The sequence below is a fragment of the Melanaphis sacchari genome, unplaced genomic scaffold (assembly GCF_002803265.2).
Source record: "Melanaphis sacchari strain LSU unplaced genomic scaffold, SCAv2.0 Contig1_pilon_pilon, whole genome shotgun sequence".
Lineage (NCBI taxonomy): Eukaryota > Metazoa > Arthropoda > Insecta > Hemiptera > Aphididae > Melanaphis > Melanaphis sacchari.
In genome coordinates, this window is record NW_020270976.1 from 4,323,054 (window position 1) to 4,444,583 (window position 121,530).

At 26.4% G+C, this 121,530-nt stretch overlaps 6 protein-coding genes across 8 annotated transcripts; 5 read left to right on the top strand and 1 right to left on the bottom strand.

Moving 5' to 3' along the window:
• The first annotated feature begins 2,367 nt into the window (after positions 1-2,367).
• Positions 2,368-8,974, top strand: LOC112593145. 2 transcript variants are annotated; one of them, XM_025337463.1, is made up of 3 exons: positions 2,368-2,712; positions 6,704-6,820; positions 7,281-8,974. In XM_025337463.1, exons 1-3 carry the CDS (start codon positions 2,689-2,691, stop codon positions 8,568-8,570), a joined length of 1,431 nt encoding a protein of 476 aa, XP_025193248.1. In that variant the 5' UTR covers positions 2,368-2,688; the 3' UTR covers positions 8,571-8,974. The 2 variants fall into 2 exon arrangements, with proteins under 2 accessions (XP_025193248.1, XP_025193249.1); XM_025337464.1 differs by having other exon boundaries at positions 7,284-8,974.
• A 24,160-nt stretch (positions 8,975-33,134) lies between these two features.
• Positions 33,135-34,711, top strand: LOC112593224 (cuticle protein 16.5-like). The gene is made up of 4 exons (XM_025337576.1): positions 33,135-33,235; positions 33,354-33,465; positions 33,788-34,071; positions 34,539-34,711. The coding sequence occupies exons 1-3, from the start codon at positions 33,224-33,226 to the stop codon at positions 34,051-34,053; spliced, it is 390 nt and encodes a 129-aa protein (XP_025193361.1). The 5' UTR covers positions 33,135-33,223; the 3' UTR covers positions 34,054-34,071; positions 34,539-34,711.
• A 9,064-nt stretch (positions 34,712-43,775) lies between these two features.
• Positions 43,776-56,096, top strand: LOC112593188 (sensory neuron membrane protein 1). Of its 2 annotated transcripts, XM_025337528.1 has the most exons (10): positions 43,776-43,911; positions 44,332-44,564; positions 52,288-52,445; positions 52,518-52,665; positions 52,962-53,216; positions 54,495-54,712; positions 54,932-55,086; positions 55,267-55,382; positions 55,543-55,674; positions 55,849-56,025. In XM_025337528.1, exons 2-10 carry the CDS (start codon positions 44,457-44,459, stop codon positions 56,023-56,025), a joined length of 1,467 nt encoding a protein of 488 aa, XP_025193313.1. In that variant the 5' UTR covers positions 43,776-43,911; positions 44,332-44,456. The 2 variants fall into 2 exon arrangements, with proteins under 2 accessions (XP_025193313.1, XP_025193314.1); XM_025337529.1 differs by lacking the exon at positions 43,776-43,911 and having other exon boundaries at positions 44,457-44,564; positions 55,849-56,096.
• Positions 56,097-59,827: 3,731 nt separating this feature from the next.
• Positions 59,828-63,347, top strand: LOC112593340. The gene is made up of 7 exons (XM_025337728.1): positions 59,828-60,301; positions 60,355-60,492; positions 60,565-60,768; positions 60,856-61,071; positions 61,137-61,313; positions 61,885-62,173; positions 63,283-63,347. The coding sequence occupies exons 1-7, from the start codon at positions 59,828-59,830 to the stop codon at positions 63,345-63,347; spliced, it is 1,563 nt and encodes a 520-aa protein (XP_025193513.1).
• Positions 63,348-68,176: 4,829 nt separating this feature from the next.
• Positions 68,177-110,455, top strand: LOC112593286 (pinopsin-like). Its single transcript, XM_025337652.1, has 7 exons — positions 68,177-68,581; positions 96,354-96,553; positions 96,973-97,132; positions 100,388-100,583; positions 102,065-102,191; positions 106,385-106,618; positions 109,985-110,455. The coding sequence occupies exons 2-7, from the start codon at positions 96,416-96,418 to the stop codon at positions 110,288-110,290; spliced, it is 1,161 nt and encodes a 386-aa protein (XP_025193437.1). The 5' UTR covers positions 68,177-68,581; positions 96,354-96,415; the 3' UTR covers positions 110,291-110,455.
• Positions 110,456-115,865: 5,410 nt separating this feature from the next.
• LOC112593170 (DNA polymerase epsilon subunit 2) lies at positions 115,866-120,611 on the bottom strand. Its single transcript, XM_025337505.1, has 10 exons — positions 120,339-120,611; positions 119,859-120,012; positions 119,609-119,778; positions 119,260-119,512; positions 118,940-119,067; positions 118,289-118,430; positions 117,580-117,833; positions 117,254-117,476; positions 116,959-117,183; positions 115,866-116,093 (listed from the first exon to the last, which is right to left on the bottom strand). Exons 1-10 carry the CDS (start codon positions 120,407-120,409, stop codon positions 115,932-115,934), a joined length of 1,782 nt encoding a protein of 593 aa, XP_025193290.1. The 5' UTR covers positions 120,410-120,611; the 3' UTR covers positions 115,866-115,931.
• Positions 120,612-121,530: the final 919 nt, after the last annotated feature.

Here is a 121,530-nt window from a genome sequence, read left to right on the forward strand (position 1 = left end):
CGATTGACTGATATTGTCCTAATAATCGTGTTCTCCGAGAGTACTTATATATATATATAAAATATGTATAATGCAAGTCACTTTAAATAGTGCACGATCGAATGAAGTCGAGTACAATAAATTCTTGTGTAGGAACGGTATTTGGATTTTGACCGAACACCGAATACTGTATTCACGTGATTGGTCAACTAATTTAGACTTAATAGCTTTCTTCACCTACATTATTGTCAAAATAATATAACGATAATAATTAAATAGGTGTCGCATTCAGTCGAAATTATCGGAGTAAATTGCCTTTGCTTCCGATATGTATTTTGCTAAATTCTTGTTTTGTAATAAACCCTAAATAATCCAACCTACATACAATAATGAATGAATAATTGAAGTTTGTAAAACAAACAATTCGTTCAATGATTTGATTTTGGACTAATCGTGAATTAAATCGAATTGTTGAGCAACTGGTTACGCTGTTGTTCTTTTGTTTCTACGCAGATATTTCGAAATTATAACAATCAAAACAGTACAATATATAACGTACAACAAGCTATATATAAATACATACAGGTAACAGGTATACCTATTATGTATACATAATAATATGCATGTAACATATCAAATAACAAGGCAATTTGACTTTTTTTTTTTTTTTTTAACAATTTTTAGTTATTGTTGAAATTAATATCATTTTTAAATTTTTCATCTTGTTTATTAATTAATAAATTTAAAGAACAAAATAAATAAATAAATAAATAATAATAATAAAAAAGTAGTATGAATAAATTTGAATTTCATATAAATATTTTATTACCTAACCTTTTTTATTATCTCCTATAGATATTAAGTAAATAAATACATTGACGTATTAAGACTTTATTTCAACTGATATGCTAATATTGATTTATAAAATTCACATATCATTTTACTTAATAGTAAAAATACTCAAAATGAATTATTTTTAAGTGTATTAAATGCACTAATTACTTAATATTCTTTTAAGTGCCTTTGATTTATTTCTATACATCCAATGTATTTTTTTGTTATCCATCTTTTATTAGTTCAAACGAAAAAATCTCTCTTAGCTATTTCGTTTTGATGAAATCCACCTCTACTTTTACCAATCAGCCAGTTTGTTGTCATCTTAGTAATCAAGTGCATAATAAATATAGATACAGTTGATTCTTTCTTTTTCTCGGGTTTTTTCTTTGTCATGTGTTGTTTTATTTTTCTTCACATTGTCCCTGCACTAGATTTAATACATTTTTTTCATCAGCCATTTTGCTTTTAATTTTCTATAGTCATACACACACCCATACCTTTACATAAATGCATTGTACAGCAGTAGCCATATTACTCAACTTGAGAAATGTATTTTAGCAATGTTTTTAGTATGATATATATATATCATTTATTGAAATTATTTTCAACCATTTTATTAAATTTACATTATAGTTCCTACAGCAATGCGAACGGTATTTGACAATTCGCAATTTAATGTTATTTAGTTAATTGAGTAGAGGTATATGTTAAATACTATTAATAAAAATTTAGCGCGGTATCAGTATATATGTATAATAAGTTTAGCAGATAATGTGAAATAATGGAAACGTAATATCGAGTGGCGAAGTCGCCCAACGAGGGCGCTCATCTTTTAGTGTATATTACGTTTTTAGTTATTACCAAGTAAAGAATATTAGAGGTCTTTATTGAATGTATTAAATATATTAAATCTGTTATGCTACTGATAATAATAATAATTATTATTATTATTTGCGCATAGAATAGTAATGCAGCAATGCGTATAGCAAACACGTACACAACTACAATGAGCAATATAACATGACGTTCGCACATACATTGGTAGATTATACATTTATAGGTACATATATTATAATATTATTGTTATTATTGTTATACTGTTCCGGAAAATCGATTTCATTAATAATAATAATATTATATAGGTACATCTAGTAGGCACACCTAGTAAACAGCGTAACTATATGATATTCCTACATGCATTGTAGACCTACCGACAGCGCACATTTCGATAAAATAAAATATGTATATAATATATTATTACATATTACTGTATTCAGTATATTATAGTAAGTGGAAATCTAGGGTATTTACAACAATGTCAGAAGACGTAACTGGATAATAATACAATATCACATACACACGCACGCGTGTAACTCCCTTCCTATAAATCCTACTGCTAATTTTTTTTTTTTATTATTCTTTCGGTTATTATGTCATGGTTTGGGTCTGGTGGCAGAGAAAAACGGTATTAACAGTGAAAAATGGAGGGAAACTAAGGCGATACATAATTAATGGTCTCGAGCCTGCGTCCGTCATAGACCACGCCACCATCACACCGGGAAATCGTAGTTGTTTATTAGATAAAGTACAGAGCTCTACGTATATTATCATTATCATTATCGTTATTATTATTATTATTATTATTAAACTTATTATTTTTACTAGTAGTAGTATAATATCGTAGTGGTTGATGTTCTTAATATTATAGTCAGTCTCTCCGGGCTGTTCAGTCAACGTCTAGAAAATTTCGAGCAGTGGACCGTTTGCTATTCTAATCGTTGTCATCGTAGACTGAACATTTAAAGATACATTATAATATTAAACTATAGAATAATTTTGAGAAAAAAACATTAATCGATCTACTCGCAAAACATGAACTCCGCACTACCAAATCGGGTAAGTTCCTACACATGCATAACATATAATATAATATTATACCTGATATTATGTACCTACATAACAATAATATAATATAATCTCTTTTGAATATCGACTGCAGATAGCTTGTTATGTTGGATATCGGATGTTTTTCCATGAAAATAATTTCACAGTTAGTGCTTGAAATATATTTACGAACGATTTGTGAAGCGTAGGTAGCTAATATGTGATACATAACAATATAATATTACATATTTTTATGCCTCAATTAGAGGATGAGCTCATGAAAAAATATATCACTTTTTTAAAATGTATGCTTTTAACATCAAATAACAGTTAACTGTTGGTAATATGTATCACGTTTTTCATTATAAATTCAAGCATCTATGGCTAAAAAAATCGAAAATTTGCATTAAAAAAAAATAAATATTTTAGTTTATATAAAATATAGGTAAGTAGTAGTTTTATGTTTAATATACATTGTTTCGATACGTAACAAATGACGTGAATGAAATTGGAGATATTTTACAACTTCTGTTGTTTTAGTGTATTATTACAAAGTAATATCGTATTACATTATAGGTACTGTGCAAATATTTCAGAGTGATTTATTTATAAAATATTTATTTAAATATATATATAAATATACACAATAATATTATTTTATCAGTATATTGTATTATCAAAATCAAATATTTATTTTTTGCAATATAGAAATTTATCCCTGAAAACAATTCTCGATATCTTTAATGAGATTCATTTAGAATTAAACCTTCCAACAAAATTATGTTAATACAATTTTCTAGAATTTTTAATATAAATGTAATTTTTCCAAACAAAATGTGCTTTTTAAATATCTTATAAAATGGGATATTTTAGCTTAGTATAATAACTTATATGGGCCCTACCTATTCTAAAGCCTGAATGATTATAGATTAAAATACAGCAGATGTTATGTGTTGACATGTTGATGTTAAGTTTATTGATGTAGGTAAATTTGAATTTTGAAAAAATATTGATATTTACTATCTAGCACCTAGAGTACAACACATCGTAAATAGAATATTTTTTCATACATTTTTAATTTTTTACGAATTTAATAGACAATTAAAGATACTATTATTAAAATTAAAAAATAAAGTTTTGTATGATTTACAGATAAGTAGTTTCAGAACATAATTCGTTAAGATTAACAATCTACTTTAAGTTCTGTCTTAAAAAAATGTATACATATAGTATAATCATATTAAATCGTTTGAAAATGTAATCTAAATTTATATTTTTTCTCATCACATAATATAATGTCATATAGCGATGCAAGTAAAAATTACACTTTTGTATTATGTTTCTCTCAATTCTATTTTCTCCTTTTACGTAGATTATGTTAACTATACAATGATTGAAGCAATGAATAATATTGTTATTGAAAAATATCTAAAAATAATATCTAAAACTCTCAATTATGTTTTGTTAGAGTGACTTAATTTGTTTTCAGAACTTCTGATACTTTCAGTCCGTTCAAATTTAATAATTTTACTAGATTTAATTTTATTTGTGAAGAAGTTTTGAAATCATAAATAAAATACGTAAAGTAAAAACATTGTTAGTTATTGTAGATTGTAGTTAGTTTTGTACAAACTTCTAGACTGATAGTACTAGGGATGTAAAGTTTTAAACAATATTTCATTAGATAAGGACTTATTATGAATACAAATGTATTATAAAATAAACCAAATCTATTAAAATTAAAAATTTAAGTTTAAGTTGGTATTTTATAAATTATAGAAAATGCAAAATTATACTTCCATCTTTTTAGTTCGATTTTATAATGGTAAACATTTTTACAGTTTAAACAAAAAAAAAACTTTTTTTCTCATAAAATATTTGATGACTAAATCAAAGTTAAACAATTAAATTATTTACTATATCAAAGTGTATTTATTCAAAAATTTATAAATTATTTAACAACTGTTTATTATTTGTTTATTTAAAATAAACTTAAATTAACATAATGTGAGATAACGTATCATAACATTTGGATTCCTTCATCAGAAAGTCAACATTAAAATAAAATTGAAAATTTATTTACAGCTATTTCTTGAGTGTTGTTCACTGTTGAGTGACGTAACATTTGAATAATTAACCTCAACCCAAATAACATAATACTCGAACGAGTTATTTACTTAGAAATAATGCACAGCATAATATCCATACTCTAAAATTTCCATAAATGTATATCTAATGTCTATAGCTATTAAAATTAATAAATATTCACTTTCTTGGGTGATAAAATGAACATTTTTTTTTTTTTGTCCAATAAAATAAAACTATCTATAATGTTGTTTTACCCACAATAAAGTATTTGAAGAAATACTATCATTTTATACATTACCTATATTCTTTTTTGTTACTTACTTATAAATTCTAATAATCGGACAATAATATAAAGGCTATTAATTCTATTAAAGTTTGAAATTATATTAGTATTAGACTTACCTGTAACTTTCAATATTTACCATAACCATGATATATGTATACAGGGAAAAAAAATCAATAAATCGTTTACAATTTATAACTTACAAATGATATTGTGCAATGTATGTATATCAATTTATTATAAATAATGAGTAGTAAAAGACACGAATATTTTGATAAACAGCAATAGCCGTAATAAAATATAATCATTACCAATGTTTGAAAATTATTTTTAATTTTTATAAGCTTAGAATTAGTTTATTTTAGAAATTGGCTGTAGACAAAAAAATTTTACTCATCACTGTTTGTGAAATAAATTATAATATGATATAGATCTGAATAAGTCGCAAACACAAGTATTGTCTGTGTTTCATAAAAAAAAAAAACTGTTTTATTAAATACTGACTAAATTTAGTTTTCTCATTCATGTATTAACATTAAATATTAAAGTAAAGTGTTAAATAGTCGATTACAAATAATATAAATTTAATTTACTTCATTATGATATATTTCAATCCACATTTTATCGACTAAAATAATAGCGTATAAGGATATTTTTATAGCAACCAAATTTATTAAATGTGTTTAAGAAAAAAATATGATACATAATTGGGTTGAAAATTTCGAGTTTTACATTCAATATTTATTTAAATAATAATGTCACGTATTATGGATCTATTGATCAATAAATGAAAATATTTCAATACAAAATATTTTACTACGTGTACTCATTAATATAATTTGTATGCATTATTTTAACGTGTATTCGATAGTCAAAATTATTGAAATTCTTTTCCTCTTGCATATTCAATTATATAAAAATGTTTATATAGCCGTGTTTCGTAAGAAATATTTATTGACACTATAAGATTTTTATAAAAGCTCAGTAAATCAGCCAAAAATCAAATAAAATGTTGTTATAACATTATACACTTGTGATAGACCAGTCATCCAGAGTTACATCAGCTACAAGTTAATCATTTGGAATAAATTCTTGAGAATAAAAAAATGTATTTATTTTTTTGCTAATAAAAAAAAATTATATTATTATTATTAATAATAATAATATTTATAAATATTTATATTATTATTATTATTAATAATAATAAATAATTTTCATTATTTTTTTTTTTCATTATTTAATTTTAATTTTAATTTATTTATTTAATTTTTTTTTTTTATTTAATTGATGTGTCAATGCATTAAATTTTAGCTCATTACAACTATATATTATATTAATTTTTTATTCATGAACTATCGTGTTATTTTTAAAAATTTAAAAAAAATAGATACAGATAAACAGTTGGCATAACAATAATGCATACCTATCACATTACACACTTGTTTTCAAAATACTAAAATTAAGATATGTGTATATATAATTATTAGTTTTCGCGTCATATTTTAAAAACGATTAATGATTAAAACTAAAGTAAAAAAAAAAGAAACGACAAAAATATTCTGATGTACATAAGGTGTATTATGCCAACTTTAGTCCGCAATTACAATAATTATACAAAAAATCTGATTTTAGGCATTCAGAATATTAGTTTTTGCGACATGGGCACATAGACTTGTTTGGTGTCAATATTACGGTGAGCAGATTGGAGACGGCCGTGGTCATAACGAAGAAAGTCATGAAGATTATCACGTAAGTATATCAAAACTGAACTGAATATATTATTAATAGTAGCGGTAGTTGTAGTAACAGCATTATTGTTTGTCATAAAAACTCTAGGTGTGGATAATCGATTTAATACTGAATACATATAATATGAAAATAAAATAAGCTTAAAACATGAATTTGGAAAGGAAAAAAATGCAATGTTAAATTAACCAACCAAAACACAAATCAACTTTAGGTTACGCAATATACGTGTCCACATTATTTTAGATTCAAAATTATGTCTTATAAAAATTTCTTGTTAACACTTTTTCTTTTTTGCATCTGCTGCAACGATGTAGTTTTCATTTTTAAGCATAAATTCAACATTTTCAGTTCAGACATTTCTGTCTACTAATGTTGTTGCATAATTTTATCCTATAGCTAGTGTCGTTCATGACCCATAACCTTGTAAATTAGTTTTAAACTAGGATTTTCGATCTGTTAGCAGACGAAGCCGTTGTACAAGTATGGGTACTGGGTGCACGATCCCAAGACCAAGGATGTCAAGAGCCATTGGGAAAACCGAGACGGGGACAAGGTGCAAGGTTCGTACTCGTTTCTTCAACCGGACGGACACATGAGAATAGTTGAGTACACGGCCGACAAGCACAACGGATTCAACGCTCATGTCAAGTACATGTACGAAGGACACGGAGAGGGTAGCGACGGCGGAGGTGGGGATGGCGGTGGATACGGGGGAGGCGACTTCGACCACAATTTAGATGACGCGTCCGGGAAATACTCAACACATATCGGAGGTAGAAGTGGCGGGGCGAACAGCCGACAGAAGCAACCGTTGCAAAAGTTCTACAAGAAACCGCGGGCGGAAAAGCAAGGCGGCCAACCGGGCCAGTACAAAAGGCCACAACAGTTTGACGGACGTCCTAAATCGGTCGGCGGTTACAAGAAACAGCGGCTGCCCTCGGCCGGGGAACAGTCGGCCGAACACTACGCCGGTGGCAGGTCCAACAATCATTTCGATCAGTTGCCCAGGTTTGGAGCACCCGGAAATCATCACGCCAATTCACTGGGCAGCGGCGTTGGTAGCCCCGAACATTATCACGCGAATCAGCTGGGCGCAGGGGGTGTCAGTTCCGAACGTTATCAGCCGAACCATTTGGGCGGCGCCAGCCCGTTCGGGTATTTGGCTGAAGACCAGGGCGCCGAACATTTTTCCAACAAGTATTCGTCACCGGCGACGGCCGACACGTCCGCTTATCTAGCCGGCATCCAGCAACTTTCGTCCGAACACGACCCGGTGGTGCACCGTCGTCCGGACGTCGCGCCCGCAGCGTCGACGGAACGCCAGCACCACAAAACCATGTCCGGGGAACGACAGCAACAGGTGCCGGGCTCGGAGTTGGAGCCTCCTCGACTGGCACAGGTGAACGGGCTCTCCGAAAGGTCCCGTGACGACGGGAGCGCACCGGTACAGTACGATGACGACGACGACGACCGTTCACGGGAGCGGGACGACGGGGACTATCGGGACGATCACGCGGCCGACTCTGCTGACGAAACTCCGGTGACGGTACAAAAGCAACCATTGCGGGAATTCCTTTTCGAGGAGCCCTATCCGTTCGAAATCCCGGAAAACGTTCAAATCCCCAGCAAATACCAAAAGAGACACTTGACACAGCCGTCGCCAGTAAACTTGCACCGGTACACGCTTGCATCGTCTTACTTTCCCAGCTGGTACCGCGGCAGTAACAACCTGCAGGAACACTACCATTAAGGGGAGTGACTGATTTGGAGTCGAATTCCGTCAGCGCTGGACAACTAGTTCTAGAAGTATTCGTATCATAGTGGCGATTTGTTGTTATTTTTATTGCTGTTAGATTGTTTTAGTTTACTACACTAATATTTCCGTGTCGGGAACTCTGTAAGTACGTATAGGATATAACTGCCTATATAGCATTTTGTTATAGATGCATAGAGGTATAGTCGAATACAATACTGTATCGTTTTCGTCAAATCGATTCGATTACACATTTCATATTCGTAACAGACTGTATTATTTTTGTACTGACGTATTATGTCTTACGATACTAGTTGGTGATTAGTTACAAATTATGATAAACCACAGTTATCATATTTAGATAATAATAAATTTTATTACATGCTTTAAATTATCAAATATTTAAAGCGTTTTTTTTTTTTTTATTCATAAATTCACCTCTATGAAATATTTATTGTGTTATAATTTTTTGCAAATACCTCGTGTTAAAAACATTTTAATTTTTGTTTACTGCCACATATCTATGGCAATGTTTACGTATTTTTAAGCATTTTTTCTTTTAATTAGACATATTGTTCATTTGTACATAGTTTTAAAATCAATTCGATAACAATCACAACAAATACATATTACCATTACTATAGATATAACAAAATAATTATTGGGTGCATTTTTAACTTGGTAATTAGATTATTAACGATACTATTATGTAGGTTTGTTAAGGTGTTATCGTATGTATATTATGTATCATACTATTGTGTTAGTTATTATTCCTACTAAAATATAAAATATATAATATATATTTAGTTCGTTATTTTCATAAATTATAAAATTATTTCAAAAATTATATTTATATATAAAATGATCAGATACTTGAAACTTGAAAACAGATTAACAAAATACTTTCTTTTTTTTAAATATTAATTTTCCTTTTTTAAATTATAATTTATATCTAACATAATATTATTTAAAAACAATGTCGTAATTGTTCTAATATGTTATAAAATTGAATATTCACAATTATTTACTTATAAAATAAGTATACTTGAGACTGTGGATATTATATAGAGTAAATAAATCGGTAGTGTCTATTGTAAAATAAATAAAATAATATCTAAATAATTTTAAAATTTAAAATTTATTAATTGAATTAATACAACTTTATATAAACTGTATAAACGAGAAAAAAATACAATAAAATAATCTTAATTTTTATCAACAAATACCAATTAATTGAAAGAGTTACTCGTTTTGAAATTAAAATCTTAAAACGATATTTGAACATATTATGAACTCTATTTTTAACTTTTTTTTTTTAGATTGTCTGTTGTGAATCATTGATAGCATACATAAATATATATTAATACTTTAGTGGTAGTTTTAAAATTATTATTTAAGTGCCAATGACAATGAATTTATTATAAACTCTTACCTTATTAATCTTGTAAGTAATGAAATTGCTTTGTTGAAGTTTATAAAACAAAAATACGGGTATTTACACGTCAACTTCTTTTTACTGCAAAATATACTCGTATTTGTCAGATGTATTCACGAACGGAGCGTACTAGTAATACTCTAACTTGGAAAAAAGGAAATTATCGTAATTTGTCTGGATGTCTACTGCACTTAAAATGCTGTTTATTTTGTTTCCCCGATGTGCTTTTGTATAGTTCTTGGATTTTATTTACAGATATTATTTGTACTAAATGTGGGTCTGTGTGGTTTACATAATAATGAACAAACTTTAATTGGAAAATAAAATAAGGACTCCGTATTTTAATTAAATTATATTATATAATATGAATCATAACTTACATTAGATACCGACGTATACGATAGCATATCATACAAATTGAAGATAAATAACAAAACTCTTAAGTTTTTTTTATCACACTTTTTGAACGATTTTAGTGTGTTTCAAATAATGACTACCAGTGCAAGTCTTTAAATGCAAACATTTAGCAGATTGTTCAAATTTCTAAAGTAAAAATGAGCGCATATAAAATAGTAGTCAAATATTCACTAACAGTACAATCTACATCTACGCACATCAACGACCGATTTGAATCCCAAATATATGGATAATTTTATGAGTAAAAATGTTACCCAAAATTTTCTCTGCGGTTATAATTTTTTTTTAAATATTCAGTCATTCACGTTGCTAGAAAAATTCAGTATCGCAAAAAAAAATGGTTGTTATATATTATTACACATTTATATATCTCTGGCTATGGTGCAATTCACCGTGAACTTTATATAAGTGCATCTTGGAATTTCGATACTTGCGGATGATTCGTATTCAATGATGTACAACTGAAATTTTCCGTTCAGTGAGTCGTGCAAACAATAAAGATATTATAAATGTATAAGTATTTTTTTTCGCAGTGGAAATCGTGGTTAGTAAATTATAATAATATAATGCTCATTGTAGCGATAAATATAATTTAATATAATTTATTTATAAATATAATACAAACACGCATTGATGACAACATGAAAGTTCAAAATATAATTACGAGAATAGGTGTAATACTAATTGCATTCCTGTTTTTTTTTCTGAGTATATCCTAGTCATGTCTCAAGTTACCCATCTTACTCAACTTGACTAAAATACTGTAAAATATTTATTATAAATACGTAAGAGAAATTTATTATAATAATTATTATACATAATATTAAGACAAAAAAACAAAATAATAATAAATAATGAGTAGAATATGTATGGTTCAGAATAAAAAATGTCTTTTGTTGCATTCTGAGCTTTAAACTTATAAAATAAGTAAATATTTCATAACAGTATATCACATCAGCAACGTTGCGTTAAATAATTATATTAATTAAGATAAACTATAGAAATAAATGCTACTAATGAGGTAAAAAATATCATAGTTTATACTCTGAGATGTTTTGTAGTTTCGTAAAAAAAAAAAAACTGAATTATTAATAAATAAATGCTCAGGTCTTGGTACCGTTAGCCTTGACCGAAAAATGTCTATTGACTCTATAAACGACGAATCGTAATGAGTTATCAATTATTGTTATAGTACTTTTTTATAAAAAGATATTAAAACGTATATTTTATACTTTATAGTTTAGTACATTTATTTACTATAAAAAAAAATATATATAATATAATAAAAAACATAATCAATAAGTTTTCAAACATTATGTGTTTATAATGTACGGAATTTCAGGATTACTAAATTATTACAATTATTAATTTATTTGTTAATATGCTTCTGTAATTTGACTATTGCCCGAGTAAATATTTAATTTCTCAATAAAATGTATCATAACTGATAATGCAAATAGTATGAAAAACGTTTCGGAACGGCCTGAGCATCATTGAAAATATTAATGAAACTATATAGATTCTCTACGCCGTCATGCATGAAAAGTTCGAGATATTATCATTGATACCATAAAATATTATATTTATTATATTTATTTATACAATACAATTATACCTGTATTATTATAAACAATTAAATGTATCAATTTTTTTTTTTTTTTTTAATTACATTTTAATAAGTAAATTAATTCTAATGCTTTCCTCAATAAAAACGTCATAAGTAAGTGATGTATAAATGATTACTTCCAAAAATCATCGGAGACTAGCGAACATAAACACTTCAAATAATTTAAACTTGGAGAAATGTCATCTCTAAATACTTCAAATATACTGGCAGTTGTAGTTACACATGTTTATAGTATTTTTGATATTGTCAAACATTTGTTGGTATAAAATTTAATGATGTTGAAAAATACAATGTCTTAATTATCCTTGAACAGCCGGTAAGACAAAGCATTTCCTTTTACATGCTATGGCAAAAAAATCATTAAAATTCAAATTTATCCGGCTAAAAAACTGGAATTGGCTTACATATTGTAGTATAGAAGACAGCATTTATTGTAAATATTGTGTGTTTTTCTCTTAATGCAGATATAGAAAAGTAATCATTCAAGCTTTGCATGAAAACTTTTAAAAAATAGGAACACGCTGTAGAAACATTTTTTTATCATAAAAAAAACATATACCGTTAAAATAGTGTTATTCATTTTTAATTAATTTCGCATAGTTTTACAAAAAAATAAATAATATTCGGTTTAAGAAAAAAAAAAAAACAATAAAAAGTATAATATTCTTGTAGTTGAATCGATAGTTCATTGTGGCCGTGAAGGTATAATTTTAAGGGGTCATCGAGGTTCTGGACTATTAAATAATGAACTATTAATAAATGAAGGACATTTTTAGTCATTGTTGATATTTGTTATAAAAGCAACTACATCATCTAGTAATAATCTGACTAGAGAACATTTTAGTCAAAATGCCCAATAAATTAATTGGAAGGTCTTAAATAGAAGATATTAAATATTTGCAAAAAAAATAAATAGTAGTTCATTTTTTTCAATAATAGCTGACGAAACAGCTGAAATATCAGGTGTTGAACAGTTTGCTTTATGTGCATGTGCTCGTTATTAGTTAAGTTAATTAATTGATTCTAGTACATACATCAGAATAAAATGTATCTCTAACTATTCTTAACTACATTTTCAATATAGTCATTTACCTTGCAAATACTTACAAAATAAAATATTGATTAAATAGAAGTTGTCAAATATATTAGTTTAGAGAAAAATCGATTACTTTTCAAAAGAAAAAAATTTTACCACTGAATTTAACAAATGATTTATGCACTTTAGTATGAGAATAAATAATTTTAAACTTATAGTAGAAATTCCCAGATTGATCAAGTATTAAAAAAACCGAGCAAATATTGATGCAAAATGTCGAAGAATATTTTAAAATTACTCTATTTACTCTTTTTCTCGATTCATTTATCCAGAAACTGAACGACCGCTTTATTAATCACGAAAATATTATAGCTGGTTTTCAATTTTCAATCAATAGTTCAACATTAAATGAAAAAAAAATTGAAGAATTTGATTCTGCTGATGTTGACAATTTTAATTCAGCAAAGTCAGAAGTGATTTTATGAAATCGCTATTTGGATGATAATAATATAAAATAAAAAGTATAATTGAAATAATTAATTATCCTGTTTTATTTCTAAATATTTTTAAATTATTACATTTTATTAATTACACTTCTTGTTAAATCGATTGAAGCTGAGAAGTCATTTTCCACTCTAAAAAGAGTAAAACATATTTCATGAAACTCAACATTAGATTCAAGACTCAATGGACTAGCTGCTTTAAATATTAATTATGACGTTAGTATAACATCTGAAGAAATTATAAATACGTATGTTAATTCGAACCGTCGTTTTGTTTTTTTATATTATGAATTATTTTACTTTTGTTTGTCATTACAAGAATATTAATATAAGCACATGGATTTTATCTTGCATTGATTCTAATACATAATTAAACATTGATTTATATTTTCATAAAAAATTTGCTGTATGTATATGTCGCATCCATGTCACATGTCGTGTAATTGTGCGTTTCGCGAAATGGACAAAGTTTATATCCACATCGCGTAATTCCGCTGTATGAACAACATTTCATGAAATGGATATCTATAAGACACATAACGGAACTAGTTCCGTTATATTGACTAACACTTAGTGTAACAATATATATATATATAATTATATTTTTTTATTATTTTGAACACAATACAGAATTATAAATACTGACTATGAATATCATAATGAATTAATAATTACAAAAATTATGAATTATTATGAAAATGATTAACTATGAATATAATGAATTATGATAATTATGGATTTTGAACTATTTATATTTATTTGTGTAAACATAGAATACAATAATTATGATATCAAGAGTTAAATTTTAAATAAGCACACTTTTTTGTTTGGCATTTATTTTTAAAATAACAAATATAAATACCTCGTCCCCCCCCTCTCCGTTAATGAAGAAACAGTCTGTTTTAACGTTTTCTCAACTTCGTGTTTAACTTACTTTAATTGGATCAAAGATTATAGGTACCATATTTTTTCCTTTAATCTAAATGTCTATGTTCTAACAAGTATGGTCCCCTTCTCCTTGAAAAAAAAATGGTTGTGCCATTGATTTGAAACTATTATCGGAATACATTTTACTTGTTAATTTAAATATAACAATTAACTCACTGACATTTGAGATTCAAATATGTCGCAACCTGAGAAGTATAAAAAAATTATTGAAAATATACAATTTTTTTTTATTATTATAAAAATCAATTAGATAAAAAAAAAAAATACTGTACATAAAACAAAAAAAAAGGGAAAACTAGCTGATCGCTCTTCTGTACAGCATATATCGAGTGTACCTATTGTCATTGACTAAATCGTTAAAATATAAATGTTATAGTTTTTTTAATGATAAATCATTTCATACGAAGTACAATTCTGAATAAAGACTGTTTGTCGTCTTGTATTACCAATTATATTTTATGGTATACTCATATTACTATAAATTTTATTATTAGTACCATACAGTAGGTTGAAATAATTTTTGCCAAATACATTGCATTTATTATATTATTTATACGTTATTGCAATTTATTATAAACATTTAGTTCAATGCTATAATTCAACTTACTATAAAAACATGTAAACAGAAAGTTTTTTTTTAGCTAATACAGTTCTGTAACTGAAATTAAGTAATTGAAAATTTAGTAACTGAACTTCATAAAAAAAAAAAAAAATTGTAACTGTTTTATCTTTTTTTTTATAAATAATAAGACAAATTATTTATTAGAATATATGAAATACTTTTGCCTATTACACATACCAATTACGTGAATAGCTAATTACTCAAAAAATAATAAATCATTTAAATTTATAATAATAAATCCTAACGCTCGTGTCTTTTATAATAAATACTTTAAAATCAATATTCCTATTAAATAGGTACCATAGATGGTCATTTTTTTTTTTCCAGTTTATATAACTTTTGCGCTTGACAAAGCAGTATGATCACCTAATTACACGTTCAATTTATTTTTATTTTTTGTACATATATGTTGTATGAACATCAGATTTTCAAACCTCATGAAAAACAATCAATTTATAGCTAACGGCAAACAGGTATTACAACAAAAATACAAACCTATTGTATTTTTATGAAAAAATATCGGAAAATAAAAATTATAATAGACATAGGTACGTATTTTTGTAAACATTGAAATATTTTCAACATGACGTTTGGATTTCATATTTTATGAAGATGTAATAATTTTATTTACAAACGACGGACGGTGGCCGTAAAATTATTTATTAGTATACCTGTAATATCATGTACTTGCGTGGATGGGTACTTGTTGAATAACGTTATTCATTAAATTATTATTAAGTTACTAAATTTTATCTGTACCTATAGTTAAATACATAGCAATATATTCAATGCTAATTATGCGCACCTACTATGAGATTTACAAGCACAATATAGCAAGAAAGACGAAGTTATCGTTAAACGGTGAGGGTATGTATATAAATGCATAACCATACATCATATTTTAGTGAATACGTTTGCAAATATGAACTGATATTAAATTTTATTGGCAATAATTTCTAATTACTCTTACATATACATCACTTAACAATATAAATAAAATTGTAATGTTAACTACCCGACAACCAGTCAATAATATACGCAATATAATATTACTATATAATGATTCTTGTACTTAGTTTATGTTATAACGCAACGATAACATACACACATATATATATATATATTTTATATATTTGCATAAATTACTTACCGCATAATTGTTTAAGCCAGCGGTGTATTTAAGCTTTTTTTATAGAGTTCGGATAATTTTTCTAAGACAGTACTGTAGGATATTTTCTCCCCTTCCATATAAATTCAACTTCAAAACTTGGATGGATAAAGCTCTACAAATATTTTCATGGCACTCAAAGTACGAGTATATTATAATGTAATATAATAATAATATATATTATATTATTATATAATATACAATAATATTATAATATTATATTATTATATTTTCGACAAGATTTTTTTTTCTTCAATGGACAAAACTAGCTAAAAACGAGTAGAAGTTTTGCAAGATTGTAAAACTGTTTCTTAAATTTATCTATTCTCAATATTGAAAAAGATATTTTAAATATATTTAAATATGACCATATATTATTATAAACAAATAATTTAAATGTCAAAAAATATATTTAAATAAAGTTTAAATTTGTTAGTTAAAATATAATATTTATTTTATGCAATGTATAAAATAAGTATTAATATATATGTTATATTAGCTGCTTACAAATAAACAAAGAAATTTTTTTACAGATTATAAAATAAAAATATGATTTACAACCCCCTCCCTAACAAAGATAATTTTAAAATATAATAGCTTTCCATCAATAACAATTTATTTTATGTTTTCTGATATTTTTTTAAATTTTGGATGGTAAAAGTTCCTAATATTTCATATGTTATTGCTCTATAAATACAACAAGGTTTTATAAATCTATCATCTATAACCATGATACACAGAATGCATTAAATATTTTTCAAGAGATCTTATTTTTATTGTTTTTACTATGATTCGGTAAAATATAGCACAAATCTAACGCTACCATGCCGACGCCTGTGAAATATAATTTTACAGGCACCATTACACCCTTTTTTTATTTCTTTATTATCTATAATGTATGAAACTATGTATCATATTAACTTTAGATATTAGATTAAATATGGTCTATGCCTTACGACATAATAATATAACAAAATACCATGATAAAAAACATGCATGTATATTGTATAATATTATATATAAATATTATTTTTTTTTTTCATATCAACGCGCAAAAAATAAAAATAAAATGTTATCTTAGTCATATTGGATATACATTTTTAAGGGGGTGGAGAGGGTCAAGCCTTTCTTCCCCTAAACATGCCACCGGAGTTGAAGCAATAATAAATCACATGCTTAATGTGCGACGAGTGTAATTATTGGATTATTAAGGTAAATATATACGTATTAATAGCTTAGTGCAAATGCAAATACAGCCATCTGTGACGAATACTACACGCGTGTTATCGGCTTCGACACGATACCATAGTATTATAATATCACATCTGCTATCGATTATTGCAGTGTCATTTCGATAGTGTTATGTGACAGCAATGTTTACCGAATTGATGCACTAAATTTGTTGTCGGCACTTTATTCAATATTATCATTGTGACTGCTAACGGTGCCACTGCTGACCACTCTACTCGTATGTTACACCTACGCAGCTGTAATGACTACACGTAAAGTATGTATTGTGAGATTGCTAACAATTGCCCGCAGAAGAACTGAAATATACTTGCGAAAACGATATACCTAACCTTAGGAATGATTATTATTTTATGATCGTCCGCGGAAGATAGATATCGAAGTTTGCGAATATCTGACTACCAAGTGATTTTTCCATAATAAACCACTCATTGTTAAAATATAGTATTTACGTTATTATTATGAATAATAAAAAAAAAAAACAAAAATAAATATTTTCTAAAAAAATTCAATTTTTATAACCTAATAATTTTTTAAGTTTTTACTTGTTTGTATGATAACGTACATTTTAATTTCATTACCCAAAGCAGAATTTTATTCGTATTCGATTTCTAAAAATGAATTGTCGGAAAAAAGTATTTTATGAGTTATAGGTAAGTGTTTGAAATGTTAATCACTGGAATAAAATGGTCATTCTTTAACTTTAAGCACCTATAGTTCATAAACTATTCGTCCGAAATTTGATGTAAATACATTAAATAATATTTTACTTCAGAGTATAAAATTAAAAGTATTTTTTGTAGTACAAAATTTTAAATAACTAAAATGTTATTTTTTTAGAACATTTTTGTTTTGTTTTTACTTAAAATTATGCAAATATATATTTTCAAAAACGTTAATTTTGAAAATTTGAAATAATGAGTGGTTCACAATCAAATAATCACCCTTTATATGTAATGTATTATTTTGTATTATGAGTAGATTATGCATTATTTTTTTTTTCAAAGTGATATTATAGATGTATTTAAAACAACCGGACTTTTAATTATTAAATAGAAAAATGTTCCATTCAATTTCAACAATCTTGCATACGATAGAATAAATATATTATTCTATGGTATACTATATCTATAACTGTTATTTGAAAAACTCAAACTAAGGTTTGATGTATTTTATTGATCTATTTCACGGTGAATGAGCATTGGTTTAAAATAATAACCAAACATCAATATTCGTAAATACATAAACCAACAATTTGGTACAATTGTACAATAAATATTTCCTTTAAATAGTATTATAAATAAATATTTACAATTGTATTTTGTGATTTATATTATTCTTAACATAGTTTTTCAGTTTTAAAAGGTAATTTAATGTTCTTATTTCATTAATCATAATTTTTTTTTTTGTCAATATCTAATTATATTTTATGTTTTTAATTACCTACAAAGACTATGATTTTACACTTAAAAAAAAGTAAATTATAAACACAAGAAAATGTTTTATCGTGATAAATAAGCAATAGATAACGTGGCTGCAGAATTTATATATAATAATAAATTTATAACTATTGTGTGATAGGTTTTTATTTTAATATCTATTAGATAGTAGTAAGTATTAAGTACTTATGTAATATTTATATAATAATAAAATATAACATAGGTTACATAATTAATTAACTTAAAATGTTTGGGATTCAAACATAATTTATAAATTGAACTTTAAGTTATTGAAAATATAGAACTATTAAATAGTTAACTTTTAAATAAAATGTTTATGTTAAATATTTTTTATGCAAATAAAATAATTTTAATAATAAATATATGTATAATAATAATAATAATAATAATTTATTATTAACAATGTATTAAAAATGAGTTTTTATTTTACATTTTATCTGATATTGTATGTTTTAAACAAAAATATAATTATTTCTTTTTTTTTTTTTTTTTTGGATAAACATTAAACAATACTTTATATAATGTATAATATCATATATATTATATCATTATATATATATAATAAAATTAAATATAATTTTTAGTTTCTTATTATTGTAAGATATCATGCATAAACTATTACAAATAAAACATAGTTATAAGTTATAACTTGTATTATATTATTAAAATATTATCACTGTATTACAAATATTTATAATTTCCATGTTTATAAATTAAAAAAATTATTTATTGTTATATAATAGTTGTATAATGCATTGATAATAATGCATTTAAGGTAAATTAAATATGGTTTTTAACATATTGAAATATATATTGTATAACATGCATGGTGTAGAAAGTATCTAATTTAAATTCGAGAAACGCATAATATTCTAATTAATTCGTTATTGGTTATTTATGTAGAACAATATAATATGGTTTCAGATTTCAATGTTTAAATAAAGGTACACGCTCGAATTACATAGCATAAAACAATATTATCGATATGTATACCTATATCAGGTATATAGTTACAATAATTATACATTTTACCTTTTTAATTATTATTGTTAAATTTCTACATCAAATTAGTAAATAATTCTATATCAACTGATATGTTTGAAAAATCGGATTTTAAAACAAATGTAGTGAATTAATATTAATATTGAAATATATTATATTGTCATATTGAGAAATTACGTAATGATGTAAAACGCCCATTTATTTTACTCGATTTGCATTATTTCTCAAAAGTTTCTTATATTTTATTAATAAATTCGTTTTTGTGGACAAGCGAATTCACATGAGAAAATAATAATAATTGAGATCGGTTCATTCAGGCGGTTCAATTCAAATAAACTTATAAATCTTCCATTGAGTTCCAAAAAATTATTTCGGTGACACTGTTACTTCTATTTTTTTTTTTTTTTGAAAGTGTGACCATTGATGTTTTACAAAGCTGGTTGCGAATAATATGAATCATCGTCAATAATGTTACTCTCGGAAAGTCATAGTTATATTATTTAAATGAATTTTTGAGACCATCACTGGTTATAGAAATATAAATAGGTATAATATGATACGCGTAGTTCACTATACAACACATGGTACATACTAAATTATAATAATATATTATATAGCTTATGTTTATTGGATAATTTTTTAAAATCATTGTATAGAGATAAATCAAGACATTTTTTTTTCGATTTTAAAGTATCATTTCTGTTTAAAAATAACATGATAGAACTCAAAAACTCTATAATCAGTTGTTTTGCAAAGTTATTCTTAGTAACTTTAGACCACTTTTATTTCAAAAATCATAAAAACTCAAAGAAAAAAAAAAGGAAAGGTAGCAAGGTAAAATGATTACCATCTATTTTAAATATAAACATTGTATAGTTTATAAATTATACTTTTTGATTCTTTAAAGCTGGCGTTGAATATCTTACAGTAAAAAGTTTCATTAGAATGTGTTTCGAGTGAAACTTTGTAACGGCGCACGTTTTTAACTACTTTACACAACAATAAATTACGTGTTTTGCCGAAGTCTAAGCAAGAAAACCCATCGTTTGAAGTAATGATAATTTTCCTAAACAATTCCAAACGCTGTTTGAACAAGTTTTAACGCCTCATGAAGTGGTTTTATAAAAAACCAGCTGAACGAATACCTAATATTGAAATGACAGCCCTGCTGCAACTGACAGGCAATCGGATTATTGTTGTATGAGTAACATTATTATTACTAATATATATCTGTGATAGGTAACCTACCTTATATAATATCACGTTCGTATATAATACAATAATATATAGGTATACTATTGTTAGTGACTAGTATACATTAAATTGTCAATGATATTGGTCATTGTCGCCGACGATCGAATGCATTCATATAAAATATAGCAAAACCGATATGAAAACAACAATGATAAAAAAAATAATGATAAAATACAAGGAAAGCCACCTGTAGTAAGAAATATTCCTTGGTGAATCAGTTATTTTATCGACAAACTTTTTCTCAATATATTAAACAATAAAATAAATGTACCATAATATCCATAGTCATAGGTACATATATAAATATAATACTTAAATAATATTATAAAAAAATATTAATAAAAAAAAAATAAGAATATATTATTAATCCTAGTAAAAGCTAAATAATTATTTATAAAAATAATCTAATAATTATTTTTAATCTTTTAAATTAATATACTTAAATATATATATCAAATTAGATTATATAATAGCAGGCTACTGAAAAATAGAAGTTATACTTATTATAGTTAAAAGTTCTAAGTTCCAATATTTGTACTTAATTTATGATTTTACATTAACAACAGTTATTCAGAGCTGAAACATTATGCCAACCTTTACTTCTAAGAATATTTTATAATTTATTTTTCTATTAGTCATATAATGACAAGCTGAACTAATATTTATCAAAAAATCATGTATTAAGTTAGATGGTACTTATTTTATTATAATTTATAACATTATGTCTACAAAATACTTATACAGAATTCTGTGAAAACTGTAAGTATATATGGACAGTAAAAACAATTGATTTTGTTAAAAACTAATATTGTTTTATTACTCTATTTTTTATGAATATTTTCAAATCATTAGAAATACCAATTAAATACAATTTGATACTAGAAGCTACCACCACTTAAGTTGCAGACCTAAGCATTTTAGTGATTTAGAAGGTGATGACTAACACATATATTGTGAATAAATAAATAAACACATATCATCGTAAAAGCAATATGCATTCATCCTAGTACAATGTACAGGTTCTAAAATAGCCAGAATATACAATTCTCAGTAGTATCTATTTTACGTTAAACCTTTATAATAATCGATTAGAATGAAAAGCGCCTATGCAACTACAACACCCGCACTCATATATTATCTGAAGTAGGGTCTCGTCAATCAGAACACAGGCTAATCCGAGAGACGTGGTAATCCGAACGGGCTTGGAAATAACCGCATCGATATACTAATACACACGTGGGTATCATAATTCATAATAATATGCAATATATTATGAACATAAATAGCTGGCTGTATATGCATAATTATAATGATTTTGATTGTATTCATTGTGTTTTTCAACAACAAATTTTATAAATTAATACTACAGTATAGATAGAGAGATAAATTTCAAAATTTAAATCGCAAGAAAATTGATTTTTTTTTTTAAATCATAAACAATCCGAACAAATCGTTAATCCGAACGATCCCTTTCCCCAATCTCGTTCGAATTAACCCTACTGTATTATACAATTATTCTATATATCATAGCGTGCGAATAGCTGAGGTAATCTTTAAAATACCTTATATTGTATCTACTTCTAAACCTAGGTGTAAACTAAAATCCCCTTCTGAAATACTAATAAAATATTATTTTCTTTTAAAGTATTGAAAAAAAATATCTATTATATGTATATTTATTATTTAAAAATGATAAAATATAATTATAGGTATCAAATTTTATAGCTAAAAAGGTTTAAAAATTATTTATACAATCAAAGTTATGAGTACCTAAAAATGTGTTTCAAGAACTTTTTTTTCAGTCACAAACGGAAGCGTAGTACTAGATAATTAAAAACTATCTTAAAACTATTTTTAGGTAAAATAATATATTATACATGATAAGACTGATGATTATATGTAAAATATTGAATATTATTATAAGCTTAAACCTATTCGATTTTTTGATTAAATCTGTAACGGCTGATTAATATATTAGCTCGAGTATAGGTATCTACTACTAGTGTGGTAGCATGGTAAATTATCGTGAATCCGTGGCTTTATACATATTATAATATATGTTTGAAATCTATTGTACGTCACGTTTTATATGTTTCTAAAAATATTTTTTGTTTAATTATATAATTTTATTTATTTATTTATTTATATATTTTTTAATAAATTTCACCGTCAGTATTACGAAATATTTTCAGTTTAGGTCATAATTTCTGTAAATGGCGATTACAAATGGCCTCTCGAGTTACAAACAGGCACACTTGAACAGATGCCATACCCATAATAATTACCGGGACGTGATACAAGAAAAAACGACATAATAATTGAAAGTATTTTATTTGCTTTCTTCACAATAGCTCACAATCTAGTTTTCATTGTCGTGTATACAAGTGGCCGAGAAAACGGATAGTCATAGGCAATACAATGCATATAGAATAATATGGTTGGGGTAACAGACGTATGAACATTTTTATGATTGATTATCCACATCGTCGTCATCAACAATTTGTTCGAAATGTCAAGTACGTCTTGTGCATTTAATTCAAAACATTAAGTCATAAATTTGCCATTTTCAAACACAATGTTTGTAGTCTTGAAATTAAATTTTTTCCGGATTAAATTCGTATTAATACAACGTTTAAACAAACAAAAAGCTCGGATTATGAATGTTTTGTTTTATAGTTATAAGTCATTTATAAAAATTAAAGTAATAACTTTTAGAATAACTATCTTTGGAATGTAAATTAATTTTTACTTTTGAATCAATAATTTTTGTTTTCGTATTCAACTACCTTAATATTTTACACGATATTAAAAAATTATGAAAAACAGTCGATATTTGTATTTTTATATAATTTTACATTGATTGAATTGTAATAATAATATTATATTATATCCACATATATTTCAATAAATTTTGAAACACTGTTTTGCAAATTCCAGGATTTAATATTTGTAATACAATATAATTACCTTACAAGAAAAATTAATTTATAGGTTTTTGGAGTTTTTATCATAAAGAAAGCAAATTTATTTTGTCTAGTATTAATAAGTTGATAATAAAGGTTGATTAAATATAAATTCATAAAAATTGTAAGGAATTCACTTACATTTACTAATAATTATTAACACCCAAAGTAGAAAAACATTGTCAGTATTTCAGACTGGATGAATAATTATTGTTATTATTGTTATTTTTTAAACTAGTTTGAGTCGAATTTAACGTTTTCTTATTTAATAATAGAAACTATAGAAAAGAAACTTAATCAACAAAACATTTTTAAAATAGTTTTTTAAAGTTTGGTAGGTATTTTTATATAATATATTTTCATCATAATAATTTATTTAAGTTTACTACGGTTTACTTTAATCTCAAACTATAAACTCAGCTAACACGTTGAACGCTATATGTTCTGACTGTTCTGAGTGCAGAACGTATTTTCACTGCTGTGAGTATTTCGGTGTAAAAATCATGATTGTAATTATTGATCATAGAGCAAAGTATTTGAACTAAAATCGTTTTCAATCAATCATTACACGTTTAAAATAAATGTGCGCCATAAGCCGTGTTATTGTAACTTGGAAAAAGTCACTCGTCAGTCGTAATTCTCTCCATTATACCTACGCATTTCAAAAATCATTTGATTAGGTCAAACGCATTGCGGGGAAAGAAAAACAGCCTTTAACTCGTAAGGTTCTTGATACCCGCGATTTTCCGGTCAACAGCGGATAAACGCAAGCGATGACGAGTTGGTATCGACTCAAAATAAGTTCTGTGGTCGCAAAAATCGACCGGATCCGCTGGAACACGAGGCTTGGATACTCAGACTTCAGAGAATTGACGTCGTTCACTTTAGTTGTTGTTGTTGTAACAACAGGTGTATATTATTAGTGTTATGATAACCGTGATATTGTGGTCCACACGGAACATTGTAAACGCTGTTGAAACGCAGCGTACCAGTGACAACCGCTCGCCGCGGGTTGTCGTAACAGCGTATAATAATACGGTTATTAAACGCCGACCATGTTCGTGGTTATTATAGATCTAATAGCTACATATATGCGTGCACACCTAAATCTAAATCTAATTCTATATAATATGTGTGTGTATACACGATACGAGCATCGTGCACACGTTGAATTACCAGTATCGGAATGTAGGCAACGGCAGAGTATAATTCGTATATATAGGGTGATTCACTAAGCATCTTCGCATTATTGTTATTTTTTTTTTTTTTTTTTTTTTAATTCGTTATTCAAATAATCACTTGTCGGCGGAGCTGTTCAAAGATTATATTTTTATTTATCCGGAAATGTAAAAACAGATGGATCTAGTAGGTATTTACTATAGTCGGACACAATTTTACAAGTTGAAAAGATATTGACAGATTGATATAAATTACTTAAGTTTTCACTGTTTTCAAATCATCGTAACCCTCATTTCTTTCAAACCCATAACCGTGGACCTATAAGTGACAAAGTTAAATATCTCAAAAACTGCACGTTCGAATTTCGATTTAGGTAAATCAAAATTTTCAAAAATTAAAAAAATATGATTACAATTGTATAGGAAATAAGTGATTCTCGTTTACTGTAGAAAATCAATTAATTTTGATGATTCAAAAATGTAAATATTTAAAAATATGATACTTCAGTATATATTTCAATTTTCAAAAATCCCAAAAATCAAGATTTGAATAAATCCATTATAAAATGGCAAAAAAAAATTAGAGTAAATAAATGTGGTACATCACCCTGTATAATAATAATATTTAATATTATATACCTATTTACTATGTGTGTGTGTGTGTGTGTGTGTTTAAACTTGTTATATACATATCTCATCGATTACGCCGACCCGAGCACTTGGCACTTGACACGGATCTTTCGGTATCGGGAAAACCGTTTATAGGTCTTACCGACCGAACAAGGCTATACAAACGCGGCTGACCATGTACAACCGTATACTAATATTATATTTTAGTAATATTATATTATTATGTTATATATTATTATTATTTTTATTGTACTGTTTCCCCGTTCTCGTCGGATTTCGTCACGCTGAGCATAACGCCCGCGCCCAAGACGAATCGGCGGTGTACAATATTGGGTTAGGTACACACTACACAACCGTATATATTCTATAGCACCACTAATTATACAATATATTATATTATGCTATAGACATTTGGTTATATCAAAACGGTATTCTATTCAAAATTGGCGATTCTACTCGTCTTGGAGCGTATAATTGATCGTAAAAGTAATTCAACTCGATAAATTCTTGTGTAAACAAAAATATATAATTTACATAGGTAGTTTGAATGATTCTTCTCTCAATGTTTTTGAAAAAAAAAAAAATGACTTATCACGAGTAATTTTTCAGGTTTTCAGTTTTGTTTTTTACAAAACAATATTTAGTTATTACTATTATTAAATATAACTATTGTTATTAGTTTCAATTATAACGTTGTCAATTTTATTATTTTTACAAATTTTAAATTGATTTCTACCCGTCTATAAATTAATAATTAAATAAATAAAATTAATAATTTTACTTATACGAATGAAAAACAAACATAGAACAGATGTAAATATGTATTTTAATATTCCGATGAGAAGAATCCTATGGATTATGTTAAAACATAAATTGAATTGTAGCTACTATACGAGTAGTTAGTATCTAATTAAGTTATAAATTACTATTAGTTGTGCAGAATATTGCCGACTGTTTTGCATTAACGGAGAATTATCGTATTATTTGTTAGTATTTTCTGTTTTATTTATATTTTATATATATAATTAACCCTAAGGACATTTTTTTATTTCTTGTCATTTTTATAGAAATATAATTACGGCCAGGATGACATGCCGAATTACACATCATATAATTTTTTCGGTGAAAATGAATTGCGTCCCAAGATCCCTTTTTACAAATTGTGTCCCAATAATATTTAACAACTATACTGAAATTACGTCCGATATACCTAATTACATTATTTTCCTTTCCATTTTAATACAGATTTAGGACTCAAAATCAGCATTAAATAAATATTATAAATACTGTATTGCTAAAGGTAGTTTAAAAATATTGTTTTCGTTCAATAAATATAAAAATAAAATAATAAGTTAAAATATAGTAAAAAATGTAAGTTATAATGTGTAATATGAATATTATAATATTATTTATGGCTCGGTAAAAATTTAAACGTTACAGTTTTGACAAAATCAAAACGTGTTATTTCGTTCACGTCGTATTTAATCGTTTCTTTTCTTGAAAATTCTTGTTTTTCACATATTTCACGACTCGTTTTCTTTGTTTGTTTGACTACTACTGCACATTTTTATGTAAATATCTTTTTGTACGTTTTTAAGTATATATTTGAATGAATTGAATAAAACATACCGTTAAATTTTGAACGGAAAGCTTCACAGCTATTTATTTTCCGTGCAATTGAACCTACTAGTTGTTAAATATAATCGGGATGTAATTAGTATAGCAGTAAAGAAAATTCGGGATGCAATTACGTAATACGTCACATATCGCAATTTTAATTTCAGGGACGCAATTCGTATGCAGCTAATTTTTTGTTGTATGTGCGTTTTTTTATTTATTTTTTTTTTTTTATGTGCAATTCGTACGGAAGTACAACATCGATATCTTTATTGTACGGTCCCAATTTACCCTAATCGAATGAGTTCCCATTACGAATATTCATTCGGTTGAACGTCTGCAGTCGTTAGGGAACAGTACTTTGTATAGCAGCCAAACTGTTCCGCTCTAACCGTGTGCTCAGAATCCTTTCTTTTAGATGAGGAAATATTATCTGACGATGGTTTTAGTAGCAATGACATAGATGATAATTAAAACGCGATGCGACTAATGCCGGGTTAAAGATAATGATGTGGTAATGCCAATGAGCACGCGTAAAATTATCGGTTATTCATTTGGATACCAATTACCACTATTTGTAATTATGTCATAACAATGTGTTACCGCGCGTTCACGCAATCGGCAAGAAAAACTTCTGCCTAATTAATGAAATCAGCAATCAAAATTCACCGATTCCGTGAATTTGGTAACCAAGTTGCTGATTTTACGTTTTCGGTAACAACGTCGGTGATTTCATGAAATCGGCGATTTCATAAATTCGACGTGACATATTCATTAAAAAAAAAAAAAAAAAAACACTTGAAGATACTTTTGTAATTTATTTAGTTAATTACATTACAATTTATAATAGATTTTGAAGAATACTTACAAATATAGCAAATAAAACCCGGCTCAATTCATAAAACTGTTACCAACTTTCAGGATCATTACATTTTTCACGGGAATATAATATAAATCCTAATTTACCAAAGCTCTAATAATATATCATAAAAAAATCTATAATTTATTTTACACATTATGTATAAAAAAAATTCTTTCTCATTTTTATATCATCGACATTATACGTAGATGTTAATTTAATATATATACATATTATTTTTATTGAAAAAAATATTACTTTATATTCTCTAACAACATGTTATAAATAATTTCGTTACATAAATCAATTTTTATGATTCACTTAATCATTTTATACTAATGTTGAAGTAAAATAGTGTATTCGTTTATTTAAACTCCAAATTTCGTAATTTATTTTGTTATTTAAAATTAATATTTTTTTATCAGTGAAATAATTATAGTTCTACATTTTAATAGATTTAATTCCAGTTAATTAAAATCATTCGCAAAAAGATCAATTTGTACATTTTTTAACATTTACGATAGTACTAATAAGATAACGAGGTTGTATCCATTTAAAAATTGAGATGATGATGAGGGTTGAAACCACTCTATTTTTTATGAATTAAATGTATATGTTGTATATTTTCTGGGAATAGGATGATTATAAAATTATATTAACTTCGTTATTTAGCTGTCAATCAACAGATACTAATCTTTAATGGATAGCACGCTATTTTTCATATAAAATTTAATATTATAAATTGTAATGTTACTGAAAAATATGAAATCATTTAAAACCAATAAGTTTTCTCATTTTAAAGTTTACCAGCAAAATATTATATTGCAATACTACACTATTAGATATGATTTATTGAGCAAATTTCTTTGCAACTCCAGTGTAGGTGATAAATATTTTTTTCTCGATAATATGTGTACTATTATAAAAATTATTAATAACATATAACTTTGTTTTTAGTAAAAGTTATAATTATCTTGCCCCAAAAAAAAACAAAATTTCAAATTTTACATTTTTTTATTATTATTATTATTTTGTACTAATCCTCTAAAACATTATTATAATAAATTTAAAATTATTTTTACTAATATTTTTTTTATTTTTTTTTTGCATTGAGAAATTCATTTTATTACTAGAATTACATTTCTATTAAGGCTCTAAAGTCATATTATTGTAAATAAAACCATTTTTACTATTATTTCATCAAATAACCTGTGCACTTAAAAATTTCGAATATATAATAAAAATGCTTAGTTTATACTATTAAAATAGAATTAAAAATAATCAATTATCATAATGTATATTCCAATCATCTGATTGATCGTTGCATAAACTTTCGTTACTCGAACTTGATAATTCAAACGCTACACGTCTTTTTAAAATCATTGATAATTCGTTTGAAACTTCTTGCTTTTTTGGCGCAAATCGAACGGTCTTTTTTAAACACACACCTATTATAATTATCGATTATCGATCAAATAATATCACATATTTAGTATGACTTGGCTAACCTTTAATTATTTCACTCATTAGTTCTTTGTGCAAATTTGTTGATGGTCGGTTAACAATAAACGCAGTCTTCAAAATTTGATCCAATGTCATTGTTGTAGACGGTTTATCTCGACTAATAGACATTAAAACAATATAATTATATTTTTAAATATTTAAACAAATGCATATACATTTATAATTTATAACACAACGTTAAAAAAATAAATAAAAGATCAATTAAAAATAATTATAATGACAGTCGTCAATATTCATTGAAATATCTATGTCTAGCTACGCGTATTTTTGGCCAGTTACACTACTGATGTATTTATATTTTGACTTCTTAGCATATTATTTCAGAATAAAACATAAATTTAAAAAAAAAATAAAAAAGTGAAACAAATACATAGTTATAAAAAAGTGTTAAATACACTTATTGTTTTCTTTAAAATATCATGATACAAATCACGAATTTCCATTACAATTTTATATATTTTAAGTATAAGTAATGTTTAGCCACGTGTAATGTTCCAGATTACGTAGTATATAATATATTAGTGTAAAATACGAGATGTTGTATATGACAACTTGTAAACCTGGTTCTATTGTTTAAAATAACAGAACAGCTAAAAGATTAAAAGTCCTACCTACATGTGTTATAACAACCTTTTTTAGAGCTATAAGTTATGAGCCCTGATTATTAATATAATATTATTAACCTTTCCGGAAAATCTCTACATACTCGTTCCTACTTTTTTTTTTGTTTTACTTTTTTGTTTATACTTTGTTAGTAATGCAGTCCTCTATGACATTTTATTCCTGTACACCGCTTTGTACAACTTAAACAAATAATTATAATAGATTTACAAAAAACTAAACTATCCCTTCGGCCGAATAATTAAACATGACAGTTGTTTAAAATTCAAATTAATTTAATTTTATGTTTATTGTCAAAAGCAAACAAAGACGTAGATGGAGCAAAAAATTATAATTATTTCAAATGAACCGAAAAATAAAACGATCAGTTGATATTTATTATGATATGAATACATTGCATACGCAGAAATTAAATACCAATAGTAAAAAAATAAGGCTAATTATTATTTACCATGAAATGTTTTTTGAAATGTTTGAACAATATTATTTATGATCTTTTACAGAAATAATTTTATCAATGGTTAATCTTACAATAGTTATTTTAATAATAATGATTGTTGTTTTAAATTGTATAGGTACCTATTTTTTTTTTCTGTTATTGTTAAATGTTTTATTTAATTTCTTATTTTATTAGAATATTTATTCTACTAAAAATACATGAATAATATTAATATTACATTTAATATATAAACAATTATTTTAGGATCAGTAGTATTATACATCATTATCATGCATTTTAATAAAGGTTTGTAACGCTATAATAATTAAAAATGTAAAAATAAACGTTTTCTTTTTAAAAAAGAAATATTAATAAAACAAAACAAAATGTAACTAAAAAAAAAAAAAACTAACTAACTGTAATATTACAGAAAATTATGCTTTAAAAACGAGTCGAGTGAATAATATAATCATCGTTATCGGAGTTCGTCTAACGAATTACTTTTTTGGAGGAATTATAATATAATACTGATGAATCATTGTACACTTTTCCACATTTTTTAAGATATATTTTATGAGTAATAAGTAAAGCTTGGATTTTATAGCAAATGCTTTTTTTGAAAGATAATTATTATATATAAATACGTTTTAAATCGTTCTGATTTCAATGAAGTAAACTTTTTTTTTGCTTTATTCTACAAAACCTGTTTTTTGTTGCTTTTTTCCCTGTTTGCTTTTTTTTTTTCTTAATTTTTACGTATTTTTCTTGAAAATGTTTCTTATTTATAAGTTATAGACTAAAAATACTATTTTATTATTGCTAGAAATTATAAAACCGGTGAAAAAACTAATAATAAACGGATGACTGATATAATAACTATCGTCATTGCGCCGAAATCGTATAGTTTTAAAATTATCTGAATTATATCTGCGTGTTTTTATAGCACATTCTAATATTTTAATTGACCGGTAAATATCAATCAGTGAGATATAGGTGCTCTAAATAATTTAACTATAACCGTCATTAACACCCAATAGGATGAGTTTTAATGAAAGTAACTTGACCGAATGTGTATGGTCGTGTAAATCCCTTTTTTAATATTTAATTTTACGTGCAATTTAAAATCGTTTTTTTAGAATAAAATTTAATAAATGCTTTTTTTAAGGATTTATTTCGCCTAAAAAATCCGAGCCCCAGTAATAGGCAATATTATATTTTCAGATTATCGTGGTGAAAATCGTAATTATCGCGATAGTAAAAAATAAAAAAATAAAAACCTATTGAAATTACAAAAACCAATAAATATCACTCGACTTCCCGGGGTAAGATTCCGTGCTCGTAGTGACATGTAGACTGTAGCACAATGTACACATTGTACACGCTATGCGTGGTCGATGCGCCGCAAGTCGTCCGCGTAGACGGACAAACGGACGCGGCGTCCGCGGTCCGACCGGCGTCGCGCGCGACTGGTGCCCGTCGGTCCAGCTGTAAGTGACGGGCCGAAAGACCGAACGTCGGTCCGAGGTCGACCGCCCGCGTGTGATATCGTCGCCATCGTCACAATAAACGATATCGCTACGACGGTCATCGGTCATAATATCGACATCACACCTATTTTTACAATCATATTGTGCCTACTTTGTAACGTCAATAATCGTCTCACGGACGATATACTTACTTACCGTCCGCGTTGTGCAAGCGACCTCACCAAGTCCGACTCGCGCCACCCCCTCGTCGACCCGTCCTATTTAGTACCCTCTCCTCGACGACCGTAGCCGCCGTTCGACCGGGTGCGGTGCCCGTCTTACTGTTTTGGGACTCGGTCGAGAGTTGACAACGACGACGACAATGGTATGCCGATCTCGTCCGACTTTGCGAAATCGCTGTGCCGGGCCGGCGGGCCGTCTCCGGAGAAGGGTAGGTCGTGGACGGGTGGGGGAGCGGGACCGGGCGACTGCGGACCGGTATAAAAGTTGTGCGTCCGATATCCAAAGTCATCAGTCATCAACAGCTCGTCCAAGTCTCCGACAAACGACAACCGCACCTCAACCAGCTTAATTGTATATCATATACATCACCCAAAACCAATCGCCGCCATCATGCAATTCACAGTGAGGGTCTTACTGCGCCAGCACATTATCATTATCGTTAATTTTTTTTTTTTTTTTTTGTAACTGAATTATTTTAATTTTTTTTTATTTGCCTTTGCCTTTGCCGCCCCCAATCCAGGTGTTGATCGCCTTCGTGCTCGTAGCCGCCGCCGTCGCCTCCCCGATCGCCGACAAGCCGGCCGCCGACAAGTCCGAATCCGTCAAAGACAAACGCGCCATCTACGGTTACGGTGAGTCACAGCTCCGTATCACTCGCATCGCCGTCGTTGTCGTCATTGTCGTTATTATCATTATAACGACAATTACGACGGTGTGACATCGTTTATACGATTTAATACGACGGCGATAGAAGTGTTTCATGTCTCCGCGTCATCGATACGATTATTGTTTTTTTTTTTTATTATTATTTATTTATAACCTCTCGTAAAACCAGACCGACTGCGTTAGTGATCGCAGCGGTTTTTTAAACGTTTTTTTAAACGTATTCTAAACACGACGATCTCCCGTCATCGTTTAACTCATATTTGTGTCACTTGTGTTTCCGATTACCAGCTGTCGCCCCGTCAGTATACCACGCTCCGGCCGTCTACCACGCACCGGCCGTCTACCACGCACCGACCGTCTACCACGCCCCGTCCGTGTACCACGCTCCGGCCGCCGTGTACCACGCACCGGCCGCCGTGTACCACGCACCAGCCGTCTACCACGCACCGGCCGCCGCCACTTCTTACTCCAGCGTCAGCATCTCTCACCCGGCCGTGGTCGCCAGCGCCCCCGTCTACGCCCCGGCCCATCCAGTGTACTACCACCGTCGCTGAACGGACGACATGGTTACGGTAAGTCGAAACGAGACGGTAAAACGACAACCCCCATCATCCGGGTGCCCCGTGTCTTGTTTTTTTTTTTGTACTTTGGTTTCGACTTCCGTTGAACCGTGCTTCCGATAGGTATACCGTTTGCGCGAAACGGTGCCTGACCGCCAATGATAAACACTTCGAGAATTCCGTCTACAGCGGTTTGACACCGACCGAATTTGATGGGCTGATGTCGAGATTCGTAAACGGGATAAGTACCTACGCGATGCGACGCCAAACGCGAAAGGGACGTATGGTATACGGTCGATCGGAAGTCTCGACTAGGTCGCCGGTAACGCGTCGCCGTCGGCGACGATCTAAGTCTCGACGCGCCCAAAAATCGCACGGACACTCGTAAAATACGAGCGAGCTTACGTGCGAAATCGCAAGCCTGCTACTCCGCGTTGGTTCGCGTTCGACTCGATATAATTTTTTTATTTCTTTTCCAGATCCTGAAATTATTGCTGCGCGTGTCAGAGACAGACCAACCGTCCAACTACGCTGCTGCAGTCGACGTGCCCGTCGAAAATTTCGCAATCTTTAATCATGCATAATATTTATACAATTAAATTATTACGGTGTTGAATTCATCCACTAAATAATAAAAATTTATATATATGTACGCACAATACGAGTTTTTTATAATTTTTATTTTATTCCTATCCGAATATACTATATCCCGATTCAAATGTCCGTGTACGATCGTATATCATGTATTTTTGTACCGCTAGTAATATTTAAATTCGATCTGAACAATGAATTTGTAAGTCCAGATTTGTTTCGATTACTCATCACAACGTGTTCGAATGGATGCTAAAAATGATCCTAGTCCCAGTAGATCCGCTTCAACAAATCTTGTGTAGAACTTTAAATGCGGTCAGTCTTCCCTTTAGTTGCTTTTACGACTGTTTAAGTAGTTGTTTTAATAAAAAATCTATTTGTTTTTCAATATAACCTATTACAAATAGAACAATTTAATATAGAAAAACAAATAATTTTCTATTTCTTAAATAGCTGTAAATTAAAAAAAAAAAAAAGTAGATTTTTAGTATTTATGGATAGTATACTTATAGATTATTGTACGAATCTAAAGGTAATGGTTGTTTAAATAAGTGTAATAATTTTGATCATTAATAACTATTTGAGTGTCTAATTTGTGCTAATACATTTTAGGCGAGTAAAAATTATTTTTACCTATATGAGCTTTATAGACTTTGATGAATATATGGTTTTATTTTATTATTTTTTTAACTGTACATTACTATATTACTTTACCATCAAAAATGCATTTTTAGGGAATTTTCGGTTATTTTTTAGAGCATTCTTTTATAATTTTTAGGACTTAAAAAATCTGATTCCTAGTTATGATATATTAATATATACACACCGATTCGTACTGAAAATACGTATTAAAGTACTATCAGGCCGTGTGTATTATTGTTATTATTATTTATTATTAAATACGGTAGTTAATTTAATCTTTATGGTTATTATCGACCTTAAATACGACGCAAATCAGTTCATATATGGAAAAAAATCTCATTTTATCCTTACTATTTCTAATTTATACAATATTTATTTATTTACGAAATATTTAGCTAAATTATAAATTTTGTGTACGGTTTATTGTCTTAATTTAATAAGTTTAAAAAGTACTTAGATATTTCACGAAATAACATAATCATTTAATTATTTAATTGTATCATATATTTAACTATATATAACTAGTTCAAACGTGTTTTTATATTTTTTATGAAAATAAATGGTTAATGTAATAACGGGTTGTGTTAAATGTTCATCTATGCACGAACCTACGCTTTACATGTCTTTGTAGCAATTATATAAATACTGGTAGAAGACTGTTCACTTCTACGTTATTGTTTATTTTTTTCCTGCAAATGAAAGCTTAAACTTGTGCGTACGCTCATGAGCGCATTTCATTTTTGTACAATAATGTATTTTGCAATTATCGATATTGACACTCGACGCAATTAGACCTAAATCAGTAAACAACCACAAAGTGATAATAAGTATTTGTTGGTTTTTTTTCCAACCGCAGGGACAGATTTTTATGCCGCCCTTCTTTATTCCACCCAACATCATATTTAAGTGTTGGTAAATATATTTTAAGCATTTACATTTTATAATATTAATTACTAATAGTTTTATTAATATGAGTATATATAATTAAATTAGTTACCTTTAAAAAATAACAGAAAATTATAACACAATTTAAATGATTAATGATTGTAGTGATCGCAGTACAATACAGTACGATTGTTACTACATTAGTTATTTAAAAACATCGCACGTTCCTGATTTGCTTTAGGTGATTGAAAAATTGGTAGTTAATTAATAAAACACTTCCATTTTTAAATAGGAATAAGTTGCAATAACTTATTAATAATTTTAACAATAAATCAAATAAAACAACTAACTGCTATGTAAAAGTTACTACTGGGAAAGACTAAGCTAGGGTGGCCATATTTAAAAAAAAATAAAAACAGGACAAAATTAATAATTATAATATTTTTAAATTAATATTTATTATAATTTTTTTTTTTTTGTTTTTTAACTGTGAAAAAATATAATTTTTAAATTATTAAAAATCAAAATTTAGACACAAAAACATTATTTTGAAAAACATAAAATAACATGGTTAAATTCAATAAATACTTCTTAAAACTTTTAATCACGTATTTTAGTATTTTACTTACAAAAAAAAAAATGTAAATTTTAGAAACGTACCTAATCATTGAACTCATTATTTATATATTATTAATTAATTGTCAGCTGTTGATTTGAAATGGTATTTCAAGGCGGGTGGTATGTCATGTACGTAATTGAATTTCATTATCGGATATTATATTTTCAATAACGAGAGAGTAGCATATAATCTTATAGTCACTACCTGTAAACCGTTAGTCGATGATTATTGCGAGTGCTAATCGCAAATCTCGTATAGGCAACACGGCCGCCTCGAATATCTATTATGCTTATAAAGTTATAAATTAATGTTGTGTATTGTAATTATATTTTTTTATATATGTAACCTGGCTAATAACAAACAAAAGCTAATAACCACACTTGGTTACGTTTAAGGCGAAACAAATATTTAAAAAATAAACCATTGTATAATTCATATTTCGAAATTATATTTTATTCGAAGTAATGAATTCTTGTATAATCGACGTAAGTAGGTATATAATATTATAATGTTTTTCCAGTAATTTATAACTGGAAATAATATTGTTACGTATTTTCTTTTTAGATCGGAGATATCGTGGATATTAAAATTAAAATAATTAACATGAAAAAATCATATTAGTTTTATTGTTATGTTTAAGTCTGGCTAGTAATATATATTCAATTGTGCAATTAGTAATTACTAGGTTTAGAATGTATAAAAATTATTATCATTTTTATTTATTTTTTTTTTTTTTTAACGAACCCAAGAATAAAACGACTATAGAAAACGATAAATCAATATTAAAAGAAATTGACGATATTAAGGAAAAAAATAATAAAGTAGAACAACAAGGATTACCAAATATAGAAACCGTGGATAAAAGTACAACAAAACTTTGTTAGCCCTTACTAAAGAATGCTCCGAAATGTCCAAACTATATCATGCCATAAAACAAAATAGTTCGAAAAACAAAGAACATTCTAATACAATAAAAAGTTCTAACGAGCCTGGTAATGTTATTAACATAATTAATAGCACAATTGTTAATAACATTAACCCTTTCAGTCCCGATTTTTTTTTTTAGGTAAAACATTTTTTTCTTCATATTTTCATTTCATATACTATATAAATAGGTTACTGTAAAAATTTAAAATTTTTCGCACAACTCCTTCCCAGAAAATTTGCTATGTACATTATAATGTACAATAGTACTTGCTGTCATACAAAATGAAAAAAAATATATAAATAGTTATTAGTTATTACAAATTCCTCTTTATAACAATAAAAATAAAAATAATATTTTATAATAGCCATAAGACATTCGAATTATATACAAATTATGATCATTAAAAATTAAGTAAAGTAAAATAAAATATCAAATATAAGTTATTTATGAAAATCAAAAAAAAAAAACAGATGAACGTCGCATTTTATGCAATAAACTTGTGTTTTTTCTTTGCAACCTTCATTTTTACACCGTGTGGCTTCTTTTCTTCCGTCTAGCTGTGGTAAGTGACCGATATTGTCAAGTTGAATACTTGAAAAAGGACGTGAGTCTATTTTTTTAAACTTTTTCAAGCGGTGAAAATAATTTTTTTTGAAGATTCGGGGGTGTAGGTACTAGACGCGATGGGCGTCCTACTTTTCTCGAAGGTGTAATTACAGCTTTCCTCAATAATATCAACTCTTTGGCCAACCTTATCCTAAATCCAAGTAAATCTAATGTATCTTTCTTTTTTCTTTTTAATTGTTTTGCGTCATTAATGTATTCTAACCACGAGTTACTCGCTGCCATATCAAACGCATGGCTAACCATTCTGAGTGTTCCGTTTTTTCGATTTTATGAAGCATCAACAGAAACTTACGAGCTGATCATATTTATCTACACCTCCCATTGTATTATTATAATGTCCTACTATTTCCGGTCGCTCAATCTAGACATATTTTTTTGTTTATCCTGTCCCATATTTTTATCGTATACACTTTTCCCGAAGCCACAACATTTGAACATAAATTTATGGGTTTATTGTCATACCATTCGACTAGTCCTAGATTTACATCTGGAATGTCCGAACTTATTTCAAATATTGTCCCCCTTCCTAATTTTTTTCATTTCTTTATCCGATAAAAATGGTGGATTTTTGAAACGATTTTTACGTATTGTACCGGTTGCGTAAATGTTTTTTTTTTTGTAAAGTATAAAATAAATTGAATGATGTAAAAAAATTGTCCATTGTAAAATAATGACAATTTGGCTTCAGATTTTCCGTTAAACTTAAAACAACTACACCACCTACACCAAGGGTTTTTTAAATCATCATCGACTTCAATCATATTTCCTTGGTATACGATTAAATTATACACTAAACCACTTTGGCCGCATAATAGATATGTTTTTATTCCCCAAGGTTTTGGTTTACCGCGAATATAGGTATTGCTTTATAGATAAATGTCCTTTGAACGGAATAATCTGTTCATCGACCGATAGATTTCTTTCCATTGGAATTTCTAAGCATCTTTTTTTAATTATTTCAAAAAGAGGGCGAATTTTAAAAAAAATTATCTTTGTTGTTTTTCGGAATCTCCATATTGTCTATAACGTGGAAATGTGTACGAAGACTGAAAAATCGATTTCTTGGCATAGTTTGAGCAACTAAATTTATATAGGTATCTTTTTTTCAATACATGTGTACTCTAGGCATCTTTAAAGCACCATTAATCATATGTATTACTATAAAGTTTCTAACTTCATACGAAGTTGTGGGTTTGAATCATATTGAATTTTGCTGAGTTGCATATAAATTAGTAAAATAGACCATTTTATCAAATTCTATATCACCAAAATATTTTGAAAAGTAATATATAGGATCGTACAAATAGGTTAGCTTTTCGGAATCATTTAAATCATTTAGATTAATCAAAGGCGGGGTAGATGGTTTTTGCTGCTATTTAATTTGATTTTTTTGTAAAGTGAAATATTTCGGATTACTAATAGAATCAACATTACCATTTTAAATTTCAAAAATTATAAATTATAATATTAAGGTAAAAAACGGGATTAATACGGGACAGACTTGAAAATACGGGAAAAAAAGCATCTTGAAAGAAGATTGTCAGGACTACAGGACATAAAGTTAAAATAAAGGACAATCCTATACAAATCAGGACGTATGGTTACTCTAGACCAGGCACTCACGATGATATGGCTGTGACAAAGTTCTCTACGAGCAATAGTTTTACATAAAAAGTGAATAACCAGTCTATCACTGCGACTACCTTCTGACCATAGCTAAGTGCTCTACCCGCATTATCTATCCGGACTATCAGTGATGTACAATGGCGTATTGGTCTAAATACTTCATTATGTTAATCGATAAAAGCAACTTGTTGTTTCCGCCTTTGACCCAAACTTCTCATACTTTAGATAATGTATGTACGACGTGTACTGTTTATTAATAAACATTATAACATTATGTATACATCAAAAAATATACCACTTGTATAATTTATCTTAAATATTACACTTGAAAATTGTTATTTTAGTTTTTAGGATTACTAAACGACACCACGACAGTAATACTTGCGATTTAATATTATTTAGAATTTACCCAGCTGAAAGTCGTTGTATAAAATATTGGTAAAATTAAAATATACATTTACTATATTTTTAATGTTTATATTAAATACACCGAGATACCGCGTATGCTTACATTGTATATTACCAACCTAGCGTGTATTTTTGTAATTAAAGTGCGCATTCGTTAATTTATGATTTCAAAAATATACAGCTGCTATACACTTTCTGTCATCACACAATATTTCGAATGACAATGTTGAAGTAGTATAATAAGTTTTGTCTCATGTTTATTAACTTGTATTGGTATTAAGGGCCTAGGAGGTACCTATTCAAAACGGGGTAACCGATTGCTGCCGAAACAACAATCGATAATGTGATAGCACATAATATGTTGTGAATGATTATTATCGATATGGTGTGCTTCAATAGATTTTCAATTACTCAACATTAATCAAAAATAGTGACTATTAATAGCTAAATAAGAGCAATTATTAACTTATTATTAATCAGACGACGGTATTCATGTTGTGTAACAAGTGTTTCAATCAAAGAATGATTTTGTTATTTATGATAATGCACATTGTCATATGATAATGATGCAAATACGCAGATAAATGTCGCTGTTGTATTGACGATATTTATAGAGGTCACTAGGTTTCTTCTATAATATTATGCTTAGTTAATACTACCTGTCTTTGTAGATACACATTTTAATTTCTCGTTCAGGCTTTGGTTGTCCTATAAATAAAATAACTTAAGACCTATTTAACTATTTGAATTTTTAATGACAATTAATAACTCAGTTTTTAAGATAGGTACATTATTTTTACTAATTTATCTACTATTATCCATTTTATATAGTTTTGGATATTGCAACGTACAATTTTGGGTTACACAAAACTGAATTCTTAATTACGTTATTTATTTCAACTTTCAAGTATATCTAAACCTAAATACATTACAATTCTGGTCTCAAAATTATTGTTTTTAGGTGTAGCATTAGTTTTCTAAATTATAAATAATTAGAAAAAAGATATTTATGGAGAACGAAATATTTATGTAAGTTACATTTACCTATTTTTACAATATGCATAAACATTTATTGAGTTACGTTGTTACGTACTATTTATTTTAGAACATAAATAAATATTTTAATTTCTAAAACCAATAGTAATATTTAAGTACCTATAATTTGTAAGTTTTAAATTGTACGTACGACTTTTATTTTTGTATTAGATTTCGAACTCATTTTCTATATTTGCGATAAATGAATGGTAAAATGTTACCATAGCACAAACACTTTACAAGACGTTTCTTTTATACTTGATAAACATTCTTTGATGATTTTTCTCTAAACGCTTATATACCGTTTTCATATTTTATATCAACTATAGAACAACATTATAGTTCTACTGTATGTCTCTATTCACAATAGCTGTATTTATGATTATTCAATTCACTTCAAATGACAGAATGTAAATTTGTTATATTATTCAACAATATAAAAATTTATACTAGTACGCGTGTTGTAACATCTATCTACCTAGTTAATCGATGCTCTTGGCTCTATAACCTATAGACATATCACGCCTTGCACATATATAAGAATTGGTGTAATTTTTTCACATATTGTATCATGAAATATGCAAATATACGCGTCAGTCATTAATTGACATATCGCTTAAGTGTATATGTATTCGTATTTCTACAAAAATTTTCAAGTTTAAAATTGTAGTTACATTTTTATGAAATTATGGCAAAATTACAGTTGAATTACTAATTACATTTAATTAATTATACGTTTATATAACTCTAAGAAATTGCTTTAGTCATTCATTAATATTTTATGTGTATATGTAGAACTTTTTAGTACCCAGTAACTACTTAGCATTGTACAAAGGTAATTTAGACGCAAAATACTCATAATGTCACAATATATATTGTATGCATTAATCATGTAATAATATTACTAATAACTAATAAAATATGTATGTATATCGTTTTAAAATTTATTGAGTACTTGAGTTAATAAATAGGTAATAAGAGTCTTATTTATGAATGTTTTTTTCCTTTTTGACCATTATTTAAATATTATTAGCTAACGACACAATTTTTAGCATTCACATTTCAGTCGATTATGGGATTAGTCATTTAAGTTGCAATATACGAGCAAATGCAATGCGTTTTTAAAATCCTGAAGAAATTTATGAACAATCTTTGTATGTGTGATTTTATTGTACGTATTAATTGTAAACTGGTATAAGGTGTCTGATTACCTATTAACCTTCAAGGAGCGTATATGACGGATACGCAATTCAATATAAAACATATAAGACGAAGCGTATCATAGTTAGTAAAAAATGAAATAGACTGATTTAAATTTCGTAAAATTATAATAAAAGTGCATCATTATCGTTATGTGTTACTGTTCGTATTTGTATTTAAAATATTTATGATTTAAATATCAAAATTATTGTTTTTGAAACCACTTTTAATTACGATTGATATGGTTCATATCAATATTATGCCATAGTCAAAATATTCATAACACCCGAACTCATACTCATGGAACTACTGTGTGCTGAAATATCATCATGGTAACGATATCGTTTGACCAGTATACTTTGTACTGGTCAACGAAAGAACGATACCAGACGCCTTATTTACACCCGTCGTTCGTCCAACTCAAAATTGTTACTATCATTATATTATTATTGTCACTATCATTACACAACCTGCAATTAATATTAATTATTGTTGAAAACTCCGCATGCGTGTATCGGTCCACCTGCTACAAATACCACGGAGTGTATAATATTAAAGAAATTAAACTTAAAAAAAAAAAAAAAAAACACAATAGCTTTATATTTTCTTATTTGAATAATTTTAAGGACATATTGAATTAAAATACATAATATATAGACAACGTGTGGTCGTATTATATACATAAACAATTAATATACTCATATATAAGTATATATATATAATCAAAATTTAATTAATTTTGTCATCTAATAATAACGCCATGTTACTGTTTTAAATAATATTGTATACGTCACAATATATGGCAGAAAGGGATAGAGAAATCTAGGTTGCCGCAGAGGACACGACACGGACGATTGCGGCGGCGGCGGGACTTCGTTGCCGTATCATAATTTATTTACGATGTCACTGGATTCCGTAGGAAAAAAATAACGTAGTAATTATGGGTTACTGTAGATATTATACATATTATACCGTCGTATAACATCATAGACGCCCCAACCATATCCAATACCATATTCCACGCGATCCTCTAAAAAACACACTACACTTACGCTCGATAGGATCCTTGAAATTATTCTTCGACCGAAGAATCGGTTCATATATATCGCGTCGAACCAACGGCCAGTAGTAGACGGTCGGTCGGTCGGTCGGTAGGTGCTCCAAAAATTTGAACAAGTCATCTGTCTTGTAATACATTGGTTAAATGTTAAAAAAAAATTCACGGTGCACTGCGTATTACCATCGTTCTACTGCAAACATAATTTGACAGCTTCACTAATTATTTCGTTTGGTATGTAATATAATTCAATTATTTCTATACTGGTCATATTATTATTATTATTATACAGATTTTATAACGAAATCAAAATACCATAAAACTATAATTATTATTAATAGTTCAAATTAGATTAGTGACATTTGGTAAGACCATTTGAAAATTTCAGACGACAAGTTTGTCGTAATTTTGTGTAGTCCAGTTGGCCAATTTCACTCTTAATTTCATGATTGGAATAACATCTTTAATCACAAATTATTTATTGTATGCCATCCATAAAAATTTATTTGAGACGTGCGAAACTATGGTAGAATCGACATTAATATTATTATATCGTATTAATTACCATTTTATAATGAACAGCCCTTAAAACATATTTATTAACATGATCCATCTCTCTAGACTGTTACTCTTAATGTAATATTTACTGTATAGATCTGCTATCTGAATATCTGACGTGACAGAAACCTATTATTGACGCGTCACATTTGCAAGTGACTGCGAATTGTATTTGGAGCTATCACCGTATTCAGTGACGACGAAAACGTTATTCTTTTAATATGGGTGCACCAACGACACTTACCGTTATTGGTATCATATTTTTGATGTTTGGCATTTTTGTTGGATGGTTCGCTTTCCCGAAGATGTTACATAAAAAAATTTTAGAGGTAAGAGATTATTATAATAACTACCTACAGTAAATAAAAAATATTTCCATAGGATTTATAAGAATTACATTTTTCAGATAAAACTTGTATTTTTAATTTAATACGTATTTCAAAGTACAATAATGTATTGTTTTGAAAAGTATTGTATAAAAATCAAATATTGAACCAATGGTTTCTTGTTTACAACTCCTAATAGAGTTCTTCAAGCTAAGATTACCCTGGTCTAATATATACCACAATACCTATTACAAGTGATATCCCTATTACCTTATTCCTTTTATCTAAACTTTACGTTTTTAAAAATAAGAAACTATTAAGTATAAGTATGTATATATAATTGCGCCCGTAAAATTATATTTTATTTTAAAATTATTTACAGTTGAATGTATTTAGTCATCTATATTGATTAAAATCTCCACGTTTTTAGTATTTTTAAGAAAAAAAGACAGTTTATTTAGTTATTTATAGCTATAATTTTATTATCGATTCTCTTATATAAATATTTTAAATACGTTTTGAGAGAGCGACGAATATATTTTTTATGTGGATAACTTTTGTTATGAAGAACTAGTACGATCGATGGTTTTTCTAAATTTTTATTTATTCACTCAAGCATTATATTTTCTAGATTCGTCTATTTAGGAAGGGAGGTTATTTACCTTAATCTACTATGCATTTTCGTTCCACACAAAATAAATTAAAAACATATTTATAATTTAAATGAATTCCTCTACTTAGTATATTTTATAAATAGTTACCATATGAATAGCAAATAAATAATTCATTTAGGTAAACTATAACTATTGTGGACTAAATTATCAACTCATTTTGAAACTTCTCAAGGTTGGTTAAAAAAATAAAATATAATGGATAATGATAATATATTGGAACATAACAACCAAAATTAAAAAAACATCTCTTCTAATGTGTTCACAAATTTAGGCTTTATCGAATTTTTAAGCGTGAACAAATATTTTTACTTCAAACCAGCTAAATAGAATACAAAACTGTTCCTGACAGCAATGTGTTAATAAATGATAAAAAAAAAAATCGTTAGTCAACAATAAAATACCACAGTCACTGTCTTTAAATTCATGTAGCTGAAAAATAAATTTTAATATAATAATTATATATAAAAAAATATTATATCCATAAAATATAGATAATAAAATAATGTTACATAAATCGTTATAGAAAATTATTTGGGTTGAAAATTCAAAATATTATAGATTAAAATGTTACGACACACAAAACCATGGTCGGAAAATGAATGAGTCATTAGTACTTAAGAATCGATCAAGATGAATTATAAGGATCAATAGTTTCTGAGAAAAATTATTTTTACTTTTCACATATTATATGAATTATAGTAAATATACACTGACAAAATTATTGTAGGTATATTCTGATTAAATGAGGAGTATAATATTGGCTTTAAATTAAAATTCTATGGCCATTGTTTTTATGGTAAGTTTTTAGGACAAAATAAATGTTATATAGATAACGAATGGAAATAAGTTATACAAAATATCACTGTAATATTACTTTGAAAAATTATTTTTTATTTTTTTAGTAACTAGCTATAGTATGAAAAATAACGGGGAACTGAAAAAAATGTAAACAAACGCGTATTTAAACAAGCTTCAATCACAATAAATTTTTAATTCGATGGTTTTTTGTTGTTTTCAAATAAAATATTAAAAACTATCTCAATATTTTATCAAAATGATCGAGGCCGAATAACAATCTAACATCTTGTCACTGTATAATTCATATGAACAAATAGTTTCTTTAATAATCATTTTCGGTTTAGTGAAATTAAAATTGCTTGTTTTGTTAAATCATATTATTAATGTTATTTATTAATAAATAAAAATCGAATAAAAAATTAATTGATCTTCATTTTCAAAATTAATAATAACAACATAATATTGTAATTACAATCACAATAGTGCCTACATCCATGTTTATATATGTTGTAACTAGGTATATATTATTTTGTTGCGCATTACTATAATAATTACTAACATCATTTTTTATTGCATAATACGAACCTATGTCATTATTGAAATAGAAATAAAATACAATATTTTCATAACTTGTATATGGTAATCATGTGTTATTAGCTTATTGTATTTTATTTTAAGTAAATTACATACAACGTTTATACGAAAGAACCTTTATTATTACCTTGCTTAGTATGAATTTGATTTTTCCTGTTTAAAATTTCTTTTTGATTATTAATCACAATTTAACAGAAAAAAATGAAGACATATGTCAAAAAAAAAAAAATTATCTTTAAATACTTTCAATCATAGTTACAATATACCAAATATACAAAATGTGTGATGTGCATGAAGTCCACTAAGCAATATGTAATTGAAGTTTTTAAATGCCAATGAAGTTAATTTATTATAGTCTTGTCATTACCACAGTTACGTATTTTTGAAGTTCAAGTAATAATTAATTTAAATAATTACTTTTAATCCTTATTATTTTTTTTTTTTTATTACAATTATTATTATATTTCAAATGCATCAACATTAAAGTCATGTCATTAATTTGTAATAACTAATATAAGTAACTCAAATATTTTAATTTACATATTTTAATAAACCATAATGCCACGTAAAATTAACGATTACGTCAATCACATAATATTTATTATGCGTAGTTTATGATATATTATGAGTGTTTACAAGATAATAATATTATACTTATTGCGCATGAAGCACACCTAAACGTACATTAATATATTAAATAGGTCCCCGTTAGATTTTCAGGTTAGGCAACCTGATGTCCGTCTAACTCATCGGTAGCCTATAATAACACCTCTGAATAGACAATACTAAACATTTACATGATCTATTTGTACAACATTATTACTATGTACAAATCCTGGAAAGTAATGTTCAATTTTTAAACTTTGAAAATGTTTTTTTTAGTTTATATTATTTCAATTTATTTGCATTCTGTAATTGTACTAATCATGCTGATCCTCTAATATTTTTTTAATGAATAAAAAGCGTCTCTGCCTTTCTAAAAAATGTGTATAATTACTTTTTATCATATGAATAATATTATTAATTGTATAATTGTATAGGTAAATGAAAAATAGTGTAATGAAATAAATTACTGTTATAATATTCAAATTACATCTAGACATTTCGTCGACTTAATAATAATACTATATCTTATAAAGTTATGGCGTGTAGTCGTCATAAAAGAATTTGAATACTGCGCAAAATATGTTTTTGAAGTACATATGTATGCGTTTTTTTAGTTACTACGAATTCGAATCTTAAAAAACACGAACAGCTGTTTATTTTTTTTACACATTTATATTATTACACCTTACTCCTTATAGAATTCAAGTAGTACATGCTTATGTCTGTTCAAAGTAAACTCATGTGAAGCGTTTCTACAATTTTGGATAGAATTGTTTTTATATGCAATACTATTATTGTTATGGTTACAAAAGAATTCCTTTCTGATAGCATGTATATTTTAACAGAAGTGCTATGTATAGCTGTGGCAAAATATGATATATAATTTTAAATATCGGGTTTTATAAATCAGTAAATAATTATACAAAACATCTTTTCAATAGAAAATTAAAAAATATTAATGGCTCTGAATAAAAATATTTAGTAATCCTCCCTTCTCGTTATCATATACTACGAGGTGAGCTAAAGAAATAAGCAAAGATTTAACATTTTTTTTTTTTTGGAAGATACATTTTTATCCATACAAACATTTATTTGAAAAAAGCTCTTGATATCACTTTTAAGCTAAATCAAACATAATTTAATTTAAAAATACTTAACTATAGAGTATAAGGGACTTTTTGAAAATTAAAATATAGACAATAAAATGTTAATAAAAAATAAAAATAAATTTAAATATCAAATAAAATCATTATTAAATTGGTACCTACGTGCACTCACTTAAGTAAATATTCCATTAAAAAAAAAAAAAAAAAATGTATTATACGTATAATACCTAGTAAATATGTCAAACCAACGATGAAAAAAAATATATTTCTTGATAATTGAATTATATAATTTGTTTAACGGAATAATAGCAATACTATGTACATTTATCGACCGTGATATTAAAAAACAATATGACAAAATCAGCGAATTTTCATTATACATAATAATATATTCCTTAAATTATGACTGAACTCAATTACACTCTTTTTATAAAGCAAACAAAGTTCCAAAATAACAATTAAAAAAGGTAAGTAAGTAACTACCGCTATTTTGTCCATTAGATATCTAGTGTTTTACTATTATAGGTGTATTAAATTTGAATTCAAGGATATGAAAAACGATTCTGAGCAGAAACGATATATCAGCCTAAGTATATTTCATGAAATATTTTTTTGAAATTGCTGAAATAATATATGTATATTGTATATATTAATACTATATTCATTATTATTATTATTATTCTGTATCACTTTACACTACTCGTCATCACTCTAAATAATTAAAACAAATAAACTACAAATATTCAGAATGATATTTTTAAGTCCTAAAAATAATTTGTTTCAGAATATGAAATTAATATAAAAAAAAAAAAAGTGTTAAACTTTTAGAAATAATAAAATGTAGGCACTTAAATGAATCATCTTGAATCATCTAACATCTTGTATATAATACATAATATGTGTTTCTCCTCTTGTTTACAAATCATTTTCTCCGGATAAAAATCATGTCACAAAATATAATATTTTGTACTAAATAGTAGAATATTGTATCCTTTTTTTGTTTCACTTATTTTTTCTTATGATAAATTTATCTGTCAGAGGTACTAACGTGGACGGTTCTGAAAGTCACTGAGAGTATACTTAATGTATGAGTGACTACCTAGTAACAGTATTACCATCATTTTCTGAAACAAATGCGGGAGGCCATTATACAGTCATAGCGCTTCTTTACTCGGGAATTTTCCAAGTAGACACACAATATAGTACCCTTTCAACACTATTTAAAGTCGCTTTTAGTATTTTACAGCGTTATTCGTAATAAAACTAATTTTTCCATCACATAATAATTTTTCCATCTGCCCTTTTTTTTGAGTACTCTTCGTTTTAATTCACAAATCACATTGTTATCTATTAAACATAAATTAACGAACCGTTTAATTGAACAAGTTTAATAAATAGTTCTTTCAGAGTACTGTTTTATGGTAAAAAAAATTATATCATTATTGTAAATTAAAAATAATTGCCAGTTAATTTATTTATTTTTTTTAAGTATCAAACATTTTATTAACTCTTAAAATTTAAAATTTTTTGTTATTCGTTTTTAATGTTACATATTATTAATTGCGTGTAACATAATTAATCTTGTACAAATTTTTACATTATATATAATTTTTTTAATTAAGTATAATTATTAAACGTTCAATTATTTACCACTAACCTAAAGATTTCTTTATTAACTGAATATTACAATTACTTTTCGTATGACCATATGAGTTATAATATTATTATAAATGTAATGAATACCAAAATACTTAAGAAAAACTTACTTTATTTTTTTTTTTTTTTTTTTGATTTTGTAAAACTTAAGTATTATGTTTTAAAAATGTATATTTTATGACCTACATTATAAAAAATATCTCTATTACTTAAAAGTATACAGTACATTTTAATACTGTGTATATTACGTTTTTATTTTTGGGATACTCAACCTTGATCGTTTGTTATCTACATTTAAAAATTAAAGTTCCCTTTAAAAAGTACTTATATATAGAGTAAATAATGTATTATAAACTTATCTTAACTAAAATGTAGAAGAAAGTCAATAATCAATTGTTTTGTTATATAACTTTATTAAATCGTCATTCCTAGTCACATACGTATATATTTAACATAAAATTATTATAAAATGAGATTCATTGTACACCCCAAGCATTTTTTACACCTATCCAATATGATGTATCTTGCAGTTGTTATAAATTACAATACATCTATTAAGTTGTTTCTACTAAAATCAATGACGGTTTTATAATCTTAATTTACCTCAAAATACCGTCAAGGTTCTCTTTGCTAGGAAAATGTATGAAACTTTAATAAACTCAACGGTATTTTTGTTAACACCGTGTATGTATAATCAACAACAATCAAGTTCATAAAAATGAATTGTACTCAGTAGGCTAGATATCCGCCTACTTTGTATTATATTCTTGTGATTTTGCATTCTCGCCGTTAAATTTCTACTAGTTTTTTAAAATAATAATATATTAGTTACAAAAAAATAACCTTTGACTGTGTCGTTGTGTTGTTGACTATTTGTGAACTATGACGAGAGATGGTTTTGATTACCAAGATAGTTGGTATATATTTTTTCTTGCATTGTGTGGATTATTAAAATGCTTGTCGTTTTTTTCACATCCGATACGCTATTTGAATAGTGATATCTTCACAACTTTAGGTTCCGGTACACAAAATTTACGCTCCATGTACATTTATTTCATTTAACATGATTAACTTAGATCTATAAGTCCATTTATCCAATAGAATGATCTAGTTTTGTATTTTATTTGTTACGTCTTCTGACAGACAAGATACTATTGTCGTAATTCATATTTTATACAAGATTGAGGTATACGCTATAAAGAGATGGACATCGCTTTTTTCATCATAAAAAGAAAATAACTATTGAGTGAAAACTATAATATGCAAAAGGATATTTTGAAATAAAAATATTCATGTATAAACTCTCTCGGCCACTTTTTTAGGTCACTTTTTTAATATTTTCTAAGTTTTATGTAATTGATTACTTTTAAACAGAAAAATAAAGTAACTTCTCTTTAAGAATTATGATACAAAATCTTTCATGCAGATCTCTATGTGCATCTCAGGTATACATAATTCATAAATTGGTCGAGGTAAATATTATCACATTCTTTGAATACTTATGTGCAATAAATTAATATTGAATAGTATTTATGTTTGTCTCGTTTTAAACCAACTAATATCAAAAACGGATTTATTTAAAAAAATAATTCCTATTACGACAATGCTTGTAATATTTTAGGTATATTCAAAAATATAAATAAAGATTATTTGACTATTTAATTCATCTTGAATTTATTCATTTAATACTTATTTTTTTATTTTATAGTTATATTGTGATTGCATAAAACTATTAGGGGCAACCAAAATATCATGATTATTTTTTTTAGCACATAATTGTATTATTTATTTATTAAATAATTTACGTCTGCGAAGGGTAATAGTAGGTACAATTAACATAATAACAACATTAAAAAGATTCATACACGAAATCCTTTGTATTAAATGTAATACGTTATTCACTCAAATAAATTAAAAAGTATGTTTTTATTAAGTTTTATTGTACTTATAACATAAATAAAAGAAAAATTATGATTATTTATATATACTGAAGCACAGATACAATATCACGGATAAATGATTTATAAACTTCAATTGACTTTGTTTTTATTAAGCTTTTTTAAAATATTAAATTTACATTTGATTTTCACATTGGCTAATGCAATTCATATATGAATGTGAAACAAATGTGTTGGTTTACATAGTATTTCGTTTAAAAAAAAAAGTTATATCTATACCATAAGAATTTAAATAAAATTTTTTATTCAATAATCAACGTGTTAATTTATCAAATAATATTATATTTAAAATTTTCAAACAATTTAACGAGGCATAAAAATTTGTTTTTTTCAGAGTAAATCATTAAATCCGAGATCAAATATGCGTCAAATGTGGACACATCCTCCAATATCTGCCGATTTTAAGATTTATTTATTCAATGTAACTAATCCTGAAGAAGCCCAAAGAGGTGAAAAAGTCATAATTAAAGAAGTCGGACCTTATGTTTATCAGTAAGTCTACGAATTTATATTTTACATTAATAAAACTAACGAATGCCTTACAAAATATGTGTTGTGATCTAGTGAATGGAAAGAAAAAGAAAATTTAATCGACGATATAGATGAAGACACGGTTGAGTTTAGTTTCAAAAACACTTTTATATTTGACGAAATGTCGACGCTGCCATTAACCGGAGATGAAATTTTAGTTATGCCTCATTTGGCTATGATAGTATGTTCATATTGTTGCATATTAAGTAATATATTCGTAAGATTACCAAATGAAATAAAATATTTTTTTAAATAATAACCAATAATAATTATACTACATACCTATAATTAACGAATTTTATCTTTTTAATGCAATCTAATTGTTCAGTTTTTAAATATATATATACTTATATTATATAGGTACTTAAATTATTCTGTAAACTATGTCTGTATAATAAAAATTAAGCCTAACCTTAATTTTTAAGTTTGTTTACGCGTAAACTTATAAAATTTAATTTAATTTTTAACTTTATATAGGGAATGGTAACAATGACTAAGATGATGAAACCGGCTGCACTCGGTTTGGTAAATAAAGCAATTCCTTTTTTGTATCCTGATCAAACTAGTGCATTTATGACGGGAACCGCTAATGATATCATGTGGAATGGATTGGATATTAATTGCACATCCGGAGAGTTTGCAGCCGTCGCTATTTGTTCGCAGATAAGACAAAATTCGGCAAGCCTACATAAAGTCAACAAGGATCATTTCAAATTTTCATTATTTGGAGTGGTATGATATTAGTTATTTTAATCAAGTTTAATAAATGGAAAATTAATTGCACTTACATCAATGATTTGAAACCTTAAAAATATTATACAATATATATACTAATAAAAGTACCAGTCAACATATTTTTAATTTAAAATTCGAATGAAATAAAATAACTATTTATGTATTTATTATAATATTAATACTAATGTGTCATTCATATAGCATTATTATTAACACATTCGTAAACTGAAAATTATCGAGCAGATCATATACCATAATTTTCACAAAATAGATGATCATTTCATGAAAAAAATGATATTTTTATTAATATGACTGACACAAGTAAAAATAAATAAACTAGAATTATAAGTTATAACAATAAAAAATCCTAGTGTATTACACTTAAACAGAAATATTGTAACAATACAATAGATTTGTACATCGTATATAATTTAAACATGAATTTTTGCCGTATGTATATTTATAGATTAATTCTACTATATCCATACAAGTTTGTGGTAGTACTTAAACTTAATTTTATTTCGCTGTTCTTTATTTTTTTTTTTTTTTTTAGCTTTATTTATCATGTATAACTTTTATCAGTTCGAATTTTGTCTGAATATTATTAATATAAACTTACGTTAAAAAAATAAAACAAAAGATAGTCCAACATAAGGGTAAATACTTAAAATTGTACACTTTGTAATAAAATGTATAATATTATATAATATTTTATAATATTTGTAATACTATTAAAATTTTTAAGTACATAAAAAACAAAAAATGATACATACTCATGAACTTTTCTATAATTGGTTTTGAAATGAATATAGATCAAAACCGTTGTAAATAACACAATATTTTTTAGTTTTGCTATTAAAGTTTTACGAAATTCAGTATTTTTCAAACGGTATTTTTTATCATTACATTAAACATCAAAACAGTTTACCTATATCAACCCTGCGTTAATCTAAATCTAAAAAACAAATTACTAATTTTCAAATCCATATTTTAGTCATAAATCCAGTAGGGCTATTCTCTTTTTAACAAATCGTTTGTTATCCTTTGATATATTATGTGCCAAGTTGTGCACAGAGTTCAAAAAAAAAAAAAAAACAAAAACACGTTACAATCAACACCCAAATAGTTTTGGCCGATGAAGGATTTTATCGGAATGCACTGAATACAGTCGAATATATCTACAAAAATGAATGTAACAGCTATTGGTTTGAACAGCTGTGCGACAGTAACAACTCATATTATGATTAAACTTTGTTGCATTTTATTTTTATCCAGAAAAATGGAACCATCGAGAGCAACCGTTACACCGTGAAACGCGGTTACAAGACGTCACCTTTAGACGTTGGACAAGTGATCCGATTCAACGACAAACACAAAATGGACGTGTGGCCCGGCGACGAGTGCAATCGGATATACGGGACAGACACCACGATATTTCAATCATTCATTACGCAGGAAACCAACTTGGCCAGCTTCAGCGGTGACATTTGCCGGTACAGTGTACTTACGCTAAATATTATACCTTAGTGTATATCATGAATATGTCTTGGATAAAACACTTTAATTTCAAATTTTTATATATTTAGAAAATATTACACTCGAATCAAACATTTAAAAATAAAATTTCCACACACACGCAGTATTATTACTAATTACTTAGTTTTAAAATTAGTTTAAAAATTATTTTTTAAATTATTTCAATTGTGTTTTAGATCATTAACTCCAGACTTTTTACGAGAAACAAAATATAATGGATTAAATGTGTTTGAGTATTCTGCCGTATTAGTAAAGCCGGAGGAAAAATGTTTTTGTTTGAATCCAAAAAAATGTCTGAAACCTGGAGCATTGGATTTGACAAATTGTTCAGGTCAGTTTTTTATATTATATACATATCGTATATTAAAATTATTAAGAAATTTACAAATTAAGACTTCGAAACATTCAAAATGCCTAATTATAGAATTTAAAGATTATAAGATAATAATTAATAATTTAAAAATAAAATTATACATTGCAATGTCATACGATTAATTACTGTATTGTACAGGTGCTCCTATAATTGCAACTTTCCCTCATTTTTATAAATCTGAAGAATATTTGAATAATATTGATGGTTTAAGCCCCGAAGTTGAGAAACATAAGATTCAAATGTACTTTGAACCTGTAAGTAAATTTTATTTACACTATATCCGTGGTACATAATTAAGTTATAAATTTTAACATTATTTATATATATATAATGATATAGTATATCAATACCATTATTAGTACTGATGATATAATATAACATTATATTATTTGATAATATTTTTTTTTTTTACAGATGACTGGTACTCCATTATTGGGTTATAAACGTTTACAATTCAACATTTTTTTGAAGAAAGAATCAAAAATAAGCGTTATGAAAACGCTTAACGAAGATGAAAAACTTATACCATTGTTTTGGGTTGAAGAGGTAAATTAAATTTAGTATCAAAAATGATATAAACACTTGGACTTATTAGAATTACACAACTTAAATTTACTTCAGTAGTTGATAAAACCTAAATTTACAACTTATCCTTATAATACATAATTAATGATTCTGCTCACAGAATACTATATTTTACATTTAATTATGTATTTACAGGGAGTCGCTTTAAACAAGACGTGGACTAATCAAATAAAAAATAAATTATTCTTGCCAATTACTATCATGAAATACGTTAAATACATTTTTGTGGCTTTTGGTATTATTTTCATTATATTAGCAATGGTTATCAACTACAATAGTGTAAAGACGGTGGAAGTCACACCAAAATATTAGAACGCAATGATCTCAAAAAAATAAATAAATAAGAAATACTTTATATTAAGTTAGACTTCACAGAAGTAAATGTGTTTTATTTTTGTACAATATTATGAGTACTGGGGTTCACTTTGTAAATATATTTTTAGTCTTATGATTTTAGAAGATAAACTAATAATGTTCTAATAACTATCAACTATATTTAACTATATATATACATATTTAACTTTTACTATTTATCTTAGAATGTACTTTATAAATTATGCATACTATAATATAAAAGTAACTATACGTGTATTAGAAAAATGTATTAAGTTCTGGGTAAATCTACTTATAATACACACTACTTAACAATAAATTAATTTGTTAGTTAAAAATTGTTTTAGTTTTAAAAGGTTTTTAAAACTTTTTAGTAGATTAGTAAAATGTATATTTAATTAATATCGTTAATATCGTACAAATATTATAATTATAATATAATTTTCTTTGGTCTAAACCAAACATAAACTATCAAAAACTTTATACGTTAAATATCAGTATATGTTTACATCTTCTATAAATAATTATATAATTATATTTAGGAAAGTATAAAAATCTAAAAACCGTAGATATCAATATATTTTATTTTTTGTAACCCAAAATATTTAAATTACATTTCAAAAACATTTATAAAATCATTATAAAATATACATCACAAAAAATAATGAACTAACTATTGGTTTTATTTACAATATTTATGTTATTCATTTTTATTTGTAACCACGTATTAATTATTAAAAACTTTGTTGAGAGTTATGATATTATTAAAAAGTCTTGTAGTATAAATTTTTCATGTATAATTTGAATAATTTGATTTTGTTTTTTGTAATAAATTGAATTCGAATATATTATTGTTGTGATAAGCACTCAAATTTCCTTTGGTCAAATTATCGTAAGAAAAGGTACATGGATACCAATGAATCGGTAGAAACTTAAGGTTTATTTTAATAGCAAGAGTCTTTTGGTCAAACTATTGTAAAGAATAAGGTCTATAGTTATAAACAGATGGATACAAATCTTATATTTTATTATATGTACAACTGTACAACTTGTGGTACTTCAATACACCCCACTAAGAAAACATTATTTCCGAAAATCCCAACTGAACATTGAATAAATAAATAGCATGTTTTATTATGTTATCATTTATTAGTAGGTTGGTAAAAAAAATTATATTATATAAGTTGCTAGTGTACCTTGTATAAAAGTAAATATTAAATTTGTTTCACATTATAAATAATTATATATCTATCATAGTAATATTTATAATAAATAATTTTTTTTTTTTCAATTCTCCTTGTTATAAAAAACAATTTTAATGATAAAAAAAGAAAAATACGATTATTTCAAAAGCAGATAACACAGTGTGTATGTACGAATATATTCAACGCAGAAATATGAGATGAGAAGTTTAAAATCATATTTTGTTCATTTAATAAGGAAGCAACGATGTGCGATTTTTAATAATATTTATTTATTAATTATTTAAGTGAATATAAAAATAACAATAATAATAATAATAATAATAATAATAATAATAATAATTTGTATTACAAAATATTTAGATTCAAGATTATATGCTTACCTATTAAATTTAAATTTATATTTCATTTCATATACTATCTAAAATATTATCAGTTCAAATAACAAAAACAATATTTAACCATGCATAAAATGTTCAAGTGTAATATATTATACTCAATCGATAAATAACCAATTATAACAACATTTTGATGTATTTAAACATTTTAAACTAAAAGGCATTTCTTCCTGTGTTATAATGTTTCCTAAATTTATACTTTTAAAGGGAAAATTACCAGCATAATATTATAACTTCTAGTATTCACTTTATAAATCACTTAACCTAAATAGGTAATAATAAATTATAAAATAGTTAAAAGCGGAATTTAATAATCTAACCGGGTTTACATCTCATTAAGTCTAGTTAATCAAACAGTAAATTCCATACTAATGATTTCTAAAAAAAATGTTTGAATTTCATTTAAAAGGATAAACATTACATTTTAACCAATGGGTTTATATTATGATATAGTCTGGAATACTTCAGTTAATATTATATTAACGTATAAAGTTTAATTCAATAACTGTTGGTTTTATGCTCCAGACGTTGGAAAATTCCTTTAAAATATCATCTATATTGCAAAAGCATAAAATTGAACTTCTTTTGGTGAAACTGACTAGTTTTATTTACATACTATTAATTATGTTTCTCCTTTATATTAAAGCCTTATTAATTAGTATTTTTTAGTATTTCAATATGTTGATATTGTATTTATTAAATTAATTTTTTTTATTATATATGAGAATTTAAAACTATTCAAATTGATAATCTATGATCATATCATTATTAGGTGACTTCAATTCATTGCAAAAATATACATTATTTTTCTTTTTATGTCATATAATAAAAATAATTATCAATTTTTAACTTTTTAAACGTGTATAATACCAATATTATTTAGTGTCTTCTAATATTTTTAAATATAAAACTTCAGTATTCACCAAAACAAATATAATTAATTAAATTAAATAACTTTCAAAAGACATATTTATCATACTTAGTGTAACACCAAAAAACTATAAAATAATGAATGACTTCATCCAAATATATGTAATTGAATTACCAAATAACGGGAAGCGATAAATGTGATATAGATAAAAACTAAATGTTATGCAAATTGTTTTTGTGTGCCGAACAAGAATAACACTAAACAACCTAAATTATTCCAACTCGAGTATATTTAAGAACCTAATAAAACTAATTTTCTCGTAATAATTAAGTATCCAAGGGAAATAAATTGTCTATTATTAACCATTTATTACATCTGTTTAAAACATAGCTTTACTCAACCACAAAAAATAATTAAACATTGTTGTCTATAACACAGAGTTATACAATATGAAAACAAAATATTATAGAACCATTAACTAAAAGAATCTATTTAAATGGACTTCAATAATATCACTTATCTTGTGTTATTATATCTATAAACTGTTTAACTAATTAAGTTTATACCACATGTTTTTAGTATATAGTTAGACATATATAATCCGATTGTTTTATTAGATTTTAAGTCAATTTATGTTCATTTATTTAATAATATAAGAAATTATAAAATTATATAGATAATAGGTAGTTTAATAGAAGTATGAAGATTAAATGTATATAATTGCACACATAATAATCGAATACAAATTTAGCTTATACAAGTTGAAAGAAGTTCAATTTGTACTAATATATTGATAACGAAGAAATTTAAAAATAAAAAATTAATTTTATTCATTAGACTGATCAAATTTTTTCATGAAAATTATTCAATCTATAAATTAAGCATAAAAAATATTATATCTTATAGCTTTTTGACGTATAATAAGAACCATACAGTTCACGTGAGTTAGATTAATAATTAAAATAATTTATTATTTTTTATCAAATTCCAATACTAATCGTTAAGTTATATAATATTATGTTTCTAAACATTGTGATTTATATTTTATTATATTTTATATAGTTATTTTCTTTTAAAAAATACAGGCTTTGATTTATTTTACACTCAAGATATTGGCTTAAATACTATGAAAATATTAAAAATATTAACCGATACCAAAGGTACATTATTTTGTGTATAAAAAAAATAACAATTTTAGTTAAATATCATTTTTTTAAAACAATTTACTGAATTTCAAAAAAGAATAATTTTTAAGTACGTTTGAAATTATTATATCATTTTATCTTATACTGCTAAATTAAATTGTTTAAATGGTTAAAAATAATATCAAACCGAAGAATAAATCCAGCAAGAAATCCAAAAATAAAAAAACAAAGACACACAAAAATGTTATTAAAACAATTGACACTGTCATGCCAATTTCTACTCCTGTAGGTTCAGTTCATTTTGACGAGTTTTTAAAAATATGCAGAGAGCCAAAAATAATTGAAAATATAGCTGAACCTGCTAAAATATCTAATAAAACAAAAAATAATAAAAATAAAAAATCTAAGAAAGCTAAAAAGACTAAAAAAACTGAAAAATCTAAGAAAGCTAAAAAAACTAAAAAAACGGAAAAACCTAAGAAATCTAAAAAAAGGAAGAAGATAGGAATTTCTAAAATTAAAGAAGTCGTAAAACCAGATGATGGTCCTCCGTCACTACAACCAACATTATTTCCGTTGATCAATACATTATTACTTCCTTCCAATAACGATGCTATTGACGAAAATACGTTATTCTCAGTAAGTTATATAAAATACATAAAAATTCATGAAATAAAAATGTTAAATTTTAGGAATTTGTTGTTGGTAAACCTGAAACATTTACTTTAAAACAATCATCAATTCGAAAATTAACAGTAATTGAACAACAGGCAAATAACACTGTTGACGAAATTAATAATTTAGAAGCAAAAATCAAGACTCTAATGGAGGTAAATACTAAATTTAAACAATATTGATTGTAATTACGGACAGGATTTGAAATTAATGTTGATATTTTTCAGAAACCTAAATTAAACGAATCTGAAACTATTGAATTGGAGAATCAACAGTTGCTTGTTATGAAGTTACTGAATGATTTTGAAGACAATTTGGCAAAAATTCGAGATATTTTCAACAATGACAATTTGGAAAACACTAACGAAACTAATACTGACGGTGAAGATACTATATGCCAAATAATCAATAAGACTGAATCGCAACAGATGGTATGTATAAACTAATTCAATTCAATTAAAAAAAAAAAAAATTACTTCTATTCCATTTATTTTTCAATACCTATGCAATTATTACAGAATGTAGAAAAATGGTACGAAATCAATGATCTATCATACCTCTTATCACCGAATGCATCATTTGACAAAGGTGTTACCGTATCAGAAGGCCTATTAGGAATATTTGAAGAATTAAAAAACCAAAAAACATCCCCAAAATCTAATGCAAAACACAATGATGTGTTTAAAAGACTTAAAAATAAATTCAGTATATTATTGCCTCCACCAAATTTGAACGTAAGATTGGATTCAATTTATAAATAATTGACTTTATTTTTACAAAACATTTTATTTCTTTGTAGGGCAGCAAAGAATACTTGATGTGGGTAGATAAAAAACTTTACAGAGATCATCGGGATATGTTAAATGGTACCAAAAATCTGAAGATATTTCAATGTTGGAATGAACTAGAACTTAAGTATAATATTATTAATGCACTCGTGATATCTTTGAAGGATGCTATCAAATCAACATCACCGGTTTGTTTTAACAACTAATTAAATATTTATTATTAATTAAGGTCATCAGTTATTAGTACGTTATGATAGTATCAGATAATGAGTGCAAAAGTATGAGTACATTGTACCATGATTATTAGATAGGTAATTAAATTATAATTTAAACTACCGAGTAAATCAGCATGCTACACAGCTTATTTAATATGCACTTCGTAATTTGCATGTCTTGTTAAATTTTAATTTAATGATAAATCATTGCATTTGAATGATTTTGTAATATGAATTCTTTAAAACTATTCAAATATTTAGAAAATGCCACTGATTATTATACATATAGAGTTATATAATTAAGTTAAAACTATTGACATGTTAATACTAATTGCATATTACAGATATATTTTGACGAAAGCTTAAAAAAAAATGAGGCATATACAGTAATATACAATATGATCAATAAAATAAATTATTTCATACAAATAATTTAAATTAATAAGATAGTAGTTTTATCTAAAACAACCTAGAATTTTTCTATCAACGCGTACCTTTGCTTAAGATTACTCAAGATTTTCTTAATATTTATATTTAATAACAGTTTTACTATGCAAGTAATACCACGAAATCGCAATTTGCGGTTGATCAAAGTATTTTGGTACAATCATTGGATGAACTCAAACGAAAGACACGGGATGCATTTTTACACGCTGGTTTAGAAAAGTATTGGAAAATAAATCCTGAATCTATAAGGCTTGGATCTAGACCATGTTTTGACATTACGATCTGCCAACGAAACACAGTCATAGACAACCCTGTTCCATTAGATAAACGGTCATTTTCCTCTTTTCTACGTAATTCAATCTTAATGAACGACGAAATTTGTAAAGGTACTTTATAAATAAATAATTATACCACTTATAGAAATTACATAGAATAATTCACCAAGTAATCTCATCCCCTTTTTCTCCTTTCAATAATGCAGTTGTTGAACATCTATTTTTGGAATTTTTTTACTTAAAAAGTGTATATTAAAAGTTTTGAAATTTTTTACATTACTTAAGCAGTTTACTGTAGTAATAAATCCTTCATTTTTTCAAATGATAACCCTCGTTTACCATAAATTATTATCAAATGAATATTTTTCAAAATATTTTGACATGTCAAACTTAAAATTCTAACAAAAAGTTTTTAGGTTATTTAACTTTGTTTACTAATTGTTTATAGGTCCATTATAATGAGTTTAAAAGATATTATGAGTGCTTTACTGATTTTAAAATGTTAATAATTAATATCAACATTAATAATTTGAAAAATTGGCTAAGTATAAAAAATACTAGATCCAATATCACAAATATTTTATATTTTTTTAAAACCATTTTAAAGGATTACTATCCTTAATAGATATATAAATTTTAATAATTGAAAAACTACTCGTTTAAATGTTTAGGAAGTTTTCTAAAAAAATATCCTCTAAATACTTTACAATAATAGGGGGGAGGAAGAAGTTCTTATTTGTAACATAGAAGTTTATATTACCACAGAGTCCTCCTTAAAAAGTAAAAAAAATCTGAAGAATATGAAAATAAATTTATAATGATATTTAAATTAATATCAGAATTTGAATAAATTAATTTTATTTTAAAGAAAAAAGGTGAAGTGAGCATACTTAGTATACACTATAAACCCTATAAACGTTATTTATTTAGAGCATACATTTGTAACGTTTTCAAGTACGTATTTATTAATTTTCAACTAAAATATTTTTTGAATTAACTGAATAATTTTAAAATCAATTTAATAATTATAGATTATTATGCTTGTAATCGATCGCATGTTAAAAGCATATAAATTGATTTTATTGTAGCAATTGCGATCTATTACCTAACGCGTAAATATAATTAGTGCATATAAATCTAGGTTTAGCTTATAATTAGTTTAATAAATATATACATTAAACATATTACAATATATTAAAATATTTAAATTGTTTGTACAGACACGATAAAATCATCAAATTCAAAAACCAGTGAAATCGAAGTCGGTAATACCAACTATAACTAATTTATTAACAGATTATGTTTTAATAAATGTATTTTTTTCTTGTATCTTTATTATGAATAAAAAATATTTAAATACTAATTATTAATTTAAGAAAGCTTAAAATTAGCGCTTTCAAGTTAACAGAAGAAAGCATTAGCTGACATACCTACTTTAATAAATTTTAGGACACATAAGTGATATCATTAAAAATCCTTTTCCTTTATAATTCCAGACGAAATAATTTTTACTAACCATTTAATAAGTGTTTTGTATTTTATTTGAATACAATAATAACTCGTTGTATAATTTATGAATTAGTCGTATTTTTTTTGTAATTCTAAAGGGGAAGGGTTTTGAATAATATCACTTGTACGTCGTAAAATATATTATAGCATGTCAGCTAATATTTATAACTTGAAAAGTTAACATCAATCTTTCCTAAATATTCTCAAGAATATAATGGGTATATGTTTATAAATTTCATTTTCAATTATTGATATTCGTAGTGATCGGATTACATTGTAAAAATAAAAATATCCATTTATCAAATGAAGCGAAATTGTTTATGTCTAAGTTTTGTTTGACGGATCATCAAAAAAACATGGCCCAAATTAGATCCAGTCTTATTCTATTTAGGATTTATTTTCCAATAATTCTCTAACCAACGTGTAACAATATATAATAAACCTCGTCTTTCGTTTAAATTATTGTAATGCTTGTAACAACAATTTTTTTAACCACCTAATATAAAATATCGGTATTTAATATATGAATAATTTTCATATTATATTTTATATTAAAATAAAAAATTATTATAAATCGTCAAAACTAGAAGGTAAATACATAAATACATGATTTTATTTTTAAAAATAACTCTTAGATTTTAACTATCCGAAAGCAAACCTGTAGAATGTTTAAAAAAATAAACTCTGCTGAAAATAGATTTTTTTATTAATCATCAATAATAATAATATATTTATTAACGCAATATTATTATCTTTTGTTTGTGATAATTTTTTTTTTTTATATAGAATTATGAAACGATGTTAAGCTTTATAATATATTTAAGTTATGTTAAAAGTTTATCATTTTATTATACGTATAGTAATTTTTTTTCAAACATTTTAAAATTTCGTTACAATTATGAGAGAAACCTATAAGCTTGGTTTACTTATAAAATCTTAAAATTACTCAAATTGATAATATTGATTTTTAATTATTATGAAACCAGAACTTATTTGTTATAATAGCACTATTATTTTATTTATTTTATATTAGTAATATTACAAAATACTTTATCAGCAGTTGGTTTCACAAAATATGAAATCTGTTGATTCTATTCAAAACTAAAATAACAGTAGGTACGTACTACCATGCTAAACCTTAACAAAGCATCACAGAAAAATGTAAAGCTATATGTACTTATGTGTATGTACGATATAGGTATTTAAAAATCAATGACACCTACATCAAATAATTTTGTTTATTATTTCGTATCAGTTTTTCCACTCGACTAAATTGTTCGTATATCCGTTGTCATTTCCATTTCGCATATACGCGATCAAGCATATTTCAATATCGTCGGTGAAACTAAAACATCACAGAATAAAAAATGTTTGAATTTGCTTTGTGATTCTTTGGAGTGACGTAAAATTAAATGATTATATGCCCACTATAATATCTGTGCACATTGGATATAATATTATAAATTACAATACTATATTTTGTCATGTTATTTTATAATCTAGGCTATAAACGATACTGTTTTATTATACGTTAATTATTATTTTACTGATATATCTAAACTTTGACCTCTCGTATTTATGATTATCTTTATTTATGGCTGATAATACCAAGGTATATATTTGAAAATTTACTGATTTGTTGCATGACACATAAGGGTTTTTAAGTTTACCAAACAAAAATTCTTCCAAACATATAAAATATACACAACATAATAAAATTAATGCTTAATGCTCATCAATATAACATCGCTTAACTCAGAATCAGTTACGTTTTCAGTATTTAATTAAAAAGTGTATAATTTAATATAGCTTTGTAATGTTTGAGTTTGAAATACATTATGTTAGTGCAATCAAACAATTTCTATAATCTGTCATCATAATCCATAAGTGTATTCTCATATTTTTATGGCTCGTCTGACATCTATTGTACTTTATATGATATATAAAAGTATTTGAAAGAAATCCAAAGTATGCTGGTTATTATGTTAATATTTTAGAGTGGCGTTATTATTTCATTATACGTATAATCGTCAATAACACGGGAATTAAATTGACAGAGAAAAAAAATTTAAAAGATAGTATTTATATAGAAATAATTACTAAATAAAAACATAATATCTATACTAGTAAATATTAAATAACGTATATCACAAAAAAAAGGTGTAGTCAGTATCTGTGCACGTTTTACAAATATTTCATGAATTTTATTTTTTTTAATTAGATAAAAAACATAAACCACTGTGCCTTGTGGTTTAAAGTTGTTATTGTATTGTTTAGTAAAGATATTATTTACTTACAATTACATTATATTTTATTTATTTTTATCTGAATAATTAAATTAATTTGTAATGTACCGTTTATTATAAAAAATACATTATTTTGTTTATTAAAAATTACTTACCTATACTTATATAGATACTTGACATATTAACCCATTTTATATTTATAAATTAAATTGAACATAGTATAATAAAAATGTTAGGTTATACTGAATTATTTATTTTTTAATTCATACTGTAGCAAAAAAACCCAACATACGTGGTATAATATATATGCACTCAGCATCATTATTAAATAATGTAATTATCCTAACTTAATGATGATTCTATTTTAATGAATTTACCAACCTACATAACATTCTTTTTAATTTGAAATTTGTTTTAAAGATATAAATAAACAATACTATTTATTATGCATATATATACTATATAGTCGTATAATTCACGCATTGTTTCTTACATAGAGTAGAACGGTCTATTGGTTATTGGTTTTCGCAAAAAAAAAATAAAAAATAATATGTGATTTTATTTTATTTTTCTAAAAGTTTCAATCTATGATTGATATTGAATATTTAAACTTAAGCCCAGATAGTACAATTATTGTAATGCATAACTAAATTTCAAATTGACATAAACAAAATATAAACAAATTTTTTTAAGAAAATGCTATTATCTTAAAGTGATTATTTTCACGGTCCATCAATTATCCTTGAATATTTAATTTAATTAAAAATTTAAGATATTAAATGAGTACGCTGCTTATAAATATTTTAAATACTTATTGTTAATTGAAAATAATTAACAATATTATTTCAATATTCTACATCAATAAATTTCTAAATTCCCTTCGAATATAAAATTAAAAACTCAAACTGAATTTAAGTGATAGAATTCAATGAAATAAAAAAACATTTTCCTAATTTTAGTTAAATTGATAACAATGATAACACAGTGCATACGTAGAAATATACTACGAACACGTCCATAATAATTTCTTAAGTCAGTAGAAAATACTATATTAAATGAAAAATTGGACGGCGTGTTGTATAGGCAATATAGATACACTAATATTTAGAAATATTCAATACCTATAATATTATTTTACTACTCATCGCAAAATAAATTTTTCCTTTTGTTTATTTCTATATTAGAAGTTTAAGAATATAGCCATTGCTTTTAAATAATTATAAAAATAAATTAAATTGTAACATTTTGATCAGCAATTTAATAAATTTACGAACCAATGAATAGGTATATTTCGAAATACATATTATGAGGATTCTCGATGATTATTAACAACTTGCTAATTCATTTTGTGCAACGCTATTACATAAACGTATTGGAAAACACTATTATTATTTTTCAAACTATTGTTTTTATTATTATCAATATTATTTTTTTTTTTTATTGGATAGAACTGTCCGTGCGTCGTAACTTTATCGACCAATAATAGTTAAAAAGTATACTTCTAAAAATAATAGAAGTATTTTGTACAATTCTCACCAATTCGATTGATTAAAAAATAATTTTCCATCTTAATATGATGAGTAAATTCTATTGTAAGTATTATCGATTGAATTAATAAATATTTAACGGTCGTAGTTAGTGAGTTAATAAAATCCAAAAGTTTAAAATTACAAATAAAATACATTATAATATGTACAAATTGTACAATCTATGCGAAATGGCACAATAAGCAAAGAGTATTAAGACAGTAGGACAAAATAAATAACACGAGATTAATTGCTCGAGAAGTCACCCAGTAGGCACTTAGCTTAGAGAAAATACTGTAAAAAATAATACGTTTAAAAATTGACATTTTTACTATCACACATTATACGAGTATTACAGCACACACATACGTATATATAATATTATTATTATTATACTATAATATACAGTATACAATATGCATTATTACATAAAACATATTTTCAACTGTGTTTTCATCAAATTCTGTTCGGGAAAAGTGCACGTGTAGCATTTCTAACTCGGTCGGACTAATCGTATTTCACGGGGTCGCGTTACGAACGATTCCATCATAAAACTATTGTTAAACACTCAAATAGTCAGATACAACCCCCCTCCCCCGCCACAGCCGCCGTCGCCCAATTAACAGCGAATACATCGGTTTGGAATATAATATATATATATATATATATATATATATAAATCGTACGAAATTGTTTTCATCGGTGCGCGTTTGTCGTTTTATCGTCTATTCCGTCGGCGGATCTTCACACGACCGTCGCGGTCCGTTTTCCGACGCCAGTCACTGGGGCGGATATCAGCGCTCTGTTTTGCCCACTCAGTCCGCGCGGTACGCCAAGCCAAGCGCCACTGCCGCGACTATACAACAGTACCCCAAAACTTGAAACGTGTATAAAGCTAACAGACGACGACGACGACGGCGGTGACGACGTAATACGCGCGTGATCTTCGAATTCCCATCGACAACCGTACCGCCATATTTGACGGGAAAAAAATAAAAATTGTTTACGACGCGTATTCTTCGGCCGGTCACCGTCGCCGATGGTCGCTACTTTTACATTTCGTCTCGCGTCGTTATCCCAATAATTATATTAATCATAATTGTTATCATCATATTATATACAATATCAATCGTCATAACGATTATTAATTGTTCCGTGTCAATTTCGATTTAAACGTCATTCGTATTTTCGGCAATCGTTCCAATAATCGCGACTTCACTGTCCAACGACGACTATTCGTGAGTACTTTTTATTATTATGTGTAAAATTTTTTCTCATTTTTTTTTATTTTTATTTTTTAACAACAATAAGGTTGATTTAACAATAGTCTGTTTTTGAACTATTGTGTACGAGGAAATTTTTGCTGCACAGTATAGTTTCCCGTTTCCTCCTGTATTTAAGTATAATAATGTGTTATAATTATTATCATCAGTAATAATGTTTCATTATTTTTCTAAGATAATAAAATATTATTTCTATAATGTTAACTTACACAAGGAATTAGGAAATACTAAGTATTATTTAGTAGCTCGTATTTTAAAATAAAATAAAAATAATATGTATAAATTAAGTACGTTTATTCTCATGAATTTTGTTTAAAATTAAAATATGGTTAAGATAAGAAAATTAACGTAAAAATTTTACATTTCAATCTGATACTGTGCCTAAGATATGATTTTTGTATACAAAATTGAACCTGAGATGAGAATCAAATACCAAACAAAATTGTTTTCTATGTTTTGTAATAGAGAAATTACAAATATTATTAAAATTTTCTCTTAATAAATAAATTAATCTAAGTGTTCAATATCTAAAAAATAAATATTATAGATTAATTAAATTATTTTTACGATGAACTTTCACTGCCAACGCTATAATATTGTAACTTTATACTCCGTTTTAATACATCTTTTATAATATGTATAATGTGGATTTAGAGTTAAGTTACTATTATTGTGGTATCAATAAAGATCAAATTTCTATGGGATAACCTCAATGAAAAAGGGTTACAATATTTCGAAATAAAAATAATTGAATGTGATTACAGTATTAAATTTTTTTTTATGCAATACATAAAAAGATATAAAATTTTATTAAAAACTACAATCCATAACTATACTCATTCATTTTATATTTAGTTTATTTATTTTTAATAGCACACTGGATGATACTTTATAAGTGTATTGTGATATATAATCATATAAAGCATGTTCTACCTCGTTGCAGTAATGACATAACACAAAGATAATAACATAATTTGATGAATATTATATCCAAATGACTCATTATGAATGAATATCTAAACATTTTCAAAATTAAAAGAAAATAACATTATTACAAAAATAATATATTTTTATCTAACATATTGTTAGAATTTATGTCATCTTGTCAGATACTAAACATAAATAATGATTTATTGTAACAAAAATATTATTTTTTCGTTCCTGAACATTTTTCTTTATAGATAATTAAAATATTGTTTCAATTAAAATTGAAAAATGTTTAAGTTAATTATATATTCAAAATATACAATAAAATAAACTTACTTTTCACTCTCCATAATTATTATATTAATATGACGTTATAATATAATTTATTATTATTATTATAATTATTTTTTTATTGCCCCAAATTAATGTGACTATACGCATTATCAAATTGATCTTTATTTACAAGAGCTTACAAAATAGAAAGACGTATATGTGCGATTAAGCCATCATATATCTTTTAGCTTTAAAACATATCATAAAACAATTATAATAATTAATAGCCGTTAAAAATATAAATTTAAATTAAATTAATAGATTAAATAGTGACATCATATTAAAAGACCCAAATGTCAAAAATATTACACACACACACACACATACATTATACATATAAAAAGGCAATTTTCAGCCATAGCCTCTCACTTGTGTCACTCTGATCCTTTTGTATAGATGTTAGAAAGCAAGTGTAAAAGACTACGCAAATCTTCTTGACAAAAGGATACTGTAATAAATTTAATTCATTTAAAAATATAAATATATGACTAAGTGTTTAAATAAAAAAGCTAATAATTGTAAATCGGATATTATTGTTTAAATATATAAATCGATCACCTTATTCTATATTCAATACACCAACTTCAAACATCAGTTGAGTAGTTGTCACGAAGATCATAAGATAATATATTAACACATACATTTAAGCACTAAAGTAATTGATTTAGTGATTCATAATCTTTGCCGATTATATCACCCTATTTAAAATCATTACATATAAAAAATTAATTAATAACAATAGTTGAATTATGATTATATAATATTATTTTAATACATTATTAATTGTAAGGTTTCAGTGACACAAGTAAATGTCCAGTAATAGTTCAAAATCATTTTGCTGTAGTGATATTTACTTTCTTGACTCTCTTATTCAAATCATTTACTGATAATAGCTAAATATGCAAGTTAATAATATGTTAAAAACTTAAAAGTACCTCATATATAAATTTTTTTAAATTTAAAATAAATAGATTCAGTTGCATTATAAAACTTAATAACATGGCTTTTATTTTTTTAAATAAGTCTCAAAAACTTAGCCATTAGCTGATAATAAATTATTTCTTTTAGTAATAATTGTATTTAAATAGTAATAGGATATGAATGATTGTTAAGGTTTAGTTTTACAGGTTATATTTTTTTTTATTAACAAACTTTTACTATAATAAAACATAAAAAATATATAAAAATAAAACAAAGTTTAAGAGTTAACTAGTCAATTAACTTCTCTGTAATTTATAACTCGTTATTGACATCACGACTATATAACGTTCATAAATTTTAACAGCCAAAATAATATTGATATGCTAATCAGCTTGTGGATTATTTTGCTTGTATAACGTAATTTATTATTATAATAAAAGGAAAAGTATAAAAAAAGCTTTTTCATTTAAATTACTAGGTAGAATCACTCAATTTAAAAAATAAAAATTTTTAATAGTTATTTAAAATATCTTTTTATTATTATGAAAAATTACAAAATATTTTTTTTCAAACGTTTGAACGTTTTACTTTGGGGAATACAGTTATCCCTAGCTAATTCCAGTTAGATTTTATTATTGTACTCTTATATAACTACAATAAAATAATTACTGGTTAAATCGTTCTTACAATAATTATAATAGTATATCTACGTAACGTTTTTAATCATGAAAACTTTGAACACAATGTAAATTAAAATAAATAATACATATACATATACATATATATAAAAATAATTACACTAAAATGTATTCTTTAAAATATTACATTTAATTAAAAACCATTAATATAAATTCATAGTAATAAAAATTCAAGGGTATAAAAGTGTACTCGCCTAATAACATTTTAAAAGAGTAACTATTTTAATATTAACTAAGATAGTGTGAACGAGTAACAAGATATTTTGTGAAGTAATATGTCATCATTTCGTACGAAAATGAATTGGTCGCAGGTGGATAAAAAAAGTTAAGTCAAAAACACTACTTTCGTAAATTAAAAAAAAAAACCATTTAAGACATACAAAAGCTAAACTATAGTGTTCACTATTATTTTAATCATGCTTTTGAATGATCCTTTAAACGTAGATTTATTTTAAATCGTTAAAGTCAAAATATTTTCGAAATTGTATGATTTATAAATTATTATTTTTGAACTAAGTTAATTTAAACATGTTTTTTTTTTTAACCCACGTCATTATATGTTTTTTATGAATGTTGTATAAAAACAAAAAATTATTATTCCTTGATACTTTTTTCATGACATTTAATAAATCATTAAATTATATAATTACACAAATTTGTCATAACTCATAACCAACAACTTAATTAAATATTTGTTTTTATTTTAATATTTACCTACATCATGTAAGTGGAAATGGAAATACTGTACAGTAGGTGTTGAGTTGGTTGTAGATTGGTGATGAGGTCTTTTATTGAAAACATTTTTGCGTGGGTAAGTTGATATTTTCAAAAGAATTATATGACAGTCTTATTAATTCTTTTGTTTAATAATGTATATTTTTATTGAAATTTTTAATTATAAATTGTGTTTATGATAATATAAAAATAGGATTATCAATATTAACAATTTTTATAATTAATAATTATAAACATCACCTAAGGGTTATAAATTATCTAAGTTATCCAAGGTTATATTATTTAAAAAGTTTTATGAACGTTTCTATTTAATTTTTATACTATTATTAGGAATAATTTTCAATAAGAAATAATTTAAACTATTGACTATTGAAATAAATATTTAAAAATTTAAAAAACACAATAGTGAGATAATTATAATAAAAATAAAACGAAATAATATAATAATCACAAATATAAGTGTTATAATATAATATAGAAATAAAATAAAAATAATTCATTATATTTACAATTTTCTAACATACAATAAAAATAATTAGTAAATATATTGGCCGTCTAATTTTTAATAAAATTAGAAACAAAAAGCGTGTTTTCTATTTTAAACAAAAAATGAGACTTTTTTTTAAAAAATTTTAAAAGAACTATGACTTTTGACCCATATAAGTTTGATGAATAGTCTGATTATACAACTAAACTACGTTAAAATAAATATAACTTAATGTTTTTTTTTAATATTTTTGCGTCGTTTTTTATATTTTTTGTATTACTATGTGTCCGTGTAAGAATAAAATAAAAAAAAAAACAAAATTGATTAATGTATAGCTTAACGTTCTTAACATTAAATCAACTAAACCTACTCAAGTTAATTGTTTTCATATTAAATTGTCTATTCTTAAATATATTTAGGGTAACTTAAAATCTTTCCCAATTTTTTTTTCTTTTGAATCTATAGGTACATTTTTTGAACATTTAAATTTAAAACAATAAACATTAAAAACATGCTCAAAGGTTCATGCGAGGGTTCATCACTTAACAACAAAAGAGGATAAATATTAAAATTCAAAAGTTTTACTCGTAGTGTTTTAATAATAAAATCTGATGCGTTATTTAATAATAAAAAAAAAAAAACTCATATTCCATAAAACCATAATAATAGTAGTCGATCACATTTTAATTTTTGTATAACGATATAAAAAAAATAAATTATTTTATAACTATTTACTACCGACATTGATTCAAAAGAACTATATCATTTAAAATAAAAACAATATTAAAATATCTTAGGCCCATTTACCAATATAGGTACATAATTTAATTCTTCGATGAGGATCCAACATCCAACACCAGCATTTAACTTGTATTTTACAAGAATTACGGCCTAAGTATTTTATTATTGATATATTTTTAAAAACCATGTAGTTTAAAGGGCTTTAAAGCGATTTTCCCTCATCACCGCCTCTTTAAAACTTGTCCCTACAGGATTAGATAGTCAGTATTACAGCTTTAAAATTGATTATCATATAGTACTTATATTTTATCAGTATTTTAATATTGTTATTTATAATATAATATTTCTAATGAATAAAAAAAAAAAAAAAAAAAAAAAAAATATAATATTATGGTATTATACACTGATATTTTTGACATAGTATTTTAAATTTTTGTGATCTTTATACTCAATAAATAAAACGTCATCCATACCTTTTTCTATTGTAAACTTACCATAAGTCATTTAATCACACTTTTTAGTTAGTTTGAATAAATATGTACCCTTTTTAGCTTTGAATCACTATAGAGTAAGATTATTCGAACTTGAATCTTATAAGCTGTTTGAGCATGAATTTTGACTGTTTCATATAAAACGAGGATTTTTTTGAAAAGAAAAAAGACGTAATAATTCAATAAATGTCTTCATTAATTTCAGAGTGTACCAATATTACGAGTATAAACAAATGTTTTTATTTTTTATTTTCAAAAATTGCTATTGATGAAAGTTATTTTATTTATTCAATTAATTTCAATTTTATATTTATCTATTTAATTGAACATTTTACATACCATCAAATTTAACATTTTCATCACAAACTTAATAAATACTTCTCAACAAAAGAAGCTGTAACAACAGTTGATATATTTAAATTAAACTATGTTCAATATGTACACACTACACATGGTATACGCACATTACATTTATATATAAATAATTATATGACTAAACGTTAAATGTACTGGAATTAAAAAAATTAAAGACTAAGTGTTAACTCTTTCAAACATTTTATAATTGCACTTATAAATTATGGGTTATGGAACTTATCTACTGAATAAGACAACTTAGCCACATGTCTTACGGTTTTATCTAAACACACTTAATTTTAACTTAATATGTAAAAGTCAAAAATTCCATTGAAAAAAACGACAAACTTTCACGTGCACGAATATAATACCTTTATACCTACCAATAATGTATAATATGTACCTATAACGTATGAATGACAAATGTCGTTCGTGCCAGTGGCGGATTTAAGAGACGCTGAGGCGCCTCACCTTCCCCCTCCCTAATAGCCTAAGTTTGGTTTTATTAATGTAATAGTGAATATAGGTAAATAATGGAGTGTGTGACAAAATTATATTTCTATCCGGTAATCGCCCCCTCTCCATGGAAAATTTCTGGATCCGCCACTAGTTTGAATATTACTATTTATAGTAAGGTCTTTTTACAAATTTAACTTTAAATAAATAAGTATAAATTCTCAAACATAATTATATTTTTATTTTTTGAAATAAAAATTGTCTTAAATTATAATGCGATTCCGTAATTATTTAATAAATTGATAACATATCTTTCAACATTGCATCTATTTAAAATAGCCAAATTTTAGAAAGTCTTAAAGACCATGACAAATGGATTATATTCACTTCGGCAATTTTTCGCATCATCGAAGAAAATAGTTTTCAAGTGTCAAGTCTTAATACCAATTTATATTTGGATGTGCCAATAAAATATTTAAGGAGCTTAGCCGTAATCATAAATAATGTGTATACCAAATAATCGAATAAATGTACAAAATTTACGGGTATAGCTTAACAAAACATCGAATTATGTGAAAATATTCGCTATACAAAAACTAGTAATATAATAACATAGTAGCGTATTCAGTGGGTGGTTAGAGAGTTCATTCTCGTCTCCCAAAAAAAAAAAAAAAAAAACAAATATGTTTGATACACATCTACCGCGGGTATAGTAGGTAATAGCAAAATATACACCTACACGTATTGACTATTATTATTTATAAATTGATATCATATAATATATTATAGATATAATGTACTTTTTTACAACAAAATACTGCAGTCTGGTAACACGAGAAATATGAACCCAAACGCCATAGGTATTATATAATATACATTTCCTAAATCTTTTTCGGGGCACCCCTCTCGCCCCTCTCGCGACGAAAATTTCTGTACACAAGACCCAACGAAATGTACTCAATTACAAACAGACGTAACATTTATACACGAACATAATAATAATAATAATATATAGCAATACATTATGTCTGCGATCTAAACGTGTTATTATTATTATTATTATTATTATCATGACGACGAGAAAATAATATTATGTTCGTTATATTTTTTAACTCTACACCGCGTAACATACTCGGTAAGCATACCTACTACACGTTATCAAAAATTATTGTTATATACGGTAAATGGGGACGCGATAAAATTACAATAAAATAATAATTATAACGATATCACGATTCACACGTGTCGCGGGAATTCGCGTCTCGTTATATTATATTATTATATTATATTATACATAATATTATAATATAATATATATAAATATATATTACCATGATACGAGAGCAAACATTATTATGGTCGTCACGAGTTGAATTTTTTTTCCACTCGCCTGCGTCGCGCGTCGCGAATCGGAGCCGGCCGACTGGTATCCTGTTACCTGCGCACCGGCGATTCGGTTGCGTGTGGCGTGCGTCCGCGGACGACGGCCGGCCGGCTCATGGTACCCTGATTGGCCAGACGCGCCGGGCAAAAATTTATTCGCCGAAATCAATTAATATCGTCGTTATTACCATCGTATTATTAATATTTGCCGACCCGTTTCGGGCGGCCGTCGATGACGAGTGCGCCAACGTCTATTCTATTGTTACCGTGCCAAGCGGACTGCGCGACGACGACAACAACAACAACAACAACAACCGCAGCAACAAATAGTTACGATCAAAACGTGCCCGTCATTGGCCGTCAACGACGTCAACGACACAAAACTAACGAAATTCGGGGGAACTCGGTACCAGGACCGCAGCAAGCGTAGAGCATCGCCGCTACTGCCGCCGCCGACGCCGCCACCGCCGCGCCGCCAAAACCGTCGATTCACCGGTCGGACGCGAAATTTCGTGTTTCCAAGTCCCACGTTCGAAATAATAACGATAATAATATTATTTTATTAGTCTACATTATAAAATAATATTATTATTAGTTGTTATTAATCGAGCCCGCTTCAAGCACGTCGAAAAAAACACGTGAAACGACCAAAACGCCGGACCAAAGTGTGAAGCTTGACGTGTTTGATGGATTTTAATTCAAAAAACAGATACGAATTTGTATTCTAGTCGTCTGGATTTCGATCGAAGCGATTTTAGATATTTGAAAAATTTAGCACGTACTTAGGTCTCAAAATAAAAGGAATGTTAAAGTTCTTTAAATCATTAATATTTTAATAACTGATTTGAATATCTAAAATTGCTTCGACCAAACCCTAAAAGATTATAGATGACAAATTCAAATCTGTTTTCAAAAATAAAATCCATCAAACCACAAGTCTCGTAATCTTGTCTGGCTTATTGGTCTTTTAGATATTTTAAAGCGCGTCATGTCAATTTTGAACATTCTGAATTTTGACATATTCCTGCGCGTGCGAGATATGTTATCGCTTCGTGAATTGCCAATATTCTTCTTTCGATATCAAAACCGAGTGCATTTTATCGTCTCTAATTTAATACCCACCGGCTAGGCTAGGTGGTATTTGTACAATAACTAGCAATATTGAAATGTACAAATATTAAAGTCAGCGTTTTGCGGAAATGTAAAATGAATTCTAACAGTCAATCAATAAGCAAATCGCCGATGGAAAAAATGTCGGTCGTCGAATGAAAATGTATTTTATTTCCACAGACGTTGGAAATATTATATAACAATAAATTTACAGCCCGGACTTTGGAATCTAAGCTGGTGAATATTTTACGCGTAATGATACAGCATTCACACACACTGGTTTAAATATTTTCAATCTAAAAATGTTCAAAACAGAGAATGACGTACATAATACTTTGAAAAATACTAAACATTTAAACGATGTTTCGATATCAAAAATGTGCTATATTATATTTTTTATAATATCTATACTAGACGATTTCCCTAGAGTATAATAATCATTCAGCTTTCATTTATTTTTATCATACGTTATATAATATGATTTAATATAAATTCTATACGGAGAAACAATATATTTACGCTCATAAACCAAAAAAATGAGCTAGTATTTTACTAACACCAACAACAGTATATCATTTTAAAATATTATTCTAATATTCAAGCAAAGGCCATCTCAGACTATCTCCACAATCTATAACAAAACAATGTTGAATCCTAAATAAGCCCATAGCCCTACTATATGTCTATATAATTATGTTTTTTAAGAAAATTATTCGTACAAAATAAATACATTCGTCGTTCCAATCACTATTTCAAATGTTATTCAATAATAATAAAATAATATAAATATACAGTATAAATGTTACAATAAAATTTCCGATTACGTGAGATCGGCTAGATAATATTAAGAAATATAATTAAATAGAAATGAATGTGTAATATTCATGATCTTACATGAAACATGGAAATACAATAAAATCTAATTGAAATGATAAATTATCTGTACAAAAAAGTTAAAAAAAAAAAAAAAATCGAAAGTTATAAAATTATATTTAGTGTTTTCGGTTATATAACATTATTTATATTTACACGTTTTGACAACTACAGTCGGGGTGACACGCCGAATACACATCATGTCATTTTTCCTACAAGTGCATTTTTTTGATGTCCAATTCGTATACGGCGAGTACAACGTCGATATCCTTATCCGGTTCTAATTGATCGCAGTCTAAAAGTTTCCGTAAAGAACATTCATTTGGTCGAACGTCTGTAGTCGGTTATAGGGAACAGTTTGGTACTGCAGTGTAGCAGCCAAACGGTTCCGCTTCCCCGCCATGTGCTCAAAATCTCTATGCGACGTTTTAGACGAGGAAATATTATCTGCAGAAAATGGATTTTAGTAACAGTGACATGGATGAAAATTAAAACGCGATGCGACTAACACCGGGTTAAAGGTAATGGTGTGTGGTAATGTCAATGAGCACGCGCACAATTATTGGTTATTTTTTATTTTTACTATTTGCAATAATTACTTATGTCATAATAACGTGTTACCGGATTCATGCTATCGACAAGAAAGAGTCTGCTTAATTCATGAAATCAGCAATCAAAATTTTCCGATCTTATGAACTTAATAGCCAAGTTGACGATTTCACGTTATCCGCAACAGCGTTTTTCATGAAATCGAAAATGTTTCTGCCTTTTTGTGTAATTGGCAATTTCATAAATTTGACGTAACAAATACAATATAAATTGCAAATCGCGTGCAAATATATAAACACAGAAGCTGCGTAAACGCGTAATCTTGTAACTATTCCATTGCATTCAGAAATTTTTTACGAGTAAAATGGGTAAATATAAGTATACCAGCTATATCATATATATGTATAATACTAACACTATTTTTTATATCGTTTGACTAAATTCCCCTTTTTCCATTTATTTTTTTCTGATGTATCAATAAAGTAAAATTCGTTTTATTGTTTTACGTGTATACGTTTCGTTGAAATGTATGTATATTGAATACAAAGAGACGTATATTTTTCTTTAGATAGGTAATATTTAATTTTATGATGTCAAATGTAAGATGTTTAAGTTTAAGAAACAACTCAAAGAATCGAAAAGAAAAAAGAAATTGCATGAAATAATAGATAAAGATTAAAGTAGCGCTATTATTACCATCGCACTTAATTTTAAATCCTCATATGGCTCATATTATCTTCTTAAACAATTATCACAGGTTATTTATAATTTAAACATAATACACTAATAATTCTGAAATTATACCTAATCGTTTGAACTTTAAACTTCAATATTTAGACATTGAATATCATTTAATTAATAATGTACGTTCTATAAAAAAGCATTTAAAAATTTAATTTTGTTAAACCACATGGTATTTTTTAAATGATATAGTGAATCTAAATAATTTTAATTTTAATCTTTATAAAATATATTTTTTTAAATAAAATTCAGAAATCCATATTTTAAATAAACGAGGATTTAGTAAATCATTAACATAAATGTGTTTTATATTTTTATTGCAAATTAAAATTTTTCTTTGCATTTTTAATTGTTATATAAATGAACAACACAGAAATCAAATATTATCCTCGACTTAATCATGTTTAAATTAAATATATTGCTGATTTTATAATTTATTTTATACATTATAGGAATGTAATAAACTAATAAGTACCTATATAAAACAGATTTTTAATTAGAATAATTTATTTTATTTTATTTTTTTATTAAATGTCTTAAATATTTCAAAAAAATCAATATTAATTATATAACAGTTTAAAATTCACCAATGAATTTCATAATCTGACTCGCAACAAATCGTGAGTATTCGACAGCTGTATCTAATAAATAATTTACAATACGATCATAGTATAATATGGAAATATATAATATAAATATTTAAAGTCTTATGGTAGCTACTATAAATCGATACTTAATGCTAATATGTATATAAAACGTTAGAATCTAAAATAAAGTTTGATGTTATCGTTTAATTAGGCTGCGTATTTTAATATTATAGAATAGTTATTTTTTTATGTGCATTAAAAGTAACATAATATATTAATATATTAATATGTATAGTTAGTAGATACTAATGGTTAAATAAAAATGTAATATTTATAAACATAAAAATGTTGATAACTAATAATGATGTTGATGTATCATTTGATAGGTGTATACATTTGTAAATTAAAAATGTGTGTATTATTATACTTATAATATTTAAGTATTATATGCAATCACACATATTATTGTCCCTATAAACTTGTAAATGTGCCCAATCCGTGGCCTGAGGAAATATTTCAACCGGCCCTTGACCGTTTTATAAAAATTAGAAATTTGTATAGAGACAAAAATAAATAAAAAATATTATTTATGAACAAATCTTGTTTAAATAAATTTTTAAGAACTACTGCATTCGATATCAATTTTTCACTTTTTATTTTGAGATATTTTAATAATTAAAATTTAATTTATTATTTTTGAAAAATAAAAAATGTGAACTTGTAGTTTGTTAATAACTGAAACAAACTAACAACTAGCATAGAAATGTTCAAATATTGAAACGTCACGTAGTATAGATATAAATTTTGATTGTGGCCCGCAAGTTGAAAAAAGTTGGGTACGCCTGTTAAACAATTTGTTTTAAAACAAACACGTCTTGATTCAAGAAAAAAACTTTCAGGCTTAGTCAAATAATCATATTTCAATTATATATATTTATTTATTTTTTAATAATCAATTTATGCGTCACGCTTGACTGAAAACTGTATTTTTAAAAGTTATAATAAATTGCTAAAATTTATTTTTTTGTCGCTAATGAATTAGGTTAGGTCATCAAAGTTATTTTGAAAAATAACCAGAGCTTGTTTTATTCAAATTATTCTTCTTTCGAAAAAAAAAAAAAATTACCAAAATCCAATTATCTATTTTATGGGAAACGATTATTTTTGTGTAAAGTCATTTTTTGATTGTTGAAATGATTTGATTTTAATTTTCCATCATATACGGCTGTGTAACTATAAATTACTTGCATTTTTTCCCTTGAAATTTGTAATATTTGTATTTATGTCAATCAAGAAAAAAAGTTTAGAAAATATGTAAATATATTTTACCATATATAATAAATATCCATAGAAAATCTGTAGCATATAAGATGAATATGATTATTTATGCCCTGAATCCCCCCAATGAATCCCGAGAACTTGTTATATTTCGTCCGTTTGATATAGAAATATGAAAAATATAAAAACAAAATATATTTTTATAGAATATTATACGTCAAATCATAACAGTAAGCTACGGGAAATCGCGCAGCTCCAGTCGCATGTTGCCCTGGTAGCCGTACTTATCGGATCTACCTCGATGAAAAAAAAAAGCGTTTGGAGCGGAAAAAATTTTGTCTGGTGACGAGAGAAAGGGATAAATAGATAGGAATATATAGGATGACATTTTATTATGACAAAGACGATTCTAGGATGGATAACCTGACGGAATGGGGACCGTGGTAATTGTAAACAGGGCCCCCAAAAGCGAGGAGCTGATGGACCTTGAGTACAGGGGCTTGGGTATTTTAAGGACCCGCGAGCCTGTTGAAATTTATTTATAATTTTTGAGATTTTAGTAGAAATACTTATTTTTTATGAATTATATGATATGTTTAGTCATCGATTAATGATAGGTTATTTGATAGTTAACCATTGATTACCTATAAATCATCGTGGCTGCAGTTTGCGTCTTCTTTATCGCTTGTTAGCGATATTAGATTATTATTACTTTTTATTAGATTTTAATACCTAGCGTTATAGGCTATAGCTCCTAGGCTAGATTTAATCATCAGTATTGTGCAAATGTGCAATACATCGCGTTGTATACATCGAAATCGGAATCGTCGAATCCGTGAATTTATTTGTTTCCTTTTATTATGATATTACATTATACTTTTATTTTATTACATTCTTTGTTCATACCTATAACAATTTATTAAATACAATTTTAACTTAAAAAAATAAATATATTAAATATAAATCAAAATAAATTTCTTTTTTTTCTTTTTTTAATATAGTTAGATAGTATTGTAATAAAAAATAAAAAAGACATTATTAATGTTGAAATACTTATGAATCTTGATTTTTTTTAAATTTACTAGCTGATCCCACAAAATATGTTGTCCCGTCTTACCAACGAATATTGAATTCGAATTGGTGTAATAAAAAAAAAAAATAATATTATTCTGAAAATTGTTATACATATATTATATTTTATATATATATATAAATAAATATAGATGGTAAATTGTATTTTTGGAAGTCTTATAAAATGTCCGGACAAACATTTAGTAGAGGGGCCCGAAATTGTATTTGGGGGCCCTGATTGTGAGACAAATAATATAATATTATCCCCCGGTCGCGGAGACCCGTCGAACAAATATATTTTTATATTTTTGTTTCTACCATTATTATTTCCAGCCAGCCGTCCGACACGGCCGCGGCGGCGACGTGAACTACGAGTGCACACGAACGTTTCCCTCGGATTTTCAAAAACCACTAGACCGCCCGTATGAAATGCATACCGCCCGGACTTGTATCAGGACCGCATAACGGTAGAGACGAGCGAACGTAAGGTCGTCGGAAACGTTCTGCCGAGTTGCGTTGTGTCGGCGAACGCGTACGCCGCTTACCAGGATCCCATCAAGCGTACGATAGGTACGAGCGTGGAACATAAATAGAGTGCACGCTGTGGGCGACGGGCCGACGAGCGTGTCTGGGTGCCGGTCGTGTGTGAGAGCGGTGAGGTAGGGCAGTGCCGGTCGACGGCTTTACGGCTACGACGAGACCTCTGGTGGGATTGGGCCGAGGGGAGGTCGACGGCGACGACGGCGACGACGGCGAGACACGCCGTGAAGGGGAGGTGTACACAGTTTGGTAATGATATTATAGAAGGTGGGGTGGGGTCCGTGCCACCGCAAGCAACAGATGCGACTTCGGAGCGTTGAAATTGTGTAGTCTGAACTCGGAGTATTGTATTTCGCGCACGCCAAAATGTCCACACGTGGGCGTGCGGCGCCCCCCATTGAAAAATCCATCAGCTCATCATAGTCCGTACGCCAACGACAAATAATTGCAACGTGCCGGTGAAATGTTTCATTCGAAAAAATATCATGTTTACCTGACATTGTTTATTTTATTATGTAATGAGATACCTCGGCATTCTTTGGCCCTATATACCAATTCGTTATGAGATAATTAATCCTAATTAATTTTGATTTTAAAATGTTAAATAAAAATAAATTATGTTGATGAAACTTTGAGAGGCCAACATTCTTAATCCCTATTATATTATCACAAGGATACTTAGCATAAGATTTGGCATATTATATTATAATCAGATTATGATTATAAAAAAAAATAAATATTATTTGCTTAAAATGATAATGAATGTAATTTATAATACATTTTATTATAAATTATGTTGAAGTAATCACATTTAATGTGATAATCTTGTATACCTACTTACATTTAAACTTTACAAAGATAATTACGTTAATATCATTTCAACTTTAAACATTTTTTTATTGTCACTCACTACAAACAATTTTTAAATACTTCTATAGTAATAAAAAAAAAAAAAACAATCACTAAAAACAAAAATACATTAAAACAAAGCATGTTAAAAAAAAAAAAAAATTATGAAAATATTGAATTATTCTTATAATTTTCAAAGATTAAATATGTTTCATTGAAAATTTTCAAAATAGATTCAATGAAGTTTAAACAATGAACAACGGCTGTTAAAATTCTTCTGACAAATAGAGTATATTATAAATAATAAATGTGACGACAGTCGACAATAATTATTATAATGCTAACAATCGTTGTGTCGTACCATTCGTACCTATTATAATATTGTGTACATTTGGTTAAGGGGATTGGAAACGACGATTTTCTGTCTTTGTCTAACACACGTGTAACATATACGATTATAGACGTATTCTATTTCCAACGTACCTATTGATTGATAATTGATATAACGAAGTGCTAAGAATTATGAAAACGGATATGAATTTGTCGTCAAGTCTACTCTAGATCGACTTTCTCACACTGTTGATGTTGTCTCTCCCCCCCCAAAAAAAAAAAAAAAAAAATCCTATAGACGATATATTAAAAAAGAGTAGGTAACCAAAAAATTGACATATTTCTATTTTTGGAGAAGTTTAAACGAAAAAATCAAAAACGTGAAGAAGTCGATCTAAAGTAGACTTGACGACAAATCCATATCTGTTTTCATAATTATAATTCTTATCGCTTCGTTATATCGATCGGTACGTTGGAAATAGAAACACGTCCATAACGCTATGTTACACGCGTGTGTTAGACAAAGACAGATAATCACCGTTTCCAATCCCCCTTAATAATAAATACGTATATACTCGTATATAATATCGTGTCGAGGAATTTGTCGATTTCTCGTGCAATTTTTTTCTCAAACACGGCCGCTACAACTCGGTTTGTTTTGCCGCGCCGGCGGCGTCCGCAAACGTGTTTAATGTTGCGTTTTTTTTTTTTTTTTGTTCGCTCGTTTTTCTTCTTTGACAACGAGGAAACCGCGTACCAGAATAGTATGAGACCGGTTGATGGTGGCGAAGGTTTTCCACCAAGCAGTCCGTCCGGCTTCGTCACGCGACGTCTTCCGCGTCGACCGGATCACGGCCGACTGCGGTCCTGGTACCACAGCTGCTCAGCACGACGAAGCACCGACCGCGATTCGAGTTGCCCGGTGGCTCGCTCGTGCTTCGCCGTAAAAAACAACGTACATGACGTGTGTACACGTAAGTCGCGCAACCGAAACAGATGGAATATTTGTCTGAACGTTGTAGTGAATTTCGACCGCATTTTATAATCTTAAATATTATGATATCGTATTTTATTTCCAAATGACTATTTATATAATATAATCATCGTTTTCGGTTAACACTTAGTATTACTTTGATCGGGGACAAAACTATAATCGTGTACACGTTTTGATTCATTGAAATAAAACAATTAACATTCTAAGTTTTTCTCAAACAGACGATACCTATTATACGAGTACAATATCATTTCCATCGGGCGTTTGACCTATCCAGTCAAGTTGGGTTATGATAATATCATAATATTGTATAATATAATCGTGGCGATCAGACGTACCGTATATTATATATTATTCATAGGCTAGTAATATTGTTTGATGCATTGTCCTGCAGGTGTCCTTAACGATGGTGTTAGGTACATACAATTATTATATTCGTTTTTTAATATATATTACGGAAAAATACACAACTACTTATGATTTGATTATTCGTCTATATTTTATGGTTCGACCAAAGGCGTATTAATAAAAAATAATATGAGTTATTGAAGTTTAATATAAAGGAAACATATTATTGGTAATAATAATATGTATTGAGGTATACGGACTGCGGAAGTTATACGGCGTATAACCAATACGCTATTTGTATCTATGGCGTATAGCTTATGACAAATTAATGATACGCGGTTATTCGACCGTATCTACCATATATTCTATATAACAATTTTAAATAATATAATATCAAGTATCATATCACGGTTGTAGATAAATATAATACATCAATAACCTTACAACTACGATATCTCGATAGTCGGTTGTATAATGTTTCTTTGTTGTATCACGATATGAATGATATGATTCTAATGTGTATAAAAAGATTACATTTTAAATATTTTGTTTGAAATGTAAAATATTGATTGTTCAAATGATTTATTGTTTTTAGTGTAGTATAAGAGAAATAAAAGTTGTAGTTCGAGCGGAGCGGGAAAAATTTTTTTTGACTCTACTTGGATCTCTCCATTATGTATATCCACGCGAATAAGGCGTATATACCCGCGGTTTATTTTAGCAATACAACACTTTAAATACAAACATTTAATAATAATTATTACTAAATGTTTGTATTTAAAGTTTTCATTCTTCAATAATCATACATAACAGTATATTTTCAATTTAGGTATTAAGTTTAAAGTATTTTCATCATAAAAGAACATACATAATAACTTGACATAGTAATGAATAATGATACTATTATTTTAAGTAATTAGTTAGTTTTTATAGTTGATAATTGAAATTAAAATAATTGATTAGTTAAATAATAAAAATAAAACTGTTTATATATATGTATATATAGGTAGAGATGATCTATAAGCAAAATGGATCGAATAGTATAGATACACCAGGCTAATTTTCTCCAAGGAAAGGGTTTTCATGATAGAGAAACAAAGTTTTAAAATTACTTTTTTTTGGTTTTTTTTGTATTTGATCACCCGGTACTCCCATCTTATTCTTAATTGTCCTATTGATTTTTTTTCTACCGGAGTGCCACATTGTACTAAGTATACAAATATAAGTGATAAGTACCCAGGTAGTAGCCGCACTTAAATAGATAATATAACATACACTTTTGATTTATATAGCATAATCAATGTTATTGAAACAATCATTACAGCAATAAGCAGATTTACGGCATATCTAACATTTCTAACAATTTACTCAAGTATTAACAGATCATTTGTGGCATTAATGTGTATTACACATTGCAGTGTATCTATAATTTATAGTGATAATTCAAAATTAAATTACTAAATAAATATTAAGTACCTACACATTAGTTTCATATGGTCGAAATCAATAGTCACGTTATAATTAATAATAGATCAGTGTCTTTTTTAATGATAATTGATAATAATGCGGCTATTATACTATATCATATTATATAGTGCGATCAATTAAGATGCGTTCAATAGGCAGTCGACGCGTGACGTAGATACCGAGACTACGGTTTACCGTATCGATGAAACTAAAATTGAAAAAATTGTTTACCTGTACCTACGATTGGGCTCATTCATTCAACGAGTTTCTGACTTATTCTTGAAACCTGAGCAGTGGACAAAATCAGCGCATTAAACGACGAAAATTATCCGTTTATAACCTACTCGATACATGTATGACCCAATAATATAAGCATACAATTATTCATAGTATGTATTGAAAATAAAAAATGAATTTAATATTAAACTTATAATTTATGTCTATAAACAATAAGTACTATTAGTATACCAGTAGAACGCATACTACATAAATACATAATAGCCAATAATCCGTAAAAATTGTTAAAAGTTTTTTTATGATAACTGTCCCAATAACTATCATGGAATGCCATTAATTATGTTGTAATTACAAATGTCTAAAAATAAAGCCAATAAAATAACAATAACTAGTACAAAAACTAATAAAAAATATACTATATTAATAATTTATCTAGTTTAAGGGTCAAAATAGTTTATTTTCACTAATAATAATATTTGAGTAAGTATAGGCTATTCACAAATCTCAATTTTTTATTTTTTATCGTTTATTGTGTGTGGATTTTATGTTTATAAGATTTTATTATATAATTTTAAAAGTTCGTTTAAAAATTACAAGGGTTTGTATAATGTAACATTTAAATATTTTGACTTACTTAATCATCTTATTAAATTGATTTGAGCCTCAGTGACAGTTGATATCAAGGGTTACAATAAATAATAACAATAAAAAAAACGTATTGCCCGATTTATATTTAGGTTTTAAAGTGTGCCCTACATTTGTAATATTAAATAATGGTATAGAATAACCTTTCAAATGCTGGTTATAACAATATATAAGATGGTAAATAAATAATAGTTATGTACGTTTATGTGTCTGAAGAAGAATAAAAAAAAAAAAAAAGAGATATATCTGACAAGTAAAATACGATAGTCACTAATAATTTGAGACGTTCGAAAAGTTAAACCATACTATTTAGTACTCGAACACGAAAGTTCAAATCACGTTATGGTATATGAAACGCGGTTGAAAATCATACGATATAGGTAATAGTATTGTATTATATTTTATGAAAGCATGTAGCACCGAGTCGGTGATTTCATGAAATCAGCAACGCTGTTGCCGGAAACGTGAGATCGGCAAATGTCGATTACTGATTTCATGGTTTTTGGCAAACTTTTTCTTGCCGATCGCGTGAATCCGGAAACACGTGCAGTTTTAATATGACATAATTATTGTAAATAGTAAAAATAAAAAATAACCAATAATTGTGCGCGTGCTCATTGACATTACCACACACCATTACCTTTAACCCGGCGTTAGTCGCATCGCGTTTTATAATTTTCATCCATGTCACTGTTATTAAAATCCATTTTCTGCAAATAATATTTCCTCGTCTAAAACGTCGCATAGAGATTTTGAGCACATGGCGGGGGAGCGAAACGGTTTGGCTGCTACACTGCAGTACAAAACTGTTCCCTATAACCGACTACAGACGTTCGACCAAATGAATGTTCTTTACGGAAACTTTTAGACTGCGATCAATTGGGACCGGATAAGGATATCGACGTTGTACTCGCCGTATACGAATTGGACATCAAAAAAATGCACTTGTAGGAAAAATGACATGGTGTGTATTCGGCGTGTCACCTAGGCCGTAATTGCCAAAACGTGTAAATATAAATAATGTTATATAACCGAAAACACTAAATATAATTTTATAACTTTCGATTTTTTTTTTTTTAATTTTTTTGTACACATAGTATTTATCATAACAATTAGATTTTATTGTATTTCCAGTGTTTCATGTAAGATCGTGAACATTACACATTCATTTCTATTTAATTATATTTCATATTTTTTTTGAGAAGGATCTAGTCGATTTCACTCAGTTAGCAGTATTAAGTACTTTAAGTTGCCGATTTCACGTTTTCGGCAACAGCGTTGCTGATTTCATGAAATTGGCAATTTTTCTGCCGACTCAATTTAAATAACTATTTGGATGGTCATCTGCAAATGTAAACTGCTTTCATGGCCATCACAGCGATGTACTAATAATATTACGGTTTTATTAAACTATTAATACGTATTACTTGTATTAATTGTGCGTATGTTACTCAAGTTACTCAATGGTTTAACATTTTTTCATGTTTCACATTATGATAATAACATACTGAATAATTCAAAATATTTGAATACACAAAATCTTTATGTTAAAAACTGTGCAATGTATGTCGATTGCAATACGGTCTGGAAAGTTATATGGGTAGGACACAAGATTGGTCTTGTTGCTAAATAGTATTCTTGTTTACAATGTAAATTACGATGCCTAAACAATGGTTTATCACAACTCACAAGGTTCTGTTCTCGTTCCGGTTCTGTTTACCTTCTACACTTGGGATTTGCCACTTACAATTTCTAGTAAATTAATCTATGCTGAAAATAACACACTAGTCACTTAATACAAGTTTTAAACTACCGAGGAAATACTAATAAAAGATCTAGAACTAATAGCAAGTTATATTCACATAAATGGTGGCTCATACATCTTACAGATAAAACCGTAGTAACAATCATTTTACTTGAGCAACTGATTAGCAAAATACAAACTTCAAATTCAATTTGCTGGACAAAGACTTGAATACTGTCTGTCTCCGATGTACCTAAGAGTGACGCCTGACAGTCATATTAAAATCCTTTAAACAACACATCGAAAATATTACTACTAAGTTCAAATTAATGCAAAACAACATTATCCATAAATTAGCTGACTCGACCTGGAGTACAGTGATGTTCACATCGAGAACGTTGACTTACATATTTATTATAATGTATATTGAACAGGAGTATTGTCAAATTCATATTTTAAGTGTATGATTGCCTATAAATTAAATTACAATAAATTGTTCATTTAATAACGTTGAATCATAGAATTAAAATATATGTTTCGGTAAAAAAAATTATAGAATATAAAATATTACCATTGTAATTAAATAGTTAGATACTTTTTCATTTTACTAAATTAATATAAGTCAAGCCAAAATACCATTCGAATAGTTAGAAATAAAGGTAATAATCTCAGAATATGTTGATCTCGATTTATTAGAAGTTTTACTGATCTTATTTAATAAGTTTTTCAAGAACTTTGTTTTATTCGCCGTACACGGAATTCAAATAACTCACTAATTGTACATTCCAGCAAACAGCTCAACGACTTCTTTAACCTAAGCAAATAAATGGTGGTCGTTCATTATTAATTTATATAAATAATAACACTATCAACACAATTATGGATTTTTATTCTTATCATAATATAACTTAAATTAAACTTAGCGTTATTAGTAAGATTGTCTTCAAATTTACATTATTTGAATAGATGCTTTATAAATAAAACTATAATATACAAAAATGTATATTTTATAGTAGTTACCTACCTACATATTTATTTGTTATTTAACTAACTTGTATAATATACGAGCTGCTATTAAATAATAATTATTAAATTTCAATGATGTATTATACTTTAAAAATGTTTTTTTCCGACTAATTTGGTGGTTATTGAATATTTATATAAATAATTAATTAACGGGTGCTCAGATAATTAACCAAATGTTTAATTTAATATAATAAAATAACTATAAAAATAAATAACATGTTAAAAATAACTTTAAATAAAAAAAAAAATATTTCATCTGTGCATGAGTAACTAAAATTAATACATTCTATTCATTACTATATAAATTAAAACGTAGCAATATATATTAATATATTATATAATTTATTGAAAATCCTATTAGTACTAGTTACATACATTAATATTAAAATTGAAAATAATAGATATAATATTATTATACTTATTAACAAAACTTAAGAATACTGTTCATTTATTTAAAGCATATGGCAACTTAGTATAACACAACATTACAGTACGGCCGTTGAGACTAGACTAGACTTAATACAATTACATTAGTAATAACAGAGTACATCATAATCAGGTCCCCCTCCTTATCGACTTATAACATAATAGTTTATCACGTAGATATTAATAATACTATATATGACACCTACCAATATTGACATACTATTAATTTTATAATATAGTTAAGTAGTTATAAAACAAGTTATAACTAAGTTGATAAAAATAAGTATTGAAATGTAAATTATATCTTGATTTATATTACAAAAACATAAAACAATTAGATATGGAACTTTTTAAACCAGAAATAAAGTAGTCACTAATATTTTAATATTTCTTTCACTAACTATATACACATACACAAATATACATTATACATATTAAATTTTCCCTTGTTTTAAATTATTTATTGAGACTGATTCAGCAACTATGATTATTATTCTACTTAAAAATTAAATATAAATTAAGAAATTATACTTAAGACTTTAATATTTATAATTATTTAAAATGTTTGGCTTAAATTTATATAAGGAAAAAATAAATTGTTACTGTGCTTTTTCCGTTGAATGCATGTATGATAACTGATAAGGCTAAATTAATAGAGATTTTCCTGTGCTTCGATATATTTCGAGTATTTAATTAAAATGTTATTTATCATAAGGCTTTCGTATAATACTGTATTGATGATGAGGTAGGAATAGGTTAAACGGTTAAACGGTAATTTATTATTACCTACTTCTTTCTTCTTTTTATTTCTCTTTCAACGGAAAATAATTCCAATTTTTATTATTTTGTGAATTTCGTATTCTTTAATGGCTATAAGCCTATGTGCTTGTAAGTGATATGTTGTTCCAGTTTTACTTTCATACAGCAATTATATTAATAATATTTATATACCATTGAAGTTTATATTAGGTTCATTTTTGTGGAATATTGAAATAAGGTGACTTTGTTTGCTACTGAGTCTGCCATTTCGTTCCCGAGAAAGGAAATCCACATGAATGGTATTTGTAATTTATATTATAATGTTCTAAAGATACATTAATAATAATACAGAGCTCAAGTTAAAAAATATTAATGCTTTTTAAACGACAAATTTCAGCTATAATATACTACAACTAGACGTATTTATAAATTAAAGTTTTCATTTTATAGCTCTATAATTAGTTAAAAAACAACTCCATTGTAATTTTTAGACTCGTCAGTGTACCTATATTTGGATAATTATTCCCAAATACTTATTTAGTGATTTTACATAATTGTCAATTCCAATAACAAAGTTTATCATAATATTTATTGTTGTGCTTTGTTTTATGTTTACAGAACGAAAAAGCCAAATTTTATAAAATCGATAACCCTATGTGACTGTACTATATTTTATGAACCTTTATAAGTATTAAACTTTTTCATAAACAAATTAACTTTTGTTTTACAATGTATTCTAGTAATAAGTTTTGTTTATATATAATTTTAGTTATCAAATCATACATTATTGGGTTCAATGCTTAATTTAACATGACCACTTTTAAATCATAATCTAATAACAATTAAAGCTGTTTTCCATAATTTATAAAAAGAAATAAAGGTAAACAAATTCAAATAAAATTATAGTTACACATTTATTTAATTAAACACAATTTACTTCGCCAATATCCACAATTTTTTTTCTATTTCAAAAACTTTAATTCAAAAACTGTTTATTGTTTAAAATGTGTCAAGTCTAGTTATTAATAAAAAGAAAATTATATCATATTTTTTAAAAATTTAAGAAGTTTTAGAATTATTTTAAAGTAGATATGTACCTACCTATAAAATTTTTATATGTTTCACTAATAAGTAAATATATTTTGAAACCAATTCAAGTTTACTGAAAAAAAATTGTTTTTGTCTTAAGAAAATTATTGTTTTACAAAAATAGTCTATATTACCAGTTAATATATAAATATAATATTTATGTAATGTAGGTACTTAAAATATTTTAAACTGAAAATTTTTTTTACAAAAATTAATAAAAATATTTTTAATTTAATTTATATTAACAATAAATTATTCTTTTTTATATTTAAAATGAAGCCTTTCAAAATATTTATCTTGAGAGTAATTTGAAATATTATAGAAGTAAATATTCGGTTCTTGGAATGTAGCGTGAAAAAACCCTATCAAACAATATTGTAACAAATAAAAAAATAATTTTGAATTTCGCTTTTGGTATATTTCGATTTTAATCAAATTAGCATTAAATACCTATTCGTAACACAAAAAATAGGTTATTATTTTAGCTTAACAATACCGCAAAATTATTTTTATTTTTATTGCAGCATATTTGAATTTATACATTATGTGTTTTACTAATATAAAATATAATTTTCAGCAACATTTTGACTTTGTTTATTTTTTAAGTGTATTAAAACATACTATTAAAAACGAACTATATAAATGTTCATATGCAATCATTAATGTGCACTGCTTTAGTTAATTTGAAAGTTAAGAGCATATTAATGCCTTTTTAATTTATATAATTAAGTGAATGCACATTATTTATTCAATACAATTGATGATATCCAATTAACCCTAACATACATTAACGATTGCATATATTTAAATGCACGGTGTATAATTACCTCGCTGCCATGCACATCTAATATTTTCAGTGACATAAACAAAATATTCTGTAAATGTTTTCAGTTATTAATCATTTTTAGATGCTAAGTACTGAGTAAATATTAATTTATTATCAAAAACCAGTAACCAAATCAAAGTTGACAATCCATGAAAAATCAAAATATATTCATTTTTACCCATTTAAAAAATATCCAAAATATATGCTATAAATATTTTGTACAAATAATTAAGTGTAAAAATTACATTTTTAGTATCAGATAATTTAAATATGTCTTGAAAACTCGTTGGAAGCATACGATTTTCATGATTTTTTTATGAAAAGTATTTTAAGAAATACCCAAAAGTGATCTTTTTAAATTATAAACTATACTTAAACTTAATTAACATAATAAAGGCTATTTTTTTTTTTGACTTTATAATAAGGTTTTTATTATTTCCCACCACTTGAAAAGAAAAACATACACCCACAATTTTTCACAACCATTGATTAACAAATATATATCAATGATAATACAAAATGCTAATGATTTTTAACAACCTTATTCTTTTCATAGGAAATTTTTATGAAATAAAAGGACGTGACCAAACAGATTTTGTGTTATTTGTTTTCTTTGTAAAATATTCTATACGTTTTAGGCATTCAAAAATTCGAACACGACAATTATACATAATTTAAATTTATAAGCAGATCAAATATATATTGAAATACATGTTGTATAAGCAAAAGCAGTGTATTAATCCATATGTTATGCAAGAAGATACTTTCATGTCATTCTCAATAAAAGGGTGATTTTAATTAAAAAAAGGTTTTTTTTTTCATGTAATTAATCAAAATGTGTATTGTATACAAATACCTAGCTAATAATGGTAGAATGAGTAATACCTATTGTAGTTGAAACTCTAGCTTAACTAAAAAAAAAAAAAAAAAAAATGTAAAAAAAGGAATTTTACAGAAACAATATTATTAAAAGGAATATTAAAATTTTTAATTCTACATTTTTTTTCAATTTTTAATTTAAATCAACACATTTTTGTTGTTTAATCAGTTAAGAGCTAAATCATTGTCATAAAACTTGTTATAATTATCTCCCCAACTATTGGTAGTGAACAGTATTTTTTTTATAAATAGGAATTACTAAATCTTTAGGTAAAAATATTTTTTAAATTATCAAGATACATTTTTTATTCATGATAATTTATTAAAAATGCATGTTTATTCTTTTTTACCTTTGATAAATCAATGATTAATTTTTGAACAAAGAAATATCATTTTTTTTTTTTTTGAAGTGTCACAGACGACTTACTAATTTTACGTTGAATTTTAATCATAAATCATAAATAATAATAAATTACTTATTTTTGTTTAGATTTTAATAGATTTTATATATTTTTATAAATAAGACGCGAGCCGCTCAGACTAAATGAGAGCTACCAATTTAACTGCTCTTGTTATATTATTGTGAATTCTACTATACGTAATGATATTTTTGTTTTATTTTAAGATATTATCTATTTATACTATGAATCTATTTTAACTGTTGTACAAAATTTTTAGATAGATGTCATTAAATTTTTATTTTTATAATTTATAATGTAATATAAATACAATATATTATTAAAATGATTAATTACTAATAATATAATAAGAGCAATATCTTTGGTAAAAATTTATCAACATAGTATAATACTTAAAGTAAAATAGCTATTTATAGAAGAAAAAACATATCATGAAATATAGTTGGTAGTGATTTAAGCTTTCAGACCGTCTCCGCTCAGAATTGTTGTTCTACTCAATGATATAACAATGAATTCAAATTTAACACACCCGTAATAGTGATCCACTCGACATCTAATGTACAAAAGAGTGGTACCCAACTTTTTCTAAGTTAATATTAAAAGAAGTTATTTAACACTACTATATCTAATTAAAATATGTAATACATTGCATATAATATCTAGTTGAAGAACTTTAAAAATAAATGTTAGTAATAAATTTCTCTGTATTATAACATTCATATTATTAAAACGTTATATACGTATTATATAAATAGTATAAACAATTTATCTGTACAAACCTATATCATAATTTATATTATTATACATAACGTGAATACAAAATAAGTAATAACATACAGTGTAAACAATGTATAAACAACTCTCACAAGTCTGTTTTTTTGTTTCCCTCGCAGTTTTTATAAATAAATGTTAAGAGATACAGTACTTATAGTTCTATAGTTATTCATGTAAAATACTTTTTATAATTTTTAGATAAAAATAGCTTCGTATAAAATGTAATATTTCAAATGTGATTATATTAATTATCGCTTTAAGCTTTGAAAACTACCACTTCTATAGCTCAGCCCATATAATGATATCTAATAAATAAAGCGAAAAAAATTTAATTAAATCTATATTACAGGACTTTTGTACACAGCAATATTGTGATTATAAAATTATATAATCGTTAAAGTTTAATTAACTTAATTAATTACAAACTATATATTTTTATCCACATCAATAATTCAATGATTGCCTGTTATAAGCTTTTTTTTTTTTTTTACATTGATGTGTCTTATTACCTTCCGTGGCCGTTGACATTTAAAGTATAATTTAATTATAATTTAATTTATGAAATATTTAAATAATTTTCAATAATAAAAATAACTTCACAATATATAATTACTGTTTATTTTATACATATATTTTTCAGGCACTGTTGAAAACCAAATAAGTTGATGTCAAACATTCAATGTGGTCTTAAGATGAATCCTTATGAACGGAGAATACGCTCAGCCACAGCACATTTCAGATGCCATCTACCTAGGTGCTGCCATCGTACTGAGTATTATCGGAATAGTTGGATTTCTTTTCAACATCTGTGTTATTTTCATAATGATTAGAGATCCACGGGTAAATAATACAATTAGTCAAAAAGCAACCTATAAAAAAGAAAGATGATGTTTAAAATGATGTAATAATGATAGTAACATCGTCATATTGTATATTATATTATATACACGATGATATAGATACGTAAAACTTTAAAACATTAGTTATCCAAAACAGTATTCCTTGGAATGTCTATACTCACAACTTTATATTAATTTAATTAAACTTTAGTTATCTACCGCTTTCTAAATTTTAGTTTAATATAATGCATTTTTATCATAGTTCATGATTTACTTGAAAGTGTGTCTTTAAACAAATATTTATGTACAAACACTTGTATCAGATAGTTAGATACTTAGATATTTTAATTTAGAAATTTTTATTTATCGTGTACATTATTATCAACATTCAATTAATTTAAAAATTATTTATTTCCTTAGCTATGGACCCCTCAAAACATGATAATATTCAACTTAGCGACTTCCGACTTGGCCGTGTCTGTGTTGGGAAACCCAGTTACCTTGGCTGCTGCCATCACCAAAGGCTGGATTTTTGGTCAAACCATATGTGTTATCTATGGATTTTTTATGGCATTATTTGGTAATTATTAATAAATAATAATAAGTTTTTAATAATAAATAATATATAACACCGATATTGATTTATCCTTTATAAAAAGTTAAATATAATTAATATAAACGAAAACAAAAAATTATCGATGTAAAAATATGTTTGAAATGACGAATACTATAATAAAGTATTTTACTAATAGTTAGAATGTATTTAACGTCGTGGATAATAAAAATTACCGTTAATTTTAACCCTGTACACTCTTTTTTTTTTTGATATTGAAATTATTCAAAATCTAATTTTTAGAATTTTTAAATACATTCGAAGACTATATTTTTGAATAATTTTAATTTTAATTTTCAGTACCACTTAAGGATGGTCATATGGCAATAAAAACTTACGTTTTACTTTAAATTGTTTGGTAAATGAAAAAATTGTATGTATCTTAATGAAAATTCAAACGACTGGTTTCAATTATCTAGTAATTAAACTTTAAGTAGAAAGGATAATGATTTATGTTTAAACTCTAATGCCAACAATCGGTACGTTGTTTATGTTTACAAAATAAGTAGTTAGATAAGAGATTCGGCTCTCGAAAAATAGACAAAAACTATTAATCTTTACATTAAAAGTTTAATAATTCGAAAACCATTCTTTTTATTTTTATTTTGATACGTACATTTAAAAAAATAAATGATATTTGTTAATATTAAAATATTTCATTAACTATTTGTAAACATGACTCTTTGATTTTTTTCGATTAAATAGGTATTCTTATGTTACAAATAAATTTACATACAATCTGTAAAATATTACCATTATTTAATTTGTTGCATTTTTTTTTTTTTTACTTTATGTACTATTACATTTTTAATGAATATAAACAGAATACACGTAATTCATCGCTATTGGGATAATTTTTTATCGCTAATTAAATAGAATGGAGTACAATAGCACAATATATTTTAAAGAATTCCAAATAAACATAAACATCTAACATTTTTATGTCAAATAACACATATGTTATAAGTATTGCATTTTTTGAAATAAATAACAAAAAAATAAATATGTTGTATGTACTGAACACATTAAAAGTTATAAATTGAAATCTACAAAACTCCGCAATACTATAAATCTGAAAAAACCATTTTATTTTACATTAACAACAAATTAAAAAAATTAAATAAAAATGTTTGGCGATGACTGTATTTTAGATTGTGCACCCATATGAAGTAATTTTATTTTTTTACTTATACGTCGTAAGTGAGATGTCTGTTTTAATAAACCGTATGATTGCATCGTTCACTATTGAAAAAGCTTTCTGCACAAAAATGTCTAAACAATGAGAAACATTGAAATGAAGAATGTTTTGACTTTTGACAACTCGGTGGTTTTGATATATTTGCCATACGCCGTGACATAATGTCAGTGCACTTTTATGGTATTCTAACCAATATACATTTCCATAAATAAAATAAATATCTCCTGTGAATTATTGCTGTAAAATAAGTTTATTTTTCATAAGTAGGATATAAACTCGACGGTGTCGTAAACAAACGATACGAATGAGTAAGTGCACATTAATGTATAAACTTCGTACAAATTTGACAGGTGTGGTTGCATAGGAAATTCCCACGTAGTATATTGTTGTTGTTTAAACCTAAATTCCATTGCCTAGTACCCTAACGCTTACATGAATTTACAGTATTCTGTATTCAGTATAAAAATAGTGCACTACAATGTCATAAGACTTCTACTCTGCCAATAATACTCTTCTCCAAACTTGAGTGTTTGTAAATAACTGACTATTAGTTCTATATTATTTACATAGAAAAATATTGTTTTCCTTTACGATACAATTAAATCAAATCAATAATAATGGTTTTCAATTAAAAATGTAGTGTTAGTGTTACAATACCTTATTTACTCCTATATTACACACTTACTTTAAATTGTGTAGATTAATTTGTTTAAAAATCTTAAACAATAAACTAATAAACAATCGGATTCCTCTCAATGAAACAATTTCAAATCTAGAATATACATTTAAATATTAACATTATTTTTGCAAAATGTCAAGTGCACACCAAATTTCTTTGAAGTCTGAAGATGAGTATTATCTGATTGTATAAGGAATTAACAATACATTATTCCTAGGCCCTATAGTTTTCGAATCAACTACTTTTAAAGTGAAAATACTTGAATGTAAAGTCTATACATAATAAATATTTTAATAAAATAAAATAATGAAAAAGTTATCAAAGTTATTTACATATTTACATAACTCTTTAACTTACATGAGTAACGTTATATAATACATTCAAATATTATAACATATAACCACTGAAATACAAGAGTAATTAAATAAATTAATAAAATCTTGATAAAAATAAAATTTATAATTACATATATATTACTTATTACTTTTTATCTATTAAAAAAAAAAAAAAATAGTTTAAATACTTGAACTTCGAGTAAGTACATACACATAAAATAACTGAATAGTCAACACGAATTATCACAACAATAGAAAATAATTCATAATATCAATTAAATAATGGTTTATGTATTTTAATATAATATAAAGTACTTGTATTATAAAGGGAGAAAATAATATTATTTTTTATCTTGTGTTACCATTTTTCATTAATCTTAATATAGTGGGTGGGAATTGTAAGTCCTCAGATTGAATTATGTACCTGGTATCAAACTCGTTAAACGGGGCCTTGTATAGCAACAATAAACAAACTAAGTGTTGCACAATGATTTGCAGCATTGACCTAGTAGTTTTTTTTTTACGTTTTAGTTAATAATTTAATTTTATAGATTTTCACCCTTCTCTAACTTTTTACTATATGGTTAACGTAAATAAATTTAAAGTTATTATACAAACATGTATTTTTATATTTATTAAAATATGAATTCTTATTACGTACGTTGTTCATAGTAGTACAGAAACAAATTGTGTTTTTATGAAATTTTTTACTAAAACTGAATGGCAAATGCGTAGTATAAATAATGGTTTCTTTATGTAAATGTCTTAAAAATTCCTGTAAAATAAAAAAAATAAATGATTTATTACTAATTTAATACCTAACCTAATATTTTATAGTAAATTGATAACTTTTAAATTATATTTAGTAAAAAAATGTTGTTTTATATTTCGACATAAATAACACTTTTTTAATATAGATTTTTTTTATAATAAAATTAGTTATTGAAGTCATGTTGGTTTAAATTTTTCATATTTCTAAGTTTACTGACACTTTATATTTTTTTTATCAGGGATAGCTTCAATAACAACTTTAACTGTGTTGGCATACGATCGGTATTTAATGATACGCTATCCGTTTAGCAGCAGCAGGTTAACTAAGGAAACTGCACTGTACGCAGTAGTTGGAATATGGATATATGCGTTTGCTGTAACAGGACCTCCGTTGTTTGGATGGAATCGTTACGTCAACGAATCTGCAAACATCAGGTAATACTGAAACTGACAATGACGAAACTCGTGGCAAAATATTATTTATAGAAAATCGACGATGATTGTCACAGAAACCCATTAATTTTGATCATAATAATTACATTAATTTGTGCTATAATAATACTTGAAAATATAAACGAAATATATAAATATATATAAACGAAATACATAAATATTTATAAACGAAATATAAACGTTTCATTTTATTCAACCGAGAAATTCATAAAAATACGAAATTAGATATTAGAGTTAAAATAAAAATTGATAGTAAATCTAATTTCAAATCCTTTGATAACGGCCTATTTTTGATCAGTGAAAAACGTAAAAATATAGTAAATACCGTAACTTCTCAGTGACTGGCTGCTGCCGCTTAGTCGAGAAATTATTTTTATTCGTCGATAGAAATTTATGTTAAACAATATTTCAACACGGTAAAATATCATTCCAAAAGTCAGTTAAAAAAAAAAAAAGAATTTAAATATTTTTTACATGATTTGAATACAATAAATATTAACAGGTACACCTTAACTATTGTTAAAAACTATCAAAAAAATGATATTTGGTATATACGAGTACCACGATATTATACTCGTGGTATAATTTTTAAATAAATTCTAGTCACTTCAATGTAGGCATAGTATAAACTACTGTCATCGTTTGTTTTTATAGTTAATAGTTATGCATACAAAATAAAATATGTAATGTAAATTAATAATATTTACTTAGCTTAATGCCAAACAAAAAAGTGTGCGTATTTTAAGACCAATTTAAAATAAAATTCAACTCTCGATATCATAATTCATAATAATTCTATTCTATGTTTAAACAAATGATAAATATAAATAATTCAAAATTCATAATTTTCATATTTTATTATATTCGTGGTTAATCTCTCATAATAAATAATAATTCATAATTTCCATAATTATTAATTCATTATGATATTCATAATCCGTATTTATAATTCTGTACTACGTTCAAAATAATAAAAAATATGATTATAATTAATATTTTTTATGCTAAGTGTTTGTCCATATGACGGAACTAGTTCCGTTTTGTGTATTTTAGGTATCCATTTCACAAAATGTTGTCCATATAGCAAAATTACGCGAAGTGGAAAAAAAAGCGTTTCCACTTCGCGAAATGGATATAAACTTTGTCCATTTCGCGAAACGTACAATTATGCGATATGGATGCGACATATGTATATAAACAGTTAAAACGCATTAATCATTATCTATAAAGGTATTTAAGTTAACAAAAATATTAAAAATTGTACTTCATAAGACTTAAAATGTTTGATATCATTTAAAAAAGTAAAAACTCAAAAGAATTTGTTTTGTTTTTTCAATGACTACATTAAAAAAATAACGTAAAAACGTAAATAATGTTGCCGATATACGCAGTTAATTATACTTAGTTATGTATTCTAATTATTATAAATTGTTAATTTAGTAAAGTTGATTAATATTTTCTAGTTGTTCAGTAGACTGGGAGAGTGGCGAACATAGCAATTATGTTATATACATATTTGTTTTTGGACTATTTCTACCAGTTACTGTGATTATCTATTCATATGTGAACCTCGTCATTACAGTGAGAAAGGTAAAAAATCAAGATTTTTTGATAAATATTATGAATTAAAGTACCTTTATAATATATATAATATGTGCGTATTGTATAAAAATACATATGTTTTTATCTAATTTGAATTTTGTTCCAAATTATTTAATTTCATAAATAAACTTAGTTGTTTCCATCTATAGATAGAATATAATACACTACACAAAATTATAATTTTATAAAATATCGGCAAGTTTGATAACTATGTAACTAAATAACTTACTCAGAACGCCGTGTGATCATAATAATTTTGCATAAAATTCAAAAAACTCATTTATTGTGAAATACCAATAAAATAGTTCCACTGACATAGTACAAATACAAACGCAAAAAAGGCAAAATCACGTCAAAAACCTACACTAGAAAGAGTTAATTTTCGAATCGTTAAATAAAGCATTTTACATATTATAATGAAAAAAATATAATCATACTTACTATGACATATGTAATAATGTATGTATTGAGGGGCACTAGTGCTTATAAAAAAAACAGGGCATCATGAAAATTATAACTCTAACATCATTTTGGATATCTGACATTTCGGGAGGGACTTAAGCCCGTTAAGCCTCACTAGATACAGCTATTACATGTAATCCATGTCAATATATGTAGCGAAATATATTTAACTTAAATTGATGACTGATATTAACTCAAAAGTGAACTAAATGTGACAATGAACAAAAAGTACTTTGTAGTAAACGCAAAAATTAAATAAAAAAACAATTGTATAGTTTTTGATAAACAGAATTATAATCAAAGCACAAATTATACTTAAGTACTGAATTTTGTATGGTTTTTTTTTTTTTTAAATGCCTTAAATTAATTTTTCACTAAACTTAAAAAAAAATGTTTAAAAATATAATGCAAAGTATAAAATCTTAAAATTGTTTTTATAATATTATTTCTTTTAAATGATTTCCTCTTAATAACCGAAATATAAACACTATGTAATACTATAGTATACGATTGTAAAACAAACTGAAATAATAAATTTATACTGTCTCAATTATTTTTTTTGTATATAGTTTCTAAGATACACAAATATCGTATACCATGTATGGTGGAGATGTGAACCTATGGCACACGTATCACTCCGAGCGACGCGTACGCTTTTTTAGTGACACGTGTGACTGTCCAAAAAAAGATCATTTGTAGGAATTTTTCAAGTTTAACAAGAAAAACAGTTATCGAGTTAGATAAGGTCACACGATCGTTTGGTTGACGGATGTTAAACGAACGTTATTTTTTAGTCACACACGGTTAGGGACAACATCAGTTTCCATCGAAATAGATAACGAAGAGAGCGATTTTCACTTATGATTTTCGTATGCTGTTTTGAAAGTTATTCGGAAAAAAATAACAAGGGCAAAGTAAATGGTGGGCGCGACTGATTAATAGTGAAAGACCAATGTATATAGTGATTTTTACAATCTTCACAGTCATCAGCGAGCTGATAACGTAATTTTTTTCTAATTGTTTTCGTATGTCTTTAACATAATTTGATGAACTTTTTGTCAAAATTAAACGCCAAGATACAAATATAAGATCTTCGATACCACCCGAAGAAATACTGATTGTTAATCTAAAGTAAGTAAAAAAAAGTCTTCAGTTACTATTAATAATTATTAATCATTCATATTATAACATTAGCATAAATTTACATATTAATTAATAAAAATAAATATACTGTCTTATTTATTATTATTATTGCAATATTTAAGACGATGCATAAATAAGTTATAAATAAAAATATTAATTAAATTGAAATAATTTAAAATGTAAGCAAATTACTTATTTTTACAACTTTTGAAAATACGAAAAAAAAAATGAATAAATGAATATTACTGAAAATCATTAGCAAATCCATTAGTTGTTGACTGATTTGATAGCGAGCTTCAATATTCTGATGAAAACTTTGTGAAATATGTCTGTATAGAATTAAAAGAGGATGCTAAGTGAGAATAAATAAAAAATATACTTATACTTTCAAAAATGTATTATTTTTTTTTTAGATACTTGGGAAGTACAAACAACCTTCATGGTTTACATTATGCATATATGAATGATCAGTCTACTTTAAGAAAGATAGTGCGTACAGTTTGCTAAAACATTTGGGAAGTTATAACAAAAGAACATAATATGTTATGTTTACACCGAATGAAGAAAATCGGAGAACCATAGCAGAAGGTTTTCAACATCAAGCAAATTTTCTACACTATCTCGGAGCAATTGATAGAAAGCATATACAGATAATCAAGCCTGCAGGGATTAATTTGTTGAAGTTTAATTACAAACATTTTTACTCGATTGTTTTACTCGCAGTAATTGAATAAAATTACCATTTTATCTTTTTTTTTTTATGTTGGTTTATTTGGAAAAAACTCTGATTCTACCATTTTTTTGTATTTTAGTCTATGGAATAAATTACGAAATAATTTTTTAAATATTTCTAGTCCAAATTCCGCACCAAGTATTAATATTCCTGTTCTTTATGCATTAATGGGAGAGACCGCATTTGGATTATTAACAAACGTGCTTAGGTCTTCTCGGTAAAATATTTACAAGACAATAAAACAACTTTTAACAATAAATTATCTCGGACAAGACGTTACGTAGAATTTTGATGTTAATGCAGATTTTACTATTAAGGGGTTTTCAACCAGCTGTGATTTCTACCAAAATATACCTATATTTTGACAACTGTACTGACTGTTCTAGTAATTGGAATCAAATTCCGAAAACATATTTGAAGTCGTCGTGAAGTTTACTTGAAAACGACTTTTTGACTTTTAAAATTAAAATATCAATAAAAGCCTATGTAATAGTATAGAAAAATTCTTATCTTTAAGTTTGGTATTAGGTAAATTTACTCTAATATTAAAGCCAACAACATAAAATAGATTCTGCTAAACAAAAATTTGCTATGTTGTATGTATGTAGGACGGAGATAATACACATGGGTATGGCGTCCTCTTAAATATTATTAAGTATTGTTGTTTGTTACATAATTTTATACGTAGCCATGATAGTTTGAAGTTTGAAGATACTTTGACTATTATATAGGATTGGAAAAAGTTGAACACATAATAATAATTTACACATAAACAAATTGTAAATAGATAACGGGACGTTTTAGTTAACTGTTTTGTTTCTGAACATAGACAATTCTTGGTAAAATTAAAACTTAAAACATTTTTTTTTATTGTTCTAAGAAAAAATTCCTGAAATTCAAATTATATAGGCAATGTTAAAAATATTTTATATATCCAACAATTTATATATATATATTTTAATCGTGTCGTGAAAGAGCTATTTTCAATAATTAGACAAGTGCTATAAGACAAATTTTAATTAATTAACAGAACCAAGCTTCATTTTATTTATTTCGATCGTTTTTCAGATTCATCAAATGTGTCCCGTAGTCGTTTTTCAATTTCGGTTATACATTTTTTTAGTTTCCATATTCGTATTATAAACAGTTTAAAAAATATATATATAATTATACCACCTTCGACTTAAAAATATGCACTAAATGCACAAATACGGAGTTGAAATAACGTTCGTCTGATTTTGTTAATTGAATCTAATGATAATCTTAGGTTCTGATAAGCAAATTATAAAAGACGTTTCAGCATACCTCATGATGAGGTCCTCATCACTGTCTAGTCTTCAGTCGTCATCGTCGAACGGACGGTAAATCCAACAGAGTACGGACATCGTGTTATGTGTGATTGTTGGGTATAATAATTAGAATACGTACGTATATTATTTGTTCAACAACGACGACGTCTGTCAACGAAACGCTCGTGTGACCTTAGTTAGCAAACCTTTGTTAGCCTTATAGTGGACGCGCAGGGAAAATAAAATTCAATCAAGTTGACACTCGGGTACGAAAATGTTATTCACCTGCACTCCTGACGTACTTAATGTGTTCAATCGATTCTAATAGGTATACGTCAAACCGATCGATCGGATTTCAAAATAATAATGTTTTTAATGTTGTTGTTTCGTCATAATAAATTCAAATATTATCGTGTACACTTGTTTCAGTCTAGTCAAAACGTATATATTGTGTAGTATAGTAAAGACGAAAAGACAAATTGTAAAAAAAAAAAAATTCGAGATTACGCCGCTGGCGCGAAAAATAACGTTAAAATGTTTTTCGCGTTCAACAGAGAGCTGCTGAAAAAATCATCGGACAAGCCACCAAAGCGGAATGCAGGGTAGCCATTATGGTGGCGGTGATGATATTGGCGTTTTTAACTGCGTGGATGCCGTACTCGGTGCTAGCTCTCATGATTGCATTCGGCGACGTCCACATCAGTCCGGTGGTCAGTATAATACCGGCTTTATGTGCCAAGTCGAGCATATGCTGGAATCCAATTATCTACATTGGACTCAATACGCAGGTAAAAAAAATCTATACCAACATTATTGTTGTGTATCTCATATTTTAAACGTAAACCAGAGAATACCCGTGGTAAAAAAAATATCCGAGAGAAGGGAATATCCGTTGAATAATAATAATAAATAATACTCCGAAAGACCTGCAATGAGCTGAGGGAATAATGTAAAATTAATTATCGCGTTGTAGCGACGTTTGACATTTAGCCATAAAGGTAAACACTTAACACAATCACGTCTGCGACAATATTATACTATAGACAATCAATAATAATCATTAATCAACAATGTTTTTTTAAACATATTACATGTAGACGAAAATAATTGGAACGTATACCGGGAAGCATATTGTGGGTTTTTGGGCAAAAATTGAATCAACCTACCCTTAAGGTAACATTAGGGTTAATGCTATCGTATTAGCGATGGTAAAATAGATTACTATAATAACAATATCAAAATCAAAATAATAATAATAATAAATAAGTGATGGATGTCACTTTTCTGTACATTAGAAATGTTAAATTTTTATTTATCAATGTGCACAATGTATATACGATCAACGATTCTAAACGGAAACGATCTATCAGGTTATGTCACTAAGATTACTTTATGATAATATGTTTTTTAATATAGGTATTCAAGTAATTAGTTTATTGTTTAATATTACGATAGGTTAACAAATTTTGTAAAAGTTCTAAAATTAAATGCTTATAAAAAAACATTGTGACCATAAATTTTTGATATTTTTTAATAGAAAAATGAACCATTTATTAGTAATCTTGTATTCAATTTTCAAACATTTTTACCCTTTTATAAATTTTTTATCGATAGGTAGGTACTTATAAAAAAAAAAAATAAAAAATGTAAATTGTCTATAAATAGATCAAGAAATATACAAAAATATTTTAAAATTATACAACATATAGAAAATATCAATACAAACACTTTTTGACAATTTAAAGTTTATGTATAGTAATTGGTTTTTGAACTGTTGCAAAATAAAGTAATTAATTTAATCAAAAACTGGTTTATTGTAAACATTTTCGTTTTTCCTTATTTTTTGTTATTTTTTTTCGATTATAAAGTAAAGTACTGAGAAATTTTACTTTTCTAAAGTACAAATTTAATTTAATTTATTATCCAAAACCTCCTTCAAAGTTAAAAATTGAAACATTTTTTTGATTATCGCGCACACAAACACACATCATTATGAAATTAATACATTCATCACTCCGTTCAGAATCTAAAACATATCATGAAATATATTTAGTGATCTCTAGGCTGCAAACTATCTCCGCTTAGAATTGTTTACAATGCTATTGAATTAAACTTGAAAGTTTAACACATCCATTACTGTGACCTGTAATTCGACATTCTATTAAACAGCAGAACGGTACCCATTTACTTACCTTTTTTGAATAAAATATTATAATAATGTGAAATTGAAAGTAGGGCGTAGAATGCGTACTCAGTCACTTTTATAATCATAATATATTTAAGTATCTATACAGTATACACGTCTTAATACCTCCCTCAATTCCCTAGTTAACTATATTATCAACGATGCAGAATATTTACGTATAGGTAAAACTAAAATGTATTAATATTTATACTATATATTTCATTTTTTCGATAATAATTATGGTTATTGGAATAATAATATACTATATTATATTATCTACGATTACAATTGCTGTGACCAATCAGCATCAGTCCTATTAATAACTAAAATAATAAAGTTTGTTATTAGCAAAATAGTCAACTTTTAATGTTAATTATTAATATTAAGCACATTCATAATTGTGTTGATTGTAATATCGATACTATAATATGACACCTATAATGCTACTCGTATTTCGACAATAAGACGCAATAATTTACTAACCTATATAATATATAACTTATAAGTACATAACTACTCATATATACATAATTTATATTAATAATTTAGTATTTTTATTTTTACAAGGTACAACAAAATAATATTGGTTGTAAATAAAAATATATTCTGTTAAAAAAGAAGGAAACATTTTTTACAGAGTTTCATATTGTACTTACTACAATCTTAGTAGGATGATTTTATTTCATTCCACGCATATTAACAACTAAAAGTCACAATAATATTTTTTTAGTTATTATTATGGGTTTAGTATAATAAAAATTAAAAAAAAAAACTATATAAGATACACTATAATAACAAAAATATTCATAAACAAAGTCTCTCTTAAGCTTTAACTAAAAATTACAAATAATATTTAAACGGTGTATTTTAATTCAAGATTTAATAACCAATAATCTAACATGGTTGTTGAAATTTTAATAAAAAGGAGAAAAAAAATATTAACAAAAGAATAAAATTTAAAATCAAAACTAAGATATGAAATTATTTGTCATATCTTTAGAAATAAAAATGTAATAAAACACTTTATAATACATAATATATATGAATACAACACTCACCACTCTCTCCAACGCTGAAAACTTTCACAATTGACAATTTAATTTATTATAATTTCCACTACTACAAGATCCTATATATTATTGATCGGTTAAGTACAAATAATAAATAAAAATAAAAATAAATAGATATATGTACAAATAGAGTTGTTTCACAAAAAATGCCTATTTAATTTTTGGGAATGACATTTTTTTTATAATGAATAGAAAAAATGTGATATTTTCAATAATTATTATTATAAGTATTAAACAAAAAATAAATATATTTTCGTTTATGTGTCAAACTTTATAATGCCAGATAGCTTAAAGGCACAGGGTTAAATTATATTTAAAAGTTTTAAAAGAAGAAAATACTTTTCATAAATTAATATTTCTCTCGTGTTTTGTGGATAGTAAAGCGCTGTGTGTAGGACTATAGGAGGCAGGCCAAGGAAAATAAAAAAGAGAACAATATAACTGGATTAAAGGGACTATAGAGCTTTTATTGAATTTGTTTGACTATCGTATTTTTTCTGTTTGATTATTTCTATTTCTGAAAAATAATTTAAATAGAATAAAAATATGTATAGTTTTCTTTTTATTAAATGCATTACTGTTTTAGTAATAAATGTTATCTCTGTATGCACTTAGTAGGTACTTGGGAAAAAATTACGAATGATAGACAATAAACCACGAGAACAATTATTATTTTACGCCTATAGTATTTTATTTACTAACTATTGATTATGTCACCAATAGCTAGTTAAAAAAGTAAAAAATAAATATTCGTACGTGTTTATGGCACTTTCGGTTTAAATATAATGTATTAGATTTTATCTCTCGGACGTATTATGGCCGTATCGTTTTAAAATTGTCGTTTACGAACTGACAATGCATTGTATTGTTGTAACGCAATTATTACGGTTTCATTTCAGTTCCGGTCGGCGTGGAAACGGTTCCTGAAAATCCCGGGTACGGTGTCGGAAGTCTCACTCGACGCTGACATCACTACGGGCATGACCAAGCTGATGACCGGTCACCAAGAGCTGCCAGTGCATCCCGCAAACAATAGAGACGCCGACCATCCGCCGGGCCTGATAATGTGCTGTTTGGCGCACAACGAACACCGACGGTCCGCGACGTACGCCGACCAGTACGAGTGCAATCTCGAAATGAAGTTATGCAATCCACAAACTCTTGACAAACAGACCGAAACGAACCTCGGCGACGTTTCATTGTGAACGTAATAATAGTACCTATAAAAATTCAAAGTACCGCAACAACCGTTTACAAAATATATATATACTATATAGTTTCATAATGCATTCTAAATTGGCTTCGAATTGGTAATACAGTGAATTCCGCTTAATGTGGGCACGTTGGGACCAGCCCTGTTTGCCCACATTAAGCGGTTGCCCATAAAAACCGAAATTAGTAAAAAAAAAAAAAAAATTATAATAAAAAAATATATTTGTATTATCATATAATTGAAAAAAATTTTAAATAATTACTAGATATATAAATAAAACTAAATACATATAATATATTAAATAAAATTAATCTTTGGATGTAGGAGGTATACAAAACGTTGTAATTTTTCGTTGTCTAAGCTGTTTAGTATGGATCTGGTTGACAAAATAGGCACACGCTTCAAGTTTATCAGACGGACTATTTTCGTTTCCTTCTTGCATGAAGAACTTCTGCAAGAAATCAATGCACTTTTTCGCCTCTCTTTGGCGAAATTTGTTTATTTGAATGGTAATGATTTTTATTACTTTCGATAAACACAATCTCATAGATACGACGGAACCCGATTAAATTAATCGTTTTTAAATACTTATGTGTATATTCTAACGCTATGATAAAAAAAAATTGCCCACATAAACCGAATCGAGTGTCCATATTACGCGGTTTTATTTGACATTGTTAATATACATTTGTATTGGGACCAGACATGTTTGCCCACAATAAGCGGATGCCCATATTAACCGGTGGCCACATTAAGCGGAATCCACTGTATATTATATTATATAGCGTGTGTTTTTTGACATTTTTAATGTCTATGATTAATTCAAAAACACTAACAAAAATTAAATTAAAAAAAAAAAAAAAAAAAAAAAAAAGAACAGGACAATTTGTTATTGCAACGCACGGTTCGTAGCTCTATTAAAATATGATACAATGTAGTTTTTATTTGCAAACATGCATCGACATTGTTCTACAAATATATAGGTACTATAGTGGCGAATATAGGGATATGAGTGGCTGGAACATTACCCATAGTCAATAGGCCATAGTGAAAATAATGAATTCCTAGGTACGACACTGATCAATACCCACCTAATATCATACCAATTTACCATGTTCCTCTTTCGTTTTCAACACAAAGTGTATCGTCAAGACATTACATTATTATTTGATATGGTTTCGGGTTCGCTTACGTGTCTCTATTCAGTAGTATCAGGCTGTTTCACACTTTAATTTGCGACAGCGTTTTGTAAAATACGTTTTTTTAATGATGTTTATGATCGTTAAAACATTTTTATTTCAAAAGACTACAATTTAAATTTGAATACATTAAAACCCACCGCAGCCCATATACTTATATTTATACATAGCAAATGATATAACGATTTCGTGGAATCGTATCAACTATTTAATTGCAAATATGTTACAACTGAAGCTTAAATGGTATAAAGCCGTATAGGTGCAACTCTGAAAATAAACTGTAGCTTTTCAGCACCTCAATTGAATCAATTATTTCAGAAACCCGTTGAGTGCAAATTTTAAAATTCCCAATTTGCCGCAGAAAGCCATCAAATGCCATTCATTAACCAGTTTCTGAACTTAACACATTATTTGACCGAAAATTAAACAGCCATAGATTCTCGATACTTGACGGGTTTTTGCACTAAGCGAAGTGTTTTATTTCATAAAACAATAATCTGAACCTGACACATTTTTCATCATTTTGGCGTTTGACGGGTTTCTGAAATAATCGCTTCAATTATTAGTAAAGGTACCTAATAAATATAATATGTACCACTTATCATCTATTGGCTATTATTATTATTGACGTCGTGTTTAATGTGTTTAACACGCCTAAACAATAAATCCATTACCCGCCCAACTGATAAAATTACTTACCGATTAACTCAAATCTGCAAAATGACTTCTATAAAATAACAATGACGTAGGTATCCATTACAGTTTCAAATATTCAATCTGCACCTGTCGACGAGAACTTTTCAAGTCTCAGATGGGATAAATGTAAAAATATAAATGTTACTAAAATATTATTATTTATCAAAGACTAGAGTATATAATATTATATTCTACAATCTATGATTTAATTGCCTACCTATATCACTTTGATGTCGTAGTTGCCATACAGTTAGGTCGGTATGTAGATTATACTTACAAATTAAGGCATTGATTAAGTACCTATATTATATTTTTTTCAAGCAACGTATATCAAAAATAAAAATATTTACTTAATCATAATATATTATTATTTGGACAACTAATAGTCTCCGTTAGAATTTATAATATTTTTAATTAAATGTGTACCTACCTATACCTATGTTCAATTAAATAAAGCGATGGTTAGTACAAAACTAAAAACGCTCTAAAAATTATTACCTAATTATTGTTAATTGTTATCATATGTATCATACTGACGGAACTTGCAGTACTTGCACACTGTAACTTTTAAAATTTGTTATTTTCAAAAATATATAATTATTAGATTATACAAGTATATATTTATGCAAATATGAGTATTGTAAAATAGTTTGACATCGGTTTAAATAATAATAATAATAATAATAATACATTTACTTATCAAATTTTGTGCACCTTATTGCAATGATAACTAAATAATAATACCATAACCCATTGGTAGGTATTTATAATTTAAAACACGAATTTGCATAACTTATTTTACATTTTGTACATAATATACACACACACAGACACACTATATCAATTCGAATTAAAATATAAGACATCAGAACAAAATACAATTTTATTATCACTGCAAATATATGAACATATAGAATTATGTATATGATTTGAAAAATTGGTACCGACCTTACTCGAATGCAAACGATTATATTATACTGTTCAAGATTGAACTGTACCTACGTAATACGTATAATGATTTCAGAAATTTCTATTCAGAGATTCAAAATTAATTCCTTTCGAATCAATTTCAGGTATTTAACTAAAATTATATAATGTATTTTTCTGGTTTGTTTATAATTAATATTGAGTTCAAAACAAATTGTACTACCTTTGGACGATCAACTATTAATTTATTAAAATTAAATTTTATTAACTTTATCGACTATTAATTTCTGAAATAAAATTCACGAGAAACCTTCCATGTTATTTGTAGAGACTATTTGTATTAGACTACAGAAAACGAGAGAACCACAAACTAATGGCTATATGACTTATGAATTGTGATATTAATTATTAATACCTAAACGTATGGGAAATTAGGAGCCAACGCTAATGAGTAATGGTAGGTTACCTACCTATTTATAATTACTGCAGTCACCGCTGACATCAAACGAAACCGAAACTATGAACAAAACCATCTTTTTTACATTATGCTACCATGTACGTAGGTATTGAAATAGAATAATCAATATTTTGAGTACATCGAATTAGGAAATGTTGCATGTCAAAGATACTTTTTACTTTTTTTTTCGTCGTAAAAATAAAATGAATAATTTACTTGATTTAAAATTTTAAAATTTAAAACTAAAAAAACTAAATAAATATCTTTATTAATATATTATACTTGTTTTATCTACACCTATCAATATATTAACTATTTTTCTTTTTTTTTTTGAAATGAAATTTTTTAAAAGAGAACAATATGTTTACAGTAGGTACCTATAAGAATATTTTGCACATTTTATCTTGAAAACGAAAAATCAGTTTAAAAGCCTAATTAAAATGTATTTTTTTATACCTAACGTAAGGTGGATATTTTAATTTACTTTTTTACAATATATGGTTCAATAATGTCGATTAGTACCTAGACAGTAAATACATTAAATTTAAAAAACCTACGTTTAGTTAATATATATTTATATACTAATTTTTATAGATTATATTACTATATAAATATTTTTTTCCCATTACTTCAACTCTACTCACTTCCCTAAATAAATACACATAATAATTTAAATTTAATTCTTTAAAAATATATTACGTTCAGAGGTATAATTTTTTATTACTCACCTTTTATCAATAATATTTTTGATTGATACTTATAATTTTTTTATATTCCTTTTCAATAATAACTTTTTTGTGTTATTAACAAGTCTTGTAGGTAGGTGTACTAAGTAGGTAGGCGCTTATTATGATCTTTGGTGGAACAAAACATTTATAAAATATTGTATATTATAATGTATTATAGATGAGTAAAAATGTTTGACATATTTTTAAAATTAAAACCGACGATTTAATGATGTAATAAATTAATATTTTCATTTTCACTGAATTGAAGAGTTCTGGGTACCTACTCAAATTAATTATTACTCATTATTGTCCAATGAAATGAACGGTGTTATTAATTTATCAATTAAAATTAGATACGTACGATATTGATATCATAAACTTAACCTATATAGTAACATTGTTTTGTGTATACCTATACGTTGTAATAAGTAATTTATATAAAATATTATATACTTATTAATAATGAGCGATGTATTTTAATGCTTTATTATTAATATTTTTTTTATTTTTTGGAAAAGACATGGTAGAAACCTAAGAAAATGAAATTTAAGAAATGGAAAAATATTTTGATTTAATAAATTAACTACCGTGTACACCTATATTTTAATGAAAAATAAATAATTATTTCCATATTTAATAGGTACCTATATTTGATAATTATTTTTCGTGTTATTTATTGACTAACCTACTACCTACAATAATATATTAGTAAACTCAATAGGTACTAGGGGAGAATCCAGGGGAAGAAAGGGGGTATGCCCCGCTCCAAATTAAATTAAAAAAATATATTATCGGGCCTAGCTTTTTTTTTATCTGATGACTTTTTTTGTTTTCTATGCGCCTCCCCCCTCTTGGAAAATTTCTGGATTTGCCCCTGATAAGTATCTATATATTTTGTAAGTACATATTCTGTATGACTGTGTATCTATGTACTACATAGTTACCTATTTTTAAGTAATAACCACAGGCCATATCTGTTTGAAATTGTACTTGAGTGTGTTAATAGACAATACCTAACTATTTGAAAAAAATTAGATACCTACCAACAATTTGTTTAATATGCAGGTCAGTAATATACTAATATTTTTTCAACACATACCTACCTAACCATAATCGTCGAGATAAAAATAGTAACAGGCTAAAATCTTTTTAACATAAAAAAAATATACATTAATAGACAACTATGATTATCTCTGTACTAAATACCAAAATAGGAAACAACTATTATAAATATAAAGTGTAACTGATGGGATATATTGAAAGAAATAAAAACTTGAAGTTCATTAAATTAAATTAATAAGGATTAAAAAGTTAGTTTCTAAAATGTAATATAAATATTTATATAGTTTCATAGAAGTTAATATTTTGACTCTATAAATGTGAATAAGAGAATTAATTAAATTTAGGTTTAGGAAACCTTCCAACTTCCTAATTAGGTACTATTAATTACATAATATTAAGAATATTTTAGGACAAATACAAATAATTGATAATTAAAAATTACCCCTTTAACAAACAATACAAAAATAAAAATAATTTATTATCACACCTTAAATTCATATTACTTTATAATCTTAAATAATCTAAAATATTATTTTTTAAATATATGACATTTCACACAGAACATTAATTATGTTTGCGACGGTTTCCTACTGTAGCTACAGTATCTTCGCTATCCATTAATGAAATACCTGCATCATATTCATCATCTGGTAAATTACTGTCTTCAATTAGACGCTGAGCAGTTATGTACACTGAAAAACTATACTTATTTTTGGAAAATGATGACTGAAACACAAATAAAAATATAAAATATCAGTTTCTATGATAAATCAAAAATAAATAATTAATGTTTCTTAAGTTAATATACTGTATTTATTTTAATCTATTAACAACCATTTGTAAAAAAATAAAAACTGGTATTTTATTAGATAAACTTTCAAAGTATGTTGTATTAATAAATAAATAAAATAAATTCAAAGCATTAATAATAATCACTTTAAAAAAATATATAATATAAACTATAATTATTTTAATGAATATATAGGTATCACATTATCTAGACTCTAGAGCTTCAATGTCTTATTTTATATGTATAATATATCAATATCAATATGTAAAAATCTATCATAAATACATTATGTAGGATATTAAAATATTATAGTACCTATACTAGGTGATAATTTAACATAACACTTATATTATTTCAAAATTAATATATTTTTTACAATTTTTTAAGTATTTTGTACTCTTTTAAATAAAATTTTTATTCCTTATTAAAAAAAGAATTTCTTTTAAATTACATTGAACTATAAAAATCTAATTTTGGACTATGTTCTGACCTACAAAAAAACACACCAGTTTCGTATAAGTAGACTGACAGCAGTGACAGAAATTAACCAATGGCAACATTATAAGTATGTAAAATTGGTGAAAGATGTTCAAGTTTGTATGGATTTTGGTCTCTCCTCAAGTGTGTTTTTTCGTAGGTAAAAGTATAAAGATAACTTATAATATTTGTACAAAATTTTATTTTTATAAATTTAAATACTCCAAATGTTAAATGGATCACTCTGAATAGTAACATTTGAACTATCTTTATCTATTAAAAATATAAACTATAAAATTTCAATTTTCAGTCATTAGTACTTACTGGGTTGAAAAATATGCAACCTGTAGATGACAATATTTTTGAATTAGAACTATCTGAATGATTAGAACCTATGGTACTGTACTCTGGAGCATTGGCGTCTGCTATGCACACTAGATCAGGCATTGGATACAAATTCAAGGAATGTGGTGCAAGTGGCCAGTATGTAGGGCATACATCCAAAGGGACTGTAATTAGATGTGATTGGCTTTCCAACGTTTTTATATACTGCACACAAATATTGTTAAAATGTATAATATTAATTAAAAACAAAAGATACTAATTTTGTTTTACTTACATTTTTAATAATATCATCATCAGACTCTATAACTGTTGGAGATTTCTTTCGATCCATTGACCCATGCCTGATATCATAGTTAGCAGTTTTTTTCATTAGACCATCAGCTCGTAAAATGTGTATTTGTTGTGTACAGTATTGCATACGACACGGGTTTGTGGTAAATACACATCGTGGTACTAAACGGCGGAATTCTTCAGTTAAAAACTCAGGTATTAAAGGTCTAAATAATAAAATTCAAATTTAAAAGATAACAAACACAAAAATTCAACATAATAAAATATATATATTTAAACTTTAATGTTTAATATAAAAATATTAAGTACCTTGGCAAGATACTTGCACCTGCAGCACCACTATAACGATCTCCAGGACCAGGTAACAACACAAACATAGTATGTTTGCAAAGTCCAGGTGTATTATCATGTAAAAAATGTCCTAATTGAGTCAAATGAGTTTTTAATTCTTGGGCGTATGCATGTGAGGGCACATGACAAGACAAGAAGTCACCCATCATCACTATGGCTACTGGAGCAAGATCATTGAAAGAAGTTAACAATGTATGAAATTTTTTTAGAACCTGTAAAAAAAAAAAACACTTAAAAGTCAAGATTCAATTTAGTATTATAATATTAATTATATTATATAAAAATTTATATTTTAAATTTTAAAAGTGAAAATATTTTATTAATGTTTATTTTACAAAATATGTTTAACCCATTATCTAAATATTAGTTATTGTAAACATTCTAGTTATTTTATTCTAATAATAAATTGGTTGATGGTACCCAAAAATAATGTTATAATATAATTAATTAACAATAATACAATAAAAGTGAATAAAAAAATAATAGTTGATACTAAATCACATACACAAAATACTCAACATATAGTTACAAAGGAGAATTAATTACATTTTAACAGATAAATGTATAAACCAGATAAAGAATTTAATTAAGAACTAATTTATAGCTTCAAAAAATTCAATAAAATTGGCAGGTTCTAAGAGGAATGTTAAATTCTAATTTTACTAACCTTTGGGTTATCTAGAAAAACATCTGATACAAATATAATCATTCGATTTTTACGCTTTTCATACTCCAACAATTTTGGATTACATGATTTTAAACTGAGATCATTTTTGTCACTAAAATTGTTCGATTCTCCAAAATAAATTCTAAAAGCAAAAATATAAACAATTAAAATAACATACATAATTAGTGATAATTTATAGAGGAGCTATAAAGAATTTATTGGATTAGATATTTAATTTGAGTATACTTCACAAGTAAAGAATATTTGAGTCAGATTTAATATATTATAGATATAATTAATAATTTATAGTTTACATTTTGTTATACTTTTAACTAAATTTAACAATAAAATTTATTTTTTTTTTTATGAAATATTCTTAGACATAATTCAAAAATATAATTAAAAAAAAAAAATAATCAAGAAGTAGTTAGCAATTTGTACACCAATAATCAATCAGTCATTTTAAAATCAAAATTACTAAAATTATATTAAGTTATATAATAGGTAATATACATTGTAAAATTAAATATTGATTTTTAACTGACTAATGCATCGTTTAATTAGTTGAACAACACAATGTAGTATTGTTTATAAAATTTTTAATCAGATAAAGGTATCTAATTTAAATATATAAGATATAACGTTTCATACTTGCTAATTTCTGCACGTTCACTTGGTGGTAAAGCCATATTAGTGACAAAAAAAACTCTACGATCGCTACAAAAACGACCCTCTGCTAATACACAACAATTCTCGGTAAAATAGCCTTTTTGGAAATCTTATTCAAGGTTAAGGAAATTAAAATAATTTAAAATAATTTGAGTTATGAACCATTAATAAGCAATATAATCAATATGATAACAATTAAAATAAGCGATTAAATTATGCTTAAATATTTTATTTTTTTTTTACTATTGTTAAAAACGTATTAAGGTTAAAATAATGTTTACTGTTTTGACTTAAAAGGATATTGTTTCAGAAATATCAAGGGGTATAGCTCCAGTGGGATCTTCTAAATGATATCGACCACCTTCTTTCAATTGTACTAAAAAGCCCAGCAGAAGTATTGAATCACTTTTGGAATTGCGATCAAATTTTCTACAGGCTCCTGAACTCAAAAGATAATCAACATCACGTATTTTATCACCGATTGTCAGTGGTTGATTAAGAGTACCATCAGTTAAAGTCTTTATTCTAGCCATACGTTGTCTTATGACAGTATATCTATGAAAATAAAAAATAAAAATAATCAAAATGTATATGAATATTTGGGAAAATATTTTTAAGTAGATTCATATAATATAATGTATAATTACTTACCTGGTAGAATACTGAGAGATTTTTGACTGTGCATCGCCAAACATGGATGTTACTGACATTATTCTCTGAAATTTTTTTGTTGTTGGACAGTACCTATAGCATGGTAATTTATAAGCAGAAGTCACATGTAATATGTCTTCATCATTGAGAATTTGTAAATTACAGCAGAACTATTAAAATTATGACAAAGATGAATTTTAAATAGGATGATAAAACTATTTTGAATAGTAACATTAACTAGAAAACTTACCTTAAGAGCCTTACTCAGTAATTCGTAAGTAACTATGTTTCCATCATTGGTACTTGAAACACGTACATAATCAACAATCTTATCTAACCATTGATCACGATCTTCTATGGATTCTAATGGTTCCAACTGTTGTACTAGGTATGCACATGCCCTTCTTTAACAAAAACAAACACAAATATAATTAGTAAATAGCACATTTGCATAAGATATTTATCAAGATCACAGATTCACAGTAGCCCATAAACATAACTTACTTGAATTGCAGACAAAAAATTAATAATTTTTTTTTTTTTTTAGGTAAATTAAATGAGATATTTTTAGTTATAATTTACAAGTACAAATATTAATTTAATTTGATGGGACACGAAAACTTACTTAATTCTTGAAGTGTTCCTTCAACAATATTAATAGATGATAGATGAGAACGCTTTAATATATGTGTTATGCTACTACGCGAGTTACTTAAGTAGTAATACTTACTCTTGAATCGTAAAACCATTAAGTGAGAACGTGCTGACTATGAACTTGCGTAACTTTGTAGCTTCACTCATTTTGTGATTAAAAATCTACAGTTAAATTAATTTAAAACATAAAAACTGTGACAGACGAATTGGCGAAAAATATTCAAAAAATAATTCTCCTAAGTAATAACCGTACTCGGTTCTTATTATTCTACTGTTAATTGTTACTTGTTAGATATTTGTTTCAATTTTCCAAATATTGTGCTAATGTCTTATACTCTTATTTCAATCATTTTAAACGTAATCAACGACTGATGTGATAATGAAATACAAATGTTGTATTATAATTTGGCGGGAAATTATTGTTGTTATCTTAATCTGAAATTTTTAGGTTAAATTATTATAATTATTGTCTTATCATTTAAATAAAAAATTACATTGATATCTCGACTTGATAAGTTCAAAACTTCAAAATTTCAAAAGATTTATGATGATTTAATATTGCATTTATTTCAGTAAACCGTATTCTCGTTATTTCGGTTTACATTATATAATATTTTTACTTATTAATCAATTCTATAGACTTGGTTCTCCTTGCCCTTTTGGCCTATTAATTACAAAATCCATATTTTTGAAAAACAAAACGGATATGGACAGGTATAAAATATATAGTAGGTAATTAGTTAGTACCTAAGTTAAAATTGTTATCTTTTCTTATTAGCTTTACCGTACGTAGTTGTCAGGCACGAACGTAACCTCTGTCTTCAAATTTCTTTTAAGTATATTATTGTAAATATAAATATTACTATTTTATCAAATATATTTTAAACATATATCAAATGTTATTCTATTTTCATACAACCTGTGTGACTTTGACGTCGTTAAGTTCGTCGAACTTCATCATTCAATAATTAAGTGTATAAATATAGTACGAGAGCACTAAAATATGATTCTTTAATATGTTAAATTATTAAAAAAGAAATATATTTAACTTAATAACGATGCCAAGAAGTTGAGGTTTCTTATCTACATCATGGATCTAAATTAAACGTTTCATTTAGCAAATATCCTTCTTACTTTGTCCGTTCGACTTGTACCTATATCTACCACCAAATAATTGCCAATTCATTCTCGTAATTTAATATTTTTACTATTTTTTTTTAAATTGATTCGTCAGCCTTCCCTCGCCTCACTTAGACCAATGAATTCCA

Excerpts from the sequence above, each read along its gene's own strand:
- LOC112593170 (XM_025337505.1), bottom strand. The coding sequence starts at position 120,409 with ATGAGTGAAGCTACAAAGTTACGCAAGTTCATAGTCAGCACGTTCTCA. Across the intron at positions 117,477-117,579 it reads GGTGCAAGTATCTTGCCAAG|ACCTTTAATACCTGAGTTTT; the intron begins GTACTTAATATT and ends TTTATTATTTAG. Across the intron at positions 117,184-117,253 it reads ATGATGATATTATTAAAAAT|TATATAAAAACGTTGGAAAG; the intron begins GTAAGTAAAACA and ends ATTTGTGTGCAG.
- LOC112593286 (XM_025337652.1), top strand. The coding sequence starts at position 96,416 with ATGAACGGAGAATACGCTCAGCCACAGCACATTTCAGATGCCATCTAC. Across the intron at positions 96,554-96,972 it reads TAATGATTAGAGATCCACGG|CTATGGACCCCTCAAAACAT; the intron begins GTAAATAATACA and ends TTATTTCCTTAG. Across the intron at positions 106,619-109,984 it reads ACATTGGACTCAATACGCAG|TTCCGGTCGGCGTGGAAACG; the intron begins GTAAAAAAAATC and ends GTTTCATTTCAG.
- LOC112593145 (XM_025337463.1), top strand. The coding sequence starts at position 2,689 with ATGAACTCCGCACTACCAAATCGG. Across the intron at positions 2,713-6,703 it reads ACTCCGCACTACCAAATCGG|GCATTCAGAATATTAGTTTT; the intron begins GTAAGTTCCTAC and ends ATCTGATTTTAG. Across the intron at positions 6,821-7,280 it reads AAAGTCATGAAGATTATCAC|CAGACGAAGCCGTTGTACAA; the intron begins GTAAGTATATCA and ends TCGATCTGTTAG.
- LOC112593224 (XM_025337576.1), top strand. Across the intron at positions 33,466-33,787 it reads ACGCGCCATCTACGGTTACG|CTGTCGCCCCGTCAGTATAC; the intron begins GTGAGTCACAGC and ends TCCGATTACCAG.
- LOC112593188 (XM_025337528.1), top strand. The coding sequence starts at position 44,457 with ATGGGTGCACCAACGACACTTACCGTTATTGGTATCATATTTTTGATG. Across the intron at positions 53,217-54,494 it reads AATTTTCATTATTTGGAGTG|AAAAATGGAACCATCGAGAG; the intron begins GTATGATATTAG and ends ATTTTTATCCAG. Across the intron at positions 55,675-55,848 it reads CATTGTTTTGGGTTGAAGAG|GGAGTCGCTTTAAACAAGAC; the intron begins GTAAATTAAATT and ends ATGTATTTACAG.
- LOC112593340 (XM_025337728.1), top strand. The coding sequence starts at position 59,828 with ATGGTTAAAAATAATATCAAACCGAAGAATAAATCCAGCAAGAAATCC. Across the intron at positions 60,302-60,354 it reads ACGAAAATACGTTATTCTCA|GAATTTGTTGTTGGTAAACC; the intron begins GTAAGTTATATA and ends GTTAAATTTTAG. Across the intron at positions 61,314-61,884 it reads CTATCAAATCAACATCACCG|TTTTACTATGCAAGTAATAC; the intron begins GTTTGTTTTAAC and ends ATTTAATAACAG.